Source organism: Corythoichthys intestinalis, chromosome 19, assembly GCF_030265065.1.
Source record: "Corythoichthys intestinalis isolate RoL2023-P3 chromosome 19, ASM3026506v1, whole genome shotgun sequence".
Lineage (NCBI taxonomy): Eukaryota > Metazoa > Chordata > Actinopteri > Syngnathiformes > Syngnathidae > Corythoichthys > Corythoichthys intestinalis.
The window spans coordinates 38059032-38203210 of record NC_080413.1 but is presented as its reverse complement, the minus strand read 5'-3'; the positions used below and the strand labels follow the sequence as shown (position 1 = coordinate 38203210).

General features: G+C 41.5%; 2 protein-coding genes, 1 long non-coding RNA gene and 29 other non-coding genes across 32 annotated transcripts in view; 30 read left to right on the top strand and 2 right to left on the bottom strand.

Annotated features, from left to right (window-relative positions):
* The first annotated feature begins 44053 nt into the window (after window positions 1-44053).
* On the top strand, window positions 44054-44126 carry trnar-acg (transfer RNA arginine (anticodon ACG)). Its single transcript has one exon. It is a non-coding gene; the product is annotated as a tRNA-Arg (tRNA).
* Window positions 44127-44902: 776 nt separating this feature from the next.
* On the top strand, window positions 44903-44974 carry trnah-gug (transfer RNA histidin (anticodon GUG)). The gene has a single exon. It is a non-coding gene; the product is annotated as a tRNA-His (tRNA).
* A 690-nt stretch (window positions 44975-45664) lies between these two features.
* Window positions 45665-45737, top strand: trnar-acg (transfer RNA arginine (anticodon ACG)). Its single transcript has one exon. It is a non-coding gene; the product is annotated as a tRNA-Arg (tRNA).
* A 763-nt stretch (window positions 45738-46500) lies between these two features.
* On the top strand, window positions 46501-46572 carry trnah-gug (transfer RNA histidin (anticodon GUG)). Its single transcript has one exon. It is a non-coding gene; the product is annotated as a tRNA-His (tRNA).
* Window positions 46573-47262: 690 nt separating this feature from the next.
* On the top strand, window positions 47263-47335 carry trnar-acg (transfer RNA arginine (anticodon ACG)). The gene has a single exon. It is a non-coding gene; the product is annotated as a tRNA-Arg (tRNA).
* Window positions 47336-49118: 1783 nt separating this feature from the next.
* Window positions 49119-49190, top strand: trnah-gug (transfer RNA histidin (anticodon GUG)). Its single transcript has one exon. It is a non-coding gene; the product is annotated as a tRNA-His (tRNA).
* A 690-nt stretch (window positions 49191-49880) lies between these two features.
* trnar-acg (transfer RNA arginine (anticodon ACG)) lies at window positions 49881-49953 on the top strand. Its single transcript has one exon. It is a non-coding gene; the product is annotated as a tRNA-Arg (tRNA).
* A 763-nt stretch (window positions 49954-50716) lies between these two features.
* Window positions 50717-50788, top strand: trnah-gug (transfer RNA histidin (anticodon GUG)). Its single transcript has one exon. It is a non-coding gene; the product is annotated as a tRNA-His (tRNA).
* Window positions 50789-51478: 690 nt separating this feature from the next.
* trnar-acg (transfer RNA arginine (anticodon ACG)) lies at window positions 51479-51551 on the top strand. The gene has a single exon. It is a non-coding gene; the product is annotated as a tRNA-Arg (tRNA).
* Window positions 51552-51818: 267 nt separating this feature from the next.
* trnar-acg (transfer RNA arginine (anticodon ACG)) lies at window positions 51819-51891 on the top strand. The gene has a single exon. It is a non-coding gene; the product is annotated as a tRNA-Arg (tRNA).
* Window positions 51892-52266: 375 nt separating this feature from the next.
* On the top strand, window positions 52267-52338 carry trnah-gug (transfer RNA histidin (anticodon GUG)). Its single transcript has one exon. It is a non-coding gene; the product is annotated as a tRNA-His (tRNA).
* A 1656-nt stretch (window positions 52339-53994) lies between these two features.
* trnar-acg (transfer RNA arginine (anticodon ACG)) lies at window positions 53995-54067 on the top strand. The gene has a single exon. It is a non-coding gene; the product is annotated as a tRNA-Arg (tRNA).
* Window positions 54068-54830: 763 nt separating this feature from the next.
* Window positions 54831-54902, top strand: trnah-gug (transfer RNA histidin (anticodon GUG)). Its single transcript has one exon. It is a non-coding gene; the product is annotated as a tRNA-His (tRNA).
* A 689-nt stretch (window positions 54903-55591) lies between these two features.
* Window positions 55592-55664, top strand: trnar-acg (transfer RNA arginine (anticodon ACG)). Its single transcript has one exon. It is a non-coding gene; the product is annotated as a tRNA-Arg (tRNA).
* A 763-nt stretch (window positions 55665-56427) lies between these two features.
* On the top strand, window positions 56428-56499 carry trnah-gug (transfer RNA histidin (anticodon GUG)). Its single transcript has one exon. It is a non-coding gene; the product is annotated as a tRNA-His (tRNA).
* Window positions 56500-58155: 1656 nt separating this feature from the next.
* Window positions 58156-58228, top strand: trnar-acg (transfer RNA arginine (anticodon ACG)). The gene has a single exon. It is a non-coding gene; the product is annotated as a tRNA-Arg (tRNA).
* A 1514-nt stretch (window positions 58229-59742) lies between these two features.
* On the top strand, window positions 59743-59815 carry trnar-acg (transfer RNA arginine (anticodon ACG)). The gene has a single exon. It is a non-coding gene; the product is annotated as a tRNA-Arg (tRNA).
* Window positions 59816-62295: 2480 nt separating this feature from the next.
* On the top strand, window positions 62296-62368 carry trnar-acg (transfer RNA arginine (anticodon ACG)). The gene has a single exon. It is a non-coding gene; the product is annotated as a tRNA-Arg (tRNA).
* Window positions 62369-63131: 763 nt separating this feature from the next.
* On the top strand, window positions 63132-63203 carry trnah-gug (transfer RNA histidin (anticodon GUG)). Its single transcript has one exon. It is a non-coding gene; the product is annotated as a tRNA-His (tRNA).
* Window positions 63204-63893: 690 nt separating this feature from the next.
* Window positions 63894-63966, top strand: trnar-acg (transfer RNA arginine (anticodon ACG)). The gene has a single exon. It is a non-coding gene; the product is annotated as a tRNA-Arg (tRNA).
* Window positions 63967-64729: 763 nt separating this feature from the next.
* Window positions 64730-64801, top strand: trnah-gug (transfer RNA histidin (anticodon GUG)). Its single transcript has one exon. It is a non-coding gene; the product is annotated as a tRNA-His (tRNA).
* Window positions 64802-66457: 1656 nt separating this feature from the next.
* Window positions 66458-66530, top strand: trnar-acg (transfer RNA arginine (anticodon ACG)). The gene has a single exon. It is a non-coding gene; the product is annotated as a tRNA-Arg (tRNA).
* Window positions 66531-72286: 5756 nt separating this feature from the next.
* Window positions 72287-73492, top strand: LOC130907379 (uncharacterized protein F54H12.2-like). The gene has a single exon (XM_057822380.1). The coding sequence runs from the start codon at window positions 72287-72289 to the stop codon at window positions 73490-73492; it is 1206 nt and encodes a 401-aa protein (XP_057678363.1).
* Window positions 73493-81748: 8256 nt separating this feature from the next.
* On the bottom strand, window positions 81749-83693 carry LOC130907893 (uncharacterized). The gene is made up of 6 exons (XR_009061542.1): window positions 83221-83693; window positions 82398-82427; window positions 82090-82329; window positions 81994-82014; window positions 81880-81918; window positions 81749-81811 (listed from the first exon to the last, which is right to left on the bottom strand). It is a non-coding gene; the product is annotated as an uncharacterized LOC130907893 (long non-coding RNA).
* Window positions 83694-85391: 1698 nt separating this feature from the next.
* trnar-acg (transfer RNA arginine (anticodon ACG)) lies at window positions 85392-85464 on the top strand. Its single transcript has one exon. It is a non-coding gene; the product is annotated as a tRNA-Arg (tRNA).
* A 763-nt stretch (window positions 85465-86227) lies between these two features.
* trnah-gug (transfer RNA histidin (anticodon GUG)) lies at window positions 86228-86299 on the top strand. The gene has a single exon. It is a non-coding gene; the product is annotated as a tRNA-His (tRNA).
* A 690-nt stretch (window positions 86300-86989) lies between these two features.
* Window positions 86990-87062, top strand: trnar-acg (transfer RNA arginine (anticodon ACG)). Its single transcript has one exon. It is a non-coding gene; the product is annotated as a tRNA-Arg (tRNA).
* Window positions 87063-87437: 375 nt separating this feature from the next.
* Window positions 87438-87509, top strand: trnah-gug (transfer RNA histidin (anticodon GUG)). Its single transcript has one exon. It is a non-coding gene; the product is annotated as a tRNA-His (tRNA).
* Window positions 87510-88199: 690 nt separating this feature from the next.
* trnar-acg (transfer RNA arginine (anticodon ACG)) lies at window positions 88200-88272 on the top strand. Its single transcript has one exon. It is a non-coding gene; the product is annotated as a tRNA-Arg (tRNA).
* Window positions 88273-89035: 763 nt separating this feature from the next.
* Window positions 89036-89107, top strand: trnah-gug (transfer RNA histidin (anticodon GUG)). Its single transcript has one exon. It is a non-coding gene; the product is annotated as a tRNA-His (tRNA).
* A 1279-nt stretch (window positions 89108-90386) lies between these two features.
* On the top strand, window positions 90387-90459 carry trnar-acg (transfer RNA arginine (anticodon ACG)). Its single transcript has one exon. It is a non-coding gene; the product is annotated as a tRNA-Arg (tRNA).
* Window positions 90460-131672: 41213 nt separating this feature from the next.
* Window positions 131673-144179, bottom strand: part of gja1b (gap junction protein alpha 1b) — a 14837-nt gene continuing 2330 nt past the window's right edge. Inside the window, exon 2 of the mRNA XM_057822997.1 lies at window positions 131673-134804. Within this exon, the coding sequence (XP_057678980.1) occupies window positions 133619-134788 (1170 nt within the window). The 5' untranslated portion in view covers window positions 134789-134804 and the 3' untranslated portion in view covers window positions 131673-133618. The remainder of the gene's footprint in view (window positions 134805-144179) is intronic.

Here is a 144179-nt window from a genome sequence, read left to right as displayed (position 1 = left end):
TGGGAGTATTCAGAGAGGTCCACTTCTAAAATTCACCATCCTTGTCCAGAACTTCAGAAATGTGTGAATTTACTGTACCACAAAAGTGAGAACTGTAAACTGATCAAAGTATACATGTAGGACTTTTAAATCAAATTTCCTAAATTTTGGTACAGTAAAATACATAGCTTTGAGTATTGGAGTAGTCAGGGAGGTTCACTACTAATATTCACCAACCTTGGCCAGAACTAATTAAAAATTTTGGATTTGCAGTACCACATAAATGACAACTTTAAAGTTAAAATGCAGGACTTTTAATTCATTTTTCCAAGTATTGCTACAGTAAAAATTCATAGTTTTGAATATGGGAGTAGTCAGAGAGGTCCACTACTAATATTCATCAACCTTAGCCAGTATGCATTCAGCTATGTAGATTTACAGTGCCACAAAAATGAGAACAGTAACCTACCATCTTCTAAAACGACTCGTTGCTCAGGGGAATCGCATAATATTGTATTGACGTTACATTTATCGGGTTACAGTTCATTTTTAAATGATGACAATCATGGCATTATATATTATAAGAATGTTGAGAGTCTTTTCAAGAGCTGGGAACAACGCAAGCATGTGGAAGACAACTGCCTTGCCGCTTACTGTAAAGCTTGGACTACGCAGTTGCGCTAATTTTAAGGTCCGCTCATTTGACCACGGGCTCACCGGGGAAATCCCCGGTAACCTTGTGTGCCATTCCGCCTTTGCTTACAAGTGAACATTAACCATGTCCCCCAGGAAAATGGCAAACAAAAACGGTGGTGAGAAAAAGAAAAGAATGTTTGGAATTGAGACGAAGCAAAAAATAATAAGAAAACATGACAAGTGGGTCTTACCGATCTTAGTAAAGAGTATAAGCTCAGCTGGCTTGCACTTTTGTTATGTCGCTCGAAGACTCAAGCCCTGATGGAAAGCGCTTGTATATAAACACCATTTTTTTTGTACTTATACTACCCGGGGGGGGTGAGGGGGGGGTACAAAATATTAAATGAGATGGTTTACTTAGTTATTTTCCCTCTTCTGTCATTGTTTGCAAACTATCCTCATTAAAATATGAAAACCTATACATGTTTGGGTGGTTTTGGTTAAAGCAGACACTGTTTTTACATCTGTGTGATTTTGAAAAAGATCAGATCACATTTGATGGTGATTTTTTGCAGAAATGTGAGAAATTCCAAAAGGTTCAGATTCTTTTCATACAACTGAATAATGTTGAAAAAAGTTTTAACAAACTTTACAATACAATAACATTTTATTGCATAGTTTCATAGCTTTTGGAGAATAGACTCCATGACTCTACAGTATTTCTTATGACGGGGTCAAACACATCTCTCGGCCTGATAATCTCTCGAGAGAGATTTTGCAAAGCCTGAGGTCATGAGATTGCGTTGTTCTGGACTTTAACGTCATTTAAAAGCCCTGAGATGTTATCTTTCCTAACGAAATGTTGTTTATGCAAAACCCTCAATCCAACAAGGTCATGATTCATTAAGCAGTTACTCTTTTCAGACAGCCTCTGTATTGACTATATCCACAGTAATTAAATAGATTTTAGAGAATTTGTCCAACATTTGCCAATAAAATCTCTAGATATGCCCTGTGATTGACTGGCAACCTGTCCATACTGTAGTTTGGCTTTCGTTTATGTCTGCTGGGAGAGGCTGTAACCCCCTTCCATTACCGCACAGACTGCTTCTTCTTTAGTTAATGACATTTTTGGCAAAAACAACCTACTTAATAAAATTTCCAAAAGAAAAATGAAGCTAGTATTTTATTTGTGTTGATTTTAGTTATATGAAATCATGTTTGGCATTAACCCAACCAATAAGACTGCCTTAAAGTGAGAAAAACAAAGCATCACCAATTACACAACAGTAATTGTAATTTAGGATAACTGAATAAGTGAATCCCTGGAAGACTCTTGTTAGACCAACTTGGTGACAGATGAACCAACCCGACCCTGCCAAGAACCACCATTGTTACCATCAGAGCTAACAAAGAATAAGTTAAGCCGTTTTTAGGCTCACTCAGAATGTGCTACCAATACTGACTCCTTCTAGAGTCCCGTTCCTGCAGTGGTGACGTAACTCGAATTTCTGGAAGTTAAAAGTCAAAAATTGTGTCAAAATACTTCATAATAAAAAACTAAAATACTGTAACGAATCAGGTTGCATGCGTTCTTCAGGTTGCAAGGTAGATGTAAGGACGAGTTGACGGGAGCGTAAAGGCTTTTGTTTTGTTTTGTTTTGTTTTGTTTTGTTTGAGTCGGTTATGCTTACAGTAGTTGTGTTTCATTTTTTGTTTGGCAAAAAAAGGCAAAGATCCTCCCGGCGCATAAACACAGCGAAGCACACCGAACATACCGGAGACTTGGGATGTCTACACTATGCCCTAGCTAAGCAGAGACTATGAAGCTGAAGTCTAAATGGCGGACGAGGCACGGGTGTCATAAAGTCGAAATGTCGTAGGTCGATAATATAATAACCTCAGGACTCCTTGTACTACTATATACGCTAACTAGCTAAAATTAGCATTACAAGCTCGACTTCTTTTACAGAGGGGAGACCATGTAACGAGGGCATACTCATAATGACCAATAGGACAGGAAGAAGGAAGTCAGGACAGATTTGGGTATGACTACTACTACTGAATAGTATATACTACTTATAACTCTATTATTGATTTGTGTGTACAGCAATGAAATTCGTTGACATTAGTTGCAAGAATTTCATCCATCCATCCATCCATCCATCCATCCATCCATCCATCCATCCATCCATCCATCCATCGTCTACCGCTTAATCCGGGGCCACGGCGCAGGGGAAGCAGCTTCAGCAGGGAAGTCCAAACTTCTCTATCCCCAGCCACTTCAACCAGCTCCTCCGGCAGGATTCAAAGGCGTTTCCAGGCTAGCCAAAAGACATAGTCTTTCCAGCATGTCCTGGGTCGTCCCTTGAGCCTCCCACTGGGAGGATATGGACCGGAACACCTTTCCAGGGAGGCGTCCTGGAGGCATTCGAACCAGATGTGAGAGCCACGTCAGTTGGCTCCTCTAAAGGCAGAAAAGTCCCTCAAGAGCTTCTCATCCTATCTCTTGGGGAGAGAGACCGGACACCCTACGATGGAAACTCAATCTTGTTCTTTCGGTCACGACCCACAGCTGGTGACCATAGGTGAGGGTAGGAACATAGATCAACTTCTAAATTGAGAGCTTCGCCTTTCTCACTACTACGGACTGGTGCAGAGTTCGCATCACAGCAGACGCCTCACCAATCTGCCTGTGGATCTCCCGCTCTCTCCTGCACTCATTCGTGAATAACACCCCAAGATACTTGAACTCCACTGAGGGCATTATGTCATCCCCAGCCCGGAGAGGGCACGCCACCCTTTTCTGACTGAGGAACATGGTCTCGGATTTGGATTTAGAGGTGCTGATCTTCATCCCAACCACTTCACACTGGGCTGCAAACTGTTCCAGTGAGGGTTGGAGATCACGGCCTGATGAAGCCAACAGCACCACATTATCTGCAAAAAGCAGAGATGCTAGGGTTAGGCCACCAGACCAGAACCCCTCAACACTTCAGTTGCGCCTAGAAATTCTGTCAATAAAAGTTAGAAACAGAATCGGTGACAAAGGGCAACCTTGGTGGAGTCCAACCCTGAATGGGAACAAATTTGACTTACTGCCGGCAATGCGGACCAAACTTTCACACTGATCGTACAGGGACTGAACAGCCCTTAGCAAGGGGCTCGGTCCCCTGTACCCCTGAAGCATCCACCACAGAACTCCCTGAGGAAAACGGTCGAACACTTCTTCAAATTCACAAAACACATGTAGACCACTTGGGTGAACTCCCATGCATATTTGAGGACCCTGCTAAGGGTGTAGAGCTGATCCACTGTTCCTTGGACGGAACAAAAAACACACTACATCTTCTGAATCGGAGATTCGACTACCCGATGGACCCTCTTCTCCAGCACCCCTGACTATATTTTACCGGGGAGGCTGAGGGGTGTGATCCACCTTTAGTTGGAACACACCCTCCGCTCCCCCTTCTTCAATTTCATGCTATTAATGGCAAAAAAATGTCATCGTTGCCCAGCCCTACTTTTAAATTTCAGAAACAAAACAAACTTACTGTACGGTATTTGAGTTGAATCTTTTGATGATCACTAAGTTATTCTCCCAAGCAACATACTGTACTTGTGTTTTGCATAGCATCAGCCCCTATGACAGTTTAAGCAAATTTCTCGGGGGCTTTGAGGCCCATTTTTTCCACAAATTGTGAACTTCCACTCCATTTGTGTGGAGGAGGACTAATCTGTCAGTAGTTGTGTAAACACACAGCTTGCACAGTATGGGTTAATGGTCATATGTCCATTTCCTGTGGGTGTTCTGTGGGAATACTTTGTATGTTGACATTGTTTGTATGTGGGCGTGCATGCATGTGTACGTGCGTGTGTGTGTGTATATTTAATGTATCTCATGCGACAGGGCAATGAACATCACATCCTCCGATTTGGAAGTTCCACCCTTTCTCATCACAAGGCCTTATACGAAGAGTCAGCATTCCTTCTCTTCAATCAGAATGTTTTAACTAATCATGTCAAGAGCCCCTGCTTTTTTCACTGTCCCAGACATTTAACAACAAGTATGGATATTGCATTTGGTTTATCTCATCATTGTTTGATTAAGGTATTATTTTCCTTAGGTCAATTTGAACTTCTTGGGAATCCTGTGGACTGTACTTGTTACTGGAGGCAGTGGCGTCATTAGACCTAATACAATTCTCGGGCACAGCGGGGCACTTATTTATAATAAAAAGTCAGAAATTGCGCTTTAAACTATGAATAATCGAACCAAAATACAAGTTTCTATGAAAAAGTAACTTTTTTTTTGTTTGTTTTACAACCATCAGTATTCAAAATCAAAATTGGGACATCCCTTGTTGATAATCGTGTCACCTCTGCTCATACTCATTAACTTCAGTCTCTCCTCCACCTCTTTCTGCATTCTGTTGCACTACGTTGTCTGGACAAAAATGGGGATATATCACTAACTGTCATGCAATTAATCAGTGCTTTTCAACTAGTAGGTTGCGACCCAAAAGAGGTTCGTGTTGCAGAGGTGCAGGGTTACCTAGCATACCTCTCTCATTCCTCCTTGCTGATTTATCCTTGCTGCAAGCAAAAAACTTTAATATCCATTTGCAAGAGTAATGCTGTTTGAGTCGAATAGAGATTAAAAAAAAAAAAAAAAAAAAACATCCTGTCACAGATTACAAGGACTGCAGTAAAACATAAAATACAAGGAGAAGGAGGAAGCTATACAATGGACTACAAAATACAGCTTCCACAATCGTTCTAACTAGCCCCTCCTTCACCTCGCTTTTTATTTGGGATGGCCCTCACAACAGACAGGTGTCTTGTCCTAAAAGGGAAAAAGAGGAAGCAAGCTGGCGACACCCCTTGTCTTTTTTTGGCTATGTGTGTGCATGTTGGTGGAATTATATACATGCATGTCAGCACATTTCAGCAAAGCAAAGCGGCCTCTTCTGACCTTGACCAGGCAAGACAAAACATTCTTTCTTTGTGAATAATAATAATTAGGGCTGTCAAAATTATCGCGTTAGCCGGCGTTAATTAATTTTTTTAAAAAATCAAAATATTTGACGCATTTAACGTACATGCCCCACTCAAACAGATTAAAACGACAGCACAGTGTACTACACGTCTTTCTATCCATGGTTCGCTTTAACAGAATGTTAATAATGTTAATGCCATCTTGTTAATTTATTGTTATAATAAACAAATACAGTACTTATGTACCGTATGTTGAATTTGTCTTGTGTCTTATCTTTCCATTCCAACAATAATTTACAGAAAAAGATGGCATATTTTATAGATGGTTTGAATTGCAATTAATTACAATTAATTGATTTTTAAGCTGTAATTAACTCAATTAAAATTTTTAATCGTTTGACGGCCCTAATAATAATAAGCAAAACCATTTCTTCATTGCGGGCAGCAATAAGCAAAACCTTTTCTTCATTGCGGGCAGCAATTGATAAAAGTAAATATATAATAACAACTTAATAACTATCTCATGAAATACATTTCATGCAGCAATAGCATTTGGTGTGTAATAAAATGCAACAACATGATTCCTTAAATATATTGAAGTTGACCTGTGACCGGTGTGTGTTTAAACCGGTCAGAATGACAAGGCAGTATTGTCAAGAGCTAAACATGTCTATAGTTATCAATTCCAAAAATGTCTCTTACTGCAATCAATCATGGAACATCCTATTATAGCAATCAATACTTTATTGTGAGCCTTCATTGGTAAAAGCAAATACTTAATAACCATTTAATAATTGTCTTATCAACTATGATGAGCACACATACAAAATTGTTAGCGGTTATATTACAATGATAGGTTATAAATTCACACAGATTGATTCTATTCATTTTGATCATATACACAAATAGCAATAAATAGCATTAGTATTGATACAGTTCAAATTCCACATATTATGTCAACACAATAATTGACAAAGCTCTCGCGTGAGAGCCTCTCACTCAAATCGCATATAATTGTCATTGTACTCATAGGCAGAGTTTGACTTTTGGAGCAGGGGGGGCACAACATGTTGATGACCCCGAATAGCAGTGTCAGCAATAAAATTAACTTACAAGAATATTTATGATAATAAAGTGTTTTTTGTTCCCATCATTCTTGAGGGGAATTCTAAATCAGGCTGCTTGGGCAATACTTTTCGCCAAGATCGTCATCCATTGTATGCCCGCCGATGTCGTGCCAAAGTAGTTACCCCAGTCAAAAATTGTATCCTCTGGGCGGAGCCATACGAAGGTAGATTTGTGTCTTTATTATTCAATCAAATCAATCAAACAAAAAAAGCTGCTTCAATTAAAAAAAAAAAATTAAAAAATGGTTTCAATCAAAATATTTATTTTCAATGAAAAAAAAAGTCACTTCAATTAAAAAAAAAAAATGTGTTCGAATGCAAAAATAAATGAGAAACTCCCAAAAATGCATGTGAATGCTGTTTTTTTTTTTTTTTTTTTTTTTTTTTTTTTTTTTAAGTAATGTTGATATGTGTTTGGGTCACATTTTGGCTAGGACGCTTTTGTCTTTATTATTCAATCAAAAAATAAGTTGCTTCAATAAAAAATATATTTTCAACAAGACAAATCACTTCAATCAAAAAATAAATAAAATAAAATAAAATTCAATCACAGAAAACATTTTTGAATGCAAAAAAATCTTTGAGATTGAAAAATTTGCATTTGAACACTTAATTTTCTTTGAAAAAGTTTGATTGAAGCAATCCTTTTTGTGTGTTGTGTACCCATATTATGAATAGGACATTTGTTTCTCAATCATTCACTCCTAAAAAAAGTTTCAATCAAATAAAATATTTGTAATTTAAAAAAAAAATCATTTGAAAAATAAAATTGCCCTCCCCTATTGTTTTTTTTTTTTTTTTTTTTTTTTTTTTAATGCAAAGCAAATGACCGTTTAAGGTGCTAGTCACATGATCTGTTCAACAAAATAATTTTGACCCATTATAAAAACATATTTTTTTGTTAATTTCATTCATTTTTGTAGCAGTTTTATTGCTTTACAACTTTTAAATATATATAGTCAATTTCATGCAGTAACACTTTTCGGCCACCAGGGCCCCCCCTTAAAATCCGCTTATGATTGTACTGTATTCATAACTAGTTTTCTAAAAGACGCAGTTAACTGCCTGATATGTAAGAATAAAAATGAGGTTTCCTATTGAAGTTGTATATCTTGAAATTGAAAAATAATCTCTAATGAAACACTATGCAATAGTCTGATGGAAAAAGGTGTAAGAAATATCTGGATTATTTTTAATATAAACCTTGGTTATTTTCTAAAACCCGATTATTTAAAATAGCAAACAACACAGTCTTACTAAGATGATTATGTAATTATTCATCCTTAAAAGCAGAGTGTCTATTTCCCTGCGGAAAGTTTCTTCCCAGAATTCTTAATGAGGAGAAGGTTCATTGTGGGTTATGTGTACGTGTCATTCTAACATGGTCATGTTATCCCTTTACACTCTGATGACAGTATCCTTCTAAATAACTTCACTCATTAATGGTGTTTCCAGTGACACTCCTCAAACAAACAGATGTAACACTGGACGCTAGTTCTCATAGCTTATCTGGCACGCTTCACCTTTTCTAAATTTCTCCCTTTTTGCACTTTAGTGCCAATAAATGGCCTTACATTTGAACAATTGCTATCACCGGTCAATTGACCCTTTTCAAAAGGTCGCCCCCCATAGTTACGGTTGCTTGGCTGACAAGCTTCGTGACTTGACAGCCATTGCAGGCAGACGTATAAAGGAATGTTTAAGAATGCGGCCTCACCCTGCTTGGTTCTTGTACATTGAACACAGAGCAGACCAGTTCCAGGCGACCTTAGGGGTCTAGATGCTTTGTAGGGGTCAAACAAATCAAGCATGTATTTTTATCTAAGGCCCTTAAGTGTTTTTTTGACTAGTATTTTTTAGTTCATCCTTTGACTCACTGGAAGCCAGTCTAACGATTTTATAACTGGTGTAATATGGTCCAGTTTCCATGTATTTGACTTGGGCAGCAGCATTCTGTATTAGCTAGAGTTTCCTGATTGATTTTTTTGTTAAGATCTGTAAATATACAATTGCAATAGTCCAGTGTACTAAAAATGAATTCATGAATAAGTTCGTCCATGTCTTGTTTAGACATAAACCCCTGAATTCTGGCTATTATTTTTAGGTGGTAAAAGGCAGATTTGGTGACAAACATTAGATGGCTGTCGAAGTTTGGGTCTGAGTCACTAATTATGCCATGATTTCTAGTTTGGTTTGTAGCTGTAAGTGACATTGTGCCAAGGTGAGTGCTGATCTAAAAAAAAGAAAGAAAGAAAGAAAACTGCTTGTCTATGGTGAATAAATTCTTTCCCTCCAAAGAAAGTATAGATTAGGATGGATTATGGATTACGCAAATATGTTTACTGGTTAACAAGACTAATGGATTCTTGTTGCAAAGTAAGAATTCACTCCTTTTGCTTGCAGCGAGCTGTAAGTGACATTGTGCCCAGGTGAGCGCTGATTTTGACCTTTGCTTTTTTGGCCCAAGACATTAAGTCAGCTAATTTTAGCTAATGAAACAGCTACTGTATACTTATAGCATTAAGGCGTTATAGCTATTATGTGCTAATCAAAGGTGGGTAATATCACGTTACATTTACTCCATTACATTTACTTGAGTAACTTTTTGAATAAATGTATTTCTAAGAGTAGTTTTACTAAGCCATACTTTTTACTGCCTTGAGTAGATTTGTGTACGAGACACACTACTCTTACACCACTACTTTGGGCTACACCAGTCGTTACATGATTCCTCTTTATTCTACATATTAGATTCTGTTTTTTTTTTTTTTTTGCCAGCGACGCCAACAGTAGCATTACCAGTTTTACCAATAAGACGTGGCAACAATAATCACATGACTCATTTATGCCAATCAGACTCAAGCTTGCATTCTATGATCACGCTGGCCTGTTCAATCACATGGCGTCTTTGAAGCACCATGAAACATTAAGTAAGCGCTGCTGTCAATATGACTCAAAAGCGTAGATTTTAACCTCTCACATTTTTTATTTGGCATCGCTTGACCACGGAAATCCGGAGATATGATACTTTAAATTTCATAATAGGAACTATGAAGGAACTATTCACTATTCAAATTAGGAACTATTTTCTCCACTAGAGGGCTCTCATGTTCTTTGAACGAATAATGTTTTAGTTCTGTTGATTTTTTTCTTTCGACAGATTTTTTTAGTTTGGATTAATGTGGTTTTGTAATAGGTTATAGTACAGTCTAGTAATGACAGTTCATATAGATAACTTTGTGCTGAGAAAAAAAAAAAAACGATTGTTTTAAGAAAATTCAAACATCATAATCAGTTACTCACAATGTTACTCATTAATTGAGTATGCACTGCTGGCCAAAAGTATTGGCACCCCTGCAATTCTGTCAGATAATGCTTTTTTTTTTTTTTTTTTTTTTTTACCAGAAAATGATTGCAATTACAAATACTTTGGTCGTAATATCGTCATTTATTTCCCTTGCAATGAAAAAACCTCGACTAACATCCAAACACGTTCAAGCTGTCCTGCAGTCCGAGGGTACAACAGTGTCAACCCGTACTATCCGTCGGCGTATGAATGAAAAGGGACTTTATGGTAGGATACCCAGGAAGACCCCACTTCTGACCCAGAGACATAAAAAAACCAAGCTGGAGTTTGCCAAAACTTACCTGAGAAAACCAAACACGTTTTGGAAGAATGTTCTCTGGTCAGATGAAACAAAAGTAGAGCTTTTTGGAAAATGCATCAACATAGAGTTTACAGGGGAAAAAACAAGGCCTTTAAAGAATGAACACGGTCCCCACAGTCAAACATGGCGGAGGTTCCCTGATGTTTTGGGGTTGTTTTGCTACCTCTGGCATTGGACTGCTTGACCCTGAGCATGGCATTATGAAGTCTAAAGACTACCAACAAATTTTGCAGCATAATGTAGGACCCAGTGTGAGAAAGCTGGGTCTCTCTCAGATGTCATGGGTCTTCCAGCAAGACAGTGACCCAAAACACACTTCAAAAAACACTTGAAATGGTTCGAGAGAAAGCACTGGAGACTTTTAAAGTGGCCAGCAATGAGTCCAGACCTGAATCCACCTGTGGAGAGATCTGAAAATGGCAGTTTGGAGAAGGCACCCTTAAAATCTCAGATACCTGGATCAGCTGGCCAAAGAAGAATGGTCTAAAATTCCAGCAGAGCATTGTAAGAATCTCATTGATGGATACCGGAAGCGGTTGTTCGGAGTTATTTTGTCTAAAGGTTGTGCTACCAAGTATTAGGCTGACGGTGCCAATACTTTTGTCCGGCCCACTTTTGGAGTTTTGTGTAAAATGATAATGATTTAATTTTTTTGTCCATTCTCTTTTGTGTTTTTTCATTGGAAGCAAAATAAATGAAGATATTACTACCAAAGCATTTGTAATTGCAATCATTTTCTGGGGGAATTTGAGCATTATCTGACAGAATTGCAGGAGTGCTAATGCTTTTGGCTAGCAGTGTATTTTTCACCAAATACTTTTTTAATTGAACTTGAGTACATTTTTTGAATGACAATTTTACTTTTACGTTAGTAATATTATTTTGAGATAACGCTACTCTTGTTTGAGTACAATATTTGGCTTCGCTACCCACCTCTGATCCTATTGAGATATAGTATTGTGTAACGGTAACTACAACTTTGATATCCAGTTTTATGGATGCTATTGCCTCCACGTGCAAGTTAGGCAAGACACCTAGCTAGTTAGCCTCTGGTGTTAGCTTAATTTTACCTTAAGGGAACATGTATGTATGCTTGTTTATTTTTAAGACATTTAGCTTGGAGTGACGCCGTACATCTCGACTGTTTAATCCACTGGAATTCCATTCTTTTTTTCGGCTTTGGGAAGGGAAAGAATCGATTTAGATATTCCATAGGTCCATAACTTCACCATTTTGGACATCCGTGGCTTGTGGATTCTTTTCGTCTTCTTCCGTAAGGTTTTACGACAGTTGACGATCTCAAAACAACGGTCTCTTGGATGAAGGATTGGTCAATTGTTGATTAGTAGTATTGGTTTGTGAAAGGTTAATTCAAACACTGGGATTTACACATTGTATTTGATGTTAAATTTAATGTTAAAAGAAGTCTTTTTTTCTCTATCAGCAGGGAAGAGGAATATTATGGCCAGAATCACAGGTTAAATAGCATTTGAAAAGCTCTGTAATGGGGCTTAAGTGAGGAAAGTTTGGGTGTGCATTCAGGTTCCAGCAGTTGTGAATAGTTCCTCATGATTCAAACTCTGCCAGTACAAGGCTTTAGAGTGTGTGCCAATTTGGTTTTTGTTTTTCTTCCTTCGGACAGTTTTTCAGGTCTTGAAGTGCGCTGGTCCGCTGCTCTTGTTTCTTTGTGTTCCAACTGGGAAACTAATGGTGTTTAACACAACACCCAAACGTCATTCAAGGTGAACAGGAAGACCTTTGTCTGGCTCTAATTATTTTTTTTGGACAGCACAAAAACAATGTGCAGAAATCTCTTTTAAAATGTTGTGCTATGAATTATGGCATCGCTGTGGTTACCAGGGAACTCATTTGTGTATCAGCGGACCGGCCTGGGCCTTCTCTCATTATGTAATTGGTTTATTGTGAGTAGATCAGAATTGTGAGCAGTGTTTGCGCAATACGTTACGGGTCACGACAGAATTCAAGCCAAACCAGTGGATTTAAGACAAAAGACAAATTATGCCCTTGACTCACTGCGAGTCAGTTGTGATTGTAATTAAAACTAATAACTAGCTCAGAACTGACTTAGAGCTAATGCCCACCACTTTCATTTCTACCAAAACTACTGCACTGCCAATAACTCAAAGACTAGTTCTTAACCCAGATGAAATAGGTTGGGAATAGACACAGGTGGGTAGAGTAGCCTAACATTAAACATAAGTGTAAGTAAAAAAGTATTCAGCAAAACGAACTCTCAAGTAATAAGTTGCTTAACTGCTTTAAATGTTTGATTTTTTTAAAAACATTTTTTTCTCAGCACAAAATCAACCCTATGAACTGTGATTATTGTAGTGTACTGTAGACCCCAATCACCAACGTCACATAATCACGTGATCGCTGTATTTCGCCGCCATATTGTCCGTCATTGTGTGTCCGTATTGTCAATGATCGTAGTTTCTAAAGGTGGATTCACTTGCAAATTATGGAAGCCCCGGTGCTTTCAGATGCTGTAAACTCATTGGATGAGTTGCATAAAAGCCGTTATTTGGAAAAGCTGCGGTCGATCCAGTCGCCAGATCCATATTTGATGTCTAAACCGATGTTTCCTCCCGTCCGGTCCCATCCCGTGCGTCAGAGCTCGTCCTGAGACCACAAAATTTCCAATCATACTCCAGTTGATGTCACGATGAGGAGTCGGGTACCCAAAATCGGCACCGGCCCGAATATAAACCGACATTTGGTCAGCTGAGCGTCACCGTAGTCACGATTGTAAAATGAAACTTGATCGACAACGGGCCGGTGTGTGCCGAAAAATAGCTGCCCCGCTTGAAATGTCCCCCCTGACGGGACCGCTTATTTATAACGCTTTATTGCCGTGAAAACATCAAATGTTTTCATGGACGCATTACAGTAATGGATTTACGACTGTAAGATCAGTTTTAAATAATTAAATTACACAAAATATTAGTAATGTATTTTAGTAACAAATCGTGGACTGGGCCACATAACCATCTTTGAACAGAAATGTATTAGTCTACAGGTATTCACGACCATATCCTAATGACAATCACACATGTATGACATTTATTAGTTCAAGCAGGGTAAAATAATACATAGTCCCGGTACAAGAAAGTCGTTTCTGTGTGGGCGTTCCCGTCAGGGGGGACATTTCACGCAGGGCGGCTATTTTTCGGCACAACACCTGTTGTTGCGCTCACCTCCTTGCTGCACGACCGTGGCGACGAGCTTCGTAGTCTCCGTCTGATGTTGTCTGCGATCGTGTTGGCATCATATTGATGTTTTCGCCGCTGTCCAATGGCTGTCGACACAAACGCATCATGGACCGAGATAAACAAACCGTGCTGCTTTAGAGATTTGCCCTTTTAACAATGGGTACACAGCAACTACTAAAATGACCGTTTATCTTCTCTGTTACTGCAACCAACCGCCACACATGCCTTCACCATTTTGATTAATCAATGTTAACGATTGTCAGGAAGGTTTTTGGGTTCGTTTACTAGGCGGTGATTCCTTAGACAAGCAGAAAAACACGCAGTAATAGGAGGAATGTACGTAGCGGTATGGCGGCACCAGTCAGAGGGGCGGAGTTGTGACGTCACGTGATTGGGGTCGATATAACTTATTACGTGACAAAATCAGGCAAAAAAACAACAGCACAAAATCGATCAAATTCTGACTAGAAAATAGGGGTGTGACAAAATATCGAAATGGTGATATACTACTATATATGATACTTTGCATCCCAAAAAGGTTATTGATATGCTCATGCCAAGAATTGAGATATCGTTTTAAAAAGGTCAATCTTTCGTTGAAATCTCTCGTCCATTTTTCTTTTCCGTCCACATCTAGGGAAGTTAGCCACAGTCCCATGGGCTTTACACTTGATGACAATGCGCACGGTAGACACAGGAACATTCAGGTCTTTGGAGATTGACTTGTAGCCATGAGATTGCCCATGCTTCCTCACAATCTTTCTTCTCAGGTCCTCAGACAGTTCTTTGGTCTTATTTCTTTTCTCCATGCTCAGTGTGGTACACACAAGGACACAGGACAAAGGTTGAGTCAACTTTAATCCATTTTAACTGGCTGCAAGTGTGGTTGTGTTATTGCCACCACCTGTTATGTGCCACAGGTAAGTAACAGGTGCTGTTAATTACACAGATTAGAGAAGCATCCCATATTTTTCAAAGGGTGCCAAACATTTTTTCTGGCCCACTTTTAAAGTTTTGTGCAAAATGATAATGATTATTATCTAACATAGCAGCATTATCTAACAGAATTGCAGGGGTGCCAATACTTTTGGCCAGCAGTGTATGGGAATAGAAGCCATGTCGGCCACTGTGGCAGTTGTGGGCACTGACCAAATATTCACCCCTGCCCTCCAAGTGACCCTGCCAGGAAAAGATCTATTTCTCAATGAGTACTTTAATTTGGAGGCATGTGAACAAACTAAAAAATAAACCATGAGAGGCAGGAAGTTTGCTACTTGAACAAAGGAGGAAAGCTTGCACCCTCACAGGCAAGTACAAGGCAAAGGAATAATTAATGTCTGAGGGGGAAAAAGAACAAACTTGAAATCAAAGACAAACAGAAAAACTAAGAGTCCATACAACTAATAACAGACAAAACTGGGAGACAAAAGCAGGACATAATTGGTTACACATGTAACATACTAGATATACAGGGACAGTACTTGTACTCACGCAACAAGAGTTACATTGCCTACTAAAAATTGACGGCTCGCATTGCATAAAAAGGACGCCGCTTCAAAACATTAAGTCGACTTCATTATGTCAAAATCCAAAAATAAAGTCAGTGGGGGGGAAAAAATCCGCAGTTGATTTACTAACTCTGCATGAAAGTCATAGTTCTGTTTAAAACGTGTAGGAATGTGGATGTAATCATGTAACAGAGAGGAAAAAAATTTGAACTCAAAGACCTCAGCAGCACTCTGCTGGAGGTCCCCATGAAGTTAACAACAGGGTAGCTTGTCCCAGTCAAAAGAGTATTGTCGATGACTCTCACTTTTTATGAGGGCATGACTCTATTTGTTTTAAAAAAAGGTTTAATGTGGACAAGTTGTTAACATCTATAGAGGAAGAGAGCATCATTATGTACATTAATCAAACTGTTGGTTTGAGTATCCTGGAAAACGACAAACTTTAATATGCTGGGATGAGAATACCAAAAATAAACTTTATTATTATCACTATTATAGTTGTTGTTTACTGTGTTACCTAGCTAGATTTACCTCTCCAGCTTTTTTTCTTTGTTCTTTCACTCTCCCCAAACTCAAATCCCCATGGGATACATTAAAACTGTATAGACCAGTGGTGAACGTGGCGAGAATTTCTTGCCGGAATCCCTGACATAAAGGTCGCCACGGAGCCAGAATTTTTAAATTATTTTATTTCATTTATTTTTTGGGGGGTGTGGGGTGGTGACAAACGTACTAAAACCACTGAAATGCCAAGAAAAATGTTTTAGGCATAGTTACACCAATAACACACACACCCGAACTGGTTTTACACATGCATTAGGCTACTGCATTACACTTACTGTCACAAGGCATAAATGAGAAACTGATATACATTCAAAATTCTTTTTGTTTTCAATGATTTGCAAATAACAGTTAACAAAAACACCAGTAACCCTAACCTCCATCTCCTAATTTTTATTTTCCCTCACTACCTCAAATCTAAATGCAAAAACTCAATTTTAACAACTTAAGAACATAGGATGTACATTAAAATTGAAGATAATGTAAACATTTTTTTTTTTTAAACTCATTCACTCCCAGCCATTTTCACCAGAGCAAGGCCCTTCCCTCCCGGCCGTTTTACTGGACTTTGACTGATTTTGCAAGGCCCAGAAAATTCTGTTCTATTGCTATATAAACATGGAACCCACCAAATGAAAGATTACACTCTCTTTTTTCATCAGAAAAAAAAGTTAGTTCATATCTTTTTCCATTCTTTAGAAATCAGCATTAATAGAAAATAGAAAATAGCTTAGTTTGAGCAATTTTTCAATTTCTGATTAAAAAACAGAAATTGAGCTTCTAGTAAAAGCATGCATTTCAAACATAACTTTGACTTTAAAACAGCTATAGTTCGCTTTTGTGACATCCCAAACATCTGAATAATGTTTTCGTTCTACAACAAGACAAATAGAGATCGGTCTCACTAAATTCGTCATCTTTATCGTAGGTTTCAACCTCAGGCTGAGGAGTAACGCAGCGCTCCGCAGAACGCTGTTGTGGCCGTCTCGCAGACAGGGTTAACTTCTCTCTCATCACTGTCTGTCTCATCAAGATAGAATTTTGTTTATCCTTCTTTGACGATGGTTTCGTTTTCTTTTCAAAACACTCCTCCAGTGTTGTTTGCCTTTTTTCCCCCGATCATTCTCCACATTTTTCTCGCGTCTTCACAAGATCCCTCCAACTTCCGTTTCCTGACTATTTTTCTTCACTTCCTGTCTTGGTCCGAGATGAGTTCTTACAAAATGCGCTACTGCCTTCCAGTGGCCAGTTTTATTGCTTTAAAATGGGTTTTGAGCTTTGTGCATTGCAGTTTAGGTGCGTCAGGACCTAGAGATGCCTCATGTCAAAAAAACAAAACAAAACACTGAAACAATTAAAAATAGAAAATATTTATACGTTTTTGGGAGCAAATGAGTTAATAATAAAGATATACCGTATTTTTCGGATCATAAGTCGCACCTGAGTACAAGTCGCACCAGCCACAAAATGCCCAATGAAGAGGGAAAAAAACATATAAGTTGCACCGGAGTATAAGTCGCATTTTGGCGGGAAATTTACTTGATAAAATCCAACACATAGAACAGATATGTCATCTTGAAAGAAAATTTAAAATAAAAATACAATAGAGAACAACATGCCGAATAAGTGTACAGTATGATAATGTTATATGATGCATGAACAACGAAATGCTTTCTTCTTCCTGCCTTCGACGGGGGCCGACGTGTTTTTCCTCCCTGCTGCTGCTTGCTGTTATCTTCGTTTTCGTCAGTCTGTCTGCTATTTTTGTATTTCCTCTGTGGATCAACCGCGCTGGTCTCTCATACAAAAATGGATCTGATTAGTTGGTCTGTCAGCACAATTGACAATATTTTTTCAACAAGACACAGTGCACCAGGAGAGCCGTCTTGCCTGGACGGCACATTCGCCGCTGGTTACGTGAGAGATTCATGGGATCACTGGAAACTAGCGTGTCTTACTGTCCTGTCCATGGAAGATATCAAGAATATTTGGCTGTTTGGTGTGACGGTTGTGGGGTTCCTGTGGACTCACGGTTCGGTCCAAGGAGGGCTGGAGAAAAGTGGATACTATCTTGCGCCAGGTGATGGAACTGTCAGGGCAGGTGACTGAACTGTCGAGGCAGACCGCGACTATTGGCAATGACTTAAGGGGCCTAAGGGACTTAAGGGATCTCGCCTACGCCATGAGGAGCGCGAATTGGACTGAAGACCAACAGTATTTGGACATATTAAATTAATTGTTCGGCTTACTTTGATTATAATTTTCTTTTGTATGTTAACATAACATAGCTATTAAGAGTTCAGATAACTATAGCATTAAGAACATGCTAACAAGTTTACCAAACCATCAATGTCACTCCAAAACACCAAAATAACATGTGAAATGATAAACTAATGTGTTAATAACTTCACATATAAGTCACTCCAGAATATAAGTCACACCCCCAGCCAAACTATGAAAAAAACTGCTACTTATAGTCTGAAAAATATGGTAAGTAACATACATCAACAAAAATAAGTACAAATGACTTACATTATGCACAGTGAAATGTAATATATTTTGAAGATCACACAAAGATTGACTGCTACTAGCACCCCCTTACGCTCGCCCACCTCTTCGTCTGTGCCAAATTGGTAAAGCCGGTGATATTATAGGGGACAGCGGCCCCTTGGGGATGCCGGTAACACTGTGCTCTCCGTTGAGCGTGAGCTTGCTCAAAAACTGGATTTCACTGATGTTATAATTGACTTTGCTGTCAAAAAAATCTAGGCGCATCACTGTTTGAGGGCTTGACAACCCCAGGGATGTGGAGGGGGCCGGCACAGGATGTTTAGTTATATTGTTTTGTTGCTTAGCAGGCAGGCATAGCACTCTCAATTGTGTTGCATTGTACCCTACATTGGAAATTGTTTTGGAAATTGTTTGTTTATATTGTGTCACATCTCATTATGGTCTGTTAAATTTAACTGCCCATCTTAAATTAAATCATTTGAAAATTTATCATATCTTTTACCGGAACAGCGTAAAATACATGTTTTGGGATAGTTATTTTAAGATTTAAGGAGTATTTATGGATATATAAAGGGTTAACTCTGATTTACACTGAAATTCGGATTACTTCGCCAGTGTAGGAATGGACCACTGTAACCTGGGGACTAGCTGTATTTTGGCACATCACGTCTCAGCGTTCACATAGTGAACGTTTGCTCTCAGTGCTCTTTGTGTTATCTGAAAGTCACATCCATTGTCGTCAATATAAAGACATTGGATAGCTACATTCATGCAAAGCTGGCATTGGTTTACTGGGCAGTATATGGACTATTTATTACACCACGTTTTCTTTTACTTTGTGTGAGAATGAGTGAGAGAGTTGTTAAAGAGACTGTTTATAAAAATAAGGATTTAGAGAGAGCAAGCAACTGGCCGTCTGCATGAATGAGCCATCAATTGTGTAAGAAAGTGTAAAATTTACTAGAACAACTTCATCTTTGGAATGGCAAGTCACAACATGTGTGATCAGCAAAAAAAAAAAAAAAAAACACAAGTCTTCTCGACACAGACGTTGTGATGTCGCTTTCTAAATTTTTTTTTAACCATGATAGAGGTTGTGCAAGCGTGATTTCTGGGGTTGAAACATTTGAATTATCGAATATAATATTTTCGGACTGTAATGCGCACCTGACTATAAGCCGCCACCCAACAAATCTGACACTAAAACAGCATTTGTTCATAGATAAGCCAAAGCTGTCCTCACTGTATTATGGGATGTTTACAACAAAAGATATTAACTGGTAACACTGAATTTGACAACGGCGTCCTAAGACTGCCATAAAACCATCATAATTATGACATGACACTTTCATGAGCATTAATAAATGCTTATCACAGATGTCATTTAATGTCATCTGGCAAATTATCTTACTTTTGAACAGATGTAAAAAAATCTGAGTTGGACATAAATAGAGTTAGTGACAAAATTTGCCGGATGACACTTAATGACATCTGTAATAAGCATTCATTAATGCCCATTACAGTGTCATGTCATAAATATGACGGTCTTATACCAGTCTTATGACGCCGCTGGCAAATGAAGTGTTATCTATTAACCCAAATAAATCAACAAATAAGCCACACTGGACTATAAACCACATGATTCAAAATTTGGGGAAAAAGTAGCAGTTTACGTATATTCCGAAAATTACGGTACATAATACAAGGGATGTCCACGATATGATCACATTATTTTCAGAGGATCGGAATCAGTCAAAAAAGATTTTTGTCTTAAAATGTACTCATTTATTTTTAAGTATTAACTCATTGGCTGCCATTGATGACAGCAAAATATGATCATTTAAAGCAACACTTGGTAACTTTTCCATCTTAGTTGATTTTAGCAACGCCGGTGGACAAAAGCAGTATTGTTTAGCCTTAAAGTGCCTATGACACCAAAATGCATGTTTATTTCATATTTCAAACGGTATTTTATGCTCCTCAGTGACATGGACCGCTTGGATGTGTGTAGAAGTGATCATTTTATTTATTCAATTTTTGAATCCTGCGCCATGAAAATGAGTGACTTCCTGGATTTACGAAGACTGTGAATGTTACATCAGCGGGATAAACATCTTCAGTATACAGCCAACAGTACAGTATGCAGAACGACTGCAGATTTAGCTGATTTTGTGGATTCATTCGTTTATTTTTCGCATCACGGAAGCCAAATGTGCTGCCGGGATTTGTTGCTGCACCAGTGAGAGGCGTATGAGCCTTTTTTAGTTTCAAAAAGTTCCCGTTCACCCTCGGAGACAACTGTGGGACCATTGGACTTACGAGGAAGTGAGTAAACATCGTATTTTGTATTGTGTCAAATACTGGGATCATGGCACATTTTTTAATATAAAGGCGGCTTGCATATTGTGGCTGACGATGCTTCTTGTCCAACGAGAATGCCACTCAGCCGACGACCGGCGGCTTATCGTACAACCCCTCGGTCCTTCACGTGCCCGCCAGGAGAGCGCTATACTCGGCTTATTGCCCTGTCCATGTGCCTGGTGTTCTGTCAAATTTTCCACCCCATTAGAAATTGCAACTTTGCGTTAAAATGGCGAATACAGCGATTACAAAGTAAACACTACTAACTTTCTTTGAATAAAGGACTATTTACTTACGTTTGATCATGGACGGACATGTAGAAAAGTTCTCCTCAGACACATCCTGCCATGTTAGCTGCACAACAACCGCACACCACTCTCTCACTGTTTACATCTGCGGCGTATAGTTAAGCATTAATTTATGCTATATCCGTGTTGACCATGTGGCAGCTCTGCTGACGTTGGCCGGTTTGTCCGGCGGTTATTCTCCAGCTGCTTCCCCTGCAAACAAGCTCTCCTGCTTGCAGCGGGGGTACGACGAGCTGTAATGTGCAAAGTCAAGAGTTTTGACCATTATGGAGTAATTTTGCCATGTTGTACTAAATAATAGTTTTAATATTTCATCTTGACAAGACTGTTATCTGTCATGAATAGAGGCGTGCGAAATTTTCGATTCTTAGATTATTCGCGATTCGGCCGTGGAAGATTCGAGAACGATTCAAAAACATTCAAATTCCGATTATTGAATTATACCAGGTAAAGCGGAAGTAAAACACAGTAGGCGCGGTCTTTGGGATGCAATGAGGAACGGACCGAGAGTAAATATCATGTTCAACTCATGCCGAGAGATAAAAAAAACAATCATACCTGAATGCGGCCGACAGCCGCTACAAACAACGCCCAGTTGCTAGTTGCTACAAACATACGGCTACAGTAGACATCATATACATGTAGAACTAGATGCAATTTAACAGACAACGCCGGTGTTAGAACATGTATTATTGAACAGAGATGCGAAATGACAGACTTGCCGGGGTTAGTAAACAGCCGCCATCTTAAAGCAGTAGACTTCTCTAGAAGGCTCTTTTGTAGCGAACCTAATTAACTTTTTATCTAAAATACTCCTAAATCAGCAAAATCTTGTCTTGAATCTAACTTTAAATGACGAGACAATTTTAAAACTTTGACATGTCAAAAGTGGACAGAAGGGAAATTATGGAATAACGGGAGCAATTTTAACAACTGTAACGTTTGATTCACAACATTAAATTAATTGAATGTAGTTTAAAGCTGCTGATACAGAATGGGGACTGGAGTATTTTATTTACTGTTATTTTTCTATATTTGTTTACTGTTATATGTTAACTTGATACTGAAATAGTAGTTTGGTTTAGCCTGAGAGGATTTTTGAACAATTTTGGAACTAATGGACAAAACATTAAAAAAAAAAAAAAAAAAGAGGGGGGTGCAGCAATAATAGTTTTATAATCGAATCGAAGCCTCTGAATCATAATCTTAATCGAATCGTTAGGTGCCCAAAGATTCCCAGCTCTAGTCATGACCATACTATTTATTTAGCAATTGGGGACGTCCGTGAACTGACTTGACAATACCGCCGTAGAATGTCTAGAATCTCGACGGTCCTCCTCCGACCTCCGTTTGCCAGTCTTTATAAGTTAAGGTGACAATTATTATTGTGGTAACATCACCAAAACGTCCCTAGTTTCGTCAGGTTTTTAATCATTTATTGCAACAAAACATGCCTATTATCCGCCCCGGCTGAAGAAAGTGAACGTAAGCATCCTCACTCCCTCTGTCAAGTCAGCCACGCTGTGCGTTCAGGTACACCACGCAAAACACATTCGCCACACTCGAACCCCATTCATTACATTATTACAAGTATTATTATTATAATTACAATTATTATACTATTATTTTTATTTTTATTCATAATTTATCCATTTTTCTCTGTGTAATTGCTATTTGCAGTAGTACCCGCAGCATTTGTTAAGGATTTAGTGTAGATTTTCAGGCTGTGGAACGGATTAATGGGATAACAATGTACAGTGTATCACAAAGGTGAGTACACCACTCGCATTTCTGCAGATATTAAAGTATATCTTTTCATGGGACAACTTTGACAAAATGACACTTTGACACAATGAAAAATAGTCTGTGTGCAGCTTATACAGTAAAATAGAGTTAATCCATTTTCCCCTCAAAATAACTAAAAAATATAGCCATTAATATTTAAACCCCGGCAACAAAAGTGAGTACAGTGCATGGGAATTACCTACGTCCCTAAATGTCCAAATTGAGTACTGCTTGTCTTTCCCTCCAAAATGTCATGTGACTCCTTACAGGAGTGCTGTCAGCATTGCTGCAGAGATTGAAGAGGTGGGGGGTGAGCCTGTTAGTGCTCAGACCATACGCCGTACTCTACATCAAATTGGTGTGCATGGCTGTCACCCCAGGAGGAAGCCTCTTCTGAAGACGGTACACAAGAAAGCCCGCAAAGAGTTTGCTGAAGGCACGTCAACAAAGCACATGAATTACTGGTCTGATGAGACAATGATTAATTTGTTTGGTTCCAATGGCTTCAAGCATGTGTGGCGGCGACTAGGTGAGGAGTACAAAGATAAGTGTGTCATGCCTACAGTCAAGCATGGTGGTGGGAATGACCCTCCCCCACCTCTTCAATCTCTGTAGCAATGCTGACAGCACTCCTGTAACGGGTCACATGACATTTTGGAGGGAAAATGACAAGCAGTACTCAATTTGGACATTTAGGGATGTACGTAGTTTCCATGCAGTGTACTCACTTTTGTTGCCAGGGGTTTAGATAAATAATGGCTATATTTTGAGTTATTTTGAGGGGAAAATAAATTAACTGTATTATATAAGCTGCACACAGACTACTTTTCATCGTGTCAAAGTGTCAATTTGTCAGTGTTGTCTCATGAAAAGACATACCGGTACTTAGATATCTGCAGAAATGCGAGGGGTGTACTCACTTTTGTGATACATTGTATCCTTATGGGAAAATCCTGCTCGACATACGACCGTTTCGACTTACAAGCAAGGTCCTGGAACTAATTAACTTTGTATGTAGAGGTACTACTGTATACATGAAAGGGTTTTTTTTGTTATACTTTGGGGGGGAGGGGGGAGTGAAAAAACACGTCTCATATGTATCTCTTTCCTAAGCTGAAGCTAAATAATTCTTCGCAGTTTTTCACTTATAGCGGCGGGTTCTGGTCTCCATTAACGCGAAAACGTGGGATCACTTTATTTTATTTATTTATTTTTTTATTTTGTGTATATTTGCACTATTGAAACAAACTGCTGAAAAAAGGAAATGTCGGGACTACAGCAAAAAGTCGAGAATTTTTTTTTTTATATCACATTGTTTGACCAACTTTAGTTTTGAAAAATATTAATAAAATATAATAAAATGTTTGAACGTAATTTACAAACTTATTTCGTACAGCAGAAATAAATTACAGAAAAGGGATTTGAGAATTTTCTTTTCGCTTTGTTAAAACTGCTGCTTTACTAATAACCTTTTTTTATGGCTGGGATTTTTGGATACATTTGTTCAAATTTGGGCAAAAAATACATTTGTACGTTTTTTTTTTCCCCCTTCCTAAATAAATTTTCAATCGGAACGGATTGGGACTTGGATTTGCAAAATCAGGTGACTTGGACTCCCATGCAAAAATATGCGATCGGAACATTCCTACACAATACAGAATATCATTTTGGCGTCCATTAGCGAGACAACAGAAGCATTAAGACATCACACAAACACATGCAGTGGTTCTTTGAAAGCCCACACACCCTTAGAAGTAGAATCAAAGTTACTTTTGAGGTTTCCTAGCACAAACTAGGGATATTGTGAGATTTTCAGCTGCGTTTTCATGATGAGGGCTTTTCTTTTTCTCTTTTCTTTAGAGGTGGTTCAAACAAAACTATCTGTGTATTAGATCCATATCCCATTCACAGTCATCGAGTTTACAGCAGGGTAGAATCTCGCTGACTCAGTCTTGTTGGGCAGAGTTAAACTAGGCCACACAGAGAAGGAGGTACAGGTTTCTTGCATAAAAACTACTGGATGCTGTACTCAGCATGCGGACGCTCCTGTACACATGCTCTCACTTTTTTCTGCCGAGTCAGTACTGTTGTCGAGCATGCAAATGATTGTGCTGCAGCTCTACCAGCCAAAAGCTGTTAAAAATACCCAGCTCACCAAAATGAGGTGCAATTTGTTTGTTTCTCTTCAAGCCCGTAAAGTGGAAACATGTGAAGCAAAGAGTTGTATCTCATGAAGGCTGTTGTCGTTCTGGTCTTCCTTGGGAATAGTTGAACGTGTCAATATTGTCGTTAACACATTTTAGACATATTTACAAGCAATGAGCATTGTTTTCCTGTCTAATGATTTATCCTGAGGTGATTGAAAATTTGAAACAAAATGTGTTTTCCTTCATTTATTTAAATGCTGTACACCCTTGTTAACAAGTTTGAAGTGTCTCATATACAGCAGGGTTCCCCAACCACTGGGCGTTACCATTCCAAGGCGCATTTCCTCCCGAGCCACACAGAAATAATACTGTAAATAGTCCCCTCACCCTTTTTTCCCCCCTTTTATACTGTACCTGTCCTGTTCAGCTGCTTGGACGCCAAGAATATGAATGTGAGTGTCTTTATGGTCTGAACAGTTTTAATGTATCACGTGGGAGTTTGTTATACTCCCAATGTGGTTGTTCATTGGGTTTTATTTATTAGGAGAAAGCAACAAACAGGAAGGGCTTATGGGGGGACAGAAAGGAAGGAAGCAGACAGACGAGGAGGAAAAACAAACAACAACAAGAAATACCTCGACATCCGATTGCAGCGACATACGATCCTTTCGACTGAATGAAAGGATAAAATTTGACTCGACAGATGACAACATGCTCGAAATATTTCATTGTTTTCCCGCAAGACAGTAGCACGGCAGATTTTCTTGTGAGAGAAATCAAGAAACAAACAAAATATTAACATGAACCAGTGGCTAAATCTAATCATTGAATATATAACGTTAGAGAAAATATCTGCCAAAAAGACAAATAAAATGGACAAATATGAAAAACAAAGGGAAAAAGTTGCAAGAATGAAGAAGATAGAATAAGGATTCTCCTCCTCGAAGGAATGCCATAACAATAACAAAATGTATACATAAATTGATATATGCGTGGTGTCCCAGGATGTTGTATCCATCCTTTTACAGCTGATAACTTGACATGTTCACACCTGAACTGCATTTTCACACTCCCAGTAGCATTTGATAAATAATTTAAGTTTAGTCAGTCAATGTGTTTAATAGAGGTGTGCATCGGCAATGCCCTCACGATTCGATTTGATTCAATTCAGAGGGTCATGATTCGATTCGGTTCGATTCGGCAATGCATCGCGATGCATTAAAGCCTGGGATGCATTAAAATTCTAAAGCAAAGCATATTTTTCGTGAATCATGAGGAACCACAAGCGGTCAGACATTAAACAACTTTTTATTGGCTCTTGTGGCACTCCTTGTTGAAGTCAAATGAAAATAGTATACTTTCAGATATATATTAAAACAAACAAACAAAAAAACATCACAGCATTTAATTTGTGCTTTGAATGAGACCAGGGCTTTCTCATTTTTTTTACACACAGTAGCACTCCCTCTTTCTCCGCTTCACCAATTGTTATGTTATGTCCTATCTCTCTGCTCTCTTGATTGCAACTGCGCATGTCTGTGACGTTACTCCGATGAGGAAGCGGATTTGGGTTTCTCGTCACCCCTGCATTGCTTTGAATGTAAAGTAGCTTCATCTACAGGTAAACATGAAAATAATAATACAAATGGCTAAACCAAATCAGTTGCATCACCGGAATTGCGCAGGGAAGATTTTTGAACGTACTTATATTAGAGCCTAGTTCGGGCCTAAAAAATCCAGCCTGACCCGAACCGGCCCGCGCGTATTAAAGCACAACCCGGCCCGTGCAATTAACTTACCTTGCAGGCCCGAGCCCGAAAAAACCCGAAATTTCATTTTTTATTTGTATGCCCGAGCCCGAAAAAAACCCGAAATTTTACGTTTTATTTGTGGGCCCGCGCCTACCATACATCGTTTTAGTATACAAATATATATATATATATTTGTTTTTTTTTTAAAAAGCGAGCGAGAAGTCTGGCTGACCCGACCCGAACGTAAATCATTGACATTTTGGGCCCGAAATTCGGGTCGGGTTCGGGCTCAAGATCTAGGCTATTAGTCTCATATGTTTTAAAATGCGCTGAATTGATTCGGCTTGTTGCCCACATCGAATCGAATCATCCATGCCCCGCATCGGGATGCATCGCCGCATCGATTATTGTTGACACCAGTAGTGTTTAATGTGTTTAAGAAACCCATAGACAATTTGATTGCCAGCTGCTGGGGAATGTATGCATTTTTCTGGGACACCCTATTTTTTGTTGCTTCTTTTGTTATCTTCTGTTCCCCCTTAACCCCTTCCTGTTCACTGCTTTGTCATAATAAACGAGGTATGTTGAATGATCACAATGGGAGTATGTCATACTCTCAATGTGACACGTTAAAACTGATCAGACCATCCGGACACTTCTCCGTGTCAAACAGCTGAACAGAACAGGTTTAAAAGAAAAAAAAAGAAGTTTAGCGCAGTTGGTCAAAAAGAAAAGGTGAGACTGACCATTGAAATTAAGATGGAAATGATGGAATATGTCTACGAACTCGGCGGTCATCCTCTGACCTCCAATCAGCAGTCTTTTTAAGTTAAGGTGACATTTATTATAATTGTAACATTGGCAAGGAAGTCGTCATCTTTGTCAGGTTTTTAATAATTTATTTCAGAACTTGTGCAACACAATACGACTATTGTCCGCCGATGCCAACATCAACAGAACATAAAAAGTGAAATTAAAAACTGTCTCTTGCTTCTGTTTTTAAAAAAGCAGCAGGAGCAAAACTGAGCTCAGTTGTAGTTTACTGGAGTATGTAACATTGTGCTCGTGTTAGTTTTTGATCAATCGTCATCCACTAACTAATTGAGGTACTCATCTTGTAAATCCGAAATGAACAACTAAGCAAGTTCTTCATCAAATATGCCAGCAGTGATGTTTTCTTCAACGATGACAATAACGAAAATATTTCTTCAACGAACAATTTTTTCATGAGAATGGTATGTCTTGGGAGACTAAAACATAACTAGATGGATGCCAGTTGTCATCAAAATTTGCCATAGTTTCAGTCATAAATTCACAATATGTGAAATTTTCTTATTGTATGTGTAGTTAGAACATATTTAGAAGTGTTTGGTCGTGCCACTCATGTGACGTGTTGCGCCTCCTCCCAGTTCCCCCGGCCCCCGACACAAGTTGACTCACCGTGTGAGTAAGCCTGTGCCCATTCCAGGTTCATTTTGTGAAACGTGTCAGGTGCTGCTTGGTAAGTTTTGCTTTCATTTCTTGGCAAGATATGGCATGTTGCTTTAGTCTTTAAAGGTCTGGGCTGAGTGATCATCACACATTAAACTTTGTAGCGTTAGTATAGCATTAGCATTTAGCCCAGTGACCCAGTATCTTTTTAAACTCTTGGGAAAAAAATTACATACATTGGTATGAAAAAGTATCTGAACCTTTTGGAATTTCTCACATTTCTGCATAAAATCGCCATCAAATGTTATCTGATCTTTGTCAAAAACACACAGATGAAAAAACAGTGTCTGCTTTAACTAAAACCACCCAAACATTTATAGGTTTTCATATTTTAATGAGGATAGTGTGCAAACAATGACAGAAGGGGGAAAAATAAGTAAGTGGGTAACCATCTTAGTAACCATCACATTTAATTTTTTATGGCCCGCCCTTTGGCAGACATAACTTCAACCAGACGCTTCCTGTAGCTGCAGATCAGTCTGGCACATCGATCAGGAATTAATCTTGGCCAATTTTTCTCTACTGAAGTGCTCTAGTTCAGTCAGATTCCTGGGATGTCTGGCATGAATCGCTGTCTTTAGGTCATGCCCAGCATCTCAACGGGGTTAAAGTCTGGACTTTGACTTGGCCACTCCAGAATGTTTATTTTGTTCTTCTGAAACCATTTTGAAGTTGATTTACTTCTGTATTTTGAATCATTGTCTTTTTGCTGCATCCATTCTCTTTTTGCCTCAAATGTTTGACAGACAGCTTCAAGTTTTCCTGCAAAATATTCTGATAAACGATTGAATTCATTCTTATATTAATGATTGCAAGTTGTCCAGGCCCTGAGGCAGCAAACCAGCCCCAAATCATGATGCTCCCTCCACTTTGCATCACGGTGGGGATGAGGTGTTGATGTTCCATTTTTCCTCCACACATGACGTTGTATGTTACTTCCAAAGAATTTAACTTTGGTTTCATCAGTCCACAAAATATTTTGCCAAAACTTCTGTGGAGTGTCCAAGTGCCTTTTTGCAAACATTAAACAAGCAACATTGTTTTTTTTTTCGACAGCAGTGGCATCCTCTGTGGAGTCCTCCCATGAACACCATTCTTGGCCATATTTTTACATATAGTTGATGTGTGCACAGAGATATTGGAATGTGCCAGTGATTTCTGCAAGTCTTTAGCAAACACTTTAGGGTTGTTTTTTTACCTCTCAGTGTATTCTGCGCTGAACTATTGGCGTCATCTTTGGTGGACGGCCACTCCTTGGGACAGAGGCAACACTGCCATACTCTACATTTGTAGACAACTTCTCTGAATGTGGATTGATGAATGATGTTTTTTTTATCCTTTCCCAGCTTTATAGAAATCAACAATCCTTGATCGCAGGTCTTCAGACAGCTCTTTTGACCAAGCCGTGATGCACATACGACAATGCTTCTCTTCAAGACAATTCTTACCAGGTGTGTGTAAAAATTGGTTTCAATTGCTTTTTAAGTCTTGTTGAAATTCGCCCCCCCGGCCCAGACGCACCCGCGGACAGCACCAACCAAAACAAGTACCGCTCGGCTGACGCTGCCCCGCGTGCGCCCGCCAGGAAGGTCGAATCTCGCGCGTCCTCTTATTTTAACCCTTTGTACTGACTCCATGTTTCAAAAGCTTGAAGAACACTCACCGAAAACAGGTTGACAATTTATTCGTCGACAATGGTAAAAACAAGGCAAAAACAGACGACGGAGGGACAATTCTGGATCCAAAACAAGGCTACATGTTTCCGAGCAGAAAAAATCTGTGTTATCTCAGTGTCCAGTCTTTTTAAAGTCTTTGCTGAGGCGGGCCTTGTCGAAGGCGTTTCTGGGCGTTGCTTTTGGGTCATCCCCTCTGTGGCTGGTTTTGGGCGGCTTAGGTTCGTGCGCGGATTGGGACGCCTGCTATCAACTTTGCTGTCCGGGCTGGTTGTACTTGTTTTAGGACAAAGCGCTTTGTCCTTGGAGTTTGCTGGGAGAGCTGATTGCCAGAGTTGGTGCGTCAATCTTGTGATAAGACGGCATTGTGTATCTCTTCTATTTCTTCTCATTAAACTATGGTGTTCTATTTATTTTATATTAGTAGTGTAGTCCTACCTTAAATATGAAAATGATATTATTTCCTGATAAATTATATTACGTCTGTTAGAGTAATGCAAACAGTTAGACGGTGCCTGTACCTATGTATGTGTTAGACTATATATGTGTTAGACTAATGCAAACAATTATATTGTGTGTGCGATGACGGTACCTTTTTCTTTCAGTCTCCTTAGGCAGAGGGTTCATTTACTTATTTTTCCCCTTTTTGTCATTGTTTGCATGCTATCCTAATTCAAATATGAAAACCTACAACTGTCTGGGTGGTTTTAGTTAAAGCAGACACTGATTTTACATCTGTGTGATTTCGACAAAGATCAGATTACATTTGATGGTGATTTTATGCAGAAATTCCAAAAGGTTCAGATACTTTTTCATACCAATGTACAGCTCAGGGCGTCCAGGTGAGTTTGATTAATTAATTAATGTGCTGTTTTCCTGCTGAGTGTGTATTATCGTCATGAAAATGGTGATGGCCTTGTGGACTCTAAAGTTATTTGCTGTCTGTCACGTTCACTCGAAATTGTTGGTAACCTTTTATTTATATATTTATTCATGGACTAAAACTTTTGAAGTTTATAGACGAAAACATTTAGAGAAATGTCGAGTTTTCGTTGACTAAAACTAGACGAAGACGAACAGATTTTGAAATGACTAAAAATGACTAATAAGTATTTTCGTCCAAAAGACTAAGACGAAAATTTAAATGGCTGCCAAAAACAACACTGCATGCCAGGTTCCCTATCGTCATTGTCTGAGTTGCCGTGGGGCTCCTCAGAAATGATGCCTCTTTTGCAAATTGTGGGGTAACTCACTGCCTCCCAGTAAAGCTGTGTTTGCCATCCGTCATCCATCGCTCCCACGGTGCTCCCAACTTCACTTTCGCCCTGTTTACACTGATGTCTTCTAGTATTGATGAAGCTCTTTTTCCAGCCTTCTCCACTTGCAAACCATGGATTCGTTGATCTTGAATTCTCTCTTGGTTCCTCGATTCCCATGTTGCCATGTAGCAGTTTAAACTGTGCTTCACAAGCGTGTCTTTGTAGGTGCCATTTTCAGAGGCGCCGGTTTTTACCTACCGGGAGAGGGGCTTCCTTTCAGTGTGCTCCTTTCCGAATGGTGTCCTCAGTCACGTTCGCTTTTCATCTATATAATCAGACTGTAGGCAACTAATGCTGTCAGTCAGTCAAGCGGCACACTAATTGAAAGTACAGAACAACAGAATTTTGAAGTCGATACACACAATAGGCACGCAGCATTAAAAGTCCATTTTAAAGAAATTTTAAAGTGCCTATGACAGCAAAAAGCATGTTTATTTCATATTTCATGTGGTATTTTATGCTCCTAAATGAAATGGACCGGTTGAATTTGTGTGGAAGCGACCGTTTTATTTTTTCAATTCTTTGAATCACGCGCCATGAAAATGAGTGACGTCTGGCTCTTGGGTTGAGGATGAATGCGAATGTGACATCACCCGGGTCAGCATCTCACAATGCAGCATTGCTTTATAGCATGCAGATGGACTGCGGATTCAGCTGATTTTGCGGATTAATTCGTTTATTTACGCATCGCGGCAACCAAATGTGCTGCAGGTTTTTGTTGCTGCACCAAGAAGAGGCATGTAAGCCTTATTGGGTTTCTAAAAGTTCCCGTTCACTCCGGAGATTAGCTAAAACAAGTCCGACAACTGTGGGACCATTGGACTTTCGAGGAAGTGAGTAACTACTTGTTTTGTATTATGTCAAATACTGCGACCATGGTGCACATTTTAATAAGGAAGTGGCTTGCATTTTGTGGCTGAGTGTTCTCCGAGAAGGCCACTCGGCTGCCGAACGGCGGCTTGTCGCACAACCCCCTTAGTCCTCTTCACGTGCCGAGAGAACGCTATACTCGGCATATGCCCGTGAAGCACCCCTCTCTCGTCTGCAGTTTGCCATATCGTCCAGAGTTCCAGCCCCCTCTGCCGTCTTAGTGTGCCCGGCAATATACCACTATCCTTGGGTTGGGCTCGGGCGGCAACGCGCTCCTCTGACGTCGGCCGGTTTGTCCAGCGGTCATATCCAGCTGATTCCACCCTCAACAAACATACTGGCTGGCAGCAGGGGAACGAAAAGATTACTCGCCGCCGATCGGTGAAGGCTGTCACCCTCGCCACCGTGTATGACATGAATTGGATTGGAACAACCGCTCGGCGGTCATTCTCCACCTGCTTCCACTTCAACGACCACTCCTGCATTAAGCAGGGGAACGACGAGCTGTAACATGCTCGCTACATGACAGACTCGGTGAAGACAGTCAACCCCGCTGCTGTGTGACATGATCCAGGGTAGTTTTGTGTGCCTTTTCGTTTTCGAAAGGCGTGAATAAGACTTGGAAACACCGCTTGGTTCGGGTTGGCATGTCGGCTATCTGTGACGCGTCCTGCTTTATTTACGCTCTTTCCTCCGTCCCAGAAGCCGGGGCAGGGAAATGACAAAAGCCGGACTGACTCCAGTGGCATATTTTACTGTTCGGGAGGTGCAAGAAGCCAACCGTTTTGACCACTGTGCATTAATTTTGCCCTGTTGTACTGAATAAATGCATTTTTAATATTTAATAATCCATTTAGCACAAGACTGTTATTTGTCATGACCGTACCATCTATTTAGAAATTGGGAACAAATACTGTACTTAGATAAAAAGAATATCCTGTAAAATTAATGCAGTAGAGAGATTGAAACAATGATGACATCTTGCTGCTCTGTGTTGTATTTTCCTCGTTCTGAATCTTCCTTCTCAATGGGCTGAATTCTAAATCAACTGAAACTGTGACCCTGCCGACATCATCCTCCACCTGGAGACCATAGAGCACTATAATGACAGGCGTGGCTAAACTCCAGATTAAAAGACTAATTTCTCATCATCTGTGCTTTGCCAAATTGTTGTATACAGTCGAATCATCCCAAAATATGATTCTAATTCACATAATAATGCTATTTAAGATTTTTTTTTTTTGCTGTCGCAGGCACTTTAAGTCTTTTACGTGTGCCTTATAGCAGTGAAAATACAGTATGTATGTATATAGAGACTATAAGAATTATGTCGATGTCACCAAGGCCGTGTCTTTCGAGCCCACGTTCTCTAGAGAAATAGGATCTCAAGGGTTCTGTGCAGGATTGTAGCTCTTCCCTGGACTGTACTCTTCTTACCAACAACATCAGCTGATTTTTTTCTAAACCCACCACCTGACTTGAGGGTTGCTTGACCCAATGCGACAATCACACTGGTATAATTTGTGCCTTCACCCTCAGCATTTTCTCTAGGTCTCAGTTCTTGGTATTTCTTGATGTTCAAAGGTACAGTGGGGCAAATAAGTATTTAGTCAACCACTAACTGTGCAAGTTCTCCCATTTGAAAATATTAGAGAGGCCTGTAATTGTCAACATGGGTGAACCTCAACCATGTGAGACAGAATGTAGGGGAAAAAAACGGAAAATCACATTGTTTGATTTTTAAAGAATTCATTTGCAAATCACGGTGGAAAATAAGTATTTGGTCAATACCAAAAGTTCATCTCAATACTTTGTTATGCACCTTTTGTTGGCAATAACGGGGGCCAAACATTTTCTGTAACTCTTCACAAGCTTTTCACACACTGTTGCTGGTATTTTGGCCCATTCCCCCATGGAGATCTCCTCTAGAGCAGTGATGTTTTGGGGCTGTCGTTGGGCAACATGAACTTTCAACTCCCTCCACTGATTGACAGACTGGCTAGGCCACTCCAGAACCTTGAAATGCTTCTTATGAAGCCACTCCTTTCTTGCCCTGGCTGTGTGTTTGGGATCATTGTCATGCTGAAAGACCCAGCAACGTCTCATCTTCAATGCCCTTGCTGATGGAAGGAGATTTTCACTCAAAATCTCTCGATACATGGCCCCATTCATTCTTTCCTTTACACAGATCAGTCGTCCTGGTCCCTCTGCAGAAAAAAACAGCCCCAAAGCATGATGTTTCCACCCCCATGCTTCAAAGTGGGTATGGTGTTCTTCGGCTGCAATTCAGTATTCTTTCTCCTCCAAACACGAGAACCTGTGTTTCTACCAAAAAGTTCTATTTTGGTTCATCTGACCATAAAACATTCTCCCAGTCCCCTTCTGGATCATCCAAATGCTCTCTAGCGAACCGCAGACGGGCCAGGACGTGTACTTTCTTCAGCAGGGGGAAACGTCTGGCAGTGCAGTATTTGAGTCCCTGGCGGCGCATTGTGTCACTGATAGTAGCCTTTGTTACTGTGGTCCCAGCTCTCTGTAGGTCATTCACTAGGTCCCCCCGTGTGGTTCTGGGATTTTTGCTCACCGTTCTTGTTATCATTTTGACGCCACGGGGTGAGATCTTGCATGGAGCCCCAGATCGAGGGAGATTATCAGTGGTCTTGTATGTCTTCCATTTTCTAATAATTGCTCCCACAGTTGATTTCTTTACATCGAGCGTTTTACCTATTGCAGATTCAGTCTTCCAAGCCTGGTGCAGGGCTACAATTTTGTCTCTGATGTCCTTCGAGAGCTCTTTGGTCTTGGCCATAGTGGAGTTTAGAGTGTGACTGACTGAATTTGTGGACAGGTGTCTTTTATAGCGATAATGAGTTAAAACAGGTGCCAATAATACAGGTAACGAATAGAGCCTCGTTAGAACTTGTTAGAAGAAGTTAGACCTCTTTGATAGCCAGAAATCATGCTTGTTTGTAGGTGACCAAATACTTATTTTCCACTCTAATTTGGAAATAAATTCTTTAAAAATCAAGCAATGTGATTTTCTGTTTTTTTTCTCTCCACATTCTGTCTCTCATGGTTGAGGTTTACCCATGTTGACAATTACAGCCCTCTCTAATCTTTTCAAGTTCCAGAACTTGCACAATTGGTGGTTGACTAAATACTTATTTGCCCCACTGTAACTGCTTGCTCAGAGTTACTAAATAAACGCTGTGGGTAAGCGTATAAAGCATAGAACATGCCTGATTGGTCAAGTATGTCAGAATAAAATATGATTAGTCTTTTTGTTTTTTTACTGTAATACCTCAAAAACAACGCTAGATATTGCTTTGCTAACATTAGCTGACCCACTTCCTGATAACAATATAATAATTTATAATCGGTCATGCTGTATTAAAATAGCTTGCCATAACCCTTGGCAAGAGAGCATGATGTGTGGGCACATTTTTGTCAATCTTGACCAGACTAATGTCTGGTGAGATGAAATTAATTATTCCAGTGATTTTCATCAAGTTGGGGAACACTCAAGCTGAAATTATTGGAAGTGGAAAGGATTGCTATTTGGCTCCTAGTTGTCTTGAATACAGAGGTTTACGGTAGATAAGAAGCTGAGACCTTTGTGATTTGAAGTGTGCATGTGTGCGGCAGGAACACAGTCAACAGCCAAAAACACTTAACTATATAAGGGATAATGTCTTTGTTTTTGCTTCATGCTGGTTGCACTGCCTGGAAACGCAAGGAGAAAATCACAAGGCATTTAAGACCAAGGAACGTGATAACTCAAGAACCAAATTGCCTCAGTTCTAAACAATCAATGTGTCCATTTACTTCAGTCATTGACTCCAAACTCATAACTCTTCAGATATAAAATTGGAACAAATTCTGTTCTTTTCTTTTTCTCACTAAATACAAAAAGACGTACAGTGCTGGCCAAAAGAATTTGCACCCCTGCAATTCTGTCAGATAATGCTCTATATCTCCTAGAAAATGATTGCAATTACAAATGCTTTGGTAGTAATATGTTCATTTATTTTGCTTGCAATGAAAAAACACAAAACAAAACTAAAAAAAAAAATTAAATCATTATCATTTTACAGTAAACTCCAAAAAATGGACCGGACAAAGGTATTGGCACCCTCAGCCTAATCCTTGGTAGCACAACCTGTAGACAAAATAACAGCGAAAAACCGCTTCCCGTATCTATCAATGAGTTTCTTACAATGCTCTGCTGGAATTTTAGACCATTCTTCTTTGGCCAACTGCTCCAGGTCTCTGAGATTTGAAGGGTGCCTTCTCCAAACTGCCATTTTCAGATCTCTCCATAGATGTTCTATGGGATTCAGGTCTGGACTCATTGCTGGCCACTTTAAAGGTCTCCAGTGCTTTCTCTCAAACCATTTCTTAGTGCTTTTTGAAGTGTGTTTGCATTTGTATTTGTATTTATTTTGATCTCCAATAGTTGTAACAGGTACATCTACTCTTCCTGGAGTCAATTCAGCCAACTCCGTTCAAACATTTACACCAGTGCTTGCCTCACCAACCAAAATGCATACAGAAAAAAATAACAATAAATAAAACCCACCCCCACCCCTCCCTCCCTCTCCATACACTCACACACACACACACACACACACACACACACACACACACACACCTCTACATATAAATGCACATATAGTACAGATATACACATTACATATATCTCTATACATATCTATATACTACATGCATGTACATGTACATGTACAGAAAAACCCCAGTCTTTGTTTTCCTGACATTCATTGAAATTATCTGGCTCATAGTGGTTAGTTATTTCGATTCAGAATTCATTACTAATAAAACGTCTCTTCAGAAGGAACTTAAACTGGTTTTTACTGTTTGCAGATATAATTTCAATTAGCAAAGTGTTCCAGCCCAACATCGCTCTATACATGACTGAACTTTTTCCATGGTTTGTTCTGACATGAGGTAATATGAATCTACCCCAATTGGCATGACGGGTTTCATGTTGATGTTTATCAGAACTTCGATATAATTTTTGGAAAAGTACCTTTGGAATTTTAGTCGTAACAATATTTCTAGTAAAAATAAACAATGAGGCCGTAAATCTGTCTTTAACTTTTAGCCAAGACAATGTGTTGTGCATCCAGTTTACATTAGTTCTGAGTGGACAACGATGCACAAATCGAGCTGCTCTATTTTGGACAGTTTGTAAAGTCTTTATATGTGTTGTAGCAGCACATGACCAAATCTCAGAGCAGTAATCTAAGTGCGACAGCACAAGTGTCTTTATTACATCTGCTGTCATGTTGAGAGGCAGCATCTGAGAACATCTTCTTACCATTGAGAGACTTTGACCCATTCTGCATAGTACTTTATCAATATGTTCTGACCATGATAGTTTATCATCAATCTCAACACCAAGAAGTTTTGTCACCTGTACCTGTTCAACACTAATGTTTTTGACAACCAGATTTAGTTTGGGTTCTGTTGACAGCTTATGTTTGGTTCCAAAGACAATACTTTTTCTTGTCAACATTTAAGACTAGTTTGTTAATCATAACCCAATCAGAAACAGATTTTAACTCTTCCATCAAAACATTTTGAATTTCTTCGACTGTAGCTTGTGATGAATAAATGGTTGAGTCATCTGCGTACATGGCTATTTTTGCTTTTTTTAACACCAATGGCAGGTCATTCGTATATATAGAAAACAGGAGTGGTCCTAGGCAGCTTCCCTGTGGTATACAACAGTGAACATTTTTCCAATCCGATAAGCTCCCATTAAAAAATACAGCTTGCCTTCTGTTTTCAAGATAACTCTTGAAAACAGTGTTATAGGTCATTGTCCTACTGGAAGACCCATGACCTCTGAGGGAGGCCCAGCTTTCTCACACTGGGCCCTACATTATGCTGCAAAATGTTTTGGTAGTCTTTAGACTTCATAATGTCATGCACACAGTCAAGCAGTCCAGTGCTAGAGGCAGCAAAACAACCCCAAAACATCAGGGAACCTTCGCCGTGTTTGACTGTGGGGACTGTGTTCTTTTCTTTGAAGGCCTTGTTTTTTTCCTGTAAACTCTATGTTGATGCCTTTTCCCAGAAAGCTCTACTTTTGTCTCATCTGACCAGAGAACATTCTTCCAAAACGTTTTTGGCTTTCTTAGGTAAGTTTTGGCAAACTCCAGCCTGGCTTTTTTATGCCTCTGGGTCAGAAGTGGGGTCTTCCTGGGTATCATACCATAGAGTCACTGTTCATTCAGACGCCGACGGATTGTACAGGTTGACACTGTTGTACCCTTGGACTGCAGGACAACTTGAACTTGTTTGGATGTTAGTCGAGTTTCTTTATCCACCATCCGCACAATCTTTTGTTGAAATCTCTCGTCAATTTTTCTTTTCCATCCACATCTAGGGAGGTTAGTCACAATTGACTTCACACTTATTGATGATACTGCGCACGGTAGATACAGGAACATTCAGGTCTTTGGAGATGGATTTGTATCATTGAGATTGCTCATGCTTCCTCACAATTTTGCTTCTCAAGTCGTCAGACAGTTCTTTGGTCATCTTTCTTTTCTCCATGCTCAATGTGGTACACACAAGGACAAAGGGCAGAGGTTGAGTCAACTTTAATCCATTTTGACTGGCTGCAAGTGTAATTTATTTATTGCCACCACCTGTTATGTGCCACAGGTAAGAAACAGGTGCTGTTAATTACACAAATTAGAGAAACATCAAATGATTTTTCAAAAGGTGCCAATACTTTTGTCCGGGCCTTTTTTTGGAGTTTTGTGTAAAATGGCCGTAGGCAGTTGGCCAAAGAATGGTCTAAAATTCCAGCAGAGCATTGCAAGAAACTCATTGATGGATACCGGAAGCGGTTGTTCGCAGTTATTTTGTCTAAAGGTTGTGCTGACAAGTATTAGGCTGAGGGTGCCAATACTTTTGTCCGACCCATTTTTGCAGTTTTGTGTAAAATGATAATGATTTGATTTTTTTTCCCATTCTCTTTTGTGTTTTCTCATTGCAAGCAAAATAAATGAAGATATTACTACCAAAGCTGTCGCGTTCTGCTGCTTGTCAGAATTTGTTTTTGTTGCAGAGCCGGCTGTGGGGGCGTGCCGATGTCGCACCTGCAGCTAATCGCTGCTCGTCAGCTATAGTATATAAACGCAGGCTATCCGGGAGAAGAACACCGAGATATTTCCCTTGCTGGTCGCCATTAACACGTACTGCTTTCGAGTCGCTTTGTCTTTGCCTTCTAGTTCGTCGGACGTCTTAGTTTTGTGATCCTCTACCTTGTGCAGTGGCCTATACTACGAACTGAGTTCAACCTCCCGAGAAGTAATCCAGTTTACCAGCGGGTAACCAGAGTGGACAAAACCTGGTTGTCTAGTTTGTGGTCAGTCGGTGCTACGACGCTGATTATGAGGTTGATTAGTCGAACCTGTGTCAACCCAGTCAGAGTTACTGCGCGTTCACATAAAAGGGGGCGGAGACCAGAGTCAAACACTACTTGTGACGATGGCACGGGCACCTTACTTCACGGAGGAGGAATGCGCGATGATCATGCAGAGTTATGAGGAATTAAAATTCACTCTCACCGTGAAATTGAACACCGTTTCAGCGAGTAGAGCGCGACGGGTCTGTTGACAGCGAATTTACAGATCATGTGATTTGTGAATGCGTCAATATGCCAGTTTACTTATGTCCATGCAAAGAAAGCCTGCTGTCAGGACAATAAAATGAGATTTGGTACGTTAACAGTAAGAAATAATTTATCGCGCATCACCACATGAAGCAGGATAATTGTATGTTTAGTCCCATTGACTGTATGAATACGTATGTCCTTTTTTTTTTTTCCTTAGTTTGGGCCTAAAAAATCAAGCCCGACCCGACCCGAGCCCGATCAATTAACTTGATTTGCAGGCCCGAGCCCGACCCAACCCCCCCCCTCCAAAATTTTATGTTATCTTTGTGAGGACTCAGGAGAAGAAGGAAATGCGGGGATGCCATGCGTTGTTGCGTGAATTAAAGCCCGTCTTTTGTAACGAATTTTCACAGTTAAACAAGACTGTAAGATGAGTATTCAATAAACATTTATATCTTTTATATTTGTGCGTCTGTCCTATCAGTGGATTTGACATTTAATTTAATCTCTTCGAGTTGGCAGAAAAAAACGCAAGTTTTCACAATGTTTAAATAGTCTACATATTTCTATGATTATTATTAACTCATTTACACAACAAAATAACGCTGGAAAAGTCCGTTAAATATATTTCTTGTATATGAGAGCAAAGCTCCGCATTCGTTTACATTCAGCAATTTCAACGATCAATTTGAAGCGTTTCCATACCCCACTTCGAATCGCACGGCATACAGTGTTCTTACGCAGATATTCAGCATCACCATTGGAATGCATATATTGTCCCTGGTGAAAGAGCGCACGGAGAGGCACACAATCTGCCCGTTTGTGAGGGCCTGACTTCGGCGGGTTACATTATAGTGACGTCCGCCTCGATCAGTTGGCACAGGTAAAGAATTCCCTCAGCTGAAAATCTACATCTTTCATGGAGAAAATCTTCCGGGTATGCCAGCGGATTCTGGCGGTCTCCAAAAACCCGTGCACTCCGAAGAGAGCCCCTCACAATCCGCGCGCCAATGTCGTATGGGTCGTGCAGGTACGCTGTCATTGTCAGGAGGACACTTCCGCGGAGGAGTGCTGTTTAATTATAGCGTGGTTAATTAGAATTCTGGGGTTAAGCAAGATCTAACTCTGAGACGACCAGGTTTGGCGTGTGTTGCCATGGCAACACTTCTCGGTTCCAACATATCCACCTTTCGTAGTCTTGCTTAGCTGCGAACTTAGGTCGCACGTGATGAAGTTACTCTCGAAGTTACCCTGCTAAGCCAGAAAACTGGCTTCGTAGTATAGAGCCTACCCACCAACGTCATAAAACCACGTGCTCGCTGTATGGTTCCGCCCACTTGTCCGTCATTTTGACTCTGTATTAGCATTGTTTTCAATTGATGGCGGAATTTAAAATGCATTTCATGAAAGACCCGGTGCTTTCTGATGCCGCAAACTCACTGGATCTGTTGCATAAAAGGCGTTATGAGGAAAAGCTTCGTTCTATACAGTCGCCAGATCCATATTTGATGCCCAAATCGATGTTTTTCGACCCACTGTCTTCGCCCTGTCTGCCTGACATCTGCTACGCTGATATTTACAATTATCTTGTCCACACAAAATCAGCCTATTCCCACGAAAATTTGAAAAACTTCAAGAGCTTGGAGGCTTATAAATACTTCGTTGCTGGTTGGGTGAAACAGGTCCTCGTTTGGCAGGAATCTATCTTGTGCTTGGAAAGGTGAGTTACGAAATTTTCAATTCAAAATCTTTTGTTATTGCTAACATCCACTGTCAAGTCTAATGTATTTCATGTCGTTTGTCAATGGAGTTAAGGCTTTTAATGTTTATATGGTTTAGCAATAGCACTCTCACGACATACATACGTGTATGTTGTCGGCGATTAGCCTAGCAATGATCTTAATTGTGGTTATTTGTCAGCCTCGTAGACGAGGCCAGTTTCTTTCACTTGGTACCAGCTAAATATTATTCAAAAAAATAACGATGGTGGAAGAAAGGGAAGTCACAAACATCTTGAATTTGAAACTATGTCGTACTACGTCGTATGTTGTCGGCGATTAGCCTCGCAATGATCTTAATTGTGGTTATTTGTCAGCTCCGTAGACGAGGCCAGTTTCTTTCACTTGGTACCAGCTAAATATTATTCAAAAAATAACGATGGTGGAAGAAAGGGAAGTCACAAACATCTTGAATTTGAAACTATGTCGTACTACGTTGTATGTTGTCGGCGATTAGCCTCGCAATGATCTTAATTGTGGTTATTTGTCAGCCCAAAACCCCCTAAGTATATCTTAAATGCATCTTACCGGATATAAAATGACTACTACATAGTCTGTGGTGATTTTTTTGGTGCCCAGTTTTCACGTCGAATTGCAGCCGTCCATTTCGCTCTCCTCTTTGGATCCCTCGGAATACAGTAAAACTTCAAGTCTCTCCTTCCATCTTCTCTGTTAGTGCAACCAACAGCCACACACGCCTTCACCATTTTGATTATTAATGTTAAGGAGCAGAAAAACACGCCGTAAATAGGAGAAATGTACGTAGCCGTAACAGGTTAACACTATGTTTTGACGGACAAGTGGGCGGTACCATTCAGGAGAGCGGAGCTGTGACGTCACGTGGGTAGGGTCTATAGGCCACAGGTATTGAGTGTATTTTTGTTTGTCTTTTTGGCTCTCTGCCCTCTGCTCGGTTTTCGCGTTTTTGATCCCCGTCAACCCATTTGTCACGGACCCCTTTTGTTATTCCCTTTTTACCGCGTTCGCGTGTTTTGTTTTATTTGTGATTAATAAATCCCCGAACGCTTCCCCTCTGTTGTCTGTTTTTGGGTTCAATCTTGTTCTCCGCATCCGCAGATCACAACAAAAGCATTTGTAATTGCAATCATTTTCTGAGAGAAATTGAGCATTATCTGACAGAATTGCAGGGGTGCCAATACTTTTGGCCAGCACTGTAACATGGATTTTTTTTTTTTTAATACCGTATTGGCCCAAATATAAAACGGCCCTGATTATAAGACGACCCCCTCATTTTCAAGACTCAAGTTTGAAAAAAGACTTTGAACACCAAATTCATTTTTATACAGAAAATAATTATAGTACATCTGAAACAAATGATTATAACAATATATTTGAGAGAAAAAGCATGTTATTTTGCTTCATTTAAATCTTAATATCTGAACATTTAAATATGTAAAATAAAGTGCAATCACATTCGTAAATGAATGGCTTCTGCTTTTTAAAATGTAAATAAACCAATATATTGTGATAAAACAACAAAATTGAAATAACTGCATTAACCTTCAAAGTGAGGTCTCACTGTATCTAGTCTTGAAACAAATCTGAGTAAGGGAAAACATTGCACTAAAATAATGCAAACTGGTTAAACCTGAGAGTAGCTGAGATCTGTCGTGACAGAACATTACTCCTCAAGTTCAGCATTCGCTAATGATATCTGGCGCCATCTAGCGTCGTGAATGGGTATAAAGTCTAGACCCAGGATATAAGACGACTCACACGTTTTCAGTCTTATTTCAATGTAAAAAACAACTATGTTTTTCTATATTATATATTCGGGCCAATATGTTATATAGCGTGGGATGCAAAGGTTTGGCATCCCCTGGTCAAAATTCATTATAATGTGTAAATTTAAAATGTGGATATTGTTGTTTATCCTAATTGTTGTTGTGGTGGCCCGCCCCCACCCCAACAACAATTAGGATAAACAACTGACTGATAGGGGGGATTGCTCTGGAAAACAACAGTGCTCAAACCTTCCCATTAATTTCTCAACATTTGGGCAAAAATAAATGAATAAATAATGCCATACGCTGATGGGAGCAATAAAAGCAGAACCTCGAAATAGAACATCGATGTTTCTCGGGCAGGAGATTCCTATGCACTGCACACAACGGACCAGCGTGCACCGATTACATAGAAATAGAGCCATGATCGTATGTGATTAGTACTCTGCGTTGTGGCAAAGGAACCTCATTTCAAACCCGGGTTATGACACCTCAGGATACCCCTATATTTTGAGAAGATTTGAACAGATTTGCCTTTGTTGATTCCACTCTTTTTGAGTGTGGAACAAATCAGGAGATTCTAGGTTTGACTCCTGACTTTCCTTTGCTGGTTCAACTATTTTCAAGTGCGGCAAAAATGGACCTGTTGCTCATGATTAAGTTTCGTGGCGCAATCCTTTCGAGTTTGTCAGCTGTTTTGCTTGTCGTAGCTTGGCTTTTGCCAACATTTTGGACAGACATTCCGATAATAGACAGTCCAGTTGAGCGACATCAAAAAGTGCCATGATCGTATAGTTGTTAGTACTCTGCGTTGTGGCCGCAGGAACCCCATTTCAAACCTGGGTCACAGCACCTGGGGATTCCCCTTTCTTTTGAGAAGATGCTAACAGATTTGCCTTTGTTGGTTCCTCTCTTTTCAAGTCTGGAATACATGGATCCAACCACCATGACGAGGGCTAGTGGCGCAATGGATAACGCGCCTGACTACGGATCAGGAGATTCTAGGTTCGACTCCTGGCTAGCTCGTCTGCTGTTTTGCCTGTAGTCACTTGGCTTTCGCCAGCACCGTCGGGCACACATTCCAGTCCCTGACAGCCAAATTGATTGAGCGAAGACGGTGCGGTCTTCGTATAGTGGTTGGTCCTCGAAGTTGTGGCCGCAGTAGCACCATTTTCAAACCCGGCTCACGGCACCTGGGGATTCCCCTACCTTTCGAGAAGATTCTAACTGACTTCCCTTTGCTGTGTCAAATACTTTCAAGTGTGGCACAAATGGACCCGTTGCTCATGATTAAGGCTCGTGGCGCAATCCTTTCGAGCTTGTCAGCTGTTTTGCTTATAGTAGCTTGGCTTTTGCCAACACCTTGGACAGACATTTCGATAACAGACAGTCCAGTTAACTGAAAGCAAAAAGTGCCGTGATCGTATAGTGGTTAGTACCTTTGGACACCAGCACCTTTGGACACTCATTCCAGTCTGTGACAGCCCAATTGACTGATAGAAAACAGTGCTGTGATCATATTGTGTTTAGTACTCTGTGTTTTGGCTGCTCAAATTCTGCTTCAAATCCGAGTCAATGCACTTCAAGATTTCCCTGCCTTTTGAGAAGACTCTAACTGACTTCCTTTTGCTGGTTCAACTATTTTCAAATGTGGCACAAATGGACCCGTTGCTTATGATTTAGGCTCGTGGCGCAATCCTTTCGAGCTTGTCAGCTGTTTTGCTTGTCATAGCTTGGCTTTTGCCAACACCTTGGACAGACATTCCGATAACAGACAGTCCAGTTAACTGAAAACGAAAAGTGCCGTGATCGTATAGTGGTTAGTACTCTGCGTTGTGGCCGCAGGAACCCTGGTTCAAACCCGGGTCACGGCACCTGTTTTTTCTCCTACCTTTTGAGAAGATTCTGAGTGACTTCCCATTGCTTGTTCAACCATTTTCAAGTGTAGCACACATAGACCCATCGCTCATGAATAGGGCTAGTGGCCCAATTCTGGCTAATTTGTCAACAGTTTTGCCTGTAGGCGCTTGGCTGTCGGCAGCGCCTTTGGGCACTGATTCCAGTCCTTGACAGCCCAGTCGACTGATAGATAACAGTCCTGTGATCTTATTGTGGTCCGTAATCTGTATTTTGGCTGCTCAAAATCTGGTTCAAATCCGAGTCAATGCACTTCAAGATTTCCCTGCCTTTTGAGAAGAGACTAACTGACTTCCCTTTGCTGGTTGAACTATTTTCAAGTGTGGCACAAATGGACCCGTTGCTCTTGTTTACGGCTCGTGGCTCAATCCTTTCGAGCTTGTCAGCTGTTTTGCTTGTCGTAGCTTGGCTTTTGCCAACATTTTGGACAGACATTCCGATAATAGACAGTCCAGTTGACCGACATCAAAAAGTGCCATGATCGTATAGTGGTTAGTACTCTGCGTTGTGGCCGCAGGAACCCCATTTCAAACCTGGGTCACAGCACCTGGGGATTCCCCTTCCTTTTGAGAAGATGCTAACAGATTTGCCTTTGTTGGTTCCTCTCTTTTCAAGTCTGGAATACATGGATCCTTCCACCATGACGAGGGCTAGTGGCACAATGGATAACGCGCCTGACTACGGATCAGGAGATTCTAGGTTCGACTCCTGGCTAGCTCGTCTGCTGCTTTGCCTGTAGTCACTTGGCTTTCGCCAGCACCGTCGGGCACACATTCCAGTCCCTGACAGCCGAAGACGGTGCAGTCTTCGTATAGTGGTTGGTCCTCGAAGTTGTGGCTGCAGGAACACCATTTTCAAACCCGGCTCACGGCACCTGGGGATTCCCCTACCTTTCGAGAAGATTCTAACTGACTTCCCTTTGCTGTGTCAAATACTTTCAAGTGTGGCACAAATGGACCCGTTGCTCATGATTAAGGCTCGTGGCGCAATCCTTTCGAGCTTGTCAGCTGTTTTGCTTATAGTAGCTTGGCTTTTGCCAACACCTTGGACAGACATTCCGATAACAGACAGTCCAGTTAACTGAAAGCAAACAGTGCCGTGATCGTATAGTGGTTAGTACCTTTGGACACCAGCACCTTTGGACACTCATTCCAGTCTGTGACAGCCCAATTGACTGATAGAAAACAGTGCTGTGATCATATTGTGTTAAGTACTCTGTTTTTTGGCTGCTCAAATTCTGCTTCAAATCCGAGTCAATGCACTTCAAGATTTCCCTGCCTTTTGAGAAGACTCTAACTGACTTCCTTTTGCTGGTTCAACTATTTTCAAGTGTGGCACAAATGGACCCGTTGCTTATGATTTAGGCTCGTGGCGCAATCCTTTCGAGCTTGTCAGCTGTTTTGCTTGTCATAGCTTGGCTTTTGCCAACACCTTGGACAGACATTCCGATAACAGACAGTCCAGTTAACTGAAAGCGAAAAGTGCCGTGATTGTATAGTGGTTAGTACTCTGCGTTGTGGCCGCAGGAACCCCGGTTCAAGCCCGGGTCACGGCACCTGTTTTTTCTCCTACCTTTTGAGAAGATTCTGAGTCACTTCCCATTGCTTGTTCAACCATTTTCAAGTGTAGCACACATAGACCCATCGCTCATGAATAGGGCTAGTGGCCCAATTCTGGCTAATTTGTCAACAGTTTTGCCTGTAGGCGCTTGGCTGTCGCCAGCACCTTTGGGCACTGATTCCAGTCCTTGACAGCCCAGTCGACTGATAGATAACAGTCCTATGATCTTATTGTGGTTCGTAATCTGTATTTTGGCTGCTCAAATTCTGGTTCAAATCCGAGTCAATGCACTTCAAGATTTCCCTGCCTTTTGAGAAGAGACTAACTGACTTCCCTTTGCTGGTTGAACAATTTTCAAGTGTGGCACAAATGGACCCGTTGCTCTTGTTTACGGCTCGTGGCTCAATCCTTTCGAGCTTGTCAGCTGTTTTGCTTGTCGTAGCTTGGCTTTTGCCAACATTTTGGACAGACATTCCGATAATAGACAGTCCAGTTGACCGACATCAAAAAGTGCCATGATCGTATAGTGGTTAGTACTCTGCGTTGTGGCCGCAGGAACCCCATTTCAAACCTGGGTCACAGCACCTGGGGATTCCCCTTCCTTTTGAGAAGATGCTAACAGATTTGCCTTTGTTGGTTCCTCTCTTTTCAAGTCTGGAATACATGGATCCTTCCACCCTGACGAGGGCTAGTGGCGCAATGGATAACGCACCTGACTACGGATCAGGAGATTCTAGGTTCGACTCCTGGCTAGCTCGTCTGCTGCTTTGCCTTTAGTCACTTGGCTTTCGCCAGCACCGTCGGGCACACATTCCAGTCCCTGACAGCCAAATTGATTGAGCGCAGACGGTGCGGTCTTCGTATAGTGGTTGGTCCTCGAAGTTGTGGCCGCAGGAACACCATTTTCAAACCCGGGTCACGGCACCTGGGGATTCCCCTACCTTTCGAGAAGATTCTAACTGACTTCCCTTTGCTGTTTCAACTACTTTCAAGTGTGGCACAAATGGACCCGTTGCTCAAGATTGAGGCTCGTGGCGCAATCCTTTCGAGCTTGTCAGCTGTTTTGCTTATAGTACCTTGGCTTTTGCCAACACCTTGGACAGACATTCCGATAACAGACAGTCCAGTTAACTGAAAGCAAACAGTGCCGTGATCGTATAGTGGTTAGTACCTTTGGACACCAGCACCTTTGGACACTCATTCCAGTCTGTGACAGCCCAATTGACTGATAGAAAACAGTGCTGTGATCATATTGTGTTTAGAACTCTGTGTTTTGGCTGCTCAAATTCTGCTTCAAATCCGAGTCAATGCACTTCAAGATTTCCTGCCGTTTGAGAAGACTCTAACTGACTTCCTTTTGTTGGTTCAACTATTTTCAAGTGTGGCACAAATGGACCCGTTGCTTATAATTTAGGCTCGTGGCGCAATCCTTTCGAGCTTGTCAGCTGTTTTGCTTGTCGTAGCTTGGCTTTTGCCAACATTTTGGACAGACATTCCGATAATAGACAGTCCAGTTGACCGACATCAAAAAGTGCCATGATCGTATAGTGGTTAGTACTCTGCGTTGTGGCCGCAGGAACCCCATTTCAAACCTGGGTCACAGCACCTGGGGATTCCCCTTCCTTTTGAGAAGATGCTAACAGATTTGCCTTTGTTGGTTCCTCTCTTTTCAAGTCTGGAATACATGGATCCAACCACCATGACGAGGGCTAGTGGCGCAATGGATAATGCGCCTGACTACGGATCAGGAGATTCTAGGTTCGACTTCTGGCTAGCTCGCCTGCTGTTTTGCCTGTAGTCACTTGGCTTTCGCCAGCACCGTCGGGCACACATTCCAGTCCCTGACAGCCGAAGACGGTGCAGTCTTCGTATAGTGGTTGGTCCTCGAAGTTGTGGCTGCAGGAACACCATTTTCAAACCCGGCTCACGGCACCTGGGGATTCCCCTACCTTTCGAGAAGATTCTAACTGACTTCCCTTTGCTGTTTCAAATACTTTCAAGTGTGTCACAAATGGACCCGTTGCTCATGATTGAGACTCGTGGCGCAATCCTTTAGAGCTTGTCAGCTGTTTTGCTTATAGTAGCTTGGCTTTTGCCAACACCTTGGACAGACATTCCGATAACAGACAGTCCAGTTAACTGAAAGCAAACAGTGCCGTGATCGTATAGTGGTTAGTACCTTTGGACACCAGCACCTTTGGACACTCATTCCAGTCTGTGACAGCCCAATTGACTGATAGAAAACAGTGCTGTGATCATATTGTGTTTAGAACTCTGTGTTTTGGCTGCTCAAATTCTGCTTCAAATCCGAGTCAATGCACTTCAAGATTTCCTGCCTTTTGAGAAGACTCTAACTGACTTCCTTTTGTTGGTTCAACTATTTTCAAGTGTGGCACAAATGGACCCGTTGCTTATGATTTAGGCTCGTGGCGCAATCCTTTCGAGCTTGTCAGCTGTTTTGCTTGTCATAGCTTGGCTTTTGCCAACACCTTGGACAGACATTCCGATAGCAGACAGTCCAGTTAACTGAAAGCGAAAAGTGCCGTGATCGTATAGTGGTTAGTACGCTGCGTTGTGGCCGCAGGAACCCCGGTTCAAGCCCGGGTCACGGCACCTGTTTTTTCTCCTACCTTTTGAGAAGATTCTGAGTGACTTCCCATTGCTTGTTCAACCATTTTCAAGTGTAGCACACATAGACCCATCGCTCATGAATAGGGCTAGTGGCCCAATTCTGGCTAATTTGTCAACAGTTTTGCCTGTAGGCGCTTGGCTGTCGGCAGCGCCTTTGGGCACTGATTCCAGTCCTTGACAGCCCAGTCGACTGATAGATAACAGTCCTGTGATCTTATTGTGGTCCGTAATCTGTATTTTGGCTGCTCAAATTCTGGTTCAAATCCGAGTCAATGCACTTCAAGATTTCCCTGCCTTTTGAGAAGAGACTAACTGACTTCCCTTTGCTGGTTGAACTATTTTCAAGTTTGGCACAAATGGACCCGTTGCTCTTGTTTACGGCTCGTGGCTCAATCCTTTCGAGCTTGTCAGCTGTTTTGCTTGTCGTAGCTTGGCTTTTGCCAACATTTTGGACAGACATTCCGATAATAGACAGTCCAGTTGACCGACATCAAAAAGTGCCATGATCGTATAGTGGTTAGTACTCTGCGTTGTGGCCGCAGGAACCCCATTTCAAACCTGGGTCACAGCACCTGGGGATTCCCCTTCCTTTTGAGAAGATGCTAACAGATTTGCCTTTGTTGGTTCCTCTCTTTTCAAGTCTGGAATACATGGATCCTTCCACCATGACGAGGGCTAGTGGCACAATGGATAACGCGCCTGACTACGGATCAGGAGATTCTAGGTTCGACTCCTGGCTAGCTCGTCTGCTACTTTGCCTGTAGTCACTTGGCTTTCGCCAGCACCGTTGGGCACACATTCCAGTCCCTGACAGCCGAAGACGGTGCAGTCTTCGTATAGTGGTTGGTCCTCGAAGTTGTGGCCGCAGGAACACCATTTTCAAACCCGGCTCACGGCACCTGGGGATTCCCCTACCTTTCGAGAAGATTCTAACTGACTTCCCTTTGCTGTGTCAAATACTTTCAAGTGTGGCACAAATGGACCCGTTGCTCATGATTAAGGCTCGTGGCGCAATCCTTTCGAGCTTGTCAGCTGTTTTGCTTATAGTAGCTTGGCTTTTGCCAACACCTTGGACAGACATTCCGATAACAGACAGTCCAGTTAACTGAAAGCAAACAGTGCCGTGATCGTATAGTGGTTAGTACCTTTGGACACCAGCACCTTTGGACACTCATTCCAGTCTGTGACAGCCCAATTGACTGATAGAAAACAGTGCTGTGATCATATTGTGTTAAGTACTCTGTTTTTTGGCTGCTCAAATTCTGCTTCAAATCCGAGTCAATGCACTTCAAGATTTCCCTGCCTTTTGAGAAGACTCTAACTGACTTCCTTTTGCTGGTTCAACTATTTTCAAGTGTGGCACAAATGGACCCGTTGCTTATGATTTAGGCTCGTGGCGCAATCCTTTCGAGCTTGTCAGCTGTTTTGCTTGTCATAGCTTGGCTTTTGCCAACACCTTGGACAGACATTCCGATAACAGACAGTCCAGTTAACTGAAAGCGAAAAGTGCCGTGATTGTATAGTGGTTAGTACTCTGCGTTGTGGCCGCAGGAACCCCGGTTCAAGCCCGGGTCACGGCACCTGTTTTTTCTCCTACCTTTTGAGAAGATTCTGAGTGACTTCCCATTGCTTGTTCAACCATTTTCAAGTGTAGCACACATAGACCCATCGCTCATGAATAGGGCTAGTGGCCCAATTCTGGCTAATTTGTCAACAGTTTTGCCTGTAGGCGCTTGGCTGTCGCCAGCACCTTTGGGCACTGATTCCAGTCCTTGACAGCCCAGTCGACTGATAGATAACAGTCCTATGATCTTATTGTGGTTCGTAATCTGTATTTTGGCTGCTCAAATTCTGGTTCAAATCCGAGTCAATGCACTTCAAGATTTCCCTGCCTTTTGAGAAGAGACTAACTGACTTCCCTTTGCTGGTTGAACAATTTTCAAGTGTGGCACAAATGGACCCGTTGCTCTTGTTTACGGCTCGTGGCTCAATCCTTTCGAGCTTGTCAGCTGTTTTGCTTGTCGTAGCTTGGCTTTTGCCAACATTTTGGACAGACATTCCGATAATAGACAGTCCAGTTGACCGACATCAAAAAGTGCCATGATCGTATAGTGGTTAGTACTCTGCGTTGTGGCCGCAGGAACCCCATTTCAAACCTGGGTCACAGCACCTGGGGATTCCCCTTCCTTTTGAGAAGATGCTAACAGATTTGCCTTTGTTGGTTCCTCTCTTTTCAAGTCTGGAATACATGGATCCTTCCACCCTGACGAGGGCTAGTGGCGCAATGGATAACGCACCTGACTACGGATCAGGAGATTCTAGGTTCGACTCCTGGCTAGCTCGTCTGCTGCTTTGCCTTTAGTCACTTGGCTTTCGCCAGCACCGTCGGGCACACATTCCAGTCCCTGACAGCCAAATTGATTGAGCGCAGACGGTGCGGTCTTCGTATAGTGGTTGGTCCTCGAAGTTGTGGCCGCAGGAACACCATTTTCAAACCCGGGTCATGGCACCTGGGGATTCCCCTACCTTTCGAGAAGATGCTAACAGATTTGCCTTTGTTGGTTCCTCTCTTTTCAAGTCTGGAATACATGGATCCAACCACCATGACGAGGGCTAGTGGCGCAATGGATAACGCGCCTGACTACGGATCAGGAGATTGTAGGTTCGACTCCTGGCTAGCTCGCCTGCTGTTTTGCCTGTAGTCACTTGGCTTTCGCCAGCACCGTCGGGCACATATTCCAGTCCCTGACAGCCGAAGACGGTGCGGTCTTCGTATAGTGGTTGGTCCTCGAAGTTGTGGCCGCAGGAACACCATTTTCAAACCCGGCTCACGGCACCTGGGGATTCCCCTACCTTTCGAGAAGATTCTAATTGACTTCCCTTTGCTGTGTCAAATACTTTCAAGTGTGGCACAAATGGACACGTTGCTCATGATTAAGGCTCGTGGCGCAATCCTTTCGAGCTTGTCAGCTGTTTTGCTTATAGTAGCTTGGCTTTTGCCAACACCTTGGACAGACATTCCGGTAACAGACAGTCCAGTTAACTGAAAGCGAAAAGTGCCGTGATCGTATAGTGGTTAGTACTCTGCGTTGTGGCCGCAGGAACCCCGGTTCAAACCCGGGTCACGGCACCTGTTTTTTCTCCAACCTTTTGAGAAGATTCTGAGTGACTTCCCATTGCTTGTTCAACCATTTTCAAGTGTAGCACACATAGACCCATCGCTCATGAATAGGGCTAGTGGCCCAATTCTGGCTAATTTGTCAACAGTTTTGCCTGTAGGCGCTTGGCTGTCACCAGCACCTGTGGGCACTGATTCCAGTCCTTGACAGCCCAGTCGACTGACAGATAACAGTCCTATGATCTTATATTGGTTCGTAATCTGTATTTTGGCTGCTCAAATTCTGGTTCAAATCCGAGTCAATGCACTTCAAGATTTCCCTGCCTTTTGAGAAGAGACTAACTGACTTCCCTTTGCTGGTTGAACTATTTTCAAGTGTGGCACAAATGGACCCGTTGCTCTTGTTTACGGCTCGAGGCTCAATCCTTTCGAGCTTGTCAGCTGTTTTGCTTATAGTAGCTTGGCTTTTGCCAACACCTTGGACAGACATTCTGATAACAGACAGTCCAGTTAACTGAAAGCAAACAGTGCCGTGATCGTATAGTGGTTAGTACCTTTGGACACCAGCACCTTTGGACACTCATTCCAGTCTGTGACAGCCCAATTGACTGATAGAAAACAGTGCTGTGATCATATTGTGTTTAGTACTCTGTGTTTTGGCTGCTCAAATTCTGCTTCAAATCCGAGTCAATGTACTTCAAGATTTCCCTGCCTTTTGAGAAGACTCTAACTGACTTCCTTTTGCTGGTTCAACTATTTTCAAGTGTGGCACAAATGGACCCGTTGCTTATGATTTAGGCTCGTGGCGCAATCCTTTCGAGCTTATCAGCTGTTTTGCTTGTCATAGCTTGGCTTTTGCCAACACCTTGGACAGACATTCCGATAACAGACAGTCCAGTTAACTGAAAGCGAAAAGTGCCGTGATCGTATAGTGGTTAGTACTCTGCGCTGTGGCCGCAGGAACCCCGGGTCACGGCACCTGTTTTTTCTACTACCTTTTGAGAAGATTCTGAGTGACTTCCCATTGCTTGTTCAACCATTTTCAAGTGTAGCACATATAGACCCATCGCTCATGAATAGGGCTAGTGGCCCAATTCTGGCTAATTTGTCAACAGTTTTGCTTGTAGGCGCTTGGCTGTCGCCAGCACCTTTGGGCACTGATTCCAGTCCTTGACAGCCCAGTCGACTGATAGATAACAGTCCTATGATCTTATTGTGGTTCGTAATCTGTATTTTGGCTGCTCAAATTCTGGTTCAAATCCGAGTCAATGCACTTCAAGATTTCCCTGCCTTTTGAGAAGAGACTAACTGACTTCCCTTTGCTGGTTGAACTATTTTCAAGTGTGGCACAAATGGACCCGTTGCTCTTGTTTACGGCTCGTGGCTCAATCCTTTCGAGCTTGTCAGCTGTTTTGCTTGTCGTAGCTTGGCTTTTGCCAACATTTTGGACAGACATTCCGATAATAGACAGTCCAGTTGACCGACATCAAAAAGTGCCATGATCGTATAGTGGTTAGTACTCTGCGTTGTGGCCGCAGGAACCCCATTTCAAACCTGGGTCACAGCACCTGGGGATTCCCCTTCCTTTTGAGAAGATGCTAACAGATTTGCCTTTGTTGGTTCCTCTCTTTTCAAGTCTGGAATACATGGATCCTTCCACCATGACGAGGGCTAGTGGCGCAATGGATAACGCGCCTGACTACGGATCAGGAGATTCTAGGTTCGACTCCTGGCTAGCTCGTCTGCTGCTTTGCCTGTAGTCACTTGGCTTTCGCCAGCACCGTTGGGCACACATTCCAGTCCCTGACAGCCGAAGACGGTGCAGTCTTCGTATAGTGGTTGGTCCTCGAAGTTGTGGCTGCAGGAACACCATTTTCAAACCCGGCTCACGGCACCTGGGGATTCCCCTACCTTTCGAGAAGATTCTAACTGACTTCGCTTTGCTGTTTCAAATACTTTCAAGTGTGTCACAAATGGACCCGTTGCTCATGATTGAGACTCGTGGCGCAATCCTTTCGAGCTTGTCAGCTGTTTTGCTTATAGTAGCTTGGCTTTTGCCAACACCTTGGACAGACATTCCGATAACAGACAGTCCAGTTAACTGAAAGCAAACAGTGCCGTGATCGTATAGTGGTTAGTACCTTTGGACACCAGCACCTTTGGACACTCATTCCAGTCTGTGACAGCCCAAATGACTGATAGAAAACAGTGCTGTGATCATATTGTGTTTAGTACTCTGTGTTTTGGCTGCTCAAATTCTGCTTCAAATCCGAGTCAATGCACTTCAAGATTTCCCTGCCTTTTGAGAAGACTCTAACTGACTTCCTTTTGCTGGTTCAACTATTTTCAAGTGTGGCACAAATGGACCCGTTGCTTATGATTTAGGCTCGTGGCGCAATCCTTTCGAGCTTGTCAGCTGTTTTGCTTGTCATAGCTTGGCTTTTGCCAACACCTTGGACAGACATTCCGATAACAGACAGTCCAGTTACCTGAAAGCGAAAAGTGCCGTGATCGTATAGTGGTTAGTACTCTGCGTTGTGGCTGCAGGAACCCCGGTTCAAACCCGGGTCACGGCACCTGTTTTTTCTCCTACCTTTTGAGAAGATTCTGAGTGACTTCCCATTGCTTGTTCAACCATTTTCAAGTGTAGCACACATAGACCCATCGCTCATGAATAGGGCTAGTGGCCCAATTCTGGCTAATTTGTCAACAGTTTTGCCTGTAGGCGCTTGGCTGTCACCAGCCCCTTGTGCACTGATTCCAGTCCTTGACAGCCCAGTCGACTGATAGATAACAGTCCTATGATCTTATTGTGGTTCGTAATCTGTATTTTGGCTGCTCAAATTCTGGTTCAAATCCGAGTCAATGCACTTCAAGATTTCCCTGCCTTTTGAGAAGAGACTAACTGACTTCCCTTTGCTGGTTGAACTATTTTCAAGTGTGGCACAAATGGACCCGTTGCTCTTGTTTACGGCTCGTGGCTCAATCCTTTCGAGCTTGTCAGCTGTTTTGCTTGTCGTAGCTTGGCTTTTGCCAACATTTTGGACAGACATTCCGATAATAGACAGTCCAGTTGACCGACATCAAAAAGTGCCATGATCGTATAGTGGTTAGTACTCTGCGTTGTGGCCGCAGGAACCCCATTTCAAACCTGGGTCACAGCACCTGGGGATTCCCCTTCCTTTTGAGAAGATGCTAACAGATTTGCCTTTGTTGGTTCCTCTCTTTTCAAGTCTGGAATAAATGGATCCAACCACCATGACGAGGGCTAGTGGCGCAATGGATAACGCGCCTGACTACGGATCAGGAGATTCTAGGTTCGACTCCTGGCTAGCTCGCCTGCTGTTTTGCCTGTAGTCACTTGGCTTTCGCCAGCACCGTCGGGTACACATTCCAGTCCCTGACAGCCGAAGACGGTGCGGTCTTCGTATAGTGGTTGGTCCTCGAAGTTGTGGCTGCAGGAACACCATTTTCAAACCCGGCTCACGGCACCTGGGGATTCCCCTACCTTTCGAGAAGATTCTAACTGACTTCCCTTTGCTGTTTCAAATACTTTCAAGTGTGGCACAAATGGACCCGTTGCTCATGATTGAGACTCGTGGCGCAATCCTTTCGAGCTTGTCAGCTGTTTTGCTTATAGTAGCTTGGCTTTTGCCAACACCTTGGACAGACATTCCGATAACAGACAGTCCAGTTAACTGAAAGCAAACAGTGCCGTGATCGTATAGTGGTTAGTACCTTTGGACACCAGCACCTTTGGACACTCATTCCAGTCTGTGACAGCCCAAATGACTGATAGAAAACAGTGCTGTGATCATATTGTGTTTAGTACTCTGTGTTTTGGCTGCTCAAATTCTGCTTCAAATCCAAGTCAATGCACTTCAAGATTTCCCTGCCTTTTGAGAAGACTCTAACTGACTTCCTTTTGCTGGTTCAACTATTTTCAAGTGTGGCACAAATGGACCCGTTGCTTATGATTTAGGCTCGTGGCGCAATCCTTTCGAGCTTGTCAGCTGTTTTGCTTGTCATAGCATGGCTTTTGCCAACACCTTGGACAGACATTCCGATAACAGACAGTCCAGTTACCTGAACGCGAAAAGTGCCGTGATCGTATAGTGGTTAGTACTCTGCGTTGTGGCCGCAGGAACCCCGGTTCAAACCCGGGTCACGGCACCTGTTTTTTCTCCAACCTTTTGAGAAGATTCTGAGTGACTTCCCATTGCTTGTTCAACCATTTTCAAGTGTAGCACACATAGACCCATCGCTCATGAATAGGGCTAGTGGCCCAATTCTGGCTAATTTGTCAACAGTTTTGCCTGTAGGCGCTTGGCTGTCACCAGCACCTTTGGGCACTGATTCCAGTCCTTGACAGCCCAGTCGACTGACAGATAACAGTCCTATGATCTTATATTGGTTCGTAATCTGTATTTTGGCTGCTCAAATTCTGGTTCAAATCCGAGTCAATGCACTTCAAGATTTCCCTGCCTTTTGAGAAGAGACTAACTGACTTCCCTTTGCTGGTTGAACTATTTTCAAGTGTGGCACAAATGGACCCGTTGCTCTTGTTTACGGCTCGAGGCTCAATCCTTTCGAGCTTGTCAGCTGTTTTGCTTATAGTAGCTTGGCTTTTGCCAACACCTTGGACAGACATTCTGATAACAGACAGTCCAGTTAACTGAAAGCAAACAGTGCCGTGATCGTATAGTGGTTAGTACCTTTGGACACCAGCACCTTTGGACACTCATTCCAGTCTGTGACAGCCCAATTGACTGATAGAAAACAGTGCTGTGATCATATTGTGTTTAGTACTCTGTGTTTTGGCTGCTCAAATTCTGCTTCAAATCCGAGTCAATGTACTTCAAGATTTCCCTGCCTTTTGAGAAGACTCTAACTGACTTCCTTTTGCTGGTTCAACTATTTTCAAGTGTGGCACAAATGGACCCGTTGCTTATGATTTAGGCTCGTGGCGCAATCCTTTCGAGCTTATCAGCTGTTTTGCTTGTCATAGCTTGGCTTTTGCCAACACCTTGGACAGACATTCCGATAACAGACAGTCCAGTTAACTGAAAGCGAAAAGTGCCGTGATCGTATAGTGGTTAGTACTCTGCGTTGTGGCCGCAGGAACCCCGGGTCACGGCACCTGTTTTTTCTACTACCTTTTGAGAAGATTCTGAGTGACTTCCCATTGCTTGTTCAACCATTTTCAAGTGTAGCACATATAGACCCATCGCTCATGAATAGGGCTAGTGGCCCAATTCTGGCTAATTTGTCAACAGTTTTGCTTGTAGGCGCTTGGCTGTCGCCAGCACCTTTGGGCACTGATTCCAGTCCTTGACAGCCCAGTCGACTGATAGATAACAGTCCTATGATCTTATTGTGGTTCGTAATCTGTATTTTGGCTGCTCAAATTCTGGTTCAAATCCGAGTCAATGCACTTCAAGATTTCCCTGCCTTTTGAGAAGAGACTAACTGACTTCCCTTTGCTGGTTGAACTATTTTCAAGTGTGGCACAAATGGACCCGTTGCTCTTGTTTACGGCTCGTGGCTCAATCCTTTCGAGCTTGTCAGCTGTTTTGCTTGTCGTAGCTTGGCTTTTGCCAACATTTTGGACAGACATTCCGATAATAGACAGTCCAGTTGACCGACATCAAAAAGTGCCATGATCGTATAGTGGTTAGTACTCTGCGTTGTGGCCGCAGGAACCCCATTTCAAACCTGGGTCACAGCACCTGGGGATTCCCCTTCCTTTTGAGAAGATGCTAACAGATTTGCCTTTGTTGGTTCCTCTCTTTTCAAGTCTGGAATACATGGATCCTTCCACCATGACGAGGGCTAGTGGCGCAATGGATAACGCGCCTGACTACGGATCAGGAGATTCTAGGTTCGACTCCTGGCTAGCTCGTCTGCTGCTTTACCTGTAGTCACTTGGCTTTCGCCAGCACCGTTGGGCACACATTCCAGTCCCTGACAGCCGAAGACGGTGCAGTCTTCGTATAGTGGTTGGTCCTCGAAGTTGTGGCTGCAGGAACACCATTTTCAAACCCGGCTCACGGCACCTGGGGATTCCCCTACCTTTCGAGAAGATTCTAACTGACTTCGCTTTGCTGTTTCAAATACTTTCAAGTGTGTCACAAATGGACCCGTTGCTCATGATTGAGACTCGTGGCGCAATCCTTTCGAGCTTGTCAGCTGTTTTGCTTATAGTAGCTTGGCTTTTGCCAACACCTTGGACAGACATTCCGATAACAGACAGTCCAGTTAACTGAAAGCAAACAGTGCCGTGATCGTATAGTGGTTAGTACCTTTGGACACCAGCACCTTTGGACACTCATTCCAGTCTGTGACAGCCCAAATGACTGATAGAAAACAGTGCTGTGATCATATTGTGTTTAGTACTCTGTGTTTTGGCTGCTCAAATTCTGCTTCAAATCCGAGTCAATGCACTTCAAGATTTCCCTGCCTTTTGAGAAGACTCTAACTGACTTCCTTTTGCTGGTTCAACTATTTTCAAGTGTGGCACAAATGGACCCGTTGCTTATGATTTAGGCTCGTGGCGCAATCCTTTCGAGCTTGTCAGCTGTTTTGCTTGTCATAGCTTGGCTTTTGCCAACACCTTGGACAGACATTCCGATAACAGACAGTCCAGTTACCTGAAAGCGAAAAGTGCCGTGATCGTATAGTGGTTAGTACTCTGCGTTGTGGCCGCAGGAACCCCGGGTCACGGCACCTGTTTTTTCTACTACCTTTTGAGAAGATTCTGAGTGACTTCCCATTGCTTGTTCAACCATTTTCAAGTGTAGCACATATAGACCCATCGCTCATGAATAGGGCTAGTGGCCCAATTCTGGCTAATTTGTCAACAGTTTTGCTTGTAGGCGCTTGGCTGTCGGCAGCGCCTTTGGGCACTGATTCCAGTCCTTGACAGCCCAGTCGACTGATAGATAACAGTCCTATGATCTTATTGTGGTTCGTAATCTGTATTTTGGCTGCTCAAATTCTGGTTCAAATCCGAGTCAATGCACTTCAAGATTTCCCTGCCTTTTGAGAAGAGACTAACTGACTTCCCTTTGCTGGTTGAACTATTTTCAAGTGTGGCACAAATGGACCCGTTGCTCTTGTTTACGGCTCGTGGCTCAATCCTTTCGAGCTTGTCAGCTGTTTTGCTTGTCGTAGCTTGGCTTTTGCCAACATTTTGGACAGACATTCCGATAATAGACAGTCCAGTTGACCGACATCAAAAAGTGCCATGATCGTATAGTGGTTAGTACTCTGCGTTGTGGCCGCAGGAACCCCATTTCAAACCTGGGTCACAGCACCTGGGGATTCCCCTTCCTTTTGAGAAGATGCTAACAGATTTGCCTTTGTTGGTTCCTCTCTTTTCAAGTCTGGAATAAATGGATCCAACCACCATGACGAGGGCTAGTGGCGCAATGGATAACGCGCCTGACTACGGATCAGGAGATTCTAGGTTCGACTCCTGGCTAGCTCGCCTGCTGTTTTGCCTGTAGTCACTTGGCTTTCGCCAGCACCGTCGGGTACACATTCCAGTCCCTGACAGCCGAAGACGGTGCGGTCTTCGTATAGTGGTTGGTCCTCGAAGTTGTGGCTGCAGGAACACCATTTTCAAACCCGGCTCACGGCACCTGGGGATTCCCCTACCTTTCGAGAAGATTCTAACTGACTTCCCTTTGCTGTTTCAAATACTTTCAAGTGTGGCACAAATGGACCCGTTGCTCATGATTGAGACTCGTGGCGCAATCCTTTCGAGCTTGTCAGCTGTTTTGCTTATAGTAGCTTGGCTTTTGCCAACACCTTGGACAGACATTCCGATAACAGACAGTCCAGTTAACTGAAAGCAAACAGTGCCGTGATCGTATAGTGGTTAGTACCTTTGGACACCAGCACCTTTGGACACTCATTCCAGTCTGTGACAGCCCAAATGACTGATAGAAAACAGTGCTGTGATCATATTGTGTTTAGTACTCTGTGTTTTGGCTGCTCAAATTCTGCTTCAAATCCAAGTCAATGCACTTCAAGATTTCCCTGCCTTTTGAGAAGACTCTAACTGACTTCCTTTTGCTGGTTCAACTATTTTCAAGTGTGGCACAAATGGACCCGTTGCTTATGATTTAGGCTCGTGGCGCAATCCTTTCGAGCTTGTCAGCTGTTTTGCTTGTCATAGCATGGCTTTTGCCAACACCTTGGACAGACATTCCGATAACAGACAGTCCAGTTACCTGAACGCGAAAAGTGCCGTGATCGTATAGTGGTTAGTACTCTGCGTTGTGGCCGCAGGAACCCCGGGTCACGGCACCTGTTTTTTCTCCAACCTTTTGAGAAGATTCTGAGTGACTTCCCATTGCTTGTTCAACCATTTTCAAGTGTAGCACACATAGACCCATCGCTCATGAATAGGGCTAGTGGCCCAATTCTGGCTAATTTGTCAACAGTTTTGCCTGTAGGCGCTTGGCTGTCACCAGCACCTTTGGGCACTGATTCCAGTCCTTGACAGCCCAGTCGACTGACAGATAACAGTCCTATGATCTTATATTGGTTCGTAATCTGTATTTTGGCTGCTCAAATTCTGGTTCAAATCCGAGTCAATGCACTTCAAGATTTCCCTGCCTTTTGAGAAGAGACTAACTGACTTCCCTTTGCTGGTTGAACTATTTTCAAGTGTGGCACAAATGGACCCGTTGCTCTTGTTTACGGCTCGAGGCTCAATCCTTTCGAGCTTGTCAGCTGTTTTGCTTATAGTAGCTTGGCTTTTGCCAACACCTTGGACAGACATTCTGATAACAGACAGTCCAGTTAACTGAAAGCAAACAGTGCCGTGATCGTATAGTGGTTAGTACCTTTGGACACCAGCACCTTTGGACACTCATTCCAGTCTGTGACAGCCCAATTGACTGATAGAAAACAGTGCTGTGATCATATTGTGTTTAGTACTCTGTGTTTTGGCTGCTCAAATTCTGCTTCAAATCCGAGTCAATGTACTTCAAGATTTCCCTGCCTTTTGAGAAGACTCTAACTGACTTCCTTTTGCTGGTTCAACTATTTTCAAGTGTGGCACAAATGGACCCGTTGCTTATGATTTAGGCTCGTGGCGCAATCCTTTCGAGCTTATCAGCTGTTTTGCTTGTCATAGCTTGGCTTTTGCCAACACCTTGGACAGACATTCCGATAACAGACAGTCCAGTTAACTGAAAGCGAAAAGTGCCGTGATCGTATAGTGGTTAGTACTCTGCGTTGTGGCCGCAGGAACCCCGGGTCACGGCACCTGTTTTTTCTACTACCTTTTGAGAAGATTCTGAGTGACTTCCCATTGCTTGTTCAACCATTTTCAAGTGTAGCACATATAGACCCATCGCTCATGAATAGGGCTAGTGGCCCAATTCTGGCTAATTTGTCAACAGTTTTGCTTGTAGGCGCTTGGCTGTCGCCAGCACCTTTGGGCACTGATTCCAGTCCTTGACAGCCCAGTCGACTGATAGATAACAGTCCTATGATCTTATTGTGGTTCGTAATCTGTATTTTGGCTGCTCAAATTCTGGTTCAAATCCGAGTCAATGCACTTCAAGATTTCCCTGCCTTTTGAGAAGAGACTAACTGACTTCCCTTTGCTGGTTGAACTATTTTCAAGTGTGGCACAAATGGACCCGTTGCTCTTGTTTACGGCTCGTGGCTCAATCCTTTCGAGCTTGTCAGCTGTTTTGCTTGTCGTAGCTTGGCTTTTGCCAACATTTTGGACAGACATTCCGATAATAGACAGTCCAGTTGACCGACATCAAAAAGTGCCATGATCGTATAGTGGTTAGTACTCTGCGTTGTGGCCGCAGGAACCCCATTTCAAACCTGGGTCACAGCACCTGGGGATTCCCCTTCCTTTTGAGAAGATGCTAACAGATTTGCCTTTGTTGGTTCCTCTCTTTTCAAGTCTGGAATACATGGATCCTTCCACCATGACGAGGGCTAGTGGCGCAATGGATAACGCGCCTGACTACGGATCAGGAGATTCTAGGTTCGACTCCTGGCTAGCTCGTCTGCTGCTTTACCTGTAGTCACTTGGCTTTCGCCAGCACCGTTGGGCACACATTCCAGTCCCTGACAGCCGAAGACGGTGCAGTCTTCGTATAGTGGTTGGTCCTCGAAGTTGTGGCTGCAGGAACACCATTTTCAAACCCGGCTCACGGCACCTGGGGATTCCCCTACCTTTCGAGAAGATTCTAACTGACTTCGCTTTGCTGTTTCAAATACTTTCAAGTGTGTCACAAATGGACCCGTTGCTCATGATTGAGACTCGTGGCGCAATCCTTTCGAGCTTGTCAGCTGTTTTGCTTATAGTAGCTTGGCTTTTGCCAACACCTTGGACAGACATTCCGATAACAGACAGTCCAGTTAACTGAAAGCAAACAGTGCCGTGATCGTATAGTGGTTAGTACCTTTGGACACCAGCACCTTTGGACACTCATTCCAGTCTGTGACAGCCCAAATGACTGATAGAAAACAGTGCTGTGATCATATTGTGTTTAGTACTCTGTGTTTTGGCTGCTCAAATTCTGCTTCAAATCCGAGTCAATGCACTTCAAGATTTCCCTGCCTTTTGAGAAGACTCTAACTGACTTCCTTTTGCTGGTTCAACTATTTTCAAGTGTGGCACAAATGGACCCGTTGCTTATGATTTAGGCTCGTGGCGCAATCCTTTCGAGCTTGTCAGCTGTTTTGCTTGTCATAGCTTGGCTTTTGCCAACACCTTGGACAGACATTCCGATAACAGACAGTCCAGTTACCTGAAAGCGAAAAGTGCCGTGATCGTATAGTGGTTAGTACTCTGCGTTGTGGCTGCAGGAACCCCGGTTCAAACCCGGGTCACGGCACCTGTTTTTTCTCCTACCTTTTGAGAAGATTCTGAGTGACTTCCCATTGCTTGTTCAACCATTTTCAAGTGTAGCACACATAGACCCATCGCTCATGAATAGGGCTAGTGGCCCAATTCTGGCTAATTTGTCAACAGTTTTGCCTGTAGGCGCTTGGCTGTCACCAGCACCTTTGGGCACTGATTCCAGTCCTTGACAGCCCAGTCGACTGATAGATAACAGTCCTATGATCTTATTGTGGTTCGTAATCTGTATTTTGGCTGCTCAAATTCTGGTTCAAATCCGAGTCAATGCACTTCAAGATTTCCCTGCCTTTTGAGAAGAGACTAACTGACTTCCCTTTGCTGGTTGAACTATTTTCAAGTGTGGCACAAATGGACCCGTTGCTCTTGTTTACGGCTCGTGGCTCAATCCTTTCGAGCTTGTCAGCTGTTTTGCTTGTCGTAGCTTGGCTTTTGCCAACATTTTGGACAGACACTCCGATAATAGACAGTCCAGTTGACCGACATCAAAAAGTGCCATGATCGTATAGTGGTTAGTACTCTGCGTTGTGGCCGCAGGAACCCCATTTCAAACCTGGGTCACAGCACCTGGGGATTCCCCTTCCTTTTGAGAAGATGCTAACAGATTTGCCTTTGTTGGTTCCTCTCTTTTCAAGTCTGGAATAAATGGATCCAACCACCATGACGAGGGCTAGTGGCGCAATGGATAACGCGCCTGACTACGGATCAGGAGATTCTAGGTTCGACTCCTGGCTAGCTCGCCTGCTGTTTTGCCTGTAGTCACTTGGCTTTCGCCAGCACCGTCGGGTACACATTCCAGTCCCTGACAGCCGAAGACGGTGCGGTCTTCGTATAGTGGTTGGTCCTCGAAGTTGTGGCTGCAGGAACACCATTTTCAAACCCGGCTCACGGCACCTGGGGATTCCCCTACCTTTCGAGAAGATTCTAACTGACTTCCCTTTGCTGTTTCAAATACTTTCAAGTGTGGCACAAATGGACCCGTTGCTCATGATTGAGACTCGTGGCGCAATCCTTTCGAGCTTGTCAGCTGTTTTGCTTATAGTAGCTTGGCTTTTGCCAACACCTTGGACAGACATTCCGATAACAGACAGTCCAGTTAACTGAAAGCAAACAGTGCCGTGATCGTATAGTGGTTAGTACCTTTGGACACCAGCACCTTTGGACACTCATTCCAGTCTGTGACAGCCCAAATGACTGATAGAAAACAGTGCTGTGATCATATTGTGTTTAGTACTCTGTGTTTTGGCTGCTCAAATTCTGCTTCAAATCCAAGTCAATGCACTTCAAGATTTCCCTGCCTTTTGAGAAGACTCTAACTGACTTCCTTTTGCTGGTTCAACTATTTTCAAGTGTGGCACAAATGGACCCGTTGCTTATGATTTAGGCTCGTGGCGCAATCCTTTCGAGCTTGTCAGCTGTTTTGCTTGTCATAGCATGGCTTTTGCCAACACCTTGGACAGACATTCCGATAACAGACAGTCCAGTTACCTGAACGCGAAAAGTGCCGTGATCGTATAGTGGTTAGTACTCTGCGTTGTGGCCGCAGGAACCCCGGTTCAAACCCGGGTCACGGCACCTGTTTTTTCTCCAACCTTTTGAGAAGATTCTGAGTGACTTCCCATTGCTTGTTCAACCATTTTCAAGTGTAGCACACATAGACCCATCGCTCATGAATAGGGCTAGTGGCCCAATTCTGGCTAATTTGTCAACAGTTTTGCCTGTAGGCGCTTGGCTGTCACCAGCACCTTTGGGCACTGATTCCAGTCCTTGACAGCCCAGTCGACTGACAGATAACAGTCCTATGATCTTATATTGGTTCGTAATCTGTATTTTGGCTGCTCAAATTCTGGTTCAAATCCGAGTCAATGCACTTCAAGATTTCCCTGCCTTTTGAGAAGAGACTAACTGACTTCCCTTTGCTGGTTGAACTATTTTCAAGTGTGGCACAAATGGACCCGTTGCTCTTGTTTACGGCTCGTGGCTCAATCCTTTCGAGCTTGTCAGCTGTTTTGCTTATAGTAGCTTGGCTTTTGCCAACACCTTGGACAGACATTCTGATATCAGACAGTCCAGTTAACTGAAAGCAAACAGTGCCGTGATCGTATAGTGGTTAGTACCTTTGGACACCAGCACCTTTGGACACTCATTCCAGTCTGTGACAGCCCAATTGACTGATAGAAAACAGTGCTGTGATCATATTGTGTTTAGTACTCTGTGTTTTGGCTGCTCAAATTCTGCTTCAAATCCGAGTCAATGTACTTCAAGATTTCCCTGCCTTTTGAGAAGACTCTAACTGACTTCCTTTTGCTGGTTCAACTATTTTCAAGTGTGGCACAAATGGACCCGTTGCTTATGATTTAGGCTCGTGGCGCAATCCTTTCGAGCTTATCAGCTGTTTTGCTTGTCATAGCTTGGCTTTTGCCAACACCTTGGACAGACATTCCGATAACAGACAGTCCAGTTAACTGAAAGCGAAAAGTGCCGTGATCGTATAGTGGTTAGTACTCTGCGTTGTGGCCGCAGGAACCCCGGGTCACGGCACCTGTTTTTTCTCCTACCTTTTGAGAAGATTCTGAGTGACTTCCCATTGCTTGTTCAACCATTTTCAAGTGTAGCACATATAGACCCATCGCTCATGAATAGGGCTAGTGGCCCAATTCTGGCTAATTTGTCAACAGTTTTGCTTGTAGGCGCTTGGCTGTCGCCAGCACCTTTGGGCACTGATTCCAGTCCTTGACAGCCCAGTCGACTGATAGATAACAGTCCTATGATCTTATTGTGGTTCGTAATCTGTATTTTGGCTGCTCAAATTCTGGTTCAAATCCGAGTCAATGCACTTCAAGATTTCCCTGCCTTTTGAGAAGAGACTAACTGACTTCCCTTTGCTGGTTGAACTATTTTCAAGTGTGGCACAAATGGACCCGTTGCTCTTGTTTACGGCTCGTGGCTCAATCCTTTCGAGCTTGTCAGCTGTTTTGCTTGTCGTAGCTTGGCTTTTGCCAACATTTTGGACAGACATTCCGATAATAGACAGTCCAGTTGACCGACATCAAAAAGTGCCATGATCGTATAGTGGTTAGTACTCTGCGTTGTGGCCGCAGGAACCCCATTTCAAACCTGGGTCACAGCACCTGGGGATTCCCCTTCCTTTTGAGAAGATGCTAACAGATTTGCCTTTGTTGGTTCCTCTCTTTTCAAGTCTGGAATACATGGATCCTTCCACCATGACGAGGGCTAGTGGCGCAATGGATAACGCGCCTGACTACGGATCAGGAGATTCTAGGTTTGACTCCTGGCTAGCTCGTCTGCTGCTTTGCCTGTAGTCACTTGGCTTTCGCCAGCACCGTTGGGCACACATTCCAGTCCCTGACAGCCGAAGACGGTGCAGTCTTCGTATAGTGGTTGGTCCTCGAAGTTGTGGCTGCAGGAGAGAGTAATAAAATACACCTTGTGTCAAGTAGGGTTCATGCCCCGTTGATTTATGACTTTGACCTCTATGACCCCGCCCCCTTTGATTGTAGTCCTTTGATCTCTATTGATGATGACAGATGATTGATGACCCCTCCCTCCCCTTCCCCTTTGATCGTGGTCCTTTGATCTCTATTGGTGCTGACAGGTGATTGATGACCCCCCCCCCCCCTTTACCCCTTTGATCGTAGTCCTTTGATCTCTATTGGTGCTGACAGATGATTAATGACCCCCGCCCCCGGACCCCTTTTGATCGTAGTCCTTTGATCACTATTGGTCATGGCAGATGTTTAACAACTTTGAAGTTTAGCGCATGCGTGCTAGGCGTGTTATGGGTTATGTCCGTACATGTCCCCCCTAGAAAAAAACGTAGTGTGTGGAGGGGGCGTGTTTAGCGCATGCGTGCTAATGCGTGTTCCGGGGACATGTCCGTACATGTGAATCGGAAGTAGTAGGGCGTGTTTAGCGCATGCGTGCTAATGCGTGTTCCGGGGACATGTCCGTACATGTCCTAACGAAGAATCGGAAGTAGTAGGGCGTGGCTAGCGCCTGGGCTAGTCGTAGCCAAAGCGAGCTAACCGGCATTCTCAACAAGCTACCGTGAGGGGAGCCATGATTAACGAGACGTGTGTTAACATTAGCCGGGAACGACCCAATGCGGTCACGGGTGCCCCCCGCAAAATGCAGATGTACCTAAGGCGTGTGCAATACCCGCCTAGTGAGGAGCTGGAAGAGGTTAGACCTTTACCTGACTCAGGATCATGGGGGTTCCGGTTCAACTATGCGATGGGTGAGCTGTGTTTCTTCAGTAAATATGAGGACAACGACAACATGCTGCCGGCTGACATAGGCATGCTTAATTCTAATGATTGGGGTGTTATAAAGGACCTCATACCTGGTGTGTTGGAAAAGTGTTTATCTTCATCGGAAGCGTGGGAAGATTTGAGCTTTGTTTGGCTCTCCAGAAATTCAAACAGTGGACGGTGGTTCTTCAGAGTGAAGATTAAGTTACAAGAGGGTTTGGAGAAGGAAGATGATCAAAGCGTCTGTCATGATGAGTTGGAATTCCAGTTAGAATCATTTAACAGCGAATGCGGAGTGTTTATGATCATCATGGCGGTCCCTCTGTTAGATTGGAATGATCTGATGAGGGAGTTCTCCGTGAGAATCTCCGCCCTCTTCCAAAGCAGCCGTCTTTGGCATAATGAGGTGGGCGTTAAAAAGGCGTTAACGTTTGTGTAGCCAACCTCGCGGTACAAAGTTATTTTTTTAAAAAAGAGAAGCCCCACCCCAACCACGCCCCCCGCCTCCAATAACACCACACCCCCTTTTCATGTATATATACCACAGATTGGCGGGGCACATAGCTCACTCCAAACCTACAACGGAGCCGCTTATATCACTTTTTTGAAGGAAACTCCATGATGCCTGGATCCAGACCGACCCGGAGACGTTTGTCCACCATCTGGACACCGTTTGAAACGGATCGTGGAGTAGTGTTTGAGGACGATATGGAATCTAATACCCCACTACTCGCCAGTACTTGGACGGAGAGCGTTACCTGTGATGGGCCTGAACTCGTCAACCCTACCGCTGAGGATGGCGAAACACAGCAAGCTGATCCTGAGCCATCATCGGCCATCGGGACGGACGATCCCCCACTACCGATGCATGCGTCAGGGGTGAGATCAGCCGCTACCAGGTCTGAGGACTCTTCACAGCCAGAGTTGACTGAGAACGTCAACCCTAACGCCGAGGATGGGGAGACACAGCAAGCCGATTCCATGCCGTCATCCCCCCTCTGGCCGCCTGAGGCTCCACCACCTGTGCGCACTCTGCGACTCATGAAGAGGTCAGCGGATTCTGATGGCACACCAGCGGGGTCGTCTAACTCTGAAGAGACAGCCCCACCTTCAAAGGCATCGGTAGAACCTCTCTCGGGTGAGCACCCATCCTCCCCTTTAAAAGAGACCCCGCCACTTGAGACACCCCCTCAACCACATTACTTGGCCCCTTCCGAGTTCTTCAAGGATGCGGAGAATGGCGAGCTTATTTTTCGAGAGACTCAAAAAGGTTGGCTAATGCTTAACGAATATGATTGCATTAAGAAAACAATTTACCATCTACTTAGTAGAGTGTTAGAAAAACACATGGAATCTGAGTGCTATGGTTGCCAGGTGAACCACCCCAGTCAAAAAGAGCATGCATGTCTCTATATAAACGAAGACTATTATTATAACAATCATTTCCACTTTGTGATTCGACATTTGTACACGCCAAACTTTTTTCCGAGCATCCAATTCATGCTGAACCTGTTCGAGTATAAGGCCGAGCTTAAAAAAGTGGAAACCGCGGCGGAGATAATTCTCCTGGAGCTCGAACAGGCTAAGAATATCTCTGATAAGGTCTCTGAGGTGAACGCAAATTCATTTACCACTGAAATCAAACGTGCCCTGGATCAATACTACTTTAGAGTCTGAGGATGGGGAACAACAGATCATGCCAGTCAACAGAGCCTGTTCCGACATGTAATCGGGACGAACCTTCTACAACGTGTGATCAGGACGACCCTCCCCCGACATTTGATTGGAAGGACATATTGGACAGAACTATTAGTTATGACTCTAACTCAACCGGAGATGAACAAGTAGAGAAATTACTGACTGTAATGCGCAAAGTTAGACCTTTGTCTAATTTGCTTTTCAATCTACCATGGGAATCTATGGTGAAAGATTGTGTAAGCGTCAGTAATCCAAGTGTAGCCACAACAGTACAAACTATTTTCAACAACTGGGATACTCAGATCACTACAGGCCATTTGAAAACTATTATCACATTGTTTGTTGATTGTATCAAATACTGTCTTGAAAATAATCAACCTTTAGACATAGAGAGAGAATTGACAGCCTTTCAAAATATTATAAAGTTAAATGTGAAACCTCATACACTAGCCGAGGCTGCATATGATATTTTCTCTTGATTGTATTGTATCAAGTATTTGTACTCCTTGTCACCATGTACTCATTAAAAAAAAAAAATCTTGTGTCTCTGTGTGTCTGTATAAAATCCACAAAGTCCATGACACTAGTTCATTTATCACCATGGCTCTGAAGAGGCGTATGAAGAAGCTATACTATGACCCCACCCACCCAGCTAGTTTTGGGGGTGTGGAAAGGCTCCATCGAGGTTTGCAAGAGGAAACAGGAGAAAAAATAAACAGAGATAGAGTCAAGGATTTTTTAGCAGGCCAAGACAGTTACACGTTACATAAATCTGCCAGAATTAACTTCCCGAGGAATAGAGTTTTTGTCTCAAGAGCATTAAATCAGTTCCAATGTGATTTGGTTGATCTTCAAAATTTAGCCGAATTTAACGACGGCTTTAGATATATATTAACAGTCATCGATGTGTTTTCCAAAATGTCTTATGTCAGGACTTTAAAAAGCAAAAAGGCCTCAGAGGTGACCGAGGCATTCCAATCTGTTCTTTTAGAGAGCGGCATTCCACAGAAAATACAAACTGACGATGGACGCGAGTTTTTCAACAAGGTCTTCCAGAGGCTGATGAAAAAACATAATATTACACATTTTGCTACTGCCAGCGATCTGAAAGCGTCCACCGTCGAGAGATACAACCGGACTCTAAAGACCAGGATGTGGCGATATTTTACCGCTAAAAATACCCGTCGCTACATCGATGTCCTCCAAGACCTTGTATCGAGTTATAACGATAGTTATCATTCTAGTATTAAAATGAAACCTATCCAAGTTAACGCTGAGACTAGTCCTCAGGTTTTTCGGAATCTTTATGGAGACCTGACCTGTACAATTAGCAAAATGAAATTTAAAACAGGAGATATTGTCAGAATTTCAAAATTGCGAGGAATATTTGATAAGAAATATGAGCAAAGCTTTACAAATGAACTGTTTACTGTGAAAGAATGCCTACCACGAACCCCGCCTGTTTATAAACTGGCGGATTACGATGGAGATTTGATACAAGGCTCATTTTATGAAAGCGAACTTCAGAAAGTTAGGATAACAAAAGATCATATTTTCCACGTCGATAAAATTCTAAAGAGACGTGTGATTAATGGAAAAAGACAATTCCTAGTTCAATGGAAAAATTGGCCATCAAAATTTAATCAATGGGTCGATGCGGATCAAGTTATAGACATATAAAACAAATTAACAAACGCATTCGTCATCATTCAACCTCATGGACCCGAATCTAGTTGACGGGTTCTATGTAACGCTGCCTTCAAACGCCAGTGCCTCTGTCTATACAGATAATACAATTTCCCAATACAGAGTTAACTTAGCAAGTCATATAAATTTAAATTCCAATTGGGAAGTCGCCATAACAGAGATTTCCTATCCGCATACTTGGTTCAACGTGCCAGAAGAAGAGGCATCATTTGATGTTATAGACGTTTGGCATCATGGTCGTCCCAAACCCGGCGAGAGAGTGATTACCGAATATGATGAAAGAAAAATTAAAACTCTATTCTTAACAGAAGGGTATTACAACGATCCCGAGACAATCGGGAAAGAGTTTGAAAAAATCTTGAAACATAATTTTGAGGTTGACATTAAAATAGCATACGCCAGGAACGTGGGGAGATTTTTTTTCACAGGAACTGGGCGTTTCAGAATCCGGCTCAGGCCACCGGTATCATATATATTTGGACTCTTGGCGGACGAATGGTATACTTGTGGACCCCATTGGACCGCAGCCACGCACCCCGCCGATATTAGGGCTGGTCTTTACCATTTCTACATATACACGGACTTGATTCAACACCAAACGGTCGGCGACACCCTAGCCCCGCTACTAAGGACTATTCCAATAACGGGGGAGCACCAAGAAACAGTTTTTAAAACGTTTAACCCGCCTTACTATCTTCCACTTAACAAAAGACACATTGAGGACATAGCGATAGAAATTAAAACTGATCAGAACAAACCAGTCCCCTTCGCTTACGGCAAAGTAATTATCACGCTCCATTTTAGACCAAAGTGAGAAAATGGTGGTGTTAGCAACACACCCGGACCTTTACCGCCTAGTGGATTATTACGAAAGCCAGGCTGGAGGGGCGTTACCTGGGTTCCACGGGTCACCAATTCAATATGGAAGAGGTCTGGGTTCCATCTTTGCCAAGCTGTTCCGATTTGTAACTCCGCTCCTTAGGAGAGGTTTCAGCATGGCGAAACCACACCTCCAGACAGCCGCTAAAAACATAGCGACGGACGTCGCAGGGCGCGTGATGGAAAGGATTCAGAAAAAGCCAGATCCACAGGAAGGCTCCGGTATCATGACCCTGGCACGCAGACCTCATAAATCACCTGCAAGGAGACTCGTTAAAAGGGGGCGTCGACCTGTGAAGTCACGTAAAAAGCGTGCGAGTGCATCTAGACCGAGATCAGTTTCCAGAAGGAAGCGTCGAAGAAGCCACGCGGACATCTTCTCCTAACCCCTTCATACCAAATGGCGCTCGCACACCACCGTTCACATGAATGCACTCTGGCCGAATTGGATTTGTTTGCCCCACCCCTTACGCAATTATCGATCGAAGGGAGTCAATATGTGGAGATGCTCCCGATCTCGGCCCTTACCGAAGACGGCCCCATCGAGTTTTTTGTTCCTGGCGATGGTTCTAAATATCTGGACCTCGCGGACACCCTGCTTCAGCTCCAATTACAGGTGACAAACGCCGATGGATCCCGTTTACCTGCGGCGGAGAAGGTGGGGCTTATCAATTACCCACTTAACACCATATTCTCCCAAGTTGATGTTACTTTGGCAGACAGATTGATATCTCAGTCCAGTTCGACACACCCTTATCGATCCATGATAGAAGCTTTATTAAACTTTTCGGACGCTTCTTTGAAGAGCCAGTTCACAGCCGGTATGTTTTTCAAAGATAAAAGTGGACAAATGGACACCACTGACCTTACTGGCGACGCTGTGAATGAGGGTTTGGTGAACCGAGCGCAGAGGGTTGCTGGCTCCAGATCATTTTATGTCATAGGCCCTCTACATGCCGACATATTTTTTTGTGAACGACTCCTGTTAAACAATGTGGACTTACGCGTCAAACTCATCAAGGCCAACAATGATTTCTGCTTCATTTCACCGGCTAACAGCGATCATAAGTTAAAAATATTGAGCGCTTCTTTATTTGTCAAAAGGGTCGCTGTGTCTCCAGCTGTTTCTCTGGGACACGAGGCTGCACTCCGCAAAGAGAACGCTTTGTACCCCCTGTCACGTATTAACGTAAAAACGTACTCTATCCCTCAACAATCTCGAACGTGTCAGCAAGATAACCTTTTCCTCGGACCAATGCCTCGTTATGTCGTAGTTGGCCTAGTTGCACACACGGCGTTCACGGGTCGTCGAGAAAGTAACCCTTTCAACTTTGCTAATTATAACATGGAGTATTTAGCTCTGACGCAGGAAGGAAGACAAATCCCCTCGAAACCTTTTCAACCACAATTTTCCGAAAGGAATGCCGCTCGCGAGTTTTATAATTTGTTTACGTCTACAGGCAGACATTTGAAGGATCTGCCTCTCTGTATTGATCACGAGGATTTCATGGACGGCTATGCTCTATATGTGTTCAATTTGAGCGCTAACGACGACACATCTGCATTATCGACTGTGTCTAACGGTAGTGTCAGATTGGAGATGAGATTCAAAGCTCCACTGCCTCACACAGTCACACTTATTGTCTACGCATGCTATGACTCTATTCTGGAAATAGACTCAAAACGGCAAGTACTGGTGGACTATTACTGAGGGATGGACGGGAGAGCCCTGGAAACTCTGATGACCCGCCTCCAGGGGAAGTTATTTGGAGGTGTCTACGCCTCTGATGAGTTAAACTCTTTAACCCCCACCCCGGCGAGACATTTTATTGTAAACACCCACCCGCGTAGCCAACCGGGGGAGCACTGGCTCGCCTTGACCTTGGAGGAGAATAATGTGGCAACATTCTTTGACGCCTATGGCCTGCCTCCAGATTTGGACTATTATCCCCCGAGTATCATCTCTTTTTTGGAAAAACACGCCAACCGAATAATATACCACACCTACCAACTACAGAACGAGCTCTCAATCACATGTGGTCAACATTGTGTATATTACTTAATTCAGCGAGGCTGCGGCCTTTCATTTCATGATGTATTAGCTTGCTATAGCGATGACACACTTAAAAATGACTCCATGGTATCTACTTTTGTTAAACGTCATCAAATGTTTACCTATGATGCATGCTATGGTCAGCGATCATGCTCGTTGCAAAAGTTTAAAAAATGTCATTGTCTGTAAACGCTTGACTTTTTACAAACATTTTATTCAATAAATGAAAAAAAAAACCAGAATATTTTCTCGTGTGCATTACTCATTTAATCCAATCCACTTGTGAGGCGACGACCTCTCTCTCTTCGCTCTTCTTTTTTTCGGATGCGCCTTAGGCTGGTCGTTAAACTCCAAACCGTCGTCAAGTTTTAATCGTCGGAACTGTTCACGAGCATGTGGATTCGAGATGGAAGTCTCGGGGATGTTTAATTCACGCAGTGTATGCAGGAACTCATCCCAACCTCTAGGGGGTGGTATCATGACTGTTTTTCCAGTAGATGTCAGATGTTTGAGGAGATCAATCATGTGCGAGCCGATAATGGGTCTACCTCGGAATATGAATTCGTTTCGCGATGTCCAGCTTTTATCATTGTCGACAAATTTTTTTAACACAAATAGAGCGTTTTTGCGATAACTGATTGGAAAGTTTTGCACCAGATCATGCCATGGCTCCTCCTCCTTCTTTACAACCGCTCCTTCTCCATCAACGCTTGTGTTGTGTTGGTAAGTCGCTGTGGGGAGGGTCAATGTGACATTCCGAGGCTCCTTCTCCCCTTGTTTCAAAAGACTTAAGTAACGTTGCATCAGAGCTTCATACTTTTTAATTTTATCGTATTGACTCAAAGAGCGATTCTCTAGAACCTCTCTCATTTTTATATCCAGATCATGCTCGGCTTTCTGCCGAATGTTGGGCTCTGTGTTCCTCAGCCGTTCTAGTTGTTGTGGGGAAATCAAAAACATTTTGTCCGCTGTTCTGAGGGTCATGTTTATCAGTCTTTTCTGATCAAACCACCTATAACACTACCCAGGACAGGAGCCAGTGTTGCCAACAAAGGGAAAATAAAACCGCCTTTCTGCTGCAAGGCAGCTCTTTTTCTTTTCAAGCTTTTTCTCCTGTCGGCCAGTAGACGGATCACCGTCCTTTGTTTTTTCAGCTTTTTGAGTTGTGTTGACGTAAGAGGAATGTTCCCACGTACAAGGTTAAGGGCAATTTCACACAACGCTTTGACCAGACTGTCTGGACTTCGTTTCAGTATGTCCTTACGTTTCTCAGGTTTGGCCTGAAAAAGCGCTTTGAGTAGAGGGGCGTTGGTTTTTAAGAGAGTAGACATGCTAGGCCTTAGAAATATACACGGTAGGCCACTGATGAGGAAGCACACCTGTCCTCAGTCTGTATCGTTCTGGACAGTTTGGGGTGAGATCTACAATTAAGTAGCCGTGAGGTACACGTGTGGCATCTTCATAACATTCTAAAAAATACTTTTTCTTGGAAGGGAACATCTGGTTGGCCAACACACTTGTCTGCAGTTGATCTCGAGGATTTTTAAACAGTATGATATAATTACTATTTAAGCTGATAGTGCGGCTATATTTGCCTTGATGAAATATGTTTTGAGTCAAAAGAATCACACTCTTGTTACAATGATGTCTGTATTGTGTAAATAATCTAACCACTTCTGGGTGGTCCAAGGCTTGAAAAATGACATCATCTAGAATTATGAGATGGCTTTGGTTTGTTGGAAAGAGTCTCTCGTCCTCGAATGAATCAGGAATGCCTTTCAAAAATTGAATTTCTTTATTTTGTTCCTTCAGCTCTAAATACATGGGTTGCATTGATGTGTAAATCCAAACAACATTTTCAGGCACATATGTCATCACATGTTTACAATTCTCCAAAAGCTTCTTTACAAAAAACGTTTTCCCAGCCCCGCTAGGGCCTGCTAATAAAATAGAGCATGGCATTTGGAAGCGGGGGTCGAAACCAACCTCAGACATTTCCATTTCCTTAATAACCAAAAGGAAGAGTTTTACCGCCGGCTAATAACCGTCGTTTGTCGTACACGACTTTAAATGTTTTCTGAAATGATTTATTTCTTAGCTCAAACGACTTTTTGTCACGCACAATGATGTGTTGCGGAGTGTTTATAGTCCTGGGGGTGCCAACGCCACAGTGATCGACATACCCGTCGACCAAGTCCTTTATAGTATCAAAATTCACACGCTGTGAACAAGCATAAGTCTGAGTGATCCCCTTGACTTTTATTACTGTTTTTTTGGTTTGTCTCGTCTGATACGCGTACGATTTTGGACCGGCAGAGACGAATTCCTCGATGGAATCGTTAGCTAGCTCATCCGTCAAATCGCCAAGATAATTACCTAGAGGGAGGGGCTCTTCTCCAGGACCAACTACATAGATGAGAGAGTCAGTGTCCGAATACAGGACATTTTCCTGCAGTTTTTCCAAATATTCGTACATGACTAATCGAGCGTGCGCAGTTGTCATGCATGCGACAAAAACATTGGAAGATGCAGAGGGCGGGGTAATGTTTTTTTTGTTAAAGTTGTACTGAATCATGGCTACATCCTTGTTAATAAAACCAAAGTATTTGATCTCATACATCCCCGAGAACAAAATTTTGAAAAACTCTGCAGCCTTTTTGACAAAATGGGTTTGATTCAAGTTACTCCTTTGACCAAATTTCCCCCAAAGACTGTTCAGACACAACTTTGCAACCTGTCTCTTTCCCGGATTGAGTTCGATGGAGTCTATGTCTAATTGTATTCCTTGATTTGCTTGGTAGTCGCAAATGTATTTCTGCTTGTCGGCCTGACTAACAACATTGGTCGGAAAACCAGACGCTTCTTGTTTCCCCTTGAGAAACGTTTTTATATATCCTTCAAAGACCTCGCTACTGGTCTTTTCAAAATGCCAGACCTCCATTACACGAGCTAATCTGTAACCCAACTCAACAGCTTTGTTCATTTCGAGAGTGACCCACACGCCAGTCAGGGCCCTCGATTCATCATCATGTTTGCAGTCATCAGACTGGTTGTTTATTTCCGCACATGTGCGGCATAGTGTAAACACGAGTTTGCCTTTAGCAGTTTTGTAAGGGAGCACCGGGAAATACAGTTTTCGCGGCGGGTAGACTTTAGCTCTGATGAAACCAAAGTACTTGGTTACATCAGCCTCAAAATTGTTGTGGATAATAATTGGATGTCCGATCGCATATTTTTTTGAGGCGTTTACAAAGGGGTACAGGCTAGTGACATCAACATAAAGTATTTTCTGATCGGGACCAGCAGTGTGTCTTAACACAAAGGCATTTGTCCTACCGCCAAAGAGAGCTTCACGGGGATCTAGCGGTTTGGGGAAATCAGAGTTGTGTAAGAACTCCCGGATAGCGGGGTTCTCACATTTCAGTTTGTTCCATTCGTGCTCTTTCATGATCGTTAGCCGGACTCCTGGCACCGACTTCAATGCCGCCAACTTTTCCTCATTTGCCTCATGAAGTTCACGAAAGGGTCTTTGCGTCATCGGACAAATCGCCGACGGTTCAAAACAATCAGGACAGCCGTGAAAATAACAGCCATCAAATTCCCAAACATGAATCGTACCATCCGCCCCTAAGGCGTGGCCGTCAACAAAAAAACCACCCACCTTACGTTCGCCTGTGTTCAAGGCATGTTCGATGAATATTCCTCTATCATGCGACACCCATTCTAAATATTGTATGGACGCGTGTGAGTAGGACTTATGCTGACGTCTGTAATTGTCAGGGGATGGTATAGCCAAAGTGTCGGCCTGTAAGAATTTTGTACGGAAGACTTTCATGCAGGCCGAGGCTATCGTGACACTGTTTAGAGGATCCACATCTGTTTCTTTCAAAAAAGCATCTCTGAACAGCCGACAACCAATAGCTAAAATGTCCACATCGTTCTGACAGTACATTAGCGCCTCCTTGCGGAAATCGAATGTACCGTGACATTCTTTTCGGTACCAATCAAGGAATTTCTCCCGTTCGATCTCTGACATGCGGTCTATGCTGTAAAATTCAGGGGCTGGGTAGGGCCCTACATAATTCAGGTTCTCTTGGGAGCTGAATAAGTGAGGGAAATACCCCTTCATTTTGTCTTCATACCCCAAAGTTTTAGGCATCGAAGACAACTTCATCATTAAGAAGGACAAGGAGTCAATAAATTTTAAGCCATACCGAGTCTCGGTAAAACATATAATTTTACTACCCTGCATGATAGGGGACAGACCGACACCCAGATCCAACATTTTTGAAATCAATAAATAAGCGTCAAAAGCTCGAGCATTGTGGGCCACGAAGATGTAATTTTCAAATTTTTTTTGTCTAAAATGTAGGATAAATTGACGACAACAATCAACCCCGTAAAAGCATTTGTTCTCTCCTGCAAATGATTTTGTGCACACCAAGAAAGCTGTGTGTACCCCCTCATTTGATAAAAAAGTCTCAAAGTCGTAAAAGACTATGTTCTGATTTGGTGCCTGGGGTTTCAGGGTTTGGATAAAGCAAAGGTGTCTATCATTGACAATGTTGGCTGTCACCAATGGGACCCTACAAATTTGGCATTTAGGGACAGGACATCTGTGTTGTCTGGCTTTCTTGTACATATTAACGTAGAATGTCTGACCACATTTCTCACATTTCTTGTATCTGGAGCATCTGCTCCCCCATTCGCCATGGGACGTTTTAACAACTTCTTTATGCTTAGCGTAGCAAATCTTGTTGTAACAAACGTTATTACAGTCTGTGCATTTGGTATAATCCACCGATCGTTGACGGCATTCGGGGTCTTTACATAAATGACAATAGAATGCACACCTGTGAAAGTTGGCATTCGCGTGACCTTTATAACAGAAATAGCAGAAGTAGGCGTGACCCAGAAATTGTGCTGGAGATTTCACGCCATAAAAATGATTCTGAATTAGAGTCAACACCAAAGTGTTTGGATTTTTGACAAAATCAGTCTCGAAATGCTTCATCGGCATATCCGAGTCATCAGGCCTGTACAAGACAACTATTTTACGATTCAGGTGTTGTTCAAATTTGTGAATGTCAGCAAACCCCGCAGCAGTTTGTTCACTCAGACCTATGGCTGTATGGAGTTCACGAGCCTTTTGTATTAAGGCATTTGTGGGTAACGATTTGTCTAACATATATGCTAACGCCATGGCTAAACATAGTTGATTGTTTTGAGGAAGTGGGTCATACAGGTACCGTCGTTTTTTGCGAACAATCTCACAATCGAGCATGTGTGTCAACTTTCTCCTAACCCCGCCCCTTTGATCTTTAACGATGTTGACCACCATCTCCAACTCAGTATTGCAGAGGATTTGGTAATTGGATTGTACAAGTCGATCGATCACATTGTGAAAACCATGAAGGATTATTTCAGGGTCATCGGTGGCATTTAAGACGACATGTTGCTGAACATTGTCACCGACCACCTCAATTTGAATAATGTCACCAGGTTGTGTAATTGCAACCACATGATCAGCCTGTCGCTGAACATTTTCCATTATGTCGTTGTAAAAGCTGACAAAATCAGGAGAATCGGCGACCCTCGACGGTGTCAATATCTGTCTCAATTCGATATTGTTAAATTTTGGTCTTACTGTTTCGCTTGCACCCCCTATTTGTGTGTCCGAGTCAGTTTGCTCCTGCGTGTCAGCTTGTACATCATTGTGCATGACACTGTCAGTTTGCTCCTGCGTGTCAGCTTGTACATCATTGTGCATGACACTGTCAGTTTGCTCCTGTGTGTCAGCTTGTACATCATTGTGCATGACACTGTCAGTTTGCTCCTGTGTGTCAGCTTGTACATCATTATGCATGACACTGTCAGTTTGCTCCTGTGTGTCAGCTTGTACATCATTGTGCATGACACTGTCAGTTTGCTCCTGTGTGTCAGCTTGTACATCATTGTGCATGACACTGTCAGTTTGCTCCTGTGTGTCAGCTTGTACATCATTATGCATGACACTGTCAGTTTGCTCCTGTGTGTCAGCTTGTACATCATTGTGCATGACACTGTCAGTTGATTCGTTTGGAACATTGCTCGGTTGATTAAGTTGTATTAAAGCGTTTTGTAAAGGCTGAAAGAAATCGACAAAATCATCTATTGATCGAATGGCTACAAATGGATCATCTGAATCAATCAGCGTGTCTGGGTTGTGTTGCTCAAATGCCATCTCATTGTTTACCTGATTCACATTGTTTATTCCGCTGACAATATCCAACAGTTCGTAAGGTATATCAGGCTGTGACACCATTTGCTCGTTTATTTGATTGATAAAATCTTGAAATTCACACGGTATGTCAGGAATAGAATCATCCATTTTTAATCAGGATAGCAAATCAGACAAAATAATATGAATAATATCGACCTCTCGCTTCGTCAATAATGAATCCAAACGGGGTGCCAGGTTCCCGAGGAAGCTCATGCGGCCCGCTCCTGATGAGACGTGGAATTATAACTGCAAAGTTAAGAAACACATATCAGCTTGCAATTGTACAAATTCATTACATTTTCATTATGAAGTATGACATATACGTTCAATAAGGATAGATTAATAAAATATATAAATTCATTATTAAGGTCAACATACAGCTTAATAACAGGTAGATTAAATAAGAATCACACAATGTTTTGCATTTTTTTATTCAAAGCACTGCAGTAAGCGTTCCCCTCGCCTTTTTCTTGGTCTGCGTAGCGTTCCCATCTTGGAATGTGTGCGCACATACACACACACGCACGCACACACGCACATCCCTCCTCTTTCTTTTTCTCCTTCCTTAACATGTGCGCTAGGAAATGTGGACATTTTTCTCACTATACTATTGAATTTCATTTTCATCATTAAAAAAACACTGTCTCTTACCGTTTGGTTGAACGAATAACTCATCAATCTGCGCAGTTGCATCTACAAATAGAGGGGAATTTTATAATTAATAGGACATGTAGAACATAATAGAGGGAAAATATATAATAAAATATTCTTACCCGCAACTAACACCTGCGCTGGGGCGGCTTAAGAAAAAATAAAAAATATATAAATAAATGATAATTTCATTAAGGGTAGATTAATAAAAAGTGAATACATATTCAATACAAAATCATTATTAAGGGCAACATACAGCTTAATAACAGGTAGATTAAATAAGAATCACACAATGTTTTGCATTTTTTTATTTAAAGCACTGCAGTAAGCGTTCCCCTCGCCTTTTTCTTGGTCTGCGTAGCGTTCCCATCTTGGAATGTGTGCGCACATACACACACACGCACGCACGCACGCACATCCCTCCTCTTTCTTTTTCTCCTTCCTTAACATGTGAGCACACACACACACACACACACACACACACACACACACACACACACATGCCCCCACACACACCCACACCCTCACGTCTTTCTCCTTCCTTAACAAGTGCGTTAGGAAATGTGGACATTTTTCTCACTATACTATTGAATTTCATTTTCATCATTAAAAAAAACTGTCTCTTACCGTTTGGTTGAATGAATAACCCATCAATCTGCGCAGTTGCATCTACAAATAGAGGGGAATTTTATAATTAATAGGACATGTAGAACATAATAGAGGGAAAATATATAATAAAATATTCTTACCCACAACTATTGCAGGTTTTGGGGCAGCTTAAAAAAATAAAAAATATATAAATAAATGATAAAATACATTTCATCATTTTAAAAAAAACTGTCACTTACCGTTTGGTTGAATGAATAACTCATCAATCTGCGCAGTTGCATCTACAAATAGAGAGAAATTTTATAATTAATAGGACATGTAGAACATAACAGAGGGGAAAATATATAATAAAATATTCTTACCCGCAACTAACACCTGCGCTGGTGGTGCGTATCGAATCACCGAGGGGGTAAATATAAAATTCTCAACAACTAAGATGGCTGGCTCATCGACAGCTTAAAAAAATGATAAAACACATTTCCTTGTAAATGAATAATTTGTTTTAGAAAAAAAAAAGGCTTACCTTCTGATTTAATGAATATGTCAGTTTGTGTAGAGGCATCTGTAATATGAATTTATAGAAATGTTATAAGGTTAAGTATTGGATAATCGATGGGGAAAATATTGAAATTCTCACCTGCTAAGTATGCTGTTGCTGCTGTTTAGAAAAATGATAAAACACAGTTTACATTTCGTTCTAATGAATAATTTGGTTTTAGAAAAAAAAACATACCTCTTGGTGGAGTGGATAGGCCATTAGATTGTGAATAATAGCCACTGTCCTCCTCACTTGATCGCGATAATGGCCTACGCCAGTCGTGCGGCTGTATGTCGTTATCCGAAGTCGATTGCGAAGAATAATTAAGATCAGCCTCCGAATCACCAAGGTCCCATAGTAGGGATGGCGAAGAAGCCGGTGTCGACGCGTGATGTGTCAATTCAGTGTCCTCCGCATCAGACCTTAGGTCCAACTCTGGTGTATGGGGGAATTTTGTACTAAAAATGCATACATTTAAACAGAAAGAAAAAAGGTCTACATACCATAGTTTGAAATGTTGATTTCTTTAACCTCTGTGAATATAAAGCAAAGAAGCTTTTGTTATCAATAGCTACATCTTCATAAAGTGCCAATATTAACATCATGAAAATGAGTTGGAACTCACCTCTGGCCATTTGGTATCAGGTATGTTGAACGGACAACGAAGAAGGCGAGGAGGTAGCGAATTTATAGGGTTTTCCCCACCCATTTTTACGTAATCGTATTTTGTAGTTTTTGATTTTTAAAATGTTTTATGACCTTGATCTTTAAATGAACATGGGGCTCTGCATTTTGCTGAGTGGACATACATTTGTTGAAAAAAATGCTTCGTTTCTCTCCACTGATAACGCCTTTGAGATTGCACAGATACCCATCTTAACACAAACATGAGATCTGTATATGTGTGTAGACATACATTTGTTGAAAAATGCCGCGTTTTTGCAGCGTCTCCCCCACTGATACACAGGTCCGCGTAAACTATCATGCAATAGGAATAACATCTGCAGGACTGCGTCATGCTTCAACCATTTTTCTGTACAGACTTGAGATTCCTTCCAGTAGCATTACATTTTGGAGCTCATTTTGAGTCATTATTAGTCTAAAAAGAATAGACTTCATGGCATACACTACATTGCCATCTACCTACTGGTGTTGCGTCACCAGGAGCATTGAGGGATTCAGTACCTTGCTCAAGGATACTTAGGCGAGTTCAATAGGTTAGGTTAGGTTAAGTTAGGTTTAAAAATTAACAAGTAAGAGGATATTATGTTTTATGATGCTGTTCCTTTCACTAAATGATCAATAATTTCATATAATGTGACCAACCTGGTAAAAAGCAGTCTTCACCAGCTGAGGGCTAATGTTAACACACGTCTCGTTAATCATGGCTCCCCTCACGGTAGCTTGTTGAGAATGCCGGTTAGCTCGCTTTGGCTACGACTAGCCCAGGCGCTAGCCACGCCCTACTACTTCCGATTCTTCGTTAGGACATGTACGGACATGTCTCCGGAACACGCATTAGCACGCATGCGCTAAACACGCCCTACTACTTCCGATTCACATGTACGGACATGTCCCCGGAACACGCATTAGCACGCATGCGCTAAACACGCCCCCTCCACACACTACGTTTTTTTCTAGGGGGGACATGTACGGACATAACCCATAACACGCCTAGCACGCATGCGCTAAACTTCAAAGTTGTTAAACATCTGCCATGACCAATAGTGATCAAAGGACTACGATCAAAAGGGGTCCGGGGGCGGGGGTCATTAATCATCTGTCAGCACCAATAGAGATCAAAGGACCACGATCAAAGGGGTAAAGGGGGGCTGGGGTCATTAATCATCTGTCAGCACCAATAGAGATCAAAGGACTACGATCAAAGGGGCAAGGGGGGGGTCATCAATCACCTGTCAGCACCAATAGAGATCAAAGGACCACGATCAAAGGGGAAGGGGAGGGAGGGGTCATCAATCATCTGTCATCACAATAGAGATCAAAGGACTACAATCAAAGGGGGCGGGGTCACAGAGGTCAAAGTCATAAATCAACGGGGGCATGAACCCTACTTGACACAAGGTGTATTTTATTACTCTCTTGCAGGAACACCATTTTCAAACCCGGCTCACGGCACCTGGGGATTCCCCTACCTTTCGAGAAGATTCTAACTGACTTCGCTTTGCTGTTTCAAATACTTTCAAGTGTGTCACAAATGGACCCGTTGCTCATGATTGAGACTCGTGGCGCAATCCTTTCGAGCTTGTCAGCTGTTTTGCTTATAGTAGCTTGGCTTTTGCCAACACCTTGGACAGACATTCTGATAACAGACAGTCCAGTTAACTGAAAGCAAACAGTGCCGTGATCGTATAGTGGTTAGTACCTTTGGACACCAGCACCTTTGGACACTCATTCCAGTCTGTGACAGCCCAATTGACTGATAGAAAACAGTGCTGTGATCATATTGTGTTTAGTACTCTGTGTTTTGGCTGCTCAAATTCTGCTTCAAATCCGAGTCAATGTACTTCAAGATTTCCCTGCCTTTTGAGAAGACTCTAACTGACTTCCTTTTGCTGGTTCAACTATTTTCAAGTGTGGCACAAATGGACCCGTTGCTTATGATTTAGGCTCGTGGCGCAATCCTTTCGAGCTTATCAGCTGTTTTGCTTGTCATAGCTTGGCTTTTGCCAACACCTTGGACAGACATTCCGATAACAGACAGTCCAGTTAACTGAAAGCGAAAAGTGCCGTGATCGTATAGTGGTTAGTACTCTGCGTTGTGGCCGCAGGAACCCCGGGTCACGGCACCTGTTTTTTCTCCTACCTTTTGAGAAGATTCTGAGTGACTTCCCATTGCTTGTTCAACCATTTTCAAGTGTAGCACATATAGACCCATCGCTCATGAATAGGGCTAGTGGCCCAATTCTGGCTAATTTGTCAACAGTTTTGCTTGTAGGCGCTTGGCTGTCGCCAGCACCTTTGGGCACTGATTCCAGTCCTTGACAGCCCAGTCGACTGATAGATAACAGTCCTATGATCTTATTGTGGTTCGTAATCTGTATTTTGGCTGCTCAAATTCTGGTTCAAATCCGAGTCAATGCACTTCAAGATTTCCCTGCCTTTTGAGAAGAGACTAACTGACTTCCCTTTGCTGGTTGAACTATTTTCAAGTGTGGCACAAATGGACCCGTTGCTCTTGTTTACGGCTCGTGGCTCAATCCTTTCGAGCTTGTCAGCTGTTTTGCTTGTCGTAGCTTGGCTTTTGCCAACATTTTGGACAGACATTCCGATAATAGACAGTCCAGTTGACCGACATCAAAAAGTGCCATGATCGTATAGTGGTTAGTACTCTGCGTTGTGGCCGCAGGAACCCCATTTCAAACCTGGGTCACAGCACCTGGGGATTCCCCTTCCTTTTGAGAAGATGCTAACAGATTTGCCTTTGTTGGTTCCTCTCTTTTCAAGTCTGGAATACATGGATCCAACCACCATGACGAGGGCTAGTGGCGCAATGGATAACGCGCCTGACTACGGATCAGGAGATTCTAGGTTCGACTCCTGGCTAGCTCGCCTGCTGTTTTGCCTGTAGTCACTTGGCTTTCGCCAGCACCGTCGGGCACACATTCCAGTCCCTGACAGCCGAAGACGGTGCGGTCTTCGTATAGTGGTTGGTCCTCGAAGTTGTGGCTGCAGGAACACCATTTTCAAACCCGGCTCACGGCACCTGGGGATTCCCCTACCTTTCGAGAAGATTCTAACTGACTTCCCTTTGCTGTTTCAAATACTTTCAAGTGTGGCACAAATGGACCCGTTGCTCATGATTGAGACTCGTGGCGCAATCCTTTCGAGCTTGTCAGCTGTTTTGCTTATAGTAGCTTGGCTTTTGCCAACACCTTGGACAGACATTCCGATAACAGACAGTCCAGTTAACTGAAAGCAAACAGTGCCGTGATCGTATAGTGGTTAGTACCTTTGGACACCAGCACCTTTGGACACTCATTCCAGTCTGTGACAGCCCAAATGACTGATAGAAAACAGTGCTGTGATCATATTGTGTTTAGTACTCTGTGTTTTGGCTGCTCAAATTCTGCTTCAAATCCAAGTCAATGCACTTCAAGATTTCCCTGCCTTTTGAGAAGACTCTAACTGACTTCCTTTTGCTGGTTCAACTATTTTCAAGTGTGGCACAAATGGACCCGTTGCTTATGATTTAGGCTCGTGGCGCAATCCTTTCGAGCTTGTCAGCTGTTTTGCTTGTCATAGCTTGGCTTTTGCCAACACCTTGGACAGACATTCCGATAACAGACAGTCCAGTTACCTGAACGCGAAAAGTGCCGTGATCGTATAGTGGTTAGTACTCTGCGTTGTGGCCGCAGGAACCCCGGTTCAAACCCGGGTCACGGCACCTGTTTTTTCTCCTACCTTTTGAGAAGATTCTGAGTGACTTCCCATTGCTTGTTCAACCATTTTCAAGTGTAGCACACATAGACCCATCGCTCATGAATAGGGCTAGTGGCCCAATTCTGGCTAATTTGTCAACAGTTTTGCCTGTAGGCGCTTGGCTGTCGCCAGCACCTTTGGGCACTGATTCCAGTCCTTGACAGCCCAGTCGACTGATAGATAACAGTCCTATGATCTTATTGTGGTTCGTAATCTGTATTTTGGCTGCTCAAATTCTGGTTCAAATCCGAGTCAATGCACTTCAAGATTTCCCTGCCTTTTGAGAAGAGACTAACTGACTTCCCTTTGCTGGTTGAACTATTTTCAAGTGTGGCACAAATGGACCCGTTGCTCTTGTTTACGGCTCGTGGCTCAATCCTTTCGAGCTTGTCAGCTGTTTTGCTTGTCGTAGCTTGGCTTTTGCCAACATTTTGGACAGACATTCCGATAATAGACAGTCCAGTTGACCGACATCAAAAAGTCCCATGATCGTATAGTGGTTAGTACTCTGCGTTGTGGCCACAAGAACCCCATTTCAAACCTGGGTCACAGCACCTGGGGATTCCCCTTCCTTTTGAGAAGATGCTAACAGATTTGCCATTGTTGGTTCCTCTCTTTTCAAGTCTGGAATACATGGATCCAACCACCATGATGAGGGCTAGTGGCGCAATGGATAACGCGCCTGACTACGGATCAGGAGATTGTAGGTTCGACTCCTGGCTAGCTCGCCTGCTGTTTTGCCTGTAGTCACTTGGCTTTCGCCAGCACCGTCGGGCACATATTCCAGTCCCTGACAGCCGAAGACGGTGCGGTCTTCGTATAGTGGTTGGTCCTCGAAGTTGTGGCCGCAGGAACACCATTTTCAAACCCGGCTCACGGCACCTGGGGATTCCCCTACCTTTCGAGAAGATTCTAACTGACTTCCCTTTGCTGTGTCAAATACTTTCAAGTGTGGCACAAATGGACACGTTGCTCATGATTAAGGCTCGTGGCGCAATCCTTTCGAGCTTGTCAGCTGTTTTGCTTATAGTAGCTTGGCTTTTGCCAACACCTTGGACAGACATTCCGATAACAGACAGTCCAGTTAACTGAAAGCGAAAAGTGCCGTGATCGTATAGTGGTTAGTACTCTGCGTTGTGGCCGCAGGAACCCCGGTTCAAACCCGGGTCACGGCACCTGTTTTTTCTCCTACCTTTTGAGAAGATTCTGAGTGACTTCCCATTGCTTGTTCAACCATTTTCAAGTGTAGCACACATAGACCCATCGCTCATGAATAGGGCTAGTGGCCCAATTCTGGCTAATTTGTCAACAGTTTTGCCTGTAGGCGCTTGGCTGTCGCCAGCACCTTTGGGCACTGATTCCAGTCCTTGACAGCCCAGTCGACTGATAGATAACAGTCCTATGATCTTATTGTGGTTCGTAATCTGTATTTTGGCTGCTCAAATTCTGGTTCAAATCCGAGTCAATGCACTTCAAGATTTCCCTGCCTTTTGAGAAGAGACTAACTGACTTCCCTTTGCTGGTTGAACAATTTTCAAGTGTGGCACAAATGGACCCGTTGCTCTTGTTTACGGCTCGTGGCTCAATCCTTTCGAGCTTGTCAGCTGTTTTGCTTGTCGTAGCTTGGCTTTTGCCAACATTTTGGACAGACATTCCGATAATAGACAGTCCAGTTGACCGACATCAAAAAGTGCCATGATCGTATAGTGGTTAGTACTCTGCGTTGTGGCCGCAGGAACCCCATTTCAAACCTGGGTCACAGCACCTGGGGATTCCCCTTCCTTTTGAGAAGATGCTAACAGATTTGCCTTTGTTGGTTCCTCTCTTTTCAAGTCTGGAATACATGGATCCAACCACCATGACGAGGGCTAGTGGCGCAATGGATAACGCGCCTGACTACGGATCAGGAGATTCTAGGTTCGACTCCTGGCTAGCTCGCCTGCTGTTTTGCCTGTAGTCACTTGGCTTTCGCCAGCACCGTCGGGCACACATTCCAGTCCCTGACAGCCGAAGACGGTGCGGTCTTCGTATAGTGGTTGGTCCTCGAAGTTGTGGCTGCAGGAACACCATTTTCAAACCCGGCTCACGGCACCTGGGGATTCCCCTACCTTTCGAGAAGATTCTAACTGACTTCCCTTTGCTGTTTCAAATACTTTCAAGTGTGGCACAAATGGACCCGTTGCTCATGATTGAGACTCGTGGCGCAATCCTTTCGAGCTTGTCAGCTGTTTTGCTTATAGTAGCTTGGCTTTTGCCAACACCTTGGACAGACATTCTGATAACAGACAGTCCAGTTAACTGAAAGCAAACAGTGCCGTGATCGTATAGTGGTTAGTACCTTTGGACACCAGCACCTTTGGACACTCATTCCAGTCTGTGACAGCCCAATTGACTGATAGAAAACAGTGCTGTGATCATATTGTGTTTAGTACTCTGTGTTTTGGCTGCTCAAATTCTGCTTCAAATCCGAGTCAATGTACTTCAAGATTTCCCTGCCTTTTGAGAAGACTCTAACTGACTTCCTTTTGCTGGTTCAACTATTTTCAAGTGTGGCACAAATGGACCCGTTGCTTATGATTTAGGCTCGTGGCGCAATCCTTTCGAGCTTGTCAGCTGTTTTGCTTGTCATAGCTTGGCTTTTGCCAACACCTTGGACAGACATTCCGATAACAGACAGTCCAGTTACCTGAAAGCGAAAAGTGCCGTGATCGTATAGTGGTTAGTACTCTGCGTTGTGGCCGCAGGAACCCTGGTTCAAACCCGGGTCACGGCACCTGTTTTTTCTCCTACCTTTTGAGAAGATTCTGAGTGACTTCCCATTGCTTGTTCAACCATTTTCAAGTGTAGCACACATAGACCCATCGCTCATGAATAGGGCTAGTGGCCCAATTCTGGCTAATTTGTCAACAGTTTTACCTGTAGGCGCTTGGCTGTCACCAGCACCTTTGGGCACTGATTCCAGTCCTTGACAGCCCAGTCGACTGATAGATAACAGTCCTATGATCTTATATTGGTTCGTAATCTGTATTTTGGCTGCTCAAATTCTGGTTCAAATCCGAGTCAATGCACTTCAAGATTTCCCTGCCTTTTGAGAAGAGACTAACTGACTTCCCTTTGCTGGTTGAACTATTTTCAAGTGTGGCACAAATGGACCCGTTGCTCTTGTTTACGGCTCGTGGCTCAATCCTTTCGAGCTTGTCAGCTGTTTTGCTTGTCGTAGCTTGGCTTTTGCCAACATTTTGGACAGACATTCCGATAATAGACAGTCCAGTTGACCGACATCAAAAAGTGCCATGATCGTATAGTGGTTAGTACTCTGCATTGTGGCTGCAGGAACACCAGTTCAAACCTGGGTCACGGCACCTTGGGATTCTCCTACATTTTGAGAAGATTCTAAGTGACTTCCCATTGCTGCTTCAACTATTTTCAAGTGTAGCACACATAGACCCATCGCTCATGAATAGGGCTAGTGGCCCAATTCTGGCTAATTTGTCAACAGTTTTGCCTGTAGGCGCTTGGCTGTCGCCAGCACCTTTGGACACAAATTCCAGTCTGTGACAGCCCATTTGACTGATAGAAAACAGTCCTGTGATCTTATTGTGTTTAATAGTCTGTATTTTGGCTGCTCAAATTCTGGTTCAAATCCGAGTCAATGCACTTCAAGATTTCCCTGCTTTTTGAGAAGATTCTAACTGACTTCCCTTTGCTGGTTGAACTATTTTCAAGTGTGGCACAAATGGACCCGTTGCTCATGTTTACGGCTCGTGGCTCAATCCTTTCGAGCTTGTCAGCTGTTTTGCTTGTCGTAGCTTGGCTTTTGCCAACATTTTGGACAGACATTCTGATAATAGACAGTCCAGTTGACCGACATCAAAAAGTGCCATGATCGTATAGTGGTTAGTACTCTGCGTTGTGGCCGCAGGAGCCCCATTTCAAACCTGGGTCACAGCACCTGGGGATTCCCCTTCCTTTTGAGAAGATGCTAACAGATTTGCCTTTGTTGGTTCCTCTCTTTTCAAGTCTGGAATACATGGATCCATCCACCATGACGAGGGCTAGTGGTGCAATGGATAGCGCGCCTGACTACGGATCAGGAGATTCTAGGTTCGACTCCTGGCTAGCTCGTCTGCTGTTTTGCCTGTAGTCACTTGGCTTTCGCCAGCACCGTCGGGCACACATTCCAATCCCTGACAGCCGAAGACGGTGCGGTCTTCGTATAGTGGTTGGTCCTCGAAGTTGTGGCCGCAGGAACACCATTTTCAAACCCGGCTCACGGCACCTGGGGATTCCCCTACCTTTCGAAAAGATTCTAACTGACTTCCCTTTGCTGTTTCAAATACTTTCAAGTGTGGCACAAATGGACCCGTTGCTCATGATTGAGGCTCGTGGCGCAATCCTTTCGAGCTTGTCAGCTGTTTTGCTTATAGTAGCCTGGCTTTTGCCAACACCTTGGACAGACATTCCGATAACAGACAGTCCAGTTAACTGAAAGCGAAAAGTGCCGTGATCGTATAGTGGTTAGTACTCTGCGTTGTGGCCGCAGGAACCCCGGGTCACGGCACCTGTTTTTTCTCCTACCTTTTGAGAAGATTCTGATTGACTTCCCATTGCTTGTTCAACCATTTTCAAGTGTAGCACGCATAGACCCATCGCTCATGAATAGGGCTAGTGGCCCAATTCTGGCTAATTTGTCAACAGTTTTGCCTGTAGGCGCTTGGCTGTCGCCATCACCTTTGGGCACTGATTCCAGTCCTTGACAGCCCAGTCGACTGATAGATAACAGTCCTGTGATCTTATTGTGGTTCGTAATCTGTATTTTGGCTGCTCAAATTCTGGTTCAAATCCGAGTCAATGCACTTCAAGATTTCCCTGCTTTTTGAGAAGATTCTAACTGACTTCCCTTTGCTGGTTCAACTATTTTCAAGTGTGGCACAAATGGACCCGTTGCTCATGATTAAGGCTCGTGGCGCAATCCTTTCGAGCTTGTCAGCTGTTTTGCTTGCTGTAGCTTGGCTTTTGCCAACACTTTGGACAGACATTCCAATAATAGACAGTCCAGTTGACCAATATCAAAAAGTGCCATGATCGTATGTGGTTAGTACTCTGCGTTGTGGCCGCAGGAACCCCATTTCAATCCCGGGTCATGGCCTCTGGGAATTCCCCTAGCTTTTGAGAAGATGTTAACAGATTTGCCTTTGTTGGCTCCTCTTTTTTCAAGTCTGGAACACATGGATGCATCTTCCATGATAAGGGGTAGTGGCGCAATGGATAACACGCCTAACTACGGATCAGGAGATTCTAGGTTCGACTTCTGGCTAGCTCGTCTGCTGTTTTGCCTGTAGTCACTTGTCTTTGGCCAGCACCGTCGGGCACACATTCCAGTCCCTGACAGCCAAATTGATTGAGCGAAGACGGTGCGGTCTTCGTATAGTGGTTGGTACTCGAAGTTGTGGCTGCAGGAACACCATTTCAAACCCGGGTCACGGCACCTGGGGATTCCCCTACCTTTCGAGAAGATTCTAACTGACTTCCCTTTGCTGGTTCAACTACTTTCAAGTGTGGCACAAATGGACCCGTTGCTCATGATTAAGGCTCGTGGCGCAATCCTTTCGAGCTTGTCATAGCTTGGCTTTTGCCAACACCTTGGACAGACATTCCGATAACAGACAGTCCAGTTGACTAATATCAAACAGTGCTATGATCGTGTACTGGTTCGTAGTTTGTCAGGTTTTTTGCCTGTCGTAGCTTGGCTTTTGCCAACACTTCAACTCCTGGCTAACTCGTTAGCTGTTTTGCCTGGAGTTGCTTGGCTTTCGCCAACACCGCTGGACAGTACGAGACAATGCAGTTGACTGATTGAAGAGAGTGCTGTGATCGTTTAGTGGTTAGTACTATCATCGGTTTTCGCTCTGCCAACCGACACAAATATGAATGGGATTAGAGGATTTGTTCGATATATTTTACGAGCGATAATTTATACATGTGTCCAGTCCTTTATTATAAAAGAGTACTCACTCTGGCCATTTCCCTCCTTTGCTTTGCCTAGGGTGGTGGGGTGGTCTCATCAGAGCCAGTCATTGTCCTCTTTCTTGTTATCTCGGGACATTTAGGTGGCTGCGTGTGTAGGTGGGCACCACATCTGATTTCAGCAGCAACTTCTTAGCAAAACCTAATTTCATTTGTCCATAGTTCGTATAGCTTTCAGGTGTAAAATGCACCCCACACAAAACCGTGCCGGAGGCTGGGTCTGCAAAATTAGCCCTCTTAGAATTGACGAACTTTACTCATTGTCTGCGTAGTCCAGCTCTTTTTCTCGCATTCGGAAACTCATGGGTACTAAATTGCGACAAATGGCTATTTGTAAACCACATAGCATGACAGGTTTGAACCATTTTAGCGATTTTTTGATAAAACCCGAACGCAACTCTCTCGTCGATAAACAACGAAGGTACCAGCCTCGACCTTTTGTTTCCTTGTTATGACGTCTCCGCCCCATTCGGCTGTTTCCAGAGTACTTTCGGAAATGTTCGTAATTTTCAATCTATGTTTGATAATTGCTCATGAATGCAATTTATTTTTTTGTTAATTTTATTAATATTTGTTATCTTGCCACATAACTGTTCTATTGATATCTCACAGCCCCTTAGTGTTTTCATACCCTTTAAGAACATAGGATGTATATTAAAATTGAAGTCTTTTTTAAAATAAGATATAAGACATAATAATAATATTAAAAAAAAGACATACATTCAGAAAAATAAGTACAAATGACTTATATTATGCAGAGTGAAATGGAATATATTTTGAAGATCGCGCATTGACTTTTTAAATCATAAGGAAATGAATAAGTAGCCTAACATAAATGAACAACTATAAGTCCAAAGTGCACATTGACAGCAAATATGTTCTGAACCTCCCTGTAATGGAGAAAACTGGATTCTCGCTGATTCAGGTTGATTTTAGCTGTGTTCACGTCAGTGTGTTGGCCAAACACCACTTAAGGCCGACTCAAAGTAGAGGCAATAACAGCACTGGGACAGGTGGCTGGATTTCTCCTTTTTCTTTAATGCAAATCCTCGTGAATTAACTTTATACTGTCCATTCATCCCAACTGTCCATATAGATGTGGAAATGGTTACATTCTTGAGTAGGTGTTTGTGGGTATATGTGTGTGTCTGTGTGTGGTTTATCTGTACAAAAGACATAAAAAGAAACAATAAATAAATATACATTGCTTAAATTCAACCCAATTACATTTAAACATGTAGATGGAATATTCGAAGTTAAGCTTGACCTATTTTCTACGCTCCAGCGGAGCACTTCCGGTCTCGCGCTCTTATTGTGAAGGCGGATTCACTCTACTTCCGGTACGCTATGCCGCAACTTGACGCTAGTTTAGAATCGCAGCATAGCAACACGCTAACGGACTACCACGCAAAACAATCAGACGATCTATCTTAACAACAACAAAAGGTAATCATAACAATTTGTCTACGTAAATATGAATGCTGCTTGTGATATTCACTTTGCATTTACGCACAGCAATTAACAAACAAACAATTAGACGCACGCTCACGTCGTGCATCCACCCGTGACTTTCTTACAATTCACTTCCGCATTCTGGTACGGTGCATGCGCATTCCAACTTTTCACATTTACGTCATCCAAATGTGGGAATCAAATGATGCTGAAGGCATTGAACGAGCATCTCTGAACATTTTAAGCAAACAATCACATAACTTTGTAGCCTTTTATACACTCCCCATCAGAGCAAATAAAACTATATATGATAAATAAGCCTCCTCAACTCTGTCCTTGCTATTAAGATTTGATCCATTTTATGTTCCATTGCCCTTTTTTGTCGCATCAATTCAACAACATTTTTTAAATTTGCTTTTCCAGAAAACATGCACATTTGAACCAATGAGAGCTAACTATCTCTGCTGATCACATGTCAGTGTGTCAGCCAGTTGAACGGATAAATGAGTCCTGCCATTTTGCTTTGCTGCGTGCATTCGCACATTGACGTGACTCATCATCGTCAGACTCAGATAACTGCAGCAGCTGGGGAAACCTCCATGCCGTCCATGGAATAAGATAAATAATAACTATTGGTGGAAACGGATTACGCTATACAAGCACTTTATTATGCTTGCGGTTAACACTTGTGTATGTAAATCTGATGTTGGTAGATTGCTTTCTTCTTGGAGATGAAATGCATGTGTGGCAGCTTAGCATTTATTTTTTTTTTTTTACATAGTGTTTTGACGGTTGCTGTCATATTTTCGGAATCAAAGAACCCGTGTACCGCAACAGCATTCCGGTCCTGAATCTTATACCGGAACTGCATTCCTGACCGTTCTGGCCCACTTTCACCCCTGGGGACAACTACTCCAACCACTGAGCCATGCCACCTCATCACCACACAGTGGCGGAGCTAGAGGGGGGGCCGGGGTAGCACTGGACCCCCCTAAAATCTGATTGGACCCCCCAGGTGCCACCCCAGATGATTGACAATGACATAAACACAGCTGACTGTGGCCCCAGTAGATAGGCTACATATGGAACAATGAAATATCGCGGCACCGACTGCTAAGTCCTTCCTGTACAGTAGTTGGCGCTATGTACCATAAAGCGTTGCAAATTCGCTTTCATGAGGAGAAGAAGAATCGCCACTGAAACGGAGGAAGATTTGAGATTTGAGTACTTGGTCATCGTTGACGGAACGGAACATGGAAGATAAACAAAGTGACAAGAACAAACAAGGAGACGAACTTGGATACCCTGCCTTCAAGCCACTGAAATCCTTGTCGTAATGTAAGTTTTATGCTGGTGTCCTAATGAGTCAATGTTTAAATTTGTAGGAAGGAGATTTTTTGTTGTCACTAAAACAGAGAGCCACGGCATCAAGCAAACGTTAACGTTATCTCATGTCGTCAAGCTTCCAACAGCCGCTCGATATTAACGTCTATATTTAATTCATTTGGGTCGCGAATGACATACATGTTTCTCCAATAATTGTAGAGCATTAGCCAGCTGTCTAATGCTCTTGCCTTAAATGAAACGTCACGTGAACACGGTAGTTGGCCGGGCCTGCTGTCAACTAGCTTAAAAGTCAGAATATTAAATTTATGTTTACGGTGGTTTATTTGCCCTGAATTTTTTAAGGCTTGAAGTAGGGATTTAATCATTTACCAACATTGTGTGATTATGAGTGATGCTAGGAGTAACGTTAACAGGACTGGCTCATTGTTTCATAGGGACAGTTCAGAATGAAAAGGCAGGGGGCGAAGATTTATAACCTCTTTTTAAAGTGATCCAAGTCTGGGACGAGTCAGGCTCAGGATGAGAAAGAATCTGGCACACACTGCCCATCACCAGGTCAGTCAGAGCAGAGAAGCAGCTTCTCTGGTCTGAGAAGCAGTCACATGCTCACTTCAGCAGTAATTTTTCAGATACAGGTTTCTTACATGAGTATGGAAAGTATGGAACTTGATTTTTTATATATAATTCTATAGTAGTAGTTCTACTATATATTTCCATACAATGGCTTCCATACCACTAGTATGGAAGCCATTGTATGGAAATATATTTATCTTAATAGTTATCTTAAAATATTTGGATTAATTATTTTGCATATGTCGTATGAGTAACTGTGAATGTGTTGGTGCATTTTCACCATTTTTGTAAAAAATAGTTATTATCAAGTTAATAAACAAATTATATACATAAATCTCATCACCTGTGTGCTTAGTATGTACATTTCAACATTTGACACTCTGATTGCAATTGATAAGTCAAGAAACAAATGTATTGTTATAGTCTGTGGACCCCCTGAAATAGCCTCGGCCACCCCCTGGCCACCCCAAGAATAAAAGTCTAGCTCCGCCACTGTCACCACATGCACCACATACTGGTCCTGTAGTCTTTCCACGCCTCAAAACGAAGTTTTTGCTGCCCTCCCAGCTGGCAATGAGCATGTGTTTGTACTGCCACAAAACACAACTGGGATGGCTAAAGTGAAAAAGCACCTCCGATTTGCTGCCACTGCGGTGTCAGCTATGGTGTAATATTATGTAAATATGTTCCCGAATCTGTTTGAAATGTTTCCAACCAATTTTACCCCATTTTGTATTGCAGCCTTGCATTTGTTTAAAATGTTTTAAGGGCGTAGGTTTTGGCTGTGCTTGTGGACAAATGATGTGTTTTACCTGAAGGAAGGCTCCATTTCTATTTATTTTTGTCGTCCCCAGACAAAGAAGTGTTACGGCTCCGTCATCTTCACCTGCATATCCATCACTGATCTCCACACCTGCTTCCAATCTGCAATCAACTTTCTGCAACTATAAGAGCCTGCACATCATTTGATGCCAGAGCTTCACCTAACCACGTATGGTAACGTACTGGCCACTCTACTGACAAATTTTGCGACTAATTTCTTCTCCTTTCTCCACAGTAGTGATGGCAAACTGAAGCATCATGAAGCAATGAGGCTTTCCATCAAACTGGTTCGCTCCTGGGCCAAAGCATCATGAGGCTTCACTTGTTCTATTGCGCCTTCATGTGGAAAATAAATGTCATGACAGACAGAGTGATTAAAATGATACCATGGATTTGATGGGGCAGGGAGTTGGGATGTGAATGAACTTGTCTGTGTTACTTGAAAGTAGAGCCTAGATCGGGCCTAAGAAATCCAGCCCGACCCGACCCGGCCGGGTGTATTAAAGCCGACCCGGCCCGAGCAATTAACTTAACTTGCAGGCCCGAGCCCGAAAAAACCCGAAATTGTATTTTTTATTTGTATCCCAGAGCACGAAAAAAAGCCGAAATTTTATGTTTTAATTGTGAGAACCCAGAAGGATGCAATGCGTCACTCAGACCTGGACACAACACTGCTTGGAAAATGGTTGCGTTTCGTGTGATCACATTTGTGACTATGCCTATATGTGCATAATGACAACAAATTAAAGCCTGTCTTTTGTAACAAATTCTCCCAGTTAAACAAGACTGTAAAATGCACATTCAATAAACATTTATATCTTTTATATTTCTGTGTCTGTTCTATTAGGTGGATAGTTCATGCGTCATTTCCTTGGCAAAATGCAGCAACAGACATTTATTTTAATTTCTTCAAGTTGGCAGAAAAAAACGCAATTTTCCTTCATGTTTAAATAGTCTACATATTTTTATGATCATTATAAATGCATGCACACAACGAAATAACGCTGGATAGGTTTGTTAAATATATTTCGGTGTGGGATATTGTGCTCTCATGGACGCACCTCTCTGACAAGGAGAGGAACAGCAGCATATACAAAAATAAACTAAAAATACTTTTAAATAACTTTCTTTATTTTAATGACTCGCATCAGAACACACAAAAGAACAACCTGCCTTAAAGGCACTGAAACAAAATAACATTTTAAGGAACACCACGAACTCCACGATGTACTGCTTTGCACGAAGAGGTGCGGCCCTCGAAACAAATGATCATGAAGATGTTTGACTAATATCATATCCATATCGAAATTCAAAAAGGAAATATCAGGATGCAGAGTTGCAGACGCGCGGTGAGCCCCAGAGCCTCCATGTGCGCAAACAATGCACTCGTCAGCTGAGGCTCATGTTTGGGATTACCACAGCGCCCTTTCTCTGTTTTATACAATTTATTTATTTTATAATACGTATTCCTTAGTTTAAAATCCATATACAAATATATATTTATTTTTAAAAAGTTTTTTAAAAAGCGAGAGAAGTCCGGCCCGAGCCGACCCGTCACGAACGAAAATGATTGACATTTTGGGCCCGACCCGAGCTCAAGATCTAGGCTCTACTTGAAAGAATGATTTTTTTTTTTTTTTTTTTTTTTTTTTAAATTTATTTATTATTATTATTATTATTTTGTTTAGTTTGGGAGGGGTGTTCTGTATTTTTTTTTTAACACCAATAAAAAGAAATTTGAAAGAAAGAATGATTGCTGTATTTTAGACATTGACATATAAAAAAGGAACAAGACACACCTTTCGTTCATTTTTATTGGGGACAACTAGCATTTCCAAAGTTTTTGGCTTTAAACGGTTTCTTTTTTAGATAGGATTTCTCCTGCTTTTGAAAATAGTCTTAAGCAAGGGACGGATGATGCCGGGGTACAATACCTCAAAATAGATGAAGTGTTCTCTTGGTACCCAAGTTTACACTTCACCTTTTGAAATATCAGCAAGCAAAAAAAAGACATTAAAACACTGTGTTGTCACAATAATTTACAATATATATTCACACTGGTTATTATACTTTGTACCATTTTAGGAGAGCTCTGCTCAAAATTATCCCAGACAGTGGATGTTCTCTTCTTTTTCGTTGTGGACGGTGTGTCCATTGCAAAAGGAATCCGATTGAATTGAGGTTTGAAGATGCGAGTTGGGTGTGTCAGTGTCACCTGTCAGCTCATTGTTGTCTCGGTGCACCATTTTATTTCGAATCACCCGCGAAACCATGTGTTGGCGATGACTAGGAAGCCCGTCTCGCGAGGCTTCGGACGTAGCAACACAGGTTCCGAGGCTTCGGGCGTGGCCACGAGCATAATCAACACATGCCTCGGTGCACGCTTTGCAGATTTTTTTTCCGGTTTACTCGGCACACGCATCGGCGCCTCGGCACAGGAGGGCACATCACTACTCCACAGCAACACCAAACCTACTCGGTAGTGATGGTGAGATTAAGCCTCATGAGGCATTGAACCACTTAAGACAATTGGTATGAGAAAGGGTTCATTTCTCGGAGCTTCAAACTGCATGTGCATGGTAACACCTAGTGATGGGTTCGTGAGACCTCATGAAGCGCGTCGACACAGTGACACACTGTGTTGACACAGTGTGGATACTGTGTCATTGAATACTGACACCTGCTGGACATAAAAAATCGCTACAGGCAACCCACTTGACAGACTGACACTGAATTGATGACATAGCATGTAAAATCAAATCATTTAAGTCTTTGCATTCAAATTGCATTATTCCATATCTTTAAATTATGTGAACAAATATTATAATGTGAAAATGTAAGTAATAATGAATGGGTTAGTGAGGAATGCCTGTGGACTTTTTGTTCTGATAAAAGTTTATTCAAAAACATAGTTTTTTAAAAATGTTTAAAATTTAGTTGGTTACTTTTTCTTTTTTTTTTTTTTTTAAACAAGCCTGCTGTGGACAACACACTCGCATGGAACCAACGATGCCAGCATGCACAAGAATTTCCAGTTGAAAGAGGTTTGGATAAGAGGTCCATAGGCTCCTCCAGTATTGAAGAAAATCGGCAATGCGTGCCATGTTCGGCTCAGCCATGCATCGTTGCACTTTTGCAATTTCATCTACAGTTGCATTGCCTCCTTGACTCCCCACTTCGTCATCTAAGTGCTACCATAGTCCATCAGAAAGAAATTGAAGTGGACAAAAAATAAAGCTTAATTACAGATTTCTAATAAATTACCAAAAAAGTGACTGTGTGGGAAAGTAAAGGAATGGCTCTATACCTGTGTTTATTTTGGGATTATCGGAAACTTCATTCTCATGCTTGGCCCAATAAGTCTTCAGCATTGAGGAGGTGGCAACTGTTTGTATATGACAGGTTAGTCATATACAAAGTACAAATGTGACATTTCACCTGCAAAAAAAATAACTTTAATAGTATAATCAAAAGGTTTGGAACCGCGCCGCGATTCGTTCAACACGTTCTGACCAGGACCCGAACTCGCGCACAACGTGTCAGGAATGAACGGCGCTTGCTCTGACCACTAAGTCAGCAGGTCAAATGCCAGTCTGTATTCTTGAAGGCAAGGCACCGCAAACGACGGACCCGCGTGCACCCGTCACACTAATAAACTAAGATTTACCTTAAAATTAATTGTATTTTGAATGAAAGATGACAAGTACGTTTTCCCTGTCTTACGTCCATTTCCACAGCATGTAAACAACGAGGACGTAACCGTGATGTGTGGATTCTTTCAGCAGCTCCATCGCGTTGACAGACGCGCTTCCTTTTGAACCAGTTTGCCGCGTTATGACTGTGTCGACACAGTTCAATGAGTTCATGCATCAGTCACATGATTTTCTTGTAGCGATACGCGCACTGACGCAGGGGTTGCTCCGTGAGCTCGGCGCGCGCGCCGGCGCATTAGTTTCACTGAACCCATCGCTAGTAACACCTACTGGCTAAGTGTATCATCACAGTCAGTTGTCTCCCAATCACATGAATGATTTGTTCATTTTTATGTGTGTGTGTTGGGAAAGAATTTTTTTTTTTAAATATTGTCTGACTATATCCTCTATTTCAGCGTTTTTCAACCGGTGTGCCATGAGAGATCGTCAGGTGTGCCGCGAGAAATTATCCAATATCGCATTTAATAAAAAAATTTTTACGTTGTCGGGCGGAGTTGCAGTAGGATGGAAGGAGGAGGTAGAAAGTTGTGGTCATGTGCAGATGAGCGAGGTATTGCTCTTGTCGCGTTCATTAACTGTTCGGATTTCTAGCCATCACCTACCTTGCTGTCCGCGACCCTATCACGTCTACTGTACATTTGATTAGACTTGTCAAGAGTCAATATTCACAAAAGTGTCCTTTCCATTTTATCCATATGTGACGACAGTCAATCCTCCCTCTGTGTTTTATTCCAACACATTGTCAAGGGCAGCAAGGTGGCTGACGGCTAGAAATGTGAGCAGTTCTTGAACACCACACGAGTAGCTATCCTAAACGTCATCCCCAAACGAAACACTCGTCGCTTCAAAACAAGTCGATGCACAGAGAAACGGGCAACTTTTTTGAGAAAAGCTACAAAGGTAAATAAGAAAGCCCCCAAACCTTGTTCCTGAACTTGTTGCTAAATCCAAAGTCCCACACTGTGGCAGAGACCTTAATACTACCTGCCTGCAAAGCTATTGTCAGCGACCTGCTCGGCCCTGATCCATTTAAAGACATTAAGTCCCTCTGTCTGATAATTCTGAGCTTTTCAAGCCTAACTGCTGTAAAAATAAAAACAGACTGAGAGCTGTTGATGAATATTCCTGCCAGGATATCAGCTTTGGGTTCATTTACCAGGCTCAAGTTTCACACTGAGTAAGTATACAGTGCTGCTCGAAAGTTTGTGAACCCCACAGCGATGGTCAGATTTTTTGTAAAAAAAAACTAAAATAACCTTATTAAATGTTAAGTTATACCCAAATCCACAATACTGACATTCCAAATAATGGACTGAAACAAAAGAAATAGTTATATTGTCATTCTTTATTTAACAAAAGTGGTTGATTTAAGAAAAACTCAGATATCATGTGTGCAAAAGTATGTGAACCCCTTCAGTTAATAGGATATTGCGCCTCCTTTTGCAGAGATTACCTCAACCAAACGGTTTCTGTAGTGACTAATCAGCCTCTCACATCTACTTTGGGGGATTTTTGCCCATTCTTCCCTGCAGAACGCAGTCAGTTGAGAGAGGTTTGATGGGCGTCTGGCATGAACTGCTCGCTTCAGGTCCCGCCACAGCATTTCAATGGGATTTAGGTCAGGACTTTGACTGGGCCAGTCCAGAACACGAATCTTCTTCTTTTTCAGCCATTCCTTGGTTGTATTGCTGGAATGCTTTGGATCATTATCATGTTGCATGATCCACCTTCTGCCAAGCTTTAACTTCAAAACAGATGGCGTCAGGTTATGTTCTAGGATTTGACAATATTCCTCAGAATTCATGATTCCCTGGACTATGTGGAGTTGTCCAGGTCCTGAGGATGAAAAGCAAGCCCAGATCTTGACATTCCCACCTCCATGCTTCACTGGTGGGAGAAGGTTCTTTTGGTGGTATGCAGTGTTGACTTTTCGCCAGACATGGCGGTTTTGGTTGTGACCAAACAGTTCAATTTTGCACCTACATCAGTTGATGAAAACTCTTTTTAATTTAGTCTCGACAACACAACTGTTAAAAAAACAAAAAAAAACTACTGAATTGATTGATTAGGAAATCAGGTTGAAATAATAGAAAATTCCAAAATGTTGAGGGGGTTCACAAACTTTTGAGCAGCACTGTACATATTGAGAAACTATTTTATAAACTGTACAGTTCAGGTGTGCCGCGAGATTTTTTCCAATGTAGAAACGTGCCGTGACTCAGAAAAGTTTGAAAAACACTGCTCTATGTACATAGATTATCATATATGTATATACAGTCTATAGTCTTTGTTCATTTTTCTTATCGTTTTCCTGTCACAGATGTAAAATTAGGCATACATCTTCAACAATGAGATCAAACGCATAACCTGTGTGACCATAATGTATGATGGGACAGTACCCCCTAAAACAAAAAGAAAAAAACATAATAATCAAAAACCACACTCATACACGCAAACAGCGCATCAAAAACCACACTCATACAGTACCTCGACAGCCATAAAATTATATGCTATGATGATGTCTCCTGTAAGTCAGCAGCAGCAAGTAGCTCCCCTAATATCAACGTACAACAAATAACACATATAAACCTACGAATTTTTGGGTCCGGTATGGGAGGAGTGGCCACATACAGTCAAGTCATATGTCACTCATGAAGTAATGACAAAACAATATTTTTTAATGTAGTGTGTGTATATGTGAAAACTATTCCATAAATGGCATTATCATAATATGGCAGGTTGTGCAATATTTTTTTCTGAAAATGACATGTGCGTATATAACCGGTGTTGCATTGATCCGGGCCACGCAACGCGATCTGTCCTCCTCGCCCAGGTCAGAACTATAACCCCTAGCAAAAAGTATGGAATCGCCAGTCTCAGACGAGCACTCACTCAGACATTTTAACACGTAGAACAAACTCGGCTAACAAGCTTGAAAAAATAATGAATTAGTTCAAAAGCGCAACTCTTTAGCATTCAGAAACATTAAAGGAAATTAATAAAAACATTGTGGTGGTCAGTAAATGTTAATTTTATAGAGCAAGTGCAGGGAAATATATATGGAATCACTCCATTCTGAGGAAAAAAATATGGAATCATGAGAAACAAACAATGAAATAACAATCTCTAGTATTTAGTAGCACCACCTCTGGCTTTTATGATAGCTTGCAGTCTCTGAGGCATGGACTTGATGAGTATTCTTCATCAATTTGGTGCCAACTCGCTTTGATTGCAGTTGCCAGATCATCCTTGCAGGTCGGAGCCTTGCTGTGGTCCAAGGAATGCCTTAACAGTTTTAGCTCTGTGGCATGATGCATTGTCATCTTGGAAAGTTAGTCAATCACTAATTGTTGGCAATAACGGTGGCCAAACGTTTTCTGTAACTCTTCACAAGCTTTTTACACGCTGTTGCTGGTATTTTGGCCCATTCCTCCATGCAGATCTCCTCTAGAACAGTGATGTTTTGGGGCTGTCGTTGGGCAACACAGACTTTCAACTCCCTCCTCACCCCGTGGCGTCAAAATGATAACAAGAACGGTGAGCAAAAATCCCAGAACCACACGGGGGCACCTAATGAATGACCTACAGAGAGCTGGGACTACAGTAACAAAGGCTACTATCAGTGACACAATGCGCCACCAGAGACTCAAATCCCGCACTGCCAGACGTGTCCCCCTGTTGAAGAAAGTACACGTCCAGGCCTGTCTGCGGTTCGCTAGAGAGAATTTGGATGATGCAGAAGAGGACTGGGAGAATGTGTTATTGTCAGATGAAACCAAAATAGAACTTTTTGGTAGAAACACAGGTTCTCGTGTTTGGAGGAAAAAGAATACTGAATTGCGCTATACCCACTTTGAAGCATGGGGGTGGAAACATCATGCTTTGGGGCTGTTTTTCTGCAAAGGGACCAGGAAGACTGATCTGTGTAAAGGAAAGAATGAATGAAGGGCATTGAAGATGAGACGTGGCTGGGTCTTTCAGCATGACAATAATCCCAAACACACAGCCAGGGCAACAAAGGAGTGGCTTCGTAAGAAGCATTTCAAGGTCCTGGAGTGGCCTAGCCAGTCTCCAGATCTCAACCCCATAGAAAATCTGTGGAGGGAGTTGAAAGTCCGTGTTGCCCAACGACAGCCCCAAAACATCACTGCTCTAGAGGAGATCTGCATGGAGGAATGGGTCAACAGTGTGTGAAAAACTTGTGAAGAGTTACAGAAAACGTTTGGCCTCCATTACTGCCAACAAAGGGTACATAACAAAGTATTGAGATGAACTTTTGGTATTGACCAAATAATTATTTTTCACTCTAATTTGGAAATAAATTCTTTAAAAATCAAACAATGTGATTTTCGGGTTGTTTTTTTTCCACATTCTGTCTTTCATGGTTGAGGTTAACTCATGTTGACAATTACAGGCCTCTCTAATATTGTCAAGTGGGAGTACTTGCACAATTAATGGTTGACTAAATACTTTTTTGCCCCACTGTATTTTAAATTGAAGGGATAAGAGAGCTGTCTAAAATTTCAATGTGAACTTGTGCATTTATTGAAGATTTCGCCACAGCCATTTCCCCAGTGCCTTTGCCTGGCATGCACCCCCATATCAAGGACTGAGGGGAATTTTGATGTCTTCTTCAGGCAGTCATCTTTGTAAATCTCACTGGAACAGCTGTCCAGTACTATTTTTGAACTTTTGAACTAATTCATTATTTTTTTTCAAGCTTTTTATCTGAGTTTGTTCTACATGATAAAACGTCTGAGTGAGTGCTCGTCCGAGACTGTTCATTCCATACTTTTTGCTAGGGGTTGTAGAACCTGCGCGCACGATGCATCCAACACAGCAGGCGGATGCTCTGACCACCAAGTCAAAAGCCCAGGCTACCCGGCTTTAGCTGCCAGCACACCCATATGAAGGCATCGGGAGGGAAGTTTCCACACACTGCACACAATGGACCTGCGTGTACCCGTTACAAGTATTCAGGGAGAGAACAGTCAACGTGTTTGTGTAACTTGAAAAACGGTACTGATTATGCTTGTGTAATTTGGACATTGATGTAGCTACAGGATGGTGGGGATTTTCATTCTGTTTTATTAAAAAACAAATTTTTCCCCAAAAAGGAAGTCCTCTGTCTTACTGGCTCCATCCTATCAACTAATGTACCCTTCCCTCCTCTCTCCTAAACCTTTCACTCTCCAAACTATCCAAACTCTCACCTGATCGCAACTCTCCTTCATACACCCACGTTTTGAACGTAGCCAGAGGTTTCGATAGACTGTAGCAAGCTGTCAAACCGCACAGCAAATCTAAAGCACTCCATGAAGTAATCACGTGGTACAGCTGGGCAGCGAGGCTTCGTACGTCATCATTTTCGGAACCTCCCCTAAATGAAGCGAGCCTCGGTACGTGCTTAGCGGAAAAGTCCTTTCATTATTCGACACACGCTTCGAAGGCTTGGCGCACCTCGTTACATCACTACTACTCGGCCTTCCAGCGCAGTCAGGAAATCTGCAGAGCCACCAGCACTCCTCACCAGTTTTCCCTTTGTTCAATACACCCTCGGGCTGTTTCTGATTACCGACTTCTCATTGCTGTGCTTTTGGGTCTCAACCTCCAGCCAACTTAACAAGAAGTTTTATTCAGTTATATTTATTTCGACAAATGTTGAGTGGTCTTAAAGGGATCCTTGATCTTAAAGACATTTAATTCTTAAAAGATAAATGTTAGTATGTGTTATAATAATTTGAAATTAAAAGCCCTCTTAATGTTTTCATTTTAATAAAATTTGTAAAATTATTTTAACTGATTTTTTTTTTCTCCATTTTTTCCATTTTTTAAATTTGGTGGCTGAGTGGTTAGCACATCTGCCTCACAGTTCTGACATCAAGGGTTCAATCCCGGGCTCCGGCCTTCCTGTGTGGAGTTTGCATGTTCTATCCGTGCCTGCATCAGTTTCCTCCCACGTCCCAAAAACATGCATGGTAGGCTGATTGAACACTCTAAATTGTCTGTAGGTGTGAATAGTTCTATGTCTCATTGTGCCCTGCGACTGGCTGGCAACCAGTTCAGGGTGTACCCTGCCTTCTGCCATGTAGTTAGCTGGGAGAGGCTCCAGCACCTCCGTGACCCTTGTGAGGCAGCGGGCCATGTGACGTCACAGTGCGTTGACGTCACATGGCCCGCTGCCGAACTTCCAGCGTGTCACTCATTAGCTACCCCAACATGTCATCGGTTCTGGCCTTCCAATTTGACCAGAGCGGAAAAGTGAAGAGCAGGACAGCACTGTTCACAAGACGAGCAGCAAAGGCAAAATGCAGAGCAAGGAATAACTGATGAGACAAGAGTTGGGCAAAACTGGTGGCGTACTTGCGGCAAGTGCGTCTCAATGACAACGGCGCGAGAGTGTATGCTGTCGAGAACTCCGGTTTTAGCAGAGCTTCAAGGTGAGCTATTGCGTGAGCGAACTTATTCCAATATACTTATGTGGATTGTTAGCATTCAGCGCTGTCGTGTGCTTTACATACAGTCCAAGCCAAAAGTTCGAACATACCTTCACCTTGTCATTCTTGCATTTTAATTTTTAATGACTATTATCAAAATAAACTCTCACTGAAGGTAATAAAACTATGAATGCACACGTGTGATAGTCAGGATCGGAATTGGGTCGTGGCTAACACCCTGTTGTTCAATGTTGATGAGCTGAAGATCCACATTCAATCGTTCCATCTCCGTTTGAGTTGCAGTGATTCCTCCATCATTAAAGACAAAGACAATACTTTTGGACTTTTTGGATAATTATTTTGGGACCTACAGGTACTTAAAGGGTTAGTTCCGACTTACGTGGAAATTTGGGTTATGTCGCCAGCATAGGAATGGAACTCAATAGTAAGACGGGGACTACCTGTAATACTATAAATGTATTGTACCAAACTACAGCAAATGCGCATGTATGCATTAAAATATTATTTGTATACTGGTCGCTTCATTAAGCTCCAATACTCACGCACGGGCTCAAATGCACTGTACTTGATGTGGCGCGGGACATCAGTGGAAAGTAACTTCAGCGTGCGCGTATAACAGCGATGAAGTAAATTTATGATGATTTCCTCCATTTAATAATTTCTATACAGCGGAAAACACTCAGGTGACTTGAAGTTCCACTCTGATACCCCCAATTTAGCCAAATTTCAAAATTGTCCTATACGCATGTGTGATACATCATTGGAAAGCTTAAAATCTCAATTATCTGGAGGAAGAAAATTTTTGAACAGGCGGGCATTCAAAAAATAATAATAATAATAAACAGCAAAACTCTAACTGGAGGTGAGCGCATGAGAGAGCATAATTAAAGACGCCACGATGGTAACGAGATATTACAGCACTTACTTACTTATGTAGCATGTATCACCAAGTGTCACAGCTGGCACAGCTGTGAACGGCCACAGCCGGATTTTGGAGGGATTTTATGGGTGAAACATGATAACATAGCAAGGGTCGCGATGCAGAAATCGGTGGTTGTGTTTGAGGTTTTCATTTTTTTGTATTTACTAGTGTTGCACCGATACCATTTTTTGGCCCCGATACCGATACCTGGCTGTGCAGTATCGGCCGATACCGATACTATACCGATACCACCCCGATTATATATATATATATATATATATATATATATATATATATATATATATATATATATATATATATATATATATATATATATATATATATATTTTTTTTTTTCCCCCAAAAGAGCTACATAATTGGATGTGAAATCATTGCTATCAAGGCTTTGTCAGGCTGTTGCTTACCTTTGCAAAATAGGAAAAAGACTAGTACAAAGTATAATACTAGCCCAACAGTAAGAAAGTAAAAATAAGTTCATAATAATAAACTCTGAATGAACTGAGTAAACTTTTTTTAAACCTCTCAAAGGCCAAACAGTGCAACTTTCATGAAATTATTGTCACATTCTACTGCTGGTTAGATTGTGTTTTGTTGCTGGGCTGTTAGTGTGGGCGTTCCTGACGTCGCACCTGAATCCAATGCGGGCTCATCAACGCAGCATTTAAGCACGAGTGAGCTCAGAGAAGGCTGCCGAGACATTTGCTTTGCTGATCGCCATTTGACATCTCGCACTATAGTCTTTGCTTGTTACGCCCCTGCATTGGGTTTTTTCTGTTAGTGTGCTGCACTCGTTTGTAACCTCTACCCTGTGCAGGTTTTTGAGTGTTTTTATTTTGGCTTTTTGGCTCGCTGCCTATCGTCTTAGTTAATCTTCGAGTTTGTAGTATTGAGCTCCGTCGACCTGCTGTCACGGACTCCGTTTGTTATTTCTGCTATCCCGCTATCGCATGTTATTTTTTGTTTGCAATCATTAAACCCTTGTACTTATCCCCCGCTTGTTGTCCGCTTCGAGGTCCAACCTTGTTTCCACATTTGCGGACGCTCACAATTATAAGTAATAATAATTGACCACAGCATCCCGTCTCTCTATTAGCCTCGTTTTTTCGGGAGGGGGTGGGTCCCTTATTTCTATTTCTGAAAGGTGGCAACCCTACTTTGGAAACAGTTCCCAAATTACTGCAGCATTTCTTTCAGTAAAAGACAATAAAAGTAAAGTAGACGTAGTGAACTGACCAGAGATTGTTGCACCTGTCCAGCGCCCTTCCTCTGGATAGAGTCCTGCTCTTGCAGGCTCAAACTCGTTGTGTTCGTTCACGTTTCGTCTTCACATGTTTTATCAGGTTCGAGGTATTGAAACTGGCCGATTTAACTCCACATCTCGAAACTTTCAGGCCGCAAATCTTGCACCTAGCCATTGATTTTAATTGACGGGATTTCTATTTTGAAATATTTCCCGACCGCCGCCATGCCGCCATGTCGGCCATGTCACCATGTCGGCCATGTCATTGGTCAGAAGTGGCTATTGGCCCGTTCTCATTGGTCTGGAGCAGGCCAATAGCGATAGCTGTTTGGTGTTCACGTGTCATCACACAACACAGAGACAAAGTGTAGTGAGCGCCAGGAGAAAAAAGAAAAGGCTGCGGTCAAATGTTATAATAATGGACCGGTAAATGGTATCGGCGCCGTCTTTGTTGGTACTCGCCGATACCGATACCACCATTTTGGGCCGGATCGGCGCCCCCTGCCAATACTAGTATCGGTATCGGTGCATCTTTAGTATTTACCCTTTTAAACTTTTTTTTTTCTTTTTTTTTTTTTGTTAGCATCGATTACAGTATTTATCATCTAAAACAAAGGGGAAATGCGACAGTAACAAAAAATATATAATTAAGCGATAGTAATGAAGTAGATATCCGTGACTTATTTACAGACGCAAATTTTTTCATTGTGACGTAATTTGTTAAAAGTTTAAAATATGCGAGTGAATAATTTTTTAAAGTTGTTGTTGTTGTTGTTGTTTTTTTAAAGCAATATTAGACATCAATTAATGATTTTAAGATAAAAATGACATACATTTCGAATAATAAATGTAATTACTTACCTTCCTTTTATGGCTAGGTTGAAACAAAAGCGGTTGCGCATCGTCTGTAAATGGGGGTCTCCAGAGTAAACTGGTCAAATTAAAAATAGTTCGGGGGTTTAATGCGCCATGAATCTGCTATGGCAGCATATAGACATATTGTTCTATCAAACAAAACAGTTCTTTTGGCTTAAAATACAGCAGTTTATTCGGTTACATCTGTTTTGGCCATTTACCTCTACCGCCCCCTGGATTGGATGAGGACTAACTTTGACGTGGATTTATTGTGTTCTCAAACGTATTCTCCATTTGACTGCGTGCACCAAACCATGATGGCCGTACCGTGTCGGTCAAATACAAACACTGTTACACTCTACATTTATACACATTATACATTATACATTATAGTGCAATCCTTTGTCAAATAACCTTAGTTTCTCTTACCTCATAGAAAAAAAGTTGCCCGTGGCCCACAGTATAGCCAGCTATCTACTGTAAATCTACTGTACAGAAGTGCACCTCCTACATAGTTCCTCACACAGTGCTCCACAGTGTTGCACGACAACAGCTGCTGCATGTGGCTGTGAAGGGCAGAATGACTCAAATATTCAGAAGCAAACGTCCAAGTAAATCTCGGACTTGAGAAATACAACCGTGCCATTTAATCTAAAGATGAACTTAATCGAGGTTCCACTGACAACTTTATGTGACTTTTAATTTGTGAGCATTATTACAAAAAGTGTGAACTGCATGCTCCATGGATTACAAATCTGGACTCAGCAAGAGGCTCAGACATCTATCAGGGAAAGAAAGGCTTTCAGTGGGAGGCACGAGAGGCCTCCTGCATACTGTCTCCTCAGTAACCATCTCCAAACACACTAGAATTACCTAGGATAGGGAATTGAACTTACAGTAATTTTGCTCAATAATTTAAATTTTATTTGTAAACACAATATGCAATACATGTAATAAATTCATGTCAGAGTTAGTCCTCCTGGGGGTGGTAGAGATAATGCACCTAAACCAACGACACACATTATGGGAAGACGAAGACAAACCAAAACAGCCTGAGAAAATATTGATCACTTCTACGGAAGTAATGGAGAATGTACAGAGTGGGAACTTTCAAATGCAGTATCACTCACACTTTTTGAAGTGTAGTCAGGGTTCCCCCAAGGATTTTTTTAAGCTGTGGTGGTGGGCTGCATCGGAGTCGGACAGCCTCACCATATCGTGCCATGGCAAAATTGCGTCATAGCATGACAAATGAGATTTTTTTCCCACATTTTTTTCCCCAAGAAGAACCATAACAAAGATATATTTGAAATATTTTATTAGCCAGGCTAATGTCGTGGCTCTCAGCTACGGTACATGTACGTAAAATGCGTAGCTGATTACATTTATATTACTCTACTTAATAATCCGCCTTTATTTTTTCGTAGCAACTTACATCTCGTGTCCTTCTTTTTCCTTTTATTTGGCCATAATATGTACTACCTTACCACAACAATAATAGCCTTTCTGTTAACCAATTTGCTACCAAAAACGTATAAATACGTTCTATTTTTAATTTTTTCAGTGTCCCAAAGATGTATTTATATGTCTTTTAAATTTTTTTTTTTTCACAAGAGACATTCTAGGTTCTGATTCAACTTAGCTCCAAAGCACAATGCTGAAAATCCATTTTAAAGCAATAAAACTGGCCACTGGAGGGCAGTAGCGCATTTGGTAAGATCCGCAACCTGATTCAACGGAACGAACGGCCGGGGCGGCGGCGGAAGACGACCGAATGGACGTCCAGGATGCCAAATGGGAGGGCGCCCGGAATGCCAGGCGTTGGACGACTGAGCAGAACGACCGGGACCACCAGTTCAGCGGACGGTGCCGTTGAGTCCGTGCTGCTCGCTGAGCAGAGCCCGCGCCGCCGTGCTCGGCCGCTCGCGTCCCTCCAGTGTCCCGCGACTCAGCCGGAAATGCGCACGGCCAAACCAGTTCCCCCCCGGATCACAAGTTCCCCAGGCGAACTCCGCCACGAGGCAGTGGTCACCACAAAAGAAAGACTCAAAAAAATCCATCTTGATGAGACAGACGGCGATGAGGGAAAAGTTTACCCCGGCTGTCGCAGCCACAACAGCGTCATCTCTCAGTTCAAATGTGTAAATAAATTGTTACTTTGCTATCAAAAGCTCTATTTGTCTTGTTGCTTGTTATTTTGTAGAAGGAAAACATTATTCAGATGTTTGGGATGTCACAACAGCTAAAAATAGCTGTGTTGAAGTCAAAGTTATGTTTGAAATGTATGCTTCTACAAAAAGCTCATTTTCTCAGTTTTTTCATCAGAAACTGGAAAATTGCTCAAACTAAGCTATTTTCTAATGCTGATACAGAGGTTGCGCCAGACATTTTCGTTGTCTGTCATTTTGACTGACAGGGTCATAAAAATCCGGTCATAGTCTATTTTTACCCGTCACTTAAATTTTTAAAATGATAATGATGACATATTCAATAGTATTTAGTTTTCATTCATTTTTAATTAATATTGTAACGCTTGCTTGGCGGCGAATAATTAGACACGGAAGTCGTGGTATTTTTCTCCCTTTTTACTCTGCTTACCGCCAACAACTCCGCCCCCAAAGAAAAAGAGGCAACGATATAGACCCCAATCACCAACGTCACACAATGATCTTAATTGTGGTTGTCAGCCCAAAATCTTGTAGATATATATTAAATGCATCTTACCAGATATAAAATGACTACTACATAGTCTGTGGTGATCGTTTGGTGCCAAGATTTCTTGTCGAATTACAGCAGTCCATCTCGCTCTCATCTTCGGGTTTCTCAGAATACGGTAGAACTTCAAGTCTCTCCGTCTATCTTCTCTGTTACAGCAACCAACCGCCACACACGCCTTCACCATTTTTATTATTAATATTAACGAGCAGAAAAACACGCCGTAATAGGAGGCATGTACGTAGCGGTAATGTGTAAACATGACGAACTGACACACAATACGGCGGCTCCAGTCAGGGGGGCGGAGTTGTGACGTCATGTGATTGGGGTCTATACACAGGCGGCAATCTTGTCCATCAATTGGATGACGCGCTGGCACACCGGGTGCACCAATAAGAACCTCGCGTTGATGTGTCAATCACGGTGCCGCCGCCAGACCCCGGTGACGCTACAATATTCTGACAGAAGAGCCAACGACGTCATGCATTAAGAGAGACAATAGCTAATTAATATGCTAACTCGCCACCCTGTAGTCTGGGGTGTGAATTGCAACCTGTCAAAATGACGGACGGACTTCAGTTTTTTCCGTCACCGTTTTTAAAAAACGGTCAACGACGGAAAATATCCGGTTAACGCGACCCCTGTGCTGATATCTAAAGAATGAAAAAAGATATGAACTTGCTTCTAATCGTTCTTTTGGTGGGTTCCATGTTTATATAGCAATAGAATAGAATTTTCTGTGGGCCTTGCAAAATCAGTCAAAATCCAGTAAAATGACCGGGAGTGAAGGGGGTTGTTCAGGTGATAATGGCTGGGAGTGAATGAGTTAAGGAAGACTGCATTTTCCATGAGGGCCAGCCCTGCGTTTCCCATGAGGACCAGCGCAAACCCGCCGCGTCGTAAAATCATGATGATCGCCTGCAGATGGATTAAACAACATTTCAGTTTTCAGTGTGAAGGAGGAATAGTAATAAGATAATGAACAATAGCATATGACAGTTAGCAACTGTGTGGCTTAGTGTAGCGCTGACGAGTTTTCGGTTTGGAGGGGGGGCTGGCGTCACGCTAGCGAGTGAAAGCTGGGTCAGTGTTTATTCTGTATAGGCTATCGTGGTAGCTGCCCTTTCCTTTCTCTCCTCGGACAAAACTTTTTGTCTCGGTTGCTCTGCCACCTTTCCAGAATTCGCTTAAAAGCGTTAGCATCGACTTCCGTATTTATGATAAATGGGGAATGGGGGAAGTGACGTATGCCGTAATGCAGTCAGCACATTTGTAGTTTTTTATGTGTGTGGCAAGTTAATTAGTGCCTGTGAAAGTGTTACAGACCCTCTCAAGATATAATACAGGTGTTACTCAAATAGTTGTCAGTCGACATATCACAAATGTTATGAAAATATTTTATAGAGGTTGAAAAGTTACCTCGTGTTGCTTTAAGTAAAAATACAGATACAGTAGTGTTGTATCGGTCGCGAACGATTCGGTCTTTTTGAACGAATTGTTTGGGTGAACGAGACCGAACTAATCACCATCTGCACTGATTCGTTACAGTTACTATGAAGTTGGTGGCGCTTGTTCGCTGCGTGGGAGGGCGTTGAGCAAGCGGCAGCGTCTTCTGACATCGCACACGACCAATCAGACGCCAGCCTCATCGCGGGCAGGGGAGGGAGCGGAAACAGAATCAAGGCGTCTGTCACTCATTTCCACGTGTGGCCAATAAGCAGCCAGCGTGCAGGCAGGGGGGAAAGACTGAGTTTTGTCACTTCCCGTTCAGTGATTCGGTCCTCCGGTGCCTGACCTAGCTTGCTGCTAACTTGACTTTCCAGTAATGACTATGCGGTGAACGAGTCATAAAATGAAAGGAAATGACTTTGTCACATATTTGTTAACGTGGAGCCTATCAAATGCTGCTCAAACAGACAAAACACCACACAAATCTAGCGAGCATGGTTTAGTGTACTACTTTTCTCAACAGACTCGGGACTACCTATGACTGACAACATACTATCAAATTTGCAGTAGTTAAAACACGGGTAGCTACAAATAAATAAATAAAAAAACACGGGTAGCTACGAGGCAAGCAAAAGTGAGCTGCGGTCGCGTGACGGCACTCACGGCAGTGAAGGGGGCAGAGAACTGTCACTATGGAGGCTTCGTGGCAGCGTTATTTACCTCATATGCGCACAGAAAAAATATTTAGTATTATCACCATAATACTGATTTGGAATGAAACTGTATATACATGTCAATTTTTTCCGACTGTTTTATTTTATTTTTTTTCGTGTCAGCGTGTCGGGTGTTGATTTGACAAATTATGTCCATCCGTCCATCATGTGCTACTCAAAAACAACGCACGCGGACACGGGAGATGTCGCAATATGTCTACATTTTTCTTAACAGACTAATGAGAGTAGAAAGGCAACATCGTAAAGAGCAAACAATTATTTCTCGTCAGCATTTGACAATCTGAGATGAGGGGGCGACAGGGGAGCTGACCGGATTATTTTATTTGTTAATACCAGTGCAAAAATTCAATACGATCATCTTAATACTGATTTGCAATTAAACTGTCGAATATCAAAATGTAGTATTGTTTTTATTTCAGAGCAGCACATTTGGCAACTAGCTATTTACACTTCAGTTTTAACAATAGTGACCTAAAATAATAGTGATGAGCATAAAAACAAAAATACAACAGAGCGAGAGGTAAATATGATGTGTTGGTCGTTCCATATTTAGAAATTAAACTTTCGATTTATTTTTATTTTCGTGACAGCATGCATGCTGCGTTGGCTAGTAGCATATGTGATCAAGATCATGCTAAAGAAAGTCCGTGTGCCCCCGACCCCAAACCCCCACTCCCCCCCACAAAAGGAAAATGTTTAACCGGGTCCTAAATCGAAATGCAAGCACGGGCCATTACTTTGAGCCCATAGAACTAGGACAGACGACGCGAAAGTTCTCCCTCGCTTTTGCAGCAGCAGGAGGGAGACGAGGCTGTCTGTGAAAGCAGAATGATACCGCCTGTCACTCATTTCTGAAACTACGACGAGTGGTGCCTGTGTGCAAGAGAGGGAGGGACCAAGCAATGTCACTTCCCGTTCAGTTATACTGCGAAGCGGTCTTTGGTGATTCGTTCGGCAACGTCACTTCCCGTTCAGTAACCGAACGATTCGTTTGGGCGGGGAGGGAGATGAGGGGGGCGAACGATTCGTTGAACGATTTGTTTGAACGAATCTTTTTACTGAACGAACCGGAATGGATTCGTTTACTCAAGTGAACGACAGATCCCGTCACTAAGATACAGGTGCAAAAAATTTACTCAAGTACAAACGTACTAGCTTTAAAATTCACAAGCAAAAAAGTAAAAGTATTTTCTCCCGATGCAACAATATGTATGTGAATACAGAGAGAGCTGAGTCAATATTCAAAGAAAGAACCAGAAAATTCATTGACGGCTCAGTTCGATTAAAACTGTGCAGAATTGAAAAAACAAGCAATACAATTGACTGCAATGTAAACAGAAGCTTAACAAGCTCAAAACCTCCAAAAGGTAGCTTAATGGCGGCTTGCAAGCAACTATCAGGTGCATACCGCCACATACTGTACAACTGTGTGGTGGTATTTATTGGTCAATATCTTGTTCACCTGCCTAATCTGGCTTGTACTCGTGTTGCTGCCTCTAGTGCTCAGTTACGGTATAGTTGCATGGGGCTAATCGACTGCGTCGTTACATTCCACCACAGGAACTCATTGCCAGTTTATGACAGTGACTGCACATCTATTTGGGATTAAGTGATCACAAGTGCCATGAATGGCGCTAGATGTCCAAACCATCTTGAACGTGAGGGATGGCAGCGATCAAGAGTAAACTGTGGGTACTGAATAAAATACTATAATGAAAATACATTTATTATACGAGTACAGTAAGCTTGGTCGTGTCCTCGAATCATTTGAGTCCACCATATGGTTTTTCTGAGGTTCCTTTCATGCGTGGATGGGCTGATAATTGATTTATTGGTTTCATGAAATTAGTTTTCTGATTTTTTTTTTCTTTTACCCCACAGAATAAAAAAATGCAAATGTATTCTTATGCGCTATTTCACAAATCCAAACAAAGCTGCATTTGTATGAATATAACATAAAACAGTACATTTAGTATCATATTTCAGTATTTGTCAAACATGCAAAAATGCAGAAATTTGAGTGTGTTGAAATGATAAAGACATAGAGGTAAATAGTCTCTTTTCAGACCAGAGAGGTAAAGCGCACTGATATGCAAGTATGACCTCTGAGAATAGAATGTTCACATAAAGACATGCCTGAAACAGGATTACAGAATATAACCTGTGTTTGAACTATACTATTTCATTGTGATGGTTCTACAAGTATATCAAAATTATAGTGCAATAATAACAGTTCATATAAAAAAAATAAACTTGTGCTGAGAAGAATTAGTCATTCATCTTACGATAAGTTCCACTTTTATTCATGACCATGACCATGACCATGACCGTGTTTTTGGAAAATAAAACATAACAAGACGAATGCCAATTTTCGTCTGACGAGACGAGATGAAAATGCTCCGTAGTTTCCGTCACATGTTTACAATGTGTGACATTTATTGTGTAGTTAGCCTGCATCGTAGCAGTGTCTGATTGTGTCACTCGTGAACTGCTGTGCCACCCCCTGCCAACTCATCAGTGTGTCGTCTCCAGGCTCCATGCAGACTTGCACACGCGGTAAGATTTGTTTTCTTGGCCACAAAGAATATGCAATATTGATGAAGTCTTTAAAGGTCTGAGTGATTCATCACCCACTTACCTGTAAATGTAACTTGTAGTATTACCATCCCGTTTGCGTTAGCATGAAGCTAATGCTAACGGCGCATCCTCTTGAACTCTCGGAAAACTTTTTTTTTTACCTACAGTTTGTGGCATCCAGGTGGGTATAATTACCGTAATCGAAAATAATTTACTGTTTTCCTTCTGAGTGTGTATTATCACCAAGTTGTCAAAGTTAACAAGTGCTTGTAGATAGATACTACAATATGTGCTCGGCTGTCAATGTTAATTTGAAATAGTTGAAAACTTATATTTGTTTTTGGAGTAAAATTTTTTAATCTTAAAGGCGAAAACATTTTTAGTAAACGTCACCAAAAACTAGACTTAAGACAAATACATTTTGAGATGAGTAAAATATGACAATGACTAATAAGTATTATCGTCCAAAACACTAAGACATATATATATATATTTTTTTTTTGTTTGTTTGTTTTGTTTTGTTTTTTAAATTATTATTATTATTATTATTCAAAGAAGCAAAAAATTCAAGGACTGCTCAGTATTATGAAGAATGAAAAAAACAACAAGTATTAAAATTGACTTTACTGTAATCAGACGCATAACAAGCTCAAAAACTCCAAAACTTAAATTAATCGCGGATTGCAAGCAACTATCAGGTGCATACTACCACCTACTGTCCAAGAGTGTGGTGGTTTTTATTGGTCAACATCTTGTTCGCCTGCCAAATCTTGCTTGTACTTGTGTTTTTGCTTGTAGTGCTCATATACATTGTAGTTGCACAGGGCTTATTGATTGCGCCGGGGGCATGAAAACAAAACCATCAATTCACAATGAGGAAAAAAAACAAAACAAAAGTAATGTGAAACGCGGGCGACAATTTAAAAAGTAGTAGAGTAAAAAGTACAGATACCTGCCGTAAAATGTGGTGAAGTAAAAATAAAAAGGACCACTTCATATTTGTACTCAAGTAAAGTACAGCTACACAAAAATGTACTAAGTACAGTAACAAAGTACTTTTACTTTGTTGCATTCCACCAGTGCCAACTGGCCTTTTTTATTATTTTCAAATTCTGTTCTACCGTAATGTCACTAATGGAGCAATAGAGACATTACAGGAGAACATTAACAAAGAGCTGAGCACTTTTATGCAGCAACAAGGCATCCAGTAATCAGATAACCAAAATGCCATTAAGCTCATGATTCAGTGCCAATTGGCTAGCCGCTTATGTCACAGTGTTACACAACATCTCCCCGTTAATTTGCTACAACTCAATTAACTTTTCTGCACTCTGCTTCTTTGTCATGCTTTTATGTAGCACATTGCTCCCACACAACTAGAGGTGAAGCAAACATAGAGCTGATAACTTTTAAAATAGGGTTTAGGTCTGAGAAGGACGTGTCTAAATGTCTCAAACATTCTCAACAAAAATATGTAAAGCAAACTGTAGTTGATTTAGGAAATATAATCAGAAAATGTGTTGTTGTTTTTTTTTATTCTTTCTTTCAGGAATATAACCAGTCTATCAGTTTGATGTCTTATTTAAGCCACCAAGGGCTATTTTGGGCAGACACATTGACTTCCTGGAGCATTTGTAATGTCAAGGGGATTACAGAGCGGAAATCAACACTTTAAACTTACTCTTTGATTTACTGGTGAGCTTGGAAAGCTTCCAGTTTTGATGGAATGACTGTAGTTGTGTCCTTACATGTACAGTGAGGAAAAGAACTATTTTATGATCAGACCAGCCTGTTCAATCAGGTTGTGTCTTTAAAGCATTGTAAACATGCAGTATTTGACACAGAGCGCTGCACTCAACATGATTCGAAAGCATAGATTTTAACCTCTCTCCCAGTTTTTATTTGGCACTGACTGAACACAGAAAACCGGAGATATGATCCTTTTAATTTCATAATAGCAACTATTCAACTATTCAAACTAGGACCTATTTTCGCCAATAGAGGGCACTCGTGCTCTTTGGACGAATGATGCTTCATTCCAGTAAACTTTGTTTCTCTCGCTGGAATTCAGATTTTTTGTTTTTTTGTGTATTTCTTTGGTTTAATTTGGTTATGTATTGGGTTATTGTGCAGTATAATAATAACAGTTCATGTAGATAATTTTGTGCTGAGAAAAAAAAATTAAAAATCGTAAGCAGCTACTCACAATGTTACTCATTACTTGAATATTCATTTCACCAAATACTTTTTTACTTGTACTTGGATACATTTTTTTGGATGACTACTTTTACTGTTACTTGAGTTATACCATTTTGAAGTAACGACACTCTAACTTGAGTAATTTTTTTGGCTACTCTACCTACCTCTGGCAGCATCCTTTCTCATTATGAAATTTAACTACATCTCTAGGAAGCTTTTATCAAATTTAAAGTAAAGCCAAGACCTAGAGTTTTAGAGTCATTTTTGTGGATAACGGCTTGGTTTATGTGGTGTTCAGTTGCCATGCCAGCATTAGTTGGATAGTTTTAACCATTTTAAGGATATGATGTGATTCTTCTTTTAATGCAGTCCTTCTCAACTAATCCAGGGGGGGCGCAAAGCGATGCCGAGGCGGGCGCATGTGACCTTGGGGAACATAGTTTTTTGCATTACTAGAATGTAATGTGTGTAATTGCATATCCACTTTGTGGGTGGCAGTGGCTCTCTCATTTTCAGAGTTTGCGCAGTATTTTTGCACCAAACAAAAGCACACAGCAAAGAACAGGATATATGAAGTGCATTGAACAAACATTTCAGCGACACCATGAAAAATCTTTTGACAGGGATGTCGGAGATGTCTCGCAAAAGCTCAGACAAGAATATATGACATAGCGTATGTAGCGTGAGGCTTCACTTTTACTATTGTGGAAGACAAGGAAAGACCGGTATTTTTACGTCTAAAAACGTTGGCAGTGTACAGCAAGACGTCAATTCAATCAAGACATCATCAAAACAAACTAGACCCCAATTACACTGATAAGCTGCATGATTTTTATCTGCAAAAAGATGCTGAATATTGCCAACAATCATCCCGCTTTGTGAGTGCTACATAAGTAAATCATTGAGCACTGTTAGCATCATATAGACCCTACCCACATGACGTCACAACTCCTGACTGGTGCCGCCCAATTGTCCATCAACACATCATGTTCACCTGTTACGGCTACGTACATTCCTCCTATTTACGACCTGTTTTTCTGCTCGTTAACATTAATAATCAAAATGGTGAAGGCGTGTGTGGCGGTCGGTTGCAATAACAGAGAAGATAGACGGAGAAGACGGAGAGACTTGAAGTTCTACCGGATACCGAGAGACCCGGAGAGAAGAGAGCGAGATGGGCTGCTGCAATTCGACGAGAAAACTGGGCTCCAAACGATTACCACAGATTATGTAGTAGTCATTTTATATCTGGTAAGATGCATTTAATATATATTTAGAGGGTTTGGGGCTGACAACCACAATTAAGATCATTGCTAGGCTAATCGCCGACAACATACACGTATGTATGTAGTGAGTGCTATCGCTAAACCATATAAACATTAAAAGCCCTAACTCCATTGACAAACGACATGAAATACATTAGACTTGACAGTGGATGTTAGCAATAACAAAAGATTTTGAATTGAAAATTTCGTGACTCACCTTTCCAAGCACAAGATAGATTCCTGCCGAATTTTCGTGGACGAGGACCTGTTTCACCCAACCAGCAACGAAGTATTTATAAGCCTCCAAGCTCTTAAAGTTTTTCAAACTTTCGTGAGAATAGGCTGATTTTGTGTGGACAAGATAGTTGTACAGTTCAGGGTAGCTAGCAGATGTCAGGCAAATACGGTGGAGACAGCGGGTCGAAAAACATCGATTTAGGCATCAAATATGGATCTGGCAAATGGATAAACTGAAGCTTTTCCACATAACGCCTTTTATGCAACGCATCAAGTGAGTTTACGGCATCCGAAAGCACCGGGTCTTCCATGAAATGCATTATAAATTGCTCGATCAATTGAGACCATTGATAATACAGACACAAAATGACGGACAAGGGGGCGGAACCATACAGCGAGCACGTGATTTTGTGACGTCGGTGGGTAGGGTCTATAGGGTGCCATGCCAAGTTACTCATTGCCAAAAACCCCACATCATACCAAAGGAGCTGATACTGCCTGCAGCGCATACATGGTCTCGGTCATGCTGGATGATACAAGTGCAAAAATTAAAACTGTCCCTGTGTTCAGTGACACTGTCGTTTTTATTTTATTTTCTCGGTACAGTTGTTTGGCATACAGTGATCCCTCGCTACTTCGCGCTTCAAACTTTGCTCCCTCAATCAATCGCGGATTTTTTTGTTCAATTAAAAAATAAATTAATACAGATGAGCAGTCCCGAGCTGATCGCGTAGTCTCACTCTCCCTCTTGCTGATCTTTGCTGGTCAGGCAGTGCACTTAAGTTGCCTATTAAAGTTGACGATGATTGACAGACATTAAGGTTTGATGTTGCCACAGATGTTTAGAAGCCGAACTTCACAGCGCCGCATGCGTCAATCATCGTTTAACTTGTTAAACAGTTGCTGTGGCAACTCATTGTGTGTAACTAAGCAGCTTGAGTTGATTTGAGTGGACTTACTCAATGAAGCATTAAATAAAGACAAGCATTTTACTACTTTATTCTTGTTTAAAAATAATTTTGTGGGACAGCAATATGTTTAAAACTTATCATAATTATTACATTTGAGGTGCATAAAAACCATTTATTAAAAACTATATATGCATAAAAGTTCTTTTTTTAATATACTTTAGGAAAAAAAAGTGAAAAACCATGGCTTACTGTATATGTACAATGGTATGAAACAACCTTTTGGAATTTCTCACATTTCTGCATAAAATCACCATCAAATGTGATCTGATCTTTGTCAAAATCACACAAATGAAAAAACACTCAAACATTTATAGGATTTCATAATTAAATGGGGATAGTATGCAAACATTGACAGAAGGGGGGAAAAATAAGTAAGTGAACAATCACATTTAATATTTTGTGGACCCCCTTTGGCAGCAATAACTTCAACCAGACGCTTCCTTTAGCTGCAGATCAGTCTGGCACACCGATCAGGGCTAATGTTGGCCCATTCGTGTCTACAAAACTGCTGTAGTTCAGTCAGATTCCTGGGATATCTGGCATGAATCGCTGTCTTTAGGTCATGCCACAGCATCTCAATGAGGTTCAAGTCTGGACTTTGACTTGGCCACTCCAGAACACGTATTTTGTTCTTCTGAAATCATTCTGAAGTTGATTTACTTCTGTGTTTTGGATCATTGTTTTGTTGCAGCATCCATCCTCTTTTTAGCTTCAGCTGTCTGACAGACGGCCTCAGGTTTTCCTGCAAAACATCCTGATAATCTTTTGATTTCATTCTTCCATTAGTATTTGCAAGTTGTCCAGGCCCTGAGGCAGCACAACAGCCCCAGATCATGATGCTCCCTCCACCATGCTTCAAGGTGGGGATGAGGTGTTGATGTTGGCGAGCTGTTCCATTTTTCCACCACACATGACGTTGTGTGTTACTCCCAAACAATTCAACTTGTGTTTCATCAGTCCACAGAATCATCAGTCCACAAAATATTTTGCCAAAAATTCTGTGGAGTGTCCTAGTGCCTTTTTGCGGTGGATTCCTCCATGGAGTCCTCCCATGAATACCATTCTTGGCCATAGTTTTACATATAGTTGATGTCTGCACAGAGATATTGGAGTGTGCCAGTGATTTCTGTAAGTCTCTAACAGACATTCTAGGGTTTTTTTTTTTTTTACCTCTATGAGTATTCTGCGCTGTCATCTTTGGTGGATAGCCACTCATTGGGAGAGAAGCAACAGTGCCAAACTCCATTTGTAGACAACTTCTCTGACTGTCGATTGATGAATATCCAGACTTTTAAAGATGGTTTTTAAACCACTCATCGGTGATTGGGCACACACCTGACTTAAATTGTTTGGTAAAAATTGATTTCAATTGCTCTTTAAATCTCCATAGGGAGAGGGTTCACTTTTTTTTTTTTTTTTTTAATTCGGGCAAGTCTTTTCTGTTCCAAACAAAAAAACACTGTTAATAAAGTTTATTGTAAGTTGATCTATATTTTTTTTTCTTTAATGTTAACAAGGACACAATCATATGCAGAGGTGTACTTATAATATAATTTTTAGACAAATTATATTATTTACAGTGGCAGCAGAAAGTTGGGGGGGAAGCGTATCACAAAATAGTTAAGAAGCACTGTATTAATGGTAGTTGTTAATGACCCCCCCCCCCTCCCCAGAAATATCATTTACATGGTTATCTATTAATTTGGGGGCAGATACCTTATGGTACAATATGTTTTGTGTATGTTATTTATTAGGGTAAGAAATGTATTCGTAATAATGGAAGAATGTCTACACACGTACGTATTCAAATTGGGCATGGAAAATATGTAATAAATAGAATAAGTATTTAACTGCTGTTGACAGTTGTACTATTTAATAAAATGGAGCAAGAACAGGCGAGCATAAAGTATGTCTGTACATGCCAGTTAGAGGAAATAAATTAAGTCAGTGACGTCAAATAAACCAGTATTGTGCAATTTCACTTCAATTTGAAAATGCATACCTGACCCTGATCGCAGGTTTTGTTCATGCACTTCCAAAAGTGTGTTTTTATATAACAGAGTGGAAAAAATACAAGTTCATTCCAAAATGGAACGCGGCACAAGTTAAAACAAAAGAAGTATCGATCCAACTCGTGCTGTTTTCTTGATTTCCATCCATCTGTTTGAAATACATAAGGGTCACATATACACACTGAAACTGTAGGCTACAGTTAGATGGCAAACACCGTCAGTGTTGCCAGATTGGCCGGGTTCCCGCCTAGTTAGGCTACATTCAAAGACTCGAGGCGGGAGTGAAATGCATTTTTTAGGTTAATCAAATTTGGGCTACTTTTGACAAAATATGGCAGTTTTAGAAGGAATTGTTTTAATTAGTTATAACAATTTAACTTGTATGTCTACAGTTAAGCTACATTGTTTGCTTACAGCAATATCTTCCTTTCTCTAATGATATAATATTGTGACTTATGAACTAGCATTTTAGTGCTTCAAAACACATGGCGCTGTGAACTGCATGTCATTTCTGATTTGTAGGTCACACTGTCAAATTCAACATAATAATTCCTAAATGACAAATATATACACTGCAAATTTTAAACAGCTTAATCAGATTTTTCTGAAATCTAGTCAAATAATTTTCTCCATCTTGTTTTGAGTGTTAGAGACTATTTAACAGATTAATGTGTCAGATTGTTCCACTTATTTTAAGTAAATATTGCGATATAGTGTTATAATTAATGCCCATACATCTAAAAGTTGGTCATTTCTTTTCACCTAAATCAAGAAAATTTTCTTTCAAATAGTGTTTTGGACAATATTTAATTTTGGAACTAAGAAAAATTATTTTAATTATAGTTAATATTTATATTTTATTTTATATTTATTATTATGGTGACACGGTGGCTGAGTGGTTAGCACGTCTGCCTCACAGTTCTGAGATCAAGGGTTCAATCCCGGGCTTTGGCCTTCCTGTGTGGAGTTTGCATGTTCTCCCCGTGCCTGCATGGGTTTCCTCCGGGAACTCCGGTTTCCTCCCACATCCCAAAAACATGCATGGTAGGCTGATTGAACACTCTAAATTGTCCGTAGGTATGAGTGTGTGCGTGAATGGTTGTATGTCTCCTTGTGCCCTGCGATTGGCTGGCAACCAGTTCAGGGTGTCCCCTGCCTACTGCCCGTAGTTAGCTGGGATAGGCTCCGGCACCTCCGTGACCCTCGTGAGGAATAAGCGGCATGGAAGATGAATGAATGAATGAATTTATTATTATTATTTATTATCTTTTTATTTTTATTTTAATTATTTTTATTTTAATTAAGAACTTTTAAGATTAAACATACTAATTTAATTACTTAAAATAAGTCTGTTAAGCTTTTTTTAGCTAGCTATTTTTTGAAGCTATTTTTTTTAAGCTATTGTTTGAAGAAATCTAATTGAGTAAAATTTATTTGAAGCACTGGCAGATAATTTCACTGTATTTTTTCATATTGCTTTTTTTTCCCCCAATGGTATTTATTCGGCACACCGCCCAGCCAAAACCATTCAACCAGAAGGACACAGGGTCTCTTTTATCTGACACCCTAAGGATGGCCGTTCACCCGAAAACGTGTTTTTTTGTTTGTTTTGTTTTTTCATTAAATAAGTGAAATTTCAAAACGCTACTTTTCCTACAGTTTTTGTCCAAATCACATCATTTACACATCAAAAAAATTCAAGATTCTAATGGGTACAAAAGTTGAATAGTTTTTACCAAAAACATACGGTTCCACTAAAATTTGCCAAAAACACCCATTTATTTCTAATGGCTAAAATTTCCCATTCATTTCCAATGGCCAAATTTTGGGGCACAAAAACCTCCATTCACTCCTATTGGTTTCCAACGCAAGTGACTCAACATAAACAGGAAGTCAACCCTCAATGGCCTATAATAAACTGGAAGTGATGCAATATTAATAGAGAGTGGCCTGATATACCAACCATTACCGCAAAGATACCATCACAATTTCTCCAGAAATTGCATTTTTCTAGTTATTAGTAGATTTACACTGATAATAAGGGAGTTTAACTAGTTTTAAGGAGGTGTGTTTTTACACGGTTTCTATACAGGTACAGTGATCCCTCATTTTTCGTTGTTAACGGAGACCAGAACCCGCCACGATAAGTGTAAAACCGCTAAGTAGCGCCCCAATTTTTTTTCTTTTTTGTGTGTATATGTGTTTAATGTATTTATTCAGATTTAGCATTGGAAAGCTATATATGACATGTTTTTTCACTTTTTTCCCCAAAGTATAATACTTTTTTTTTTTAATGTAAAGTATATATATATTTAAAATACATGGTAAAGCACTTCGAATGTAATATTCATGATAAGTTTTAAACATGTTACCGTCCCACCGAATTATTTTTAAACAAGAATAAAGCAGAAAAATGCTTGGCTTTATTAAATGCTTCATTGAGTGGGTCCACTCAAATCCATTCAAGCTGCTCACTTACACACAATGAGTTGCTATGGCAACTGTTTAACAAGATAAACAATGATTGAAGAATGCTTCACTTTGGCAAGATCAGTGTCTGTCAATCATCGTTAACTTTAATAAGCAACTCAAGTGCTCTGCCTGACCAACAGAGAGCAGGGAAAGGGAGGGAATGAGCAAGAGTGAGACAACGCGATCGGCTCGGGACAGCTCTTCTGTAATTCTTTTTTCTAATTAAAAAAAAAATCCGCGATGGACTGAGGGCGCGAAGTTTGAGGCGCCAAGTAGCGAGGGATCCCTGTGTACATAGTTTTGCGAATTCTAGTGTGTTTTGAATTTTTTCCTTGTGGCAGGTTGATTTGGTTCAATTGAAATACTCCTGGAAAATTTGAGAAAAGCAATAAATAATACATTGAAATTGATTAGCATCAATAACTCATAAACTAATAAATAAGTAAAATATGCCAAACAATTTGACCCCAAAAAACAAAAATTAATAGAACAAAAACGATTGTGTCATTTCACTGAGGGAGTTTTTATTTTTGCTGCCGGCAGTATCAGCTCCATTGCTATGGTGTGGGGTTATTTTGCTCTGAGCAACTTGGTATGCCACCTTATATGATGCTAACAGTGCACGCTGGTTTACAGATTTAACACTCACAATGCGGAGCGATTGCTGGCAATATTCGGCACGTTTTTGCAGAAAAAAAATCAAGCAGCTTATCAATATGATTGGGGTCTAATGTCTTTAAGTGATATCTTAATTGATTTGGCTTCATGCTATCTGCTGCCAACATTTTTAGACACAGTTAACATACAGGGCTTGCCTCGCCTCCCGCTGTATTAAAAAGTAAGCCAAATGCTACATACGCTTCATCATATTTTCTCGTCTTAGCTGTTCATATCTCCTGCTGTTGGTCTTGTTTGGTCCAAAAATACTGGCACACTCTGAAAATGAGAGTGCCACACCCACTAAGTGGATATGTAATTACATTTAATTCTGATATGGCAAAAATCTATGTTCCCCGAGGTCACTGGGGGGGGTGCGACCCACTATTTGAGTTAAGTATTACCAGATACCAAAGAAGCCTGACAATGGCAACATGGTTTAGACAAGCAAACAATGAAACAATCAGTCAGATAGTTAGGAATGAAGAAACATTTATTGGTTAAAATAGGTTTCACAGATACAACGAAAGTGTGTTTTTTGCTTTGCTATCATGCACTTACACTGTACATAGATTAGCATTGTCTTAACTACTGTAACAAATGACTACTGCTGCTGTGTCAGTGGAATATTAACATCTGGTCCAGAACAATTAACCAGCAGTTGGATGCCTCATATTAAGCATGGAAGTGATTTTTCTGTTCTAAAATAAATTAGCAACATACATTTCAGAAAACTTCTCATGTTGTGGGTGCATCACATGAACATATATTTATCGCCTCGATTTCAGTGCAAATGCCATTGTAGCTGAAAGATCCATGACACGCATAAGTACCAACAGAACGATGCATCGACTCATTTGCAAGGCACAAAATTGAGATGTTTTGTAGTTGTGGAGCTACATTGGCATATATTTTCATATAACTGACTAAATATTAGTCCAAATCTATAAGAAGTCTTCTAAAAACTCACATTTTCATTATGACACAGTTAGGTTGATTTACAGTACTAAATAACTATTTCTCAAACAGCAACGCTGACGTCCAGTTTGAGAGATGAAAAAAGGCTAACAAAATCATTCACTCAACTATGCAAAAAAAAAAAAAAAAAAAAAAGACTTTCTGTTGCCTCAACATTGCTCGGAAATATGAAAAATCATTTAATTTATCATCCGCATACTAACACTGCCATTTAACAACTGCCTGACCCATCAATCATTCCACTCTTACGGTCCTTAAAGAAAAGTCCACAGAATTAAACACTACATACATTCAAAGTTTCTCAGGAAAAACAAACAAAAAATTAATGATGTTGTGACTGCAGACATGGCCAATAAATATACAACTTGTGGGAAGTTGAAGTAAAATATGACACAGAATAGTAGTCAATTTTTTTAATCGAAATTGTAGGTTTTCATCTGTTCGCAAGAAATAAATATTTCAACAATCTCCCCCAAACCCTGTTTTGTAATGTTTAGCCAAAGCAGATCCAGAAGAGGAGCTAAATGGTTAGTATTTGTTATATACAGGTAGTCTCCGGGTTACGAACGAGTTCTGTTCTTATGCTGGCAACGTAACTCGAATTTCCGCTTAAGTCGGAAGAAACCCCTGAAGTACCCCTAAATACCCCTTAAATCTCAAAATAACTGTTTTAAATTACTCAATTGTATTTTATATAGACTTCATAATGTATTGACATGACACATTTGCCATTCACAGCATCACGCCTTCCCGAAGAGGACCGTCCCACACTCCGCTGTACTGCATACAAACTGTAATAACTATAACTAACTCAGGAGTGATTTGTTCGAGGATTCAAGGTCATTTTTATAATTTTCGTATCATACATGCATTTTGAAATGTTGTGAAAAAAATCAATGCTAGAAATTAGCCGCTACAGCATTGGCATCATACGTTGCAATATTCACGCAAAATAACAGCCCGGTTTTTTGCTTTTAACCAAGAATCGAGACTGTTTTAAGTCCATATCTATAAAGAATTCAGGGATTTAAGCATTTATTCACAAGAATTTTCAACGCAAAAAGCTCTTTGTTGTACTAAGGGGGCTGCCACAGTGACTTAACTAGCAGCACATTCAACATAGTTACGTAAAATAAATGCTAACTGCCCGTTTTTTTTGTTTGTTTGTTTGTTTTTGTTTTGTTTTGCTTTTAACCAAAAATCATGACTGTTTTACATCCATAGCTATAAAGAATTCGGGATTTAAGCATTTATTCACAAGAATTTTCAACAGAAAAAGCTCTTTTTCTGTATTTCGACTATGTATGTCTATGTATTTTGTGTAATGATGGAGGATACACTGCCCTCTAGTGGCAGCGTTGGGTCTGGCTGCACTCTTGCCCTGTATTGACTAAGGAGCAGACTCGTCTGACATGGCTATCAGGACAGCTGCTCTCTGGTTTGGCCCACATAAGGCTGTAAATTGTTTCAGCTAATATACATTTGTGTGGGAATTTGTAATTAAGTTTAGAGCAACAGTTTGTGGAGTTATGTGGGAGTGATTTGACATAGGAGCAATGAGTATTGTAAATACGTTAGCATTCATTGCATTTAAGCTAGCGGACTTTTGTTAGGTTAATTTAATCTACTAATTTTACATATAGACTAGTTGGACGTTTGAACACGAAGAACTTTATGTTTAGTGAGGACAGAACACGTCATATTAATAAAATAAAGTAAAAAATAAGATACTGTGAGGTACAATAAAGTACTGTTTACACGACAAAAATTTAAAAAATTTTAAAAAATAACTGGAGACAAAATGGCGGCCGAGACTTCGTTGTCGTAAAGTCGAAATAAGTCGGGTACGTCGTAACCCAGAGACTACCTGTAGTTGTTTTCTGTCATTTGAAAGAAAGACACAGGTCATTTAAAATGTTTAAATTTGCTTGGGGAAAAATGATTACATCCAAATGAGGCTTCATCAATTACAAAAAAATAAAATAATTATCTCAGAAGTCACCCTGTTATACTCTAACTGCAAAACATCACCTTTTAAAATCTCACCTATTCACAATGCAGAACACTTGACGTTTGGTACACTTTTTATGTCGTTAATTCCATAAAATTCTGAGAAAAGATGGACAAACAAAAAAACTGATGGTAATTTAAGGGGCAAACCACTGTGATATGTGCAGGTACTGTGATGATTTGTTGATGGGGAATTGAACGATAACGTGAATAGACTAGGAAGGACATTGTGATAGTTCATGTTTTGTAAACACCATTTCCAAAAGAGTGGTTAAGTTACAATTGTCTTGCGCTTGTTTTTAGTCCCACCTTCATGTTGGAAACAATCAAAATCATAGGTTACTACACTAAACCATACCACAGTGCATCAAACTGAACTGTTTTGCTGGTGGACACATGGCTGACAACCCCATGGTCACCACTGGCATATAAAGCAATAATCATACATTGTAAAAAAAAAAAAAAAAAAAAAAAAAAAAAAAACATTAAATTTAAGTTAAACTACTGCCATCTGTGGTTGCAAGATTTTTACTGTTAAGAAAAAAAATGCTTCTTTTCATGTTCTTCCCATTCTCCAACCAAAATTCGAAGCCACTCAGCAGTGTTGTTTTCGTCAACTACCATGACAACGAACATATTTTGTCAACGATCGCTTTTTTCATGGCGATAATGAGACAATAACGAGCTAAAAATGTATTTTGGGAGACTATTACATACCGAGATGAAAGCCAGTTTTCGTCTGACGAGAATAAAATGTGCAATAGTTTCTGTCATCACATGCAACGTGCAACTCGTGGCGTTAGCATTGCATTTGCGTTTTCGTTAGCATTATGGTAATGCTCACTATAGACTCTCACTGTTAGCATTACCATGGTGTTATACTATCCAAGTATAACACCATGGTAATGTTAACAGTGAGCGTCCACTTAAACTCTCGGACAACTTTTTATACTTACAGTTCGTGGCGTCCAAGTGGGTATAATTCATTGAAAATAATGTACGGTTTTCCAGCTAAGTGTGTATTATCACCAAGTTGGAGTTATCTTTGTAGATTGACGCTACAATATATGCTCTTCCGTCGATGTTCATCCAAAATAGTTGGAAACCTTTATTTTTGGAGTAAAATCATTTTATTTTACAGACGATTTTTTGCCAACGTCAACTAAAACTAGATGAAATTAGTTTTGAGTTTTCGCCTTTTCACCCTAATTTTTTCACAGCCCTAAAAAGAATGCTGGGTCTTTGCAATTACCATGGAAATGAAGCTTAACATCTTCAAAAGATCGGCAAAAGGAGAAACAACGTTCAGTGCTCAGAGCAAAAATCGCTTCACATGCACAGGCGCCCTCCCATTCTCAATTCACCTCTCAGCAGTAATTTTGAATACAGCATTTTTTTTTTTTAATTTAAGTTTTAATGTATTGTAGTACAAGAGTTTTCAACGCTTTATTTGCAACCGAAAGCACGGAACACAACTACATTTAGCCCACGCAAACACAAAACCGAAAGCAGCCTTCTCACACCCCTCCATCTCACCAGTCAGTCACGCGGTGTGTTTAGGGACAGCATTATAAACGCTGCACATATCACATTTCAACTTGAACAATACATGCAACCCCATTCTTTACAGTATTTTTGTTTTTTCATACACAGAATTTTGAATTGAAATTTCAACTTTAACGGTGAAATTTGACAGAAATTTGGATTTCATCGCCAGCGTATGAACTGAACTATTTCATAACTCAAGGACTCCCTGAGTTACTGAAGACTGATTGTTGAAAGACTTGTGTGTGTAGAAAGTTAGTAACACCTTACTCTCTTAGAACTTGAAAAAGCAACCTGCTCAACTGCAGTGGTGGTTCAAACCTTGGTTGAACAGGGGGCAGAATGAGAAATGGAGTGTCTTCACCACTGGTGACTGCCGCTGGTAACACATACTGTATTTTCACGACCACAAGGCACACCTAAAAGTCAAAATTTTCCTCCAAAATGGACGGTGCACCTATTGTGTGGACTGAGTACCAAAATGTGTCTGTCTGAGCAATTTTTGAAAAGGCGGACGTAAGTGAGAGCCGCATGAGAACCTTAAAGGGAGAAGGTTGGATGTGATAGGAGGTGTACCCCCAGTAGCTGTAATAATCGTGTGTGTGCGTTAGGCTAAACAACATTGGTATGGTGAACGATCCTCGAAAATGTCATCTACTGCGAAAAGACTCTTACGAAGCCAGTTCAAACTCAAGTTTATCACCTACCCAAAACAAAAAGAAACTGCACTTATGGTGATTTTTAAGAGGAAGACATTAAAGAACAGTTGAGCTGCCATGTTTGATGGAGACTTAGCCTAGCTGTTCAATTCGGATACAGAAGATGAGTACTTTGATGCATTTGTGGATCGATTAAGATTGATGTAAGTACTTTGCTAAATTCTTGAATAAAGTACAATTGAACTCAGTTTTGCACCCACTTCCTTAATGAAAACAAAAACAAAAAAAACGCTAGCCTGCATGCTAACGCCCATGCTAGCATGCATGCTAGCTATGTTTTTCATGCACTCAATAATGCGGTGTGCCTTGTGTGTGAGCTAAATAAGAAATTTTCACCCGAAAAATGAGCCTGCACCTTTTAATACAATGTGCCCTTTGGTCGCGAAAATGCGGTACATATTTTTTCCATTTGTTTCATGTTAAAATGTAGTTCTTTTTACGGTACTTGTTAATTTGACAGTAAACCTTTTACAGTTTACACGTTTTTTTTTTTTTTTTGTTTGTTTTGTTTTAAACTACAGCTCTGGCAACCACCACTGGCAGTGTTTTGCCTTAAAGGTGCTATGAAATACTATAGATGACTTTAAAATGATAGCAGACCATATTTTGGTCACAAATCCATCCAAAAAAGTGTCACAAAAGGTCTAATAATTAAATTAGATCCTAATTAGTCCACAAAAAACAATCTCCAAATATAAGCTACAGATTTTTATAGTCTGCTAGCATACTAAGCATTCTCTTTTTTGCTTGTAACATGTGCTAGCTAGCGCAGCACTAGAAAGCTAGTGATGTTTTGCCTCAACCAGAATTTCCGAAAATAAAGTGGGCATTCCCAGAGGCATTGTTGAGGGTGGAATAACTATGAAATGGTTAAAAAAAGAAGCTAGATTTGATTACCGAATTCGGTTTCTACATGTAAGAGTTGCATTAGTGCAGTTTTTTTTACATTGCTCACCATTTCATAGCACCTTAAAAAATAAACATTTTTAAACAATTTTAAACTTCATTAAAAAAAAAAAAAAAAAGACCAGTGTTTTCCACTGCTCTAGATTGGAATTGATCTCAGTTCACCTTTGCCTTTCACCCATTTCTACGGGTGGGCTCTGTTAAGGCTAGGTTAAGTAATAGAAGCGTCTGGTAAGTCATCAAAAACTATTTTCAACTTGTACCTTCTGACAGTGTTACGTGACAAGTTATAAGGTCTCTTGATGAACTAAGAGTCTCTATGACAAATAAGACAGTAGTTGAGGTTAACCCCAACTCCTGTTTAAACCTAAGTGATTGTTTCCTGATTCTCAGGGCCGCTGGCCAGGTTTACACATCCAGGTCGTCCGGCCTTGCCCGGCTGCTCATCCGGCTGCTAGCCCGGCTGCAGGGCCTGGCGTCCATCAGCGCCAGAGGCTGCATCTCGTGTCCTGCCGTCGAGGAGAGTTTTTTATGCTCGTGGGTATCGTCGGGGAAATCAAATGCTTGCGCGTGGGAGTTGGAAATAGTGCTACCACCTCCTCCAATCTGGCCGAGGCGGTTCTGCTCAGTGGAATAGTTGGCCCAGTTCTGCTCATGGGCCTGTTTGTTAAAGTTGCGACAGGAGCCCGTCCCCCTCTCACCTGTGGCTAACTTGTAACCTGGGGGCGACATTGGCGAAAGTGGGGCGGTAGGTGAAGAACAGCCGTTATAGTAAGCGTACTTGGTGGTGGAGAGTTCCTTGGGGGTTGGGCTGAGTGTTCCTCCGCTAGGGAAGAGAGCCGGCTGTTGTTGGCCCTTCACGCGATCCTTGATCCTCTTGAAAAACACGTAGAAGAGCTCAATGACGTTCAGCAGCAAGGAAACCAGTGAGACCACCAGCATGAAGATTATGAAGACTGTCTTTTCTGTGGGCCGTGACAAGAAACAGTCCACCCTATGCGGGCACGGAGCCCTCTCGCAGGTGTAGACAGCCGCCAGGCTGAAGCCATATATGTACCACTGGATCACGAGAAAACCCACTTCAAACATGGACTTGAAAAAAATGCTGACGATGTAGGTACGGAGTAACGCGCCCTTCATCTTTACTTTACCGTGTTCGTCGATACCGTACTTGAGCTTTTTCATTTCAATTTTCTTTAGAGGGAGGTCTACATCTCCGCCGTCATTTTGTACACTTTTAAGCACTTCCTCCTTCCTGTTCAGCTTCTGTTCTTTCCTGTTCAGGTAAAAGACATGCGCCAGGTAAAGTAGTGTCGGGGTTGAGACGAAGATGATCTGCAGGACCCAGAATCTGACATGTGAGATGGGGAAGGATTTGTCATAGCAGACGTTCTCACAACCAGGTTGTTGGGTGTTACATTTGAAGGCAGACTGCTCATCCCCCCAGGCCGATTCGACTGCCGTGCCTAGGACCAGGATTCGAAAGATGAAAAGGACCGAGAGCCAGACTTTGCCTCCGGCGGTGGAGTATGCCTGGACCTTATCCAACAAACGTCCAAGAGCACTCCAATCACCCATCCTCAAGGACCCTTTGCTGGAAAAAGAAAAAACATCAAACACGTGAGAGTTTGACAAATCAAAACATGTTTTCGGATGAAAACCAAATCAAAACATATTTTCGGATGAAAACCAATAACCAAAATTTGTCTTACCAAGTCTGTATACGGTCTCTATACCAAGGAGAGTTGTAAATCAACAATTATATGACGATATGATACAATATTCATTCTTAGAATAAGTATACAGTATTTGCCAATCTTGCAATGTCTGCCACGATTCAATTTAATACAGTGTTATACAGTGATCCCTCGCTACTTCGCGCTTCAAAATAGTGCTGCAACGATTAATCGACTAACTCGATTAATTCAAATAGAAAAAAGCTTCGAATCAAATTTTGCTGCTTCGAGGATTCGTTGTAATGGTTTGTTGTGAAAGTTTTTGTATTTAGTTTAATTGATTTGGGTGGATAAACTGCCCTCTAGTGGCAAGTGTGAATATAACATAACTCATTTAACATAGCTGAATCCAGCTGCTCCCTGTTAAGACCAACATAAAGGAAGTTTTTGTTTGAGCTACTGGTTTTTTTTTTATAATGCATTTGGAATTTAGTTAATAGGTATATTTAGCCGTTTTTAGTGGGAATACGTGTTTGAAAGATTTATTAAGAGCATTGTTAAAAACAATGGTGTTTTCGTCAACGATGACAATAACGAAAATATATCGTCAACGAACATTTTTTTTCATGACGATGACGTCACGATGACGTCCTGAGGAGACCAAAACATAATGACATGGATGCCAGTTGTCGAGATGAAAATTTGCCATCGTTTCCGTCATAAATTCACAATGTGTTATATTTTCTTATTGTATGTATAGCTAGAACGCATTTAGCAGTGTTTGGTCATGTCACTCATGTGACGTGCAGTGCTCCCCTCCTCACCCCACACACAGGCTTAAGAGTGTGTCCATTCCAGGTTCCTTTTGTGAAACGTGTCAGGTACTGCTTGGTAAGCATTGCTTTGTTATCTTGGCTAGATATGCCATGTTGCTTAAGCCTTTACAAGTCTGTGCTGAGTGATCATCACACACTAAACTAAGTTGTGGCGTTAGCATAGCGCTTGCGCTAACATGAGCATTTAGCGCGGTGACTGGGTGTCTTCTTAAACTCTTGGAAAACATTTTACATACGGCGGAAAACAAGGCTGAAAAAGCAGTTTCTGCTCTTGCACCCTCTTTAAAATAAACTGCTGTATTTTAAGTCAAAAGAACTGTTGTGTTTGATAGAACAATATGTCTATATCCTGCCATAGCAGATTCATGGCGCATTAAGCCCCCGAACTATTTTTAATTTGTCTGTTTTACCCTGGAAACCCCCGTTTACAGACATCGCGCAACCGCTTTTGTTTCAACCCAGCCATAAAAAGACAGTAAGTAATTATATTTTTTATTCAAAATGTCTGTTAATTTTAGCTTCTAATCATTAATTGATGTCGTGTTTCATTTTTTTTAAAAAAGAACGACTTTAAAAAATTATTCACTCGCATATTTTAAACTTTTAAACAAATTACGTCGCAATGAAAAAAATGGTGTCTGTAAAAAAAGTCATGGATATCTACCTCATAACTATCGCTTAATTGTTTTTTTTTTTTGTTACTGTCGCATTTTCCCCGATATGTTAGATGATAAATAATCGATCCAAACAAAGAAAATTTGAAAAAAAAACATTTAAAAGGGTAAATATATGAAAAAGAACATCTCGACCACTCCTTGATCTTCGATTTCTGCATCGCGACCCTGGTTTTATTACCGTTTCACCCATAAAATCCCCCAGAAATCCAGCTGTGGCCATTCACATCTGTGTCTTGACACTTAGTGATACATGCGACATTGAGTTTTTGGATCGAAACAAAGTAAGTTAGCGATAATATCTCTTTAAAATCATGGCGTCTTTAATTATGCTCTCACGCGCTCACCTCAAGTAAAAAAAAATTTTTTTTTAAATGCCCTCCTGTTCAGGATGTTTCACACACGCATATCGGACAATTTTAAAATTGAAAATTTTAATTTTTCAAATTTTTAAATTGTCAAATAATTTATTTTTACAGCGTTTTAAATGCAAGCTTGTGTGAGGTCATGTGACAGTATTGATAAGTCTGATTGGTATAATGGAGTCATGTGATTATTGTTGTGACTTCTCATTGATGAAACTGACAGAGCCACTGTGGGCATCTCTGGCAAAAATCAAATCTAGTCAAATCTAATATAGTTAGCTTAACAGCATAATTGCCATAAGTCACATTTTTGCCAAATTTAGAATTATGCATGTTACTCTCCTGTTACTGCCGCACCATCCTGCCTCACTACTTTTCTCCCAAGCCATTCAGAACTGTTCAAAAATACTCTCTGTCTTAGTCATAAAAATATCAATGTGCTTACTAAAAAAAAATTTCTTTTCCTCCATTTTTACGAAAATGTTAGAATAAGAGCTAGGCAATTATGCTCTTAGGCTAACGATATGGAGAATATAGAGAAATAATCTAAGGGCTCTTGTGTAGCCCAAATCGCTGAGTAAAAGTGGCAATTCACAAATCTTAAAAGTATAGTGTAGGGATGTCCCGATCGCATATTTTTGCACCCGACTCACCTTATTTTGAGAATCTCGATCCGATACAGAAAAAAAGGCTTTTTTTGTTTTGTTTTTGTTTGAACATAAGTTCCAAACATGTTACAGTACTGTACTTTTTGCAGTACTTCCTCTTCCGCTTTTTCCAGGAGTATTACGGAGTATAAAACGTATATGGCGGAAAACACAGACAAGTCTGAAAAAGCAGTATCTGCTCTTGCACTCCTCTTTAAAAGAAACTGCTGTATTTTAAGCCAAAACAACTGTTGCGTTTGATAGAACAATATGTCTATATGCTGCCATAGCAGATTCGTGGCCCATTAAGCCCCCGAACTATTTTTAATTTGTCCATTTTACCCTGGAAACCCCTGTTTTCCAGACGTCACGCAACCGCTTTTGTTTAAACCCAGCCATAAAACGAAGGTAATTAATTATATTTATTATTCAAAATGTCTAAATATAAAATAAAAACAAAATATCTTTTTTAGCTAAGAATCATTAATTGATGTCTAATATTTCGTTTAAAAAAAAAAAATAAATGACTTAAAAATTATCCACTCGCATATTTTAAACTTTTAAACAAATTACGTCACAATGAAAAAAATGGCGTCTGTAAAAAAGTCACGGATATGTACCTCATAACTATGGCTTAATTTTATTTTTTCCGTTACTGTCGCATTTTCCTCAATATTTTAGATGATAAATAATCGATCCAAACCAAGAAAACTTGAAAAAAAAAAAAAAAAAAAAACGTTTTAAAGGATAAATATATGCAAATGAAAATCTCGACCACTCCTTGATGTCTGCGATTTCTGCATCGCAACCCTTGTTACTAGTATATTACCATGTTTAACCCATAAAATCCCCCCAAAATCTGGCTATGGCCATTCACAGCTGTGTCTTGACACTCGGTGATACATGCTAATGGAGTTTTTGGATCGAAAAGACGTAACACGCGATAATATCTTGTTAAAAGCATGGCGTCTTTAAATATGCTTTCGTGTGCTCTCACCTCCACTTAGGATTTTGCTGTTTATTTATAATATTTCTTAAATGCCCTCCTGTTTAAAATGTTTCTCCCCCCTAAAAAATTGAGATTTTAAGCTTTGCAATGATGCATCGGACAATTTTGAAAATTGGCCAAATTGGGGGTCTCAGAGCGGAACTTCAAGTCACCTGAGTGTTTTCCACCATATATTTTTGTATCTTTTGGTAATGCCATTGTATTTCTAGATTATTTTATTACTTTTTAGCTCTTAAAGGGCCCGAACAATATTGGAAAAAAACAACATTGGGACATACAGTATATTGGCAAGGCTTTCTATTTACATTGTTTGCACTGGTGCGCCTAACTTTTATGTATGGTGTAGGCGCACCCTTTTTTTGTATCACCTTTAACGCCATAATTTTAATCACCATAACATTCATATAATTCATTCATCTTCGGAACCGTTTATTCTTACGAGGGTCACGTCGGGAGTTGGAGCCTATCACAGCCAACTCCAGGCAGAGGGCGGGGTACACCCTGAACAGGTTACCAGCCAGTCGCAGGGCATTTACAGTATACTGTAGACACACAGCCATTCATGCACACACTCACATCTACGAACAATTTGGAGTGTTTAATCAGCATACCATGCACATTTTTTGATGTGGCAGGAGCCCGAAGAAAACCCACGCAGGAATGGCAAGAACATGCAAACTCCACTCAGTTTAACAAGCTCAAAATTTAACTTAATGGCGGATTGCAAACAATTATTATTTGCACACCCCCACCTACTGTACAAGTGTGCAACACCCTTTTGAAGCCCAAAAACTTCAAAAGCTAGCAAATATCAGGTGCATACCACCACCTACTGTTCAAGAGTGTGGTGGTTTTTATTGGACAATTTTTTTTCACCTGCCTAATCTTGCTTGTACTCGGGATGCTGCTTCTAGTGCTCAATTACGGTATAGTTGGATGGGGCTTATCGATTGCACCGGAGGCAAAAAATGAAACTGTCGATTAATAATGAGAGAAAAATAAATTAAGTAACTTGTAATGCAGGCGACAATTTGAAAAGTAGTGGAGTAAAAAGTACAGATACCTGCTGTAAAATGCAGTGAAGCAAAAGAAAAAAACTACCTTTTTAAATTTATATATATGTAAAGTATAAATACACAAATTTGTACATTTACTTCTATACATTTTACCACTGATGGCATCACACAAGATGTCCAACTAGAATTGGTAGTCACAAGAAGAAATGATTCAATAGGATAAATAAATAAATAAAAATTCAATAATAATAATAATAATAACAAAAAAATAATTTAAAAAAAAATTATAATTATATAAAAAAATTAATGAAAAGCCAAAAAAAATTCCATAGAGCCTTCAGTATAATAATAATAATAATAATAATATAAAATACCGTGAAAATGATAATAATATAAAATAACATAAAAATAATAAGAAAAATATTAAAAAATAAAAACTTTTTTTTTTTAATTAAAAATCAATTCAATCGAGCCAACAGTACATTGCTGGAGTTTATTGGCCCTTGTGAAAAAAAAAACGCACAGTCTAATTCAACAACCACAATTTGGTTACGCGGAGCAACATAATGTTGTAAATTTGAGTCATTATACCACGATCTAACACAACCTGACTCATGCAGTGAGTCGTTAAATAAATCAATACATTAAAAAAAAAACTTTTTCATGATTCATTACATCAACATTAAATTTGTGGAAATAAACATATTGACAATAAACCTCTCCCTTTGAGAAATGAATGAGTTAACATCAGATTATTCCAGATTAATCTGGTTGAAACTCTTGAATAAAACCATTTCAGTCACATGAGGGGATTTTAGCTTAAGAATTTTCCCGCTGCACCCATTTTCAGCACTCCTTTGAGCAAATGGTGCATAAAAAATCTTGTAAACAAAATGGCTTTGGTTATTTTAATAAAGAAATTCATATATAATGTTGCACATTCCTGCCTCTACTTGACTCTCCATTCCAGAATTTGGTGTGAATAAGCATAAACTTCACTAAGCACCCAAAATCACTGTAAAATGGTATTGTCCCTTGCCAAATTCTTCATCATCAGGAATACGGCTGCTCAGTTATGAGAATGGGAAGCCAATGTAACGTTGTAAAGTGTGTGTGAAGCGGACCGGAAAGCCCTGCTGTGAGCTTCTTTCCACAGTGCTCACACTGTCCTGTTGACAGCTTAGTGCAGCTGACCGTTGTGTCACAACTCTGTGTGTAGGCAAGTGTTAGCTTTACGTTTTCTTTACAACTTTAAGATGTAGGTCCACATTTCAATGCTATACCTGCTCACGGATCAAGAGTCAGGGTTGACATATACATAGAGAAGTTAGTAGTTTTCACTAGGGATGTCCCTTGTCTCATCATATTAGTTTTAGAAGATCGGAATCAAAGTGAAAAAGATCGGGTTTTTAAAATGTATTTATTTATTTTTAGTAGTATTTTAACTAAAGTAATTGGCTTCCGAAAGACCTACAATCCATTTTGACTGGGAGGTATGGCAGCGATTCCTTAGTCAAATTGGTTTGGACATCTATCACCGTCAATGGCAGAGAAACACAATCACTCAATGCCAGTGGTGGAATCTAACGAAGTAAAAGTACTTTGTTATTGTACTTGAGTACATTTTTGTGTGTCTGTACTTTACTTGAGTACAAATATGAAGTGGTACTTTTTACTTTACTACATTTTACCATAAGTATCTGTACTTTTTACTCCACTACTTTTCAAATTGTCACCTTGTTACACATTACTTTTGTTTGTTTTCTTTTTTTCTCATTGTGAATTGATAGTTTCGTTTTCATGCCTCCAGCGTAATCGATAAGTCCGTGCAACTACAGTGGTACCTCTACTGATAAAATGTATTGGTTCTGAAAGTTTAGACACTTTTTCCATGTAAATGCCCTCATTTGTTCCATAGACGTCATAATGTATTGACATGACACATTCCCCATTCACAGCGTTACGCCTTCCCGAAGGGGGCATTCCAACACTTCGCTTCATTTAGTAGCAGTCGGTCACATGCAGTGACCTAACGCAGGATTTAGGTTGAAAAAGTAAGAAAGCTGTACTGCATACAAACAGGAAGGATTGTGTCAGGAGTGAGTTGTTCGAGGATTCAAGGTAATTGTTATATTTTTCGTACCATGCACGCATTTTGAAACGTGAAAAAAGTCAATGGGAGAAATTAGCCGCTACAGCATTGGCATTATACTTCGCCAGATTTATGTAAAATAAATGCTACCTGCACGTTTTTTTTTTTTTTTTTGCTTTTAACCAAGAATCGAGACTGTTTTACGTCCATATCTATAAAGAATTCAGGGATTTAAGCATTTATTCATAAGAATTTTCAACGGAAAAAGCTCTTTGTCTGTGTTTCCACTCGCTCAGCTTTGACGGAGATAGGCCCCCTATGAATCGGTCCAGCGCCCTGTGTCCCGTCAATACATTATGAAGTCTGCTTGTTTGTTCCAAGCACCCTGAAAATTCAGACAGAATTTTTTGTAAAAACATAAAAATGCATCAAAACATGTAACAGATACATGTTACAATTATGCACAATAAACATAAAAGGGAGTTGTGTCTAATGTAAAAAATAAAATAAAAATAAAAAAAAATAAGAATGAAGAATAAAAGTTAATACACTCATGCAAAGCTGTAGGAACACCACATGGCCCGAGTGGGCGATTGAAGAGGACACTGGGATACACAGATACACATACAGTAGAGATCCCTCTTGGCCAATTGGATGCCAGGAGGATGTTAAGCATTAGCCAATAGGAGAGCAGCTGTAAGTATGTTAGCGAGTAGCAGACTATACTGTATTTTTGCCATTCGTATCCTGGCATTTCTTTCGTAACAAGGCACGTAACGAGGCAATATTTTCCCGTTGAGGTGTGTTGTAACCTGATAACTCTCTATATAAGACGTTCGTAAGTAGAAGTACCACTGTATACAGTAATTGAGCACTAGAGGCAGCAACATGAGTACCAGCAAGTGAACAAGATATTGACAAATAAAAAAAACAACAGTGTAGCAGATGGGTGTTGCATACTCTTGTACAGTAGGTGGCAGTATGCACCTGATACTTGCCTGCAATCTGCCATTAAACTAAGTTTGGGAGTTTTTTAGCTTGTTTACAGTGTAGTTTATATTATTGCTTGTTTTTTCCATTCTACACAATTTTGCATAAAACTAAGCAGTCAATGGATTTTATGATTCGTTTAGTTTTTTTTTTTTTTTTGGTGTGTTCAGTGTATTTATTCAGGTTTAGCAATGAAAATAGCTACATTAAGACATGATTGTCCCCTTTTTTACCCCAAAGTAAAATTCTTTATTAAATGCTTCCTTGACTGAGTCCTCTCAAATCAACTCATTCTGCATAAAATAGCACACAACACAATGAGTTGCCCATAGCAGACTACAGGCAATGTTTAACAAGTTAAATAAGTCGGCGCCATTGAAAGATTGAAAGTTCTCTGGAAAGTTCAAAGCAGCTCCCTTGTTACTCATCGTTAACTTTAACAAGCTGCAGCTGCCTGGTGAGAAAGAAAAGCTTCAGGAGAGAGATTGAGAGGCTGTATGTGATCAGGTGGGACAGCTCTATAAAATCCTGCATTTATTTTTTCAATTGAAAAAAATATATATCGCGATGGACTGAGGGCACGGTGTTTGAAGCGAGGGATCACTGTATTACAATTTTTAATCAGGAGAAAACACTTTTTACTTGTACATTATATTTCAAAGCAAGTACTTGTGTACTTTTACTTATGTAATTTTTTTCTTAGATACTTTGCATATGTATCTGTACTATTACTTATGTAAAAAAATAAAAATAAAAGTGAGTACTTCATCCACCATTGGCAAGCCCTCCCACCTCAAATGGATTGGACATTTACAAGTAAAACATTCATTTAGATTCACAGCAGAAGGACGATTGGACGCCAAGCGTCATCAATGGCACTGAAATGGTTAACTTACAAAGTCACAAAAGAGCCACATGAGGCTCTAGCACCACAGGTTGCAGACCCCTGGTTTAAGTTTAGCAAGTGAATGAAATGTTTGAAAATAATGCATGTTTTTCCACTGACTGAACTGGGGATTTATGCCCTAATTGGGACGCTGGTAATCTTGATACTTTTCTGATGCCATAAAATTACCTCCATATGTGCGCTAACTGATCTTATGGCAAAACAATGCACCTTATCCCTCGAGTTGGATACTTGTGAGGGGTCATGTGTTCTTTTATGGTCAGTCAGCCACTAAAGTAGGCCCAGTCACACCAAAACAGTGGTGGAATATAACGAAGTAAAAGTACACCGTACTTAAGTAGATTTTTAAGTACATTTTTGTTTATCTGTACATGAGTACAAATATGAAGTGGTACTTTTTACCTCACTACCTTTTACAGCAGGTGTCTGTACTTTTTACTCGCCTGCGTTATTCGTTACTTTTTTTTTCTTTTTCTCTCATTGTGAATTGATAGTTTCTTTTTATGCCTCCGGCGCAATCGAATAGCCCCGTGTCACTATACCGTAACTGAGCACTCGAGGCAGCAACACGAGTAAAAGCAAGACTACGCAGGTGAACAAGATCTTGACCAATAGAAACCACCACACTTTTGAACAGTAGGTGGTGTTATGCAACTAATAGTTGCTTGCAATCCTTCATTGAACCAGGTTTTGGAGTTTTTGAGCTTGTTAAGTTGCTGTTTACAGTCCACCAAGAATTGAGACTGTTTTACGTCCA

Bases quoted from the DNA above. Each gene is read 5' to 3' on its own strand.
- LOC130907379 (XM_057822380.1), top strand. From the start codon at position 72,287: ATGCTCCCGATCTCGGCCCTTACCGAAGACGGCCCCATCGAGTTTTTT.